At 38.3% G+C, this 144,179-nt stretch overlaps 5 protein-coding genes across 12 annotated transcripts; 1 reads left to right on the forward strand and 4 right to left on the reverse strand.

Annotated features, from left to right (window-relative positions):
• Positions 1 to 236: 236 nt before the first annotated feature.
• On the reverse strand, positions 237 to 9,589 carry tdo2b (tryptophan 2,3-dioxygenase b). Of its 2 annotated transcripts, none has more exons than XM_063012475.1 (12): positions 9,510 to 9,589; positions 5,628 to 5,730; positions 5,413 to 5,503; positions 5,248 to 5,318; positions 4,397 to 4,524; positions 3,964 to 4,150; positions 3,138 to 3,245; positions 2,930 to 3,041; positions 2,371 to 2,428; positions 2,198 to 2,277; positions 1,993 to 2,083; positions 237 to 1,010 (listed from the first exon to the last, which is right to left on the reverse strand). In XM_063012475.1, the coding sequence occupies exons 1-12, from the start codon at positions 9,572 to 9,574 to the stop codon at positions 845 to 847; spliced, it is 1,260 nt and encodes a 419-aa protein (XP_062868545.1). In that variant the 5' UTR covers positions 9,575 to 9,589; the 3' UTR covers positions 237 to 844. The 2 variants fall into 2 exon arrangements, with proteins under 2 accessions (XP_062868545.1, XP_062868546.1); XM_063012476.1 differs by lacking the exon at positions 9,510 to 9,589 and adding an exon at positions 5,833 to 5,941.
• Positions 9,590 to 11,812: 2,223 nt separating this feature from the next.
• On the reverse strand, positions 11,813 to 59,663 carry atp13a3 (ATPase 13A3). 6 transcript variants are annotated; one of them, XM_063012471.1, is made up of 34 exons: positions 59,512 to 59,658; positions 49,439 to 49,519; positions 44,267 to 44,345; positions 42,856 to 43,029; positions 41,637 to 41,816; positions 41,015 to 41,085; positions 40,843 to 40,926; positions 40,405 to 40,474; positions 39,099 to 39,233; positions 38,363 to 38,435; positions 37,931 to 38,062; positions 36,960 to 37,142; positions 34,384 to 34,541; positions 33,996 to 34,184; positions 33,171 to 33,232; positions 32,364 to 32,514; positions 32,026 to 32,142; positions 31,917 to 31,934; positions 31,695 to 31,848; positions 31,272 to 31,392; positions 30,978 to 31,102; positions 29,915 to 30,084; positions 29,131 to 29,250; positions 28,881 to 28,960; positions 28,727 to 28,769; positions 28,493 to 28,602; positions 27,696 to 27,792; positions 27,443 to 27,515; positions 22,298 to 22,475; positions 22,014 to 22,189; positions 21,382 to 21,470; positions 20,634 to 20,714; positions 18,409 to 18,501; positions 11,813 to 17,295 (listed from the first exon to the last, which is right to left on the reverse strand). In XM_063012471.1, exons 3-34 carry the CDS (start codon positions 44,309 to 44,311, stop codon positions 17,095 to 17,097), a joined length of 3,753 nt encoding a protein of 1,250 aa, XP_062868541.1. In that variant the 5' UTR covers positions 44,312 to 44,345; positions 49,439 to 49,519; positions 59,512 to 59,658; the 3' UTR covers positions 11,813 to 17,094. The 6 variants fall into 6 exon arrangements, with proteins under 6 accessions (XP_062868541.1, XP_062868540.1, XP_062868544.1 ...); XM_063012470.1 differs by having other exon boundaries at positions 31,695 to 31,851; XM_063012474.1 differs by lacking the exon at positions 18,409 to 18,501 and having other exon boundaries at positions 59,512 to 59,657.
• A 3,473-nt stretch (positions 59,664 to 63,136) lies between these two features.
• On the reverse strand, positions 63,137 to 70,059 carry tmem44 (transmembrane protein 44). 2 transcript variants are annotated; one of them, XM_063013290.1, is made up of 9 exons: positions 69,832 to 70,059; positions 69,606 to 69,729; positions 69,435 to 69,525; positions 68,198 to 68,364; positions 67,522 to 67,608; positions 67,193 to 67,363; positions 66,332 to 66,559; positions 66,088 to 66,231; positions 63,137 to 63,286 (listed from the first exon to the last, which is right to left on the reverse strand). In XM_063013290.1, exons 1-9 carry the CDS (start codon positions 69,963 to 69,965, stop codon positions 63,185 to 63,187), a joined length of 1,248 nt encoding a protein of 415 aa, XP_062869360.1. In that variant the 5' UTR covers positions 69,966 to 70,059; the 3' UTR covers positions 63,137 to 63,184. The 2 variants fall into 2 exon arrangements, with proteins under 2 accessions (XP_062869360.1, XP_062869358.1); XM_063013288.1 differs by lacking the exon at positions 63,137 to 63,286 and adding an exon at positions 63,561 to 63,861.
• A 2,272-nt stretch (positions 70,060 to 72,331) lies between these two features.
• Positions 72,332 to 78,648, reverse strand: lsg1 (large 60S subunit nuclear export GTPase 1). The gene is made up of 14 exons (XM_063012632.1): positions 78,479 to 78,648; positions 76,779 to 76,905; positions 76,575 to 76,695; positions 76,313 to 76,399; positions 76,104 to 76,190; positions 75,956 to 76,016; positions 75,686 to 75,862; positions 75,053 to 75,382; positions 74,854 to 74,955; positions 73,875 to 74,018; positions 73,352 to 73,475; positions 73,187 to 73,266; positions 72,914 to 73,084; positions 72,332 to 72,833 (listed from the first exon to the last, which is right to left on the reverse strand). Exons 1-14 carry the CDS (start codon positions 78,578 to 78,580, stop codon positions 72,654 to 72,656), a joined length of 1,893 nt encoding a protein of 630 aa, XP_062868702.1. The 5' UTR covers positions 78,581 to 78,648; the 3' UTR covers positions 72,332 to 72,653.
• A 1,495-nt stretch (positions 78,649 to 80,143) lies between these two features.
• On the forward strand, positions 80,144 to 84,235 carry fam43a (family with sequence similarity 43 member A). The gene has a single exon (XM_063012641.1). It carries the CDS (start codon positions 80,300 to 80,302, stop codon positions 81,332 to 81,334), a length of 1,035 nt encoding a protein of 344 aa, XP_062868711.1. The 5' UTR covers positions 80,144 to 80,299; the 3' UTR covers positions 81,335 to 84,235.
• The last annotated feature ends 59,944 nt before the right edge of the window (positions 84,236 to 144,179 follow it).

A 144,179-nucleotide genomic window follows, 5' to 3' on the forward strand; every position in this document is an offset into this window, starting at 1 on the left:
TGCCATGATGTTGACGTGATCGTTGTGAGTCAGAAAATACAAAAAATTTTATGCTCTTTGACTGAACTGTAAATAAAAGCAAGATATTAAATGAAATCACGGGGAAAGACGTTTTAGGCACTCGTCGTGCCAAAACAACTTTCCCCATGATAAAATCGCAGTAACGCACGGTCTCTTGTGGCTTATTGCTTTCATAAAACGGCGGTCAACATAAAATATAATAAAATACAACAATGTTCAATTTATAAATGTTTTTATTTACAAAAACACTTACAAAAAGCATTCTTCCACGACCCCAGGTAGTTCATTAACAGTGTTGCTAGGTAACATGAGGGCGAACATAACATTCACTTTTTCTTTTCAGTGGCGTATTAATATGGAATGACGTGAGGTGGTCATAGGTGTGCGTTTATCGGGAATTTTACAACGGCTTCGAATGTGGCTCAGCCAATCAGATTTTAGGACCGGAACTATCCGTTTTATAATTTCAAGTTTTATACACTTTTACACTTTATTTATAGTCTCACACACAGTCTTATAAATGTGCAGTACAAAATCATCAGTTCTACTAAAATATATACTATATTATACAATTTTTACATGGCACTATATTTAGTAGCATTGAGACACAGTTACCTCAAGTTAATATTTACAAAACAGTCACCTGCCAGCATATTTATTAAAATACATTTCATTAATAATGGTAGCAAAGTGCTATTAAAGGTTAATTTCATGATTACACAGGTGAACTTATAAATAATATAACCTAATATTAAATCTCCTGCAGACACTAATGATTGTTATAGTCTGCATTAATGTATCTGAACAGTACAGGTTTGTGGGTTCAGTCTTCCTCACTGCTGCAGGAGCCGCTGGAGCTGTACGAGCTGTCGTGGCATTCAGCTGTATAAGGGAACTTATAGATGCCGGAGTTCAGTTTAGGTACCCATGATCGTGGCACTAAAAATGTAGCCAGGTTGAACAAATCCACAAATACTTTGTACCGGTCACTGAACAAGAGAAGAAGGACAGTGCATGAACAAACATAACAATTAAATTGACATTTGTCTTAACTAGACCTTAAGGTTGCATTAAATACAAACATTTTATTTAGAGTTGTAGTGTGTAACAGTAAGTGTGAATTACACAGACCTACTGGCATGAACAAATGTAGTTGTATGGGTTTTTTTTGTACCAGCATTTGATTACTGTTGTAAAAATTTGGTATTGAGATCATTAGGAATAAAAACTAATAATAGAATAAATATTTAAAAACAAAAAGCCATATTTTGGAAACATCACTATGGAAAACCAACCCATTACATTTTTGAGATCTGCAGTGATTTCACTCACACACTTAGCTATTATTTAAAAAAATAAAATAAAAATGCTACTAATACCCAAACCAAATGTATGTACTTTTTTCTATTATGTATCTTCTCTATTTATTATTAATGTATTTATTGGAATTCTCTTCTCTAATGTATTTATTGGAATTCTCTTCCTCTTTCCTTGCACTCTACTTCTTCCTTTACAGAATTCAAATCCTTACTTAAAACTCATCTGTTTACCCAACATTTCACTACTGTTTCATAAGCCTCATTAGCTTATGTAAATTTAAATTTATTTAATTACGTGTTTCTTAAGTGTGTTATTTTTCTTCTCTTGTATCCTGTTGAGTCCTATCATTTATGTATTTATGTGTTTCTCATGTATCTGTCTCTATTATTGTATCTTGATGTATTTTTTTTTATTTTGTAAAGCATCCTCGGGTATTGTGAAAGGCACCAACTTATTATTATTATTATTATTAATTTTGAATGAAGTCTCAACTTCTAACATTAGTTCTCTACTTTTAACATTAAAATCAACAAATATCAGAATCAGAAGTAATTATGGTTTAAGCCAAAATGCCTCATAGTTTCTATACACATTTAATTTGCTGTGAGACTAATATAGAAGTGGCTGGCAGAAATTGGAAATCTTACTTACCTGACAGTTGAGCGTAGGTAATGATAACCTGAGGAACCGCCTGTACCAACTTTACTGCCAATCATTCTGTGCACCATGCAGACGTGATTATCTGGTGGTAAATGTTAAAATGGGTCATTCACAGTCTTATTTGTTACATCTAACACAAGTTTATGTTAGAAGATGTGTGTTCTTTGTTGTGTAGGTTGTAAGAAGTATAACATACATCTCCATTTGGTCATGAGTGTATCAATCTCCATCAAATATGTCAGCAGCTGGAAGGGAACTTGAAAACGTGGCTCCTCTCTGAACAAGAAAGCAAGAAAATTATAATATCAGTGGAAGATCGACTCTGTACTGATTATTATGCACATTTACACCAATGGTGTGATTTCTTACCTGTAAAAGTAAATCATCAGGGCTCCCTGAAGAGCTCTGTAAGAGAGTCTGCGCTCACCTGTTAGGAAACAATTGATATTTTAATTGTATGTTGATTTTGATGTTGAAGTACACAGATAAATAGTAGAGATCTAATGTATGTCAGATTCTCAAAGATTAAAACGTAAACTGCTTTTAATTTATTTTTTAGTAGTTCCTATTATACAAGTTTGAAGACTGTAGGTTTAACGTGATACGAGATCAAAATTTTTTGGTTAATAACAAGGTCTAGAGCCAGTTTTGAGGCAGCAGTCCATTATTGGACCTCACACATAGGAGCATTTTAGTGTAGTCAATTCACCTACTGATATCTTTTTTAAGATGTGAGAGTATTTGAGAACTGAGTATACAAAGTACGTATTGCGTAACAGTCATATTTTAATGACACAAATGCAACTACAAAGGCAATCAAAAAGAGAGCATTACTTTTTACACCAATATATTTGCTTAATGTCCTAAAGAACTTGAAGTGTTGGTACCAGGTGACAGTTGTAAAGCATTATGGGGTGACAGTACTCACCTTTGCTCATAAGATGTTCATGGTGTTTGGGATCAAACAGAGAGGTGAACACATCAATCTGTTTACTGAGATCCTCCATCATGTCTTGCTTTTGCTCAGAATCAGCCATTATCTGCAAATAGGTGCAGCATTATATGAGCTTGGCTTTGTATAAAACATGATGCATATATTTAAAAAATCTAGGATAAACAACCTTAGTTAAACCTACCAAAATCTTCTGTTTCTCCATCTTAAAGCCTGCCTCAATATTTGCTTGCAGTTTCCCCCAGAAGTTGAAGCCCTCGCTTTCAAGACCTGGTGTTCTCTCAAGCCATTTCTAGCAAATCCAAATGCACAATTACTAACTGACATACTGAAAATGGCAGTTAAAAGTTCTATACAAGCCTTTGACTGCTTAAAGCACCTTTAACCATAAAATAGTTTAAATCATTTAAACCTGTCTTGGGTCACACTCTGGTTTACCACATACACTCTGTGTCTACATAGCCACACTTTTGTAGCACATAGAAAATGAGGCACGTCACTGTATTAATGAAATAACAAGAGAACTCTAGAATTGATGTATGACTTTCTCTTTATGTAACAGTGTCAGGTTGAATTTCTTGATGAGGTGGCAGACTTTACTATGTGACAATGGTTTTTTGAAGTACTACCAAGTTATATTTTATACAGTAGCATGTTGGTTTCTCATGCAGTGCTGTCTGAGGGCTTTAAGGTCACACACAAGTTGGTCAGCCAAAACATTTCAATTAATAACTTTGTCATTTTGGCAGTTAAATGAGGCGTCAAGAGAAATAAATCACATATTCTTGTCTGAAATGGGGTTTGCACACCTGTTATGATAAAAGTTCATGTATTTATTTATGTATGGTTAAGTGTTTTCATTTACTATTACTAAAATTTAAATAAAATTAGAGACACGTTTGTCTGTATGCTGGATGAACCACTGATAAAGAATCTGCAAAAAACTATTTTATGTTTTTGTTCTAGAATATTTATGTGTGGGTGTGTGTAAATAAAAATGAAGCGTATACCTCCACAAGCTGCAGCAGTGTGTGTTCGTGTTCTAAATTGAACAAGACCTCACTGTCCTGACCATGAAATTTGTCTTTGTAGTGACGACGATTGTAGGGAACTCTCAGCTTATCAGAAACTCCAATCTTAATCTCAAGGACACGAAACTGAAGGCTTTGGAACCCTGAAGCTGATGACAAGTATTCCCTGTAACACAAATAGACACATATTTTTTACAAAGAGCATATAATTTTTTAAAATGCACCAACTACTTGGGTCTCACAGGTGCCAAATAAAATATTAATAATGTAGCATCTTAACTGTGTTAGTAGAGGGCAGTAAATACAGTCTGTTGGAAATTATCCAGTGCATATTTTATGGATTTCTGCTTCAAATCTGCTGCTACTGTAATCTCTAGAAATGTTTTATTTAATGTTTGGTTGAACCTGCTACCTGAAATCAAAGAAATCCAGCGCTGTCATTGTCTCAAGCACAGCAAACTGGTCCACCAACAGTTTGAAGATCATGGTGATCCTGTGGATGCGGCTCACAATTTTCAACATATTTCTCTCGTCACGAACCTGCCGGCAAAGTGTTTTTAATTATTCCAGGATCAGTGATTATTAATATTTTAATTCTGCTAAACAGAGTTTGCAAGTAATTAGATTAATATGCTGTGTTATTGTACTCATGAACCTGGTTTCATTGTACTCTGTTATTGTACTCATGAACCCATGAACTTTATACATTTTTTAATTACATTACATTTTAATATCACACAGCTTTTAAAATGGAACCAGATGATTCTAGTATTTTCCCCCTTCATTGAAAGTGCATTATTAATCACCAAAGTTAGTTAGCATTTATAGGGCAGTAGGCCAGAAAATTGTAAAGCTTTAGAGTCAATGACCCAAAACTGATTCAAAGTATGTTTTTTTAGAGTGAAGAATTTGCATACCTTTACAAACCTCAACCATGTTATACTACTAGTTACAGTCAAATTAAAAATGTATGTTATGGTAATGACAGAAGATCTCAGTACATTTTTAATAGTGTAAATTAGAAATTAAAATTAGAAAGCCATGCCACAAAGTTACATGAAATTCTAGAACCTTCTACACGACCAATTTTATAACCTAAAATAGCTGTGCGTATGTTTGTAATATGTTTTGTACAACAATTTAATTAGTTTTAGAAAATAATAATATGATATACAGTATATTATTGATAAAAATATCAAGACTAAAAATATCAACATTCATGTCCTTACATGTGTATGGAAACTTTTGATTTTACTGACTTACATAATCGTGTATGAAAAGTTCCCGGACTGAATCCAGCTCCCACAAAATCTGCTTAAACCATAACTCATAAGCTGGAGCAAAAAATGTAAAGTAAGTAGATGATAACGCATTTGATTTATTAATGACATATTAAATTGTATAAATGTATAAATATGGATGAATTACATTGATGTGTCACAATAAACAGGTGCTCATCGTGAATTTTGTCTCCTCTCAGTTCACTCTGCAACGTCTGAGCATTAACAATCTTATCCAACTGAAAGGATGAAAATAAATTCGAGAGAATTTCAAAATTAATATGCAAATCTGCTGTTCAAAACATTATAAGCAGTTCTTAAAAAGAGTTATTTCTATTTTTACCAAGTGAACAAATCATGTACCTGAAGGTAGTCTCCATAAACAATTCCACCTTTGAGAGCTTTGTTGATGCCTTTTTGGGCATCATCCTGTTCCTCTTCCTCTATCCTATGTCTGGTTTTTGCACTAATAATAAAAAAAAACAACAGCAAATACATGTAAGGATAAAAATATTGACCTATTATTAAATGTTCTCTATTTTTTGTTTTATAAAAAAAATATACACACTGATGTTTTTCCATAAATGGACATCCACTCATGATACTCTTTGAATCACCTACTAATTCCACCCAAAATGTCTTAGCACTATGAAGTATTTAGAAGATTTTGAGGATTTTATAACAGGTTCTACTATTTAACAGGTGTGTGGGTCCAATCAAAAGGCTGCCATCAATCTCCTCCCAACAATAAAAAAATATCGTTATGTCACTGTTTGGGTGTGTATACATCATTTCCAATAAACTGGCCTTTGGTGTTCTTTTCTAGTGAAACAGCAATCCTGGTAGGGGTCATTGTACTTTTAAAGTACTTTATTTGGTGAACTTGCACGGTTTTAACTTCTTACGTGAGCAAACATTTTTCATCAAGGACATTATGCATAGTCCAGGTGGGACGAAGAGGATTAGTCCCCTTAATATCTTAATAAGTGTTTTCATATGTCCCCTTCAATATAATGACCCATTTTATGTCAGAATTATTTTTTACATGAGTAAAATACAGTTAATCTTTTTTTCAGGTTGCAAATATATTTGATCAAATATTTACTTATAGTCATAATTAAATGTAATATTGCATCACTGACATATTTCATCTGGCAAAGCATACTATGTGAGCAAAAAGTAAATAGTTTCTGTAAATATTATTGGTAGCTTAATCAGTAAAACTTTAATGTCAACCCATTAGGAACAGTTAAATATTTACCATCAAGTTCAAACAGAACCATCCAGTGGCACCCAGGGTCAGACAGTTTATGTAACAAGGTCCATCCTCTTAAAATGTGGTCTGCCACATTATTCCTTGTCCACAGAAAATAACATAAATCTCCATCAGTACATCATATAATGCTCTTATAAAAGTTGGAATTGGTTTGGGGTGGTTTTTTCCTGTCCTTTAATGTGGTGGTTCTCAAATAGGTCATGGGGGTATATGATATGTGTTAGGGGGTTCGGAATCTTTTTCTAAAACAGAATGAATGCTAATTTAAGCCAATAAAAACATGATCTGACATCAGGTATGAGATCATTTGCTTTTTAAAGAAGTATTTAAAATTAAAATATGAATATGTCCATCATGAGACAACAATGCTAAGAAGGTTATTAACATTCTGTTCCTTGCCATTGATTAAAATTCAGAGAAAAATGGTTTATATTCTAGAATTTGAATGAATCTACAGTTATTTGTCATAGTTGTTCTAATATAATTGGGTCGACTGACCACCTGAATGAAAGGAATTTAGTGTGGAGTTTAGTCGTCTCTCTTGTGGTGTACCCTTTACCTGCTAACCATAAGTGACTAAGTGTTAAAAGCCACACTCACACTTACACATTTACTACGTTTTACTGTGTGTTTCAAACCCTCAGGCAGTCAAAATTAAGAACAGGACATTCTGCTTAATTACTTAAGCACAGAAGCTTTTCAAGGCTGTGTACTGAGTTCTCTGCTGTACTTCCTGCACACACTGCAAGACATCATAAGTTTTCTTATGATGCCACTTATGACACACATCTTCCAGGAGCACACCCCTCTTAGTCTGACCTGTAGCATCACTATTTGGTAGGACACATTCTAATTATAAGTTCACATCCCTCAGTCATAAAAAATCAATGATATAAAATAAATCCTGGTTCAGAAAAGCTCATAAAAACATAGTTGGATGGTTTTGTTGTGTAGAATGTCCAGTGGACCATAAAGAGCCCTGAACTCACAAATGATTTTTTGACTAAATAGGCACTCCACTCTAAAAGTGTGAAAAGCCGCTATAGCCATGAAGGATTGTGGCGTATCTGTTTAATACTGACTAAAACAGCAGGGTGAACTAACTCATGGTGTTAAGATACTTTTGACATATAGTGACAAAGTTTACTCGAGTTGGATTTTAAATAACAATAAAGAATATTTCAAAAACATTGATTAACATCTCCGTCCAGAAATGTCAGACACTAGAAAGGCATCAACATTACCAACCCCCTGATCGAGCCTCAGATCAAAGGTTGTCAAATGTGGAATGTTTTTGAAGCCATACTCTAGGTTAATGTGTACATTGTGCAAATTTACAAGGGGCAAAAACAAGTAAACTAGGAGCTCACATGCTAGAAGGGGTCTCAATAAATTGGTTCACTGTCAGGCTATGCTGACAGTGCATGTTGACAGTGCAGTTATGCTATATGAGCACACTTTCCTCGTGATTAGGTTCATAATTTGCACAATAAATGCTGGGTGGGACTGTACAGTAAGGTAAAACACCTTTTAACCACTTTTGTTTTTATTATTTGATGTATCTGATTCACTGGGCGAAGAACAGGAAACACCATCACACATTTACACAACTCACACTTAGGGAATTGTTCATAGCTCCAATTGGCCTGACTGCACTAAAGGGAGACAGACCCAGGTCGTTCCTGCTCTATGCCACTGTGCCACCTCACACACAGACACATTTATTTACTCATCTATAACTGAGGGCAAATTAAAGAAGCCTGTTTACCGCATGTTTTGGCTGGTGGGATAAACCCATGAGAACAAATGGAGAACTTGCAAAACACTTTACAGTCAGTGAAAGGAGGGAACAATAAAAAACCAGGTCCTCAGGACCCACAGTGTTGTGGCTGTGTAGATAGCCAACACTAAATTTTGATCTAAAGCATTAAACATGAAGAATATTAAACAAGTAAGAAATGTTATATGTTACTCACTTACTATTTGACAATAGCCAATCCACCTGCTGCCACATATTTGAGGTGAGGAAGCATACAAGTGGAAAGCATTGAAGCTGGTTTCCTGGAGCTGTACAGCACCAGCACTGCCTGCATTGTGCATTAAACTGTATTTAAAACTGGCATTTACCTGGCATCCCTAAATAGTTCTTAACTTGAGAAAAAAGATATGTGGGTAGCACTGTGGCACAGCATCCAACATTGGTACCACACAGCTTCTCAAGCCCGGGTTTGATCCTTACCTTTAGATACTGTCCAGGCTGGCATGTTCTTCTGTGTCCATATGGGTTTCCTGCAGATTCTCTGGGTTGCTCCTTTTATCCGAAAGCCTAGCTATAATTAGACTGAATACTCAAAAATGCCTCTAGATGTGAGTAAATGTAACTGTAAAGAATGTAAAGTGTTACGAAGCTCCACCAGGACCCTCGGAGGACAGAGAATAAATGAATAAAAAAAGAATGAATAAAAAGAGCATGTATTATTTAATAGTATGTCTCCAGAATTAATATTTGGTCAATTTTTTGTTCAATTCCTGGTAAACTAAAATAAGTTCTTGGTAGAAGACTAAGACTTTGGAATCTGTGGTATTTTGCCAGGTCATATATGCAGAGCACACATTATCTCTGAGAACTTCATTTCAAAATGCTTTACTTTCTCAACAAATGAGGTTGAAAAAAAAACTGGTAGAATTATTTCACAATACATTACAAACTTAATTGGTTGGTTGATACAGTAAAGCTCAAACATCCAGGAGTTTAGCAAACATCAGCAGTTTTGCCATTAACTGATGTGCAACATAAAAAAAAGAAAGTGACTGCATGCTAAAACAGCTAGTATATTAAAACTGTCTTCAGTAGCAGCACTCAATACTGATTTAAACTCCCACTAGAAACAACGTACACCGATCAGCCATAACATTAAAACCACCTCCTTGTTTCTACACTCACTATCCATTTTCCCAGCTTCACTTACCATATACAGTAGAAGCACTTTGTAGCTCTACAATTCCTGACTGTAGTCCATCTGTTTTTCTGCATGCTTGTTATCCCCCTTTCACTCTGTTCTTCAATTGTCAGGACCCCCACAGAGCAGGTATTATTTAGGTGGTGGATCATTCTCAGCACTGCAGTGACACTGACATGGTGGTGGTGTGTTAGTGTGTGTTGTGCTGGTATGAGTGGATCAGACACAGCAGTGCTGAGTTTTTAAACACCTCACTGACACTGCTGGACTGAGAATTTTCCACCAACCAAAAATATCCAGCCAACAGCGCCCCGTGGGCAGTGTCCTGTGACCACTGATGAAGGTCTAGAAGATGACCAACTCAAACAGCTGCAATAGATGAGCGATCGTCTCTGACTTTACATCTACAAGGTGGACCAACTAGGTAGGAGTGTCTAATAGAGTGGACAGTGAGTGGACACGGTATTTAAAAACTCCAGCAGCGCTGCTGTGTCTGATCCACTCATACCATCTCAACACACACTAACACACCACCACCATGTCAGTGTCACTGCAGTGCTGAGAATCATCCACCATCCAAATAATACCTGCTCTGTGGTGGTCCTGTGTGGGTCCTGACCATTGAAGAACAGGATGGACTACAGTTAATAATTGAAGAACTACAAAGTAGTCTATATGGTAAGTGGAGCTGATAAAATTCACAGTGAGTGTAGAAACAAGGAGGTGGTTTTAATGTTATGGCTGATTGGTGTAATTACTGTTGATCAGAAGCTTTATTAATTGTGTTTCTGTGATTCAGTAGGTGCACACAAGCCTGAGTACACCGTGCCCTGTACAGCTTCAAACTTTCTCTACTCTACAACTAAAGCTGGAGATATATCAGGTTCTGTTTAAACAAACAAAAACTGGGGTAATACAATTTACCCAAGTTTACTAAACTCTGCCCTGCTACAGTATTATGTACACATGCAGTCATACAAATACACTTTTATACTAGGACGAAGGGGGAGTGGACTATAAAACCCTCCAACAGCGAGTGAACACATGAGCACACTCGACCACCTCACTCCACGGAAGTGCAGCTAGGAAAGGAGAATAGAGGGAACACCTTACAAATGTAGGTTCCGACATCATTTTCAGTAAAATATGATATTAGGTTTCCTCATAAGGTGTTAGGGCAAATTTAGGCACAGTCTTCTTCTGTCTTTTTAAAGAATTAATGGAATGTGTGACTGGTGAATTTAAACTTCATAAATGGCAAAATTATTTTACCCCAACAATACTATCACTAACATTATTATCATATTTAACACCAATTTTTGGAGAATTAAAACATAATTATACATTTATACTAGTTATAAAGTAGCAGGTGCTTGCGTCTCCTGAGCTCGTATTCCCACTTGGAGATGCTGAAATGATAACAGAGCGCAAGACATGACAGCAAGGCAAGAAAAGCGTCTACCTGTAGCCATGGTGACGGCAGCTTCCTTTTTCCGCTCGAAAGCAAAGAGGGCGTCCCAGAGTCGACTCCTGAATTTAGACCCTCCCCTTAATTGGAAGCACCGTTCACAGCACAGAGTGAGACTTCCTATGGAGTGTGACTCTGTAGTGGAGTGTTAGTGAGGAGGGAACGGTTTGGGAAAAGCCGATTATGTACACATGGGTGTTTATCATCTCATATCACCCCCAGGTGGAAAACTCATTTGTGAGCAGTATAGTTATTCTATTTTTATAGTTATTCTGCTTTGTAGGCATCAATTAATTTCATTACTATATCCTGATTCAGCCACTTAACAAAGAAGTTTTTAAAGTTTCTGCATCAAGGAACCCTCTGTTTGATAGTGTGATGAAATAAAATACTGCAAATAATAATTTCTTGAAACCTCTTAATACTAAAACAGTTTTTATAAAGCAACTGGGTCACTCATGCTTAAAAGGCAGATGTTTTACCACAAGAAGAAGCTTTTAGCACACTATTAATGTACTTTGCATCAATGACATTGTGTTGAACTTATAACTTTTAAAATTTGATGTGACCTCTGAAATCTTATCTAAAAGCCCAACTTCACAATTTCTCCTGTAATTAAATAGGCACAAATTCACAGAGACACACTGCAATATCTTATGGAAAGCATTCCCTGCGGAGTGGATAATATAGCTCACGGTTTTGGAATAGCTTTACAAGCTTATGTTCAGATGTCCTCATCTTAAAAAAAAAGACTCATCAACATAATAACCAAATCCAAATATTTTTGTTCACCATTTCTTTAATTGCATTACTATTAAAGTAAATAAGCTGATAAAAGAGCAAACTGAATTTTTAATTTATTTTAAAAACAATAAAGGTCAAAAAAGTCTCAAATGTTTATAAAATAAATATAAAAAAAACAGGTCATAAAAAGGTGCCATTTACAATTTATTTACAAAATGAGTTTGAACTTCTTACATGCATGGATCATACATGTAATTGGTAGACATGATGCCCAAAATACTGACCCACTTTGGCACCTTTTCATTCAGTGTCAATTATTTATTTATAACAAATCTAAACTTATTTCCCTGAGGAAATTAAACCACCTAATCCAAATGATGATCATCTTTGTTTATAATAACATTAATAGTAATAACATCAAGTCTTTTTTAGCACATCCAACTGTATTAGACAATGATCTGAGCGATGCTTGACTACAAAACTAATTGAAGGAGACACTGATATCAGTGTATACTTTCGTAAACTGATCACAGCATTACAGGAAATTTAAAAAGAAAAAAAAAAAAAAATTGTTATGTGTACCATCTTAGTAAAACAATGCATTTCAGCATACAACTGATGTGGAATTTTGAAAAAAGGACCTAGTTAAACTGTATTACGGTTTTAAAAGTCTTGTATGATTTCAGCATAAAGGTGCAGGCTTAACAAAGCAAAAAAAATGTCTCAGGGGCTGTATTTAAAAAAAAAAATCTTAAAACTTGTGTGTGTTAAAAAATGTGTGCGCCAGTCATATTATTATTTTAAATCCAACCCCAACTAAAAACAGGACTGTGGGAAGTCCAGAGAACTCCCATCTTACTAGGAGTGGTTGAATGCCATGAACAGTTTATTCCTAACATTGTAATAAGGTTCTAATAACAAGAAGCATTTAGTTAAAAGCAAATTCCAATAAATAGAGGAAACAACATATAGCAAGTTTAGATACTAATGCAAGAAGTGATGTCTGCTGGACTTGGTTTAAGATTTTTTTTTATTTTTATAAAGTATGCATATTTTAAAATCAAATTTCAGAACCTACCACTTCTTTGAAGACCCAACATAATAGTTAAATAAAAAACTTTTCATTAAATTCCTGTAATTTAACTCTCAACTTTAGAAGCAAGATAAGATTTTTCCTTAATACGGCCCCTGGTTTAGACATGGAGGATCGACCCTTAAACAACGAGCCTTTATACATACACCGATTAAAATAAAAAAAGAAAAACAATCAAATAGAAGAATAATTTTTAATAATTCCTCTTAATGGCAAAAACACTGCTTGCATGTATAAAATGGACAAAGCACACATGTGATTGTCCTTTATGCAGGTCAGATCCAGTGGAATCACTTATTTATGGTCCCATGGAAATTAAATAATAAGAAGAAAATGACACATTTAGAGTTTGCCTTTTTTAAAAGCTGATCATTCATTTATATCCAATTACAGTACAATAAATAGCAAACCTTCTTTGCAGAAATGCCCTACATAACATTCGCACTAACAACGTTGACAAACAGTGTAACACAAGGTGATACAAACACAGATGCAGACATAACAAATGCAGACAGTGTCACATGATTATTTAAATTCAAATAGTACCAAAATAAGAGAAATTTGTAAAGCTACAGCCCTTCTTTAGATAGAAGCAAAATAACAGAAATCAAGGCCCGAAACACAAAATATAGACAAATTTAAAGCAAGTTTAAACAAGCATAAATAAAAGTACATTTCACACAGCTACACAAAGAGAAAAGGCCTACAAACATGAATCAGTATTAAAATATCGAACTTTTTTGAGTCATTAAAATGGCTGATCTGGGCTTAACTGTTTTAGTTCAGCTAAAATAATACAACTTTGTTTCAAGTATTTAGTTGCATTCAGGTACTTTTCAAAGCAAAATACATACATTGCATCAAGGGTTTAAAGACTGCTACTAAATATTCTTTTTCTTAATTCTTTACAAAAATGTATTTCATTTTTTAATAGCCATTAAATAATACAAACATTTTCAATTATACTAGGGATGGTCACAATTAATCCAAATCAATGATATACATTAAAACTGTTAGTTCATTTCACATTTACCAGCCAGTGATTAGTCCACTGTAAAACGGTTCCCACTGCTGTAAAAAGCAAGGTAACATAACACCTTTGAACGACCCCATTATTATGGATTTGGCTCCTGTTCGCTTTCATACATATTGCAGTTTGCACCTGAGCTCACTTAAAGCAAACTCCAACAAAATACAAAAACACTCAGGTCAGGCACAAAAGTATAAATGTGAAAACATCCAGAATTCCAGAAAGAATCTGATTCTCCTTTACATGCATGTATTAGCAACAATATTCACACATCAGCTTCTGGTCTAACAGATTGTAATAAAGTTACCCTGCACATAAATACATTGATGATACGGCTGGACAATGACAATCGTGTTATATTAGATAATGCTGGTTGCATACTGGAAATAATTTTATAACATGCTGCATCTGGTTCTATCAGTTTAAACAAGGTTAGCCTATTAAACTTAAAAAATAATAGCCACATCAGACTACTTAAAAAGTGCACTGTGTAAATGCTGAAATTGTGCTGATAATAAAATTGTGTTTATTAGTTTTGGTTAACCAACTAACGACTGTTGGTTCTTGGTTAAGAGAATTTGGCAATATACCATCCCAAAGACAGTGTAAACAACAAAAAATGATAACATTACTGAAACTGCATCAATACCTGATGGCATGAAAGCATCCTTTGTATTTCGTATTACTTTGTAGCAATAAGTCTTTGTAAGCTAAACATAGATTAAACACAAAATGTGTACTTGTTGATATGTCTAATTTATTACAACAAAAAAAAGATATATACCAAATTTAAAGAGCTGAAGAAAAAAAAACTGCTTTTTAAAGAAAGTACCATTAACTGCATACAGTATCTAACAAAAAAGTGTAAAGCCTGGTTTATGCTTCAAAGTCTTCAAATGAGCAGGGCAAAATAGTATACTAGTTTGTATACTAATATATCAAAAGTATTACTATTCTGACATACTATGTAGTTGTGCGTAATTTGGGATGCAGCCTCTGGTTTAGAACGAAGCCATTCAAAATGCAGTGTTAAACAGTGCAGAACTTCAATTACATTTACCAAAACAGAGGTGGTTTTGTCTTGCTTTGTACAACTGATATGTACATTAAATTAAGTATTAAGGGTCCTGCTACAGTGCTAACCAACCACTTTCCGATATACCTTAAACACAGAGTTAGCACTGCCACTGAGCAAGGGCTGCCATACTAAACAGTGTTTAATAATCTAGAGCTGTAAAGCAGTTGCAATGCTCCATGTACACTCTGTTTGACAAATATAAATGCACTTAATTTAATTACAAAAACAGTTTTAACAGTACTAGCTTTTAATACAATACCACTGCTCCCTAACAAACCAGAAACGTCACAATATTTTTTAAAGGTCTGTTTCATGTGAATCTCTGAGGAACTGTTATTGAAGCAAAAACCAGGTTAAGTAAGGTAAACTGGAAAGCATAAGCCAAAAGTGAGCTTGAATTTAAGTGAACCTACGTTACCCTTTTGTATCTGCTATTTACTTGTTTTCCCCCTTTCAGTCAATACAGTCATGGCCAATTGGAGCTCATCTTTCTCTCTTCTCTCTCACCCCATGAAGAATGGCAAGAATGGCAAAGGCTGTCACATGCCCCCTTCAACATGCACACAGCCGCCGATTGCTTCTTTTCACTTGCTATGGGTGGGTGAGAGCTCAGTACTGCATGTGGAGAGACAAGCAATGCAATTCATGATCAGCCACCCTGTGACTGTGAAGGCTGTAATTGCCCCAGCGACAAGGAACCCCGTTTGAGCCACTGTCCCTCCCACACACACAAACAGTCAACCGTGTGCCTGTCTGAATGATAAAGCTGAAATTCAAACCTGAGAGCTCAAGATCTCAGCACTGGTGGGCTTATTAAGATTTTAACATCATGTTTTATTCACTTTGGTTAAATTAATGACAGAACAGCTAATTACAAGGGCACAAGTTTAATGTTAAACACAGTAATGGACAGTTTTGTTTCCGGAGGAAACCCACACAGACACGGGGAAAACATGCAAACTCCACACAGAAAGGACCTGGACCGCTCCACCAGGGAATCGAAGCCAGGACCTTCTTGCTGTGAGACGACAACCCACTGGTGGGCTAGTGTGTTTTCCCACTGCGCCATCCAAGTGCCCAGACTTACTTATTCTGAAACAGAGGGAACTCCGGTGGATTGATATAATATCTAGTGATTTACTCTAAATGCTTATTATAAAAGTTCACAAAATCAAATGCCTCCATTATTCATGGTGTACAAGGGACTGACTTTTGACTTATGCATTTCCCCAATTGATTAAAAAGTATGATTAAATGCTTCATTTATTTCCACTAATCTCTGCTGGCATAGATGGAGTAATGGTGACTAGAGCCAAAATAAGCAGTTATAAAGCTGTTACTTTTTTCCTTTGCTTTATGGATATGGAAAATTGTGACCAGTGCAGCGCTATCAAATCATCCCCCCAAACATCCCAAGAAATAATAGAATCTTTGTCTACTGGCCTCTATACTAGTTGCCTCATTAGAATATAAAAAAACTTGAGTGGGAACCAGTCATATTCATAAGAGCAGTCTACCCTGACTGGCACTTAAAGCTAGCACTGCTAACCGACGCTGCCTAATTCGATCTCAACGGTATCAGCCATGCCCATGTAAAAGAGTGCTATCTGTTCATCACTACTTAAACACAACTCCCTTCTTCCATAGGAAGAAATATGAAAAGAAACAGATTGCATGTTTTAAAAAATGACTCTAAAAATACTGTATGCTGAAGCTGGTACAATGTGGCTCCACATGCAGATGGAGCCAAAACTTTAGCATGCATCCTATTCAACATTATACATGTAGCTAAGCTAACAGCACAGTGCTTGTGGGTTCAGTCTGGAGTCACTAACGCTTTTCCACTTCGGCTATCCAGGACCTTAAAACAATGGCAACACCGGTTTAAAAACGAAGGTAATTCTTGTTAATACTATGGTCCTAGGGCACGTCACAGAGACCATGCCCCTGGGCAGAAATTACACAGTTCCCAGCCTGTGATGCCCATCCAAGTACAAAAATAAAGCAGCTCACAAAAAAAGAGAGAGAAACTGCTTACACTGACGATATGAGCCTTATTTATAATTAAAACTCATTTTAACAGAAAGAAATGCTGATTCGTTTCATATTTCTTATTAAAAAAATCATCAGTTACAGAAAGCAGTTTGCTCTCCAAAAAGGATCCTGTTAGAATAGGAGATGCTAGCAAGCAGGCATGATTTGATAAGAGCCATTTTCTGGGGGTGGTGGACATTTGGCTTCTGTTGTGGTTTTGGGTTTGGGGGGCCAGTCTGGGTCCACACGCAGTTCCTGGGCCAGATGCATGTAACGTGCTTTGGGCACCTTCCTCCTCTGACAGCACAGCCACGAGAGGAGCTTGGATGCCCACAAGTCTGTTCCTTCCTACACACATACATGCACAACACATATGGAAAATAAAAAAAACAAGGGGGAAAGATGTTTTCATTTGATTGTTTAAACTGGATAATTAAACATGGTTCATAAATGGCTAAAAATAACAAAATATTAACAGTAGTTAAATAACACTGAGAAATACTAACAAAGCAATATAACAAAGTTCCATACTAACCTTATTGTTTTTCAAAGTATTTGCCATTTTCTAACCGATGAGTGTATTTACATGCACAATTACAATACCTTGATCTGGTTTTGGCAAGTGTACCTTTATGGATAGGCATGGTACATTCACACACATGCATTACATACATTTTTTATGAAGCAAAGCTAAAAACTGCAAATCAAACTTAAGATGCTTAGTAAACAAATTACATAGAGCAACAACACTCCCAAATTCAAAGAAAATGTGCTTACGCAAAGATCGAATGCATGTGCTGACAGTTTTTGCATTTATAACACTTAAATATATGTTTCAAAGCTTCACATTTATGTATTTAGACAGAGACGTGATTACTAACTCATGTAGCGCCCAGTTTACTGAAGGGCACGCAAACAGTCATTTGTTTATTGGACAAATCTGACCTCTATACATGCAAACACACTCACTGTTACACATTAAAGCCAATACTGACCCCAGCATATATTATTACAAAGCACAATGTTTAAACAGTTTCCCTTAAGCCTGTTTTTGGGGGAGGAAGGCAGTCGAACCAGGACACATGGAGTTTTAAAAGAAGGAAAGCTTTAGAGGTACATGCAGAGGTTGCTTATTGCACTAATAAACTACAAAGGAAGTATTAGAGGGAGGAAAGGAAGGACCGTGGAGTAATCGTAACCTCCACCTCAGGAGATGCCCACTAGGGGGCGTCAGAGTAGCGATTAGAGAAATCATATGCACATGCACAAGTCAAATATTACAAACAAGGCCACAGAGAGAGTGCAGAGGAAAGAGTTGGGTAAAATATAAAAAGAAAGAAAAACACTAGAGTAGAAGAAGCAGCAAAAAGGAGAAAGTAAAAAATAATAATAAAAAAAAAAAAAACGAGAGAGTACGATATGAAAAAAGCAACGGTGAACAGAATTGTCAGAATTCCCAACCTGTGGTGGCAGGGCGGCAGCAGGGACACCATAGCTGCCTTGCTTGTCTCTGCTGAACACAAGCTTCCATAAGACGACGTCAAGGACGAAGGTCTATGGAATATTGTAGTGGGTCGGAAAGAACGAAGAGAGCTGCTGATCACTTTCAAAAGATTTCAATTACGAGTTTAAAACTAGATAAAAAACCTACTCAGAGGGGAGTGATTTTAGCTGTGCATTAGTAATGAGAGAAAGATACAAGAAAATAATAGTGGACAACAGAGGTGGGGGAAAGTGATTCATCTGTTGTGTGAATTTGGCACATTCATCAGTTACAGGACTTATCAGAATTACTGATTGTGGTCCCACTGAGGAGACTAATTATATGATTCGTCAACATGAGCTAATCTCTGGTGCAGATTGGCTGAAAAATAGTGGTTGCAGAAGCTGAAACGGTGAATAACAGACAGGTCATCGGCTCAGTAGGTTCTAGGGTAGGGAGCTCACAGATAATGTCACTACAGGAAGATGCAAATTATGCAAATAAAAAGGATTTAAATGTTAACTGAGGCTTTTATATTGTATTTATATTGCTTTTATATTGTCTGAATTGTGGGATTTAAGGGCAATCAAAGCCATCTGGAGGTGAACATGATCACACGATGTGCTTCATAAATCTGTTTATAAACGTTTAAAAATTATACATACAAGCATTTTATTACGTATGGTGTGGGTCAATATGACTTGGATGCTTTAATTGGGTTACAGCCTATACAGAACATTTAACCCTAAAATCCTAATACTGAGCAAATACAGGGGTTGGACAAAATAACTGAAACACCTGGTTTTAGACCACAATAATTTATTAGTATGGTGTAGGGCCTCCTTTTGCGGCCAATACAGCGTCAATTCGTCTTGGAAATGACATATACAAGTCCTGCACAGTGGTCAGAGGGATTTTAAGCCATTCTTCTTGCAGGATAGTGGCCAGGTCACTACGTGATGCTGGTGGAGGAAAACGTTTCCTGACTCGCTTCTCCAAAACACCCCAAAGTGGCTCAATAATATTTAGATCTGGTGACTGTGCAGGCCATGGGAGATGTTCAACTTCACTTTCATGTTCATCAAACCAATCTTTCACCAGTCTTGCTGTGTGTATTGGTGCATTGTCATCCTGATACACGGCACCGCCTTCAGGATACAATGTTTGAACCATTGGATGCACATGGTCCTCCAGAATGGTTCGGTAGTCCTTGGCAGTGACGCGCCCATCTAGCACAAGTATTGGGCCAAGGGAATGCCATGATATGGCAGCCCAAACCATCACTGATCCACCCCCATGCTTCACTCTGGGCATGCAACAGTCTGGGTGGTACGCTTCTTTGGGGCTTCTCCACACCGTAACTCTCCCGGATGTGGGGAAAACAGTAAAGGTGGACTCATCAGAGAACAATACATGTTTCACATTGTCCACAGCCCAAGATTTGCGCTCCTTGCACCATTGAAACCGACGTTTGGCATTGGCACGAGTGACCAAAGGTTTGGCTATAGCAGCCCGGCCGTGTATATTGAACCTGTGGAGCTCCCGACGGACAGTTCTGGTGGAAACAGGAGAGTTGAGGTGCACATTTAATTCTGCCGTGATTTGGGCAGCCGTGGTTTTATGTTTTTTGGATACAATCCGGGTTAGCACCCGAACATCCCTTTCAGACAGCTTCCTCTTGCGTCCACAGTTAATCCTGTTGGATGTGGTTTGTCCTTCTTGGTGGTATGCTGACATTACCCTGGATACCGTGGCTCTTGATACATCACAAAGACTTGCTGTCTTGGTCACAGATGTGCCAGCAAGACGTGCACCAACAATTTGTCCTCTTTTGAACTCTGGTATGTCACCCATAATGTTGTGTGCATTGCAATATTTTGAGCAAAACTGTGCTCTTACCCTGCTAATTGAACCTTCATACTCTGCTCTTACTGGTGCAATGTGCAATTAATGAAGATTGGCCACCAGACTGGTCCAATTTAGCCATGAAACCTCCCACACTAAAATGACAGGTGTTTCAGTTATTTTGACCAACCCCTGTACATTAGCTAGCACTTCACATAAACTACTGATCTAATCAATAAAACACACTAACTGATACATTATGTCCAACAATAATGACTTTTTTACTCTACTGACTAAAACAATTGCTGCAAATAAATATCTACAAACGTTATACACAAATTTGATGCGACTCACTTACCTCCACCAAGACAGACACAGCAGCATTAATCCCAATTAAAATTATCAATGTAATACGCCACTGGAAAGGAACACACACGATCTGCAAGAGTATATGATGATTATATAACACACACTAATAGCAAGCAATAAATAATAAGATGCAATAATGACTAGAAATATGTGGACACCCATGCTAATTATTGACTTCGGCCACAACCATTGCCAATAGGTATTTAAATGTAATAAATTATAAATTATACTTTGTAGCAAAAGTTTGTGTCAGGCACTTTTCAGTTCCAGCATGGGGGTTTTAGGGGTCCAAGGAAAAAAAAACTGCCCTATCTTTTCACAAAAGTTAAAACAAAACCTTGAAAACCTGAGAATGGATACAAATTATGGTTTGCATTAGTTTATAAACCAGTATAAACACTTTTCCCGGCACATATGCCCTTTGGAGTATTCTGCATTTTGAAAAGTTGCAGATTAACACAGTGGGCCATTAAATGCAATTCATTCATAAACAATAAACCAATATTTCACATATACAAAATTAATGAACTAATTCACATTCTTGTGTTGTTTTTAATTAAAATTAATCAATATGGGATATATATATGAAATATCTGATTATTCCTATGACAGGAAAAATATAGGAACAGAAAACAAGATTCAGTTCATAAAAAGATTGACTGGTTTCCTGAATGTGCACCAGAACAGTGTAAGTGTAAACTATATCTGTGAAGAGAAAAGACTCACAACATGCTTACCTCTAAAGCCTCGTCAATGGCAGGGACAGGGACGAGAAAGATACACAACAGGAAGACATAGAGGACGAGTGCAGACAACATAAACGGCCCTGTGAATAGAAACAGAACCAGATTATTCTATGAAATTTTAATAATCTATTAAATGACATGCCGGTACAGCATTGGTTTATAAACTTTTCGTCAGTTGGCATTGCAACAGGCCAAGGCAGTGTATTTATGTATAATGGATAGTAATTATAGGTTTAAAGAAAAGGCCAGGAAAGTTGAGAACACTTATGTTTGGGGAAAAAAGAATACATATAACTGAATATGCTTTGAATCACTGTTCACACTGTTTTGAGTTGAAAAAAAAAAAAAAAACTTATTACAAATGTCTTACAAATGCAATGCTTGTCATTCAATAATCTATATTTAATTAGGTAATAGTTTACCTAAATCATGCATTTTGACACTGATAAAACCATCATATGCAGTCATAATGTTGGGTAATATGAGTGTTGTTACTAGTATATGTAACTGCCAGGACAGTTTTAGAACATGTGACAAAAGCTTTATACCATGACACATTATAAAAACTGTCATTACAATGACCAGAACTAGTGTGTGGTTTCATATGCTGTCATATGACTTACAGTTTTTGTAACTGGGCTGACGGAAGGGTTTGCCCTTGGAGAAGACAATGGCAACGATGAGGTACTGGAAAGAGGACACATAGAACAAGGTAGTGTTCTCATAGTTCTTGATATTGTGATCATCAACATGTGTGGAGTTATCCATGACACTGCTATGGGTGGAGATATTGCAGGCACTGAAAGTCAAAGAAAAAAAGAAACATTAAATTTTTGACAAGTGACCTGAAAGCATGTAAATGTATGTGATAATGAGGTTACGATGAAGGGCACAGGAGAAAACTCACTCTGACATGGGCGTCCACTGCTCATACCAGCTCTGGTTATGAACCATCAGGAATGCAAGGGTCTGAAAGCCCAGGCAGATGAGGATCTGAGTGAGTACAGAGAAGAGCAGAGGCCCCGAGATCAAACCTGAGGGGGGGCGCCGAGGGACCAGCTCGTTCCAGGCAGGATTTAGACTCACTAAGAAAAAGTAAAAGAAAACATTAATAAATATACAATGATGTGTTTGTTTATTAGGACTTTAACATCATGTTTTACACCTTGGTTACATTAATGACAGGACAGGAAGTTACAGATTACACATGAAGTTTAAAGTCAGTGTCAAAACACCATTACAGGCAATTTAATCTCCAATTGACCAAACTTGAATGTTTTTGGACTGTGGGAGGAAACCCATGCAGACAAGGAAAGAACATGCAAACTCCACACAGAAAGGACTCTCCACTTTGGAATCGAACCCAGGACCTTCTTGCTGTGAAGCTACAGTGCTACCCACCAAGCCACTGTGCCGCCACAATAGGCTCTATGCACGACTGTCTTTCCGGGTTCTCGTATACTGGCAGATCAATTTCCGGTATTCATTCGCCGGTCATCAACAAGCAGATAACGTTAGCCATGGCTCTCTTTTACACTTGTTGTCTTCAAGATTAACCTCGTCGGACAGTGAACGATTTAGACCGACCGACGCATGGTTTGTACTGCTTCTTCTAACAAGCGGGAAAAAGGATTTTAAATGTACAACTCCAGCGACATTGACAAATATGAAGGTAAGTACGTTGGCAAACATTTCCTTAGAACCATGCAAGTAGGCTAGTTGTAAACTGGTTAGTGGTTGTTTTGCTAGACTAGACAAACACTACATCTAGCTTGACAGACCAGTATTAAGATTCATGTTTTAGTTAGCTTTGAAGCATACCATTAAAATTTCATTGTTATGTATCTTCTACTTGCACAGTGCCAGGTTAGGCAAGCTTTAAGATAGATAGTGTCAAATCCCATGTATTAATGATGTTCAAACAACAATATATTCATATATTAGGGCTAACAAGATTAAAAATTTTAATCGAGGTTAATCGCGATTAAAGAACAAAATTAATCGCGATTAATCTCAATTAATCGCAAACTAATAATTAAGCAAAGTTTGAACAGTTATGCACATTTTTATTGCAAGAACATGTTTACCAATACAAATTCATAAAATATGATAAAATTATTAATTCTAAATTCATTTTAGAAAGCACATTATCTGACAAAAGTGAGGATCTTTTCCTGTTCATAACCCTGACACTGAAAACAGGTGCACCAACCATACCCTCACTTTTACCCACACTGTAGAGATGAAACATCACATAGAGTTTTACTTCTCATTCATCTCATCATCAACACGTAAAAAAAGTGAAAACCGCTACAAGTAGTTTTTCATCGGACAGCAACGATAATTTATTACTTTTTCTGTTTGAACAATTTAAGACAGAAGATGCGGGCCGTATAAAACCGGATCGCGGACCTGCCTGCTTTATACAGTATATTATGTTCCATTTAACAGCAGTGTTTGTAAAGTTCCGTGTACAGTTCATGCGCTTTACATCCTAATTCATTTGAAATACAGTTAATTACCACAGACACACATATGTATGTGGCACAAACAGCCAAATAAAATAGTTAGATTAAAAATTGTAATTGCAATAATTTTTTTTAATCGCGATGAAAATTTTAACGCGTTAATCAACGCGATTAAAGACAGCCCTAATATATATATATATATATATATATATATATATATATATATATGTATATATATATATATATATATATATATATATATATATATATATATATATATATATATATATATATATATATATACAGGGGTTGGACAAAATAACTGAAACACCTGGTTTTAGACCACAATAATTTATTAGTATGGTGTAGGGCCTCCTTTTGCGGCCAATACAGCGTCAATTCGTCTTGGAAATGACATATACAAGTCCTGCACAGTCGTCAGAGGGATTTTAAGCCATTCTTCTTGCAGGATAGTGGCCAGGTCACTACGTGATGCTGGTGGAGGAAAACGTTTCCCGACTCGCTTCTCCAAAACACCCCAAAGTGGCTCAATAATATTTAGATCTGGTGACTGTGCAGGCCATGGGAGATGTTCAACTTCACTTTCATGTTCATCAAACCAATCTTTCACCAGTCTTGCTGTGTGTATTGGTGCATTGTCATCCTGATACACGGCACCGCCATTGGATGCACATGGTCCTCCAGAATGGTTCGGTAGTCCTTGGCAGTGACGCGCCCATCTAGCACAAGTATTGGGCCAAGGGAATGCCATGATATGGCAGCCCAAACCATCACTGATCCACCCCCATGCTTCACTCTGGGCATGCAACAGTCTGGGTGGTACGCTTCTTTGGGGCTTCTCCACACCTTAACTCTCCCGGATGTGGGGAAAACAGTAAAGGTGGACTCATCAGAGAACAATACATGTTTCACATTGTCCACAGCCCAAGATTTGCGCTCCTTGCACCATTGAAACCGACGTTTGGCATCGGCACGAGTGACCAAAGGTTTGGCTATAGCAGCCCGGCCGTGTATATTGACCCTGTGGAGCTCCCGACGGACAGTTCTGGTGGAAACAGGAGAGTCGAGGTGCACATTTAATTCTGCCGTGATTTGGGCAGCCGTGGTTTTATGTTTTTTGGATACAATCCGGGTTAGCACCCGAACATCCCTTTCAGACAGCTTCCTCTTGCGTCCACAGTTAATCCTGTTGGATGTGGTTTGTCCTTCTTGGTGGTATGCTGACATTACCCTGGATACCGTGGCTCTTGATACATCACAAAGACTTGCTGTCTTGGTCACAGATGCGCCAGCAAGACGTGCACCAACAATTTGTCCTCTTTTGAACTCTGGTATGTCACCCATAATGTTGTGTGCATTGCAATATTTTGAGCAAAACTGTGCTCTTACCCTGCACTAATTGAACCTTCACACTCTGCTCTTACTGGTGCAATGTGCAATTAATGAAGATTGGCCACCAGACTGGTCCAATTTAGCCATGAAACCTCCCACAATAAAATGACAGGTGTTTCAGTTTCATTGTCCAACCCCTGTATATAATGTATGTATGTTCAATTCCCAGGTGGAGTGGTCCGGGTTCTTTGTGTGAGGTTTGCATGTTCTCCCTGTATCTGCATGGGTTTCCTCCGGCAGCTCCTGTTTCCTCCCACAGTCCATAGACGTGCAAGTGAGGTGAATTGGAGATACAAAATTGTCTGTAACTGTTTGATATTAAAACTTGAACTGATGAATCTTGTGTAATGAGAAACTACCATTTCTGTCATGAATGTAACCAAAGTGTAAAACATGATGTTAAAATCCTAATAAAACATAAAACAAACTAAACATATCTGACTGGATATATTAGCAATTTACCCTCAATCTTTTGATTAAGTGTAAAAAGTTTTGTTCACCAATATATGAATGAGTTATCTTTTATTCATTATCAAATGTTATATGTCAGACCATAATAAATTTCCTGTCAATTGATTTATTTGATGTTACAGTATTAACATGTCTTTCTCCAAAAACATATTTGTTGTAAATGCGAGGAGGAACTTTGATTTTTTTATTCTTATGTTTATTACAGCAGGTTATCAAGAATTAAAGTCATTACAGAATTTATCAGTGTCAAGCTGGCAGCAATGGGGTATCAAATATATATGCTGTTCAGTTCAAAACCTTGTATCGCGTAACAAAAGAGAAAAAAAAACGTCCATTTGAAGTTAAATGTAAAAAGATTTTATTTCAAGTCTTTTTAACGCCATTCAAGTGGTCTATTCATTATGAAATGAATGTTAAACAACTGCCAGATTCACAAAACGTAATAAACAGCAAAAACTGTTTTACACACTCAATATAGAAGCACTTTGTAGTTCTACAATTACTGACTGTAGTCCATCTGTTTCTCTATATGCTTTGTTAGCCCCCTTTCATGCTGTTCTTCAATGACTCTCCCAGGACCCCCACAGAGCAGGTATTATATAGGTGGTGGATGATTCTCAGCACTGCAGTGACACTGACATGGTGGTGGTGTGTTAGTGTGTGTTGTGCTGGTATGAGTGGATCAGACACAGCAGCACTGCTGCAGTTTTTAAACACCTCACTGTCACTGCTGGACTGAGAATTGTCCACCAACCAAAAATATCCAGCCAACAAGGCCCCGTGGGCAGCGTCCTGTGACCACTGATGAAGGTCTAGAAGATGACCAATTGAAACAGCAGCAATAGATGAGTGATCGTCTCTGACTTTATGCCTACAAGGTGGACCAACAAGGTAGGAGTGTTTAATAGAGTGGACAGTGAGTGGACACGGTGTTTAAAAACTCCAGCAGCGCTGCTGTGTCTGATCCACTCATACCAGCACAACACACACTAACACACCACCACCATGTCAGTGTCACTGCAGTGCTGAGAATCATCCACCACCTAAATAATACCTGCTCTGTGGGGGTCCTGGTCATCAGAAAGGAGGCTAACACAGTATAGAAAGAAACAAATGAACTACAGTCTGTAATTGTAGAACTAATAAAATAATCAAAGAGTGTAGACATAAGAGGTATGTTTACATAATGAAGAGGCTTTTTATGCTTTTGTTTAAAAACAGAGTATAAACTATAATATATATATATACACAATATTTAAATGTGCACGTTCTTTAAAAAATTGCAGTCAAAAACGAATGTTTAGCTCCATCCCTTGACAAGTGGTCCAATCTCACGATACAGTAAACAGCTGATTTATGCTCCCAGATAGCGATCACTGTGTCGAACAACTTATTCTTTTTAACCCGTCGGATGCAGCGTTCAACATGAACCCTGAGAATGTACCGATCCACCCCGATCTTGTTTTTGAAAACACAAAACCTTCTTACTAATTTTAGAACTCAAACTCTGTATATTCGCCGCTATACGACACGTTGTGGTTAGAAATTTGCCGGTGTTTATAACAAACCGGAAGCTAGACTGTCCGACTAACGCTAAACGGAAACGCGTCACAGAGCTTGCGTGCATAGAGCCTATTAAAGTCAAAACGTGTCATTTAGAACTGATTCCAAAATCATTGATTTATTAAAATGAAACTTACTGGTAAACACTATAACAAGGATGATGGCAATGTCAATGAAGAGGAACTGGAAGTCTCCCAAGTTGCTGAGGATCTGAAAACAGAATTTTTGTAAATCAGGTTCAATCTGATTAAAAAGTCGCACTTATTATTTTAAAATGTTTTAAATTTAGTGGCTAAGGACGACACATCTACACATTTGGGTTAAGCATAAATGTAGTTATAAATGAGCATGATTTGGGTCTTGCTGTTTTGCAGATGTTTGGAATCTTACATAGTAGAGCAGAGTGACACTGATGTACTGGATTATGCTGTAGAGAGCCATGAACTTGAAAACGCAGAAAGACGTGATGAGAGCTGCTCGGCCTTCCCTGTAAAAAAACCAGTTATGAATGTTTAGAAATCATTTATGTTTGGGTTTGCTCTTACGATGATTAACAGTAAAACAGGGATCCTGGTCAGTAGACCCAGTGCAAGAACACACACTGAACAAAGCAGCAATTCATTGCTGGACATCACACACCCACCCTAGAGCAGCCAACTTACCTTCTCTACGTTCCTGGCAGGCAGAAAGAATCCACCTGGAGTACCCAGTGAAAATTATAAAACATGTTCTCTGCCATTGACCAGGCTTTTTAATTGCAGTATCCAGAGGAGAGATTTAAACAATATGGGTTTATATGGGTTCTCATGGCTGAGCAGCTACTTGCAAAGCCATACATGATCAAGCACAATGGCAATCGCTGAATGAAGTGGCAAAAAGCATGCCATTACTGGACTTTGGAGCAGTAAAAATGTGTTCTGTGGAGTTACCAATCACACTTCTATCTGGCCAGAAAAACAGTACTTGTCTGGCTACACTGTGCCAAAGTATGGTGGAAGAAGGATAATGCTTTGAGGTTCTTTTTCAGGGGTTGGTCTAGGACCTTTAGCTACACTGAAGGAAAATCTTAATACTTCAGCATACCAAGACTTTTTGGACAATTGTATGCTTCAAACTTTGCATAAACAGTTTAAGAAAGGCCGTTTTCTGTTCCAGGTGAGCTGTGCTTCAATGCTAGAGTGTGTTACCTAATGAGATTGGGCACACAGGAGATGTTGGGAGTTCTGGAGGTGAAAGGAGATGCCACTGAAGCCTCCAGCTCAGAGAGAGAGATGCCACCATGAGCTCTCTTCAGAGCCTGGAAAGAAAGGATGGTTTAGTTAGTTAGGACATACTGCTGCTTTATAACAATTACATGTCGTACATTTATAAGATTCCTAGTTTAATACACAAAGGAAAACACAGACATTAAATTAACTTACACCACAATCGTTAGCACCATCTCCACACATTCCAACAAAGTAACTAAACAAAGCAGAGACACAGGACCAAAATTAGACAGGATGTTTTACACATCACATTAGAAATCGTATGAGCATTGATTAACATTGTGAGTGTTGGTTTCAAAAGACTCACTCAACGCTCTGTAGTGCTTCCACCAACTGGGTTTTCTGGTCCGGAGCCATCCTTGCAAACACAGTTCCATGCAGGACCAACTACACCAATGCAGCAATAAACAGAGACAAACCTTTAGCTTAATAGTAAATAAAGCTATAGCTGAAAAGTTAACAACTTCATTTAATCTGTTTCAGTCAAAAATCTACAATCCAGCTAAAATTATACTAACAGAATAATTATAAAATATGACAGTTCTAAGGTTTCTGACCTTCGGCAGCAGGTCCTGGAAGTGCTCAGTAATGACGGCAAACGACTTGCCACTCATAGCAAAGTGGTACTTTTCTAGTCTTTGTTCTTCAGGGTTGTCCTCAACATTGATATCCACTATCTGCAACAGAGCAAAAATGTGCATCATTTGTGCATCCAACTTCAGCTGGATCAAGGTGCTTGGGTGGTGCAGCTGTAAAACACGCTAGCCCACAAGTGCTGCTTTCAATTGGTCAATTCCTTTTCCAGCATGGCTAGGCCCCTGTGCATAAAGCAAAGTCTATAAAGACATGTGGACAAACTTTTTTTTTTTTTTAACTCTCATAACCTGCATAAAGCCCTATAGAGCCCAGCCCAGCTAAACAGTCCTGGAATGAACTGGAACATCATGTGAGGCTTTCTTGACCAACATCAGTGCCCACTTATACAAACGCTTTATTGATCAAATAAGCACGAATTCCCATAGACACTGTTCAAGGTCTTGTGAAAAGCATTCTTAGAAAAGAATGTGGTTATAGCTGAACATATCACATAGAGGTCACTATTTTATACCATTTGTTTTTGGAATAGGATTGTCAGGTGTCCAAATACTTTTGGTCATACAGTGTATGTGTCTTAAACATGGATGGCCATATGGATAAACCAGTAGGCACAGTGTGACGTCTATCTATCTATCTATCTATCTATCTATCTATCTATCTATCTATCTCTCTATGGACTGTAAACTCATTTCTAGATCTTTAATTGCAATAATAGCATTTGGACTACAGAGGGCGCCAACTAACCTCCATCTGAGCCAGTTTGCTTGAGTTCTTGGGGTTGTCTGCGTAGCGCCAGTTGATCCGGGCGGCACGACCGTCTTTGGGAGGTAGAGCATCGGCGATGATGACTCGGTCCTGGGGCGGGATCATGCCACAGTCTCGTGCCACAGATATGGCCGTCAGCATGTTGTCACCTGTACAACACCCAGACATTATCTGTTATTAAAACATCATCTGTGGCTGTACATAACCCCAAATCTAACTTTCGCCTAATCTTGTCCATTATCGCAACTCCCAACAATAATCACAGCATGTTCACATCAGGCTTCTCACAGCATGAGTGAAATGTTCATACCATATACCTTTTACCATTCCTCTGGATGGACAGAACCCTAAAATCATGCTTTGGATTGCTACTTCTGCCTGACCAATATGAATTCTATAACATCAAAATCCAAACATCCCTGTCAATATCCATACCTTCTTCAAAAAATTATACTGAGTAAAAATGAATCTGGTGCTGTGCAAGTGGACCAGGTAAAGGGCAATATAATATGGATCCAATATTTGAAGCAAGCTGTTCTTTAAATAAAACCACAAGGAAAGTCAAGGAGATCTTAACGATCTTGTTTAATAATTTACATAATTTTTTTTTTTGTAAAATTCAATTAATCAATTAAAAAAAAAAAAAAACAATACTCAGAACAATTTCCATTTAAAGTCAGTGTAAAAAGGTCCACATATTTCAGTTTGTGGGACAAAAAAGTAAGCAATGTTGTTTTGGCACAAGAAAATTACTGGTTCTGTATTACTGAGTATACTTGATTCAGTTATTATATTGAAGTATACAAAATGAAATGGTTCTCTATTAAAACACATCAGGTGTATATTTATACAAGGCTTCCTGAAGACTCCTAATGAGATAACTTACAGACTAAACATTTTTTCCTAAATATGGACAGTGGAAAAAGTTTACACTAGTACCTGAATGAATAGTTATGAAATGTGATAATGATTAAAATATTGGTGCAAATGCAAACATGTAGTGGTATTGCTAAATACTGCGCATCTGCAGGATTTTCCATACCTGTTACCATTACTGTGCGGATGTTGGCTCGGCTGAGGACCTCCAGGACTCTGGGTGTCTCTGGCTTCAGCTTGTTCTGCATGATGATCAGCCCCAGGAACTCCATGTTGCTCTCTATATGATCCCTGTGGATTTAAATCACTGCATGTCAATATACTCATCAACGTTCAATCAATGTTCCGAGCACTGCGGATAAAGAATGATGACGATTCCATACTGACTGACTGAGAAGAGAGCCACCAGGCACAGAAAGCTTATGAAACACTTAAAGAAGAACTGGAAGTTCTCCAGTACCTGTTGATGTTCTGCACTTTATGCCAGGTCAGTTTGGACTCCAGGCGTCTGTGTGCCAGGGCGATGACGCGGAAACCCTGCTTGGTGTAGTGTTCCAGTACCTCTGCAAAGTCCTGTGGTACTGTAGGACAGTGTGGAATATAGTGTTAGAGGGTGATAAAATTCAACAGTAGAAAATACAGCAGATTTAAAATCAGTGTTAATAGTGGCATATTGATTGGTGTTTATTCCTTTTTGATACTATTGCAGTAATAGATCACCAGGGACCAAGCATGCCAATGTGGGGTGTATTACAGGATTGTCTGCTCTGTTGTTGTTTTTTTATTAACAGTACATTATCAGTCCTGTTTTGTGTCACTGATTAACACTGATTTAAATACAGTGCTGCTGCCTCTTAAAACAAGCCTATTCAATTCAACCAACCAGTCTCCTTCTTGCATAGGCTGGCCACCACCTCTGGTGCTCCTTTGAGGTAGGCATCCATGCGCTTTTCTCCAAGCAGTCGAGCCACAACACACATCCTCTGCAAGGCCGAGGAAAAGGGAAACTGCCGCACGATTCCAATCTCGTAGGACGCCTGCTAGAAACACATTCAGCACAAGCTTGCACAAAGTGTTTGCATAAAAATGTTGTGCGCCTACTTACCGACAGCTCATAGAGCTCCTGTAATGCAAGCACAGTCACAGTCAGTAATTGAGTCAGTGGAACATTAACACCATTGTTTTATTGTCAAACACACAGAAGGCAAACGCACCATGTCCTGCTCGGGTGACATCGCTGGTTCCGGTAGGAGCTGCTTGGGCGGACGAACAACAGTGGGCATTATACGCTCATGAAGAGAAGTCTCCTCTTCAGTGGCTTCTTCAAGGATCTGAGAATCAGCAAAATAAAATCAGCAGAAAACAGGTTATTATTATGTATTCGAGTTAGTCACAATTTCATTTTATTATCATAAAGTCAAAGGCTTTTTGGGACAAAAAACATATTTTATTTTAAATGTTATTTCCACATTCAAACACAATTCACACCTGCTCGTTTCTGTAAAGGAGGATACAATGGGAGAAGTGCCATTAGAAAACACAAGGTACAAACCCAACCAGTAGCCTCAAACATCTTTAGATCCAAAGGGTCTCCAGAAAGTTGGCCCTCAATCTTGGTGAGAGAGTGACACGTGGCCATGCAAGCAACAAAGTAAGTCTTCACAAGGCTCTCCTTGTAGGCATTTTCTTCTGTAAGGTGAAAACTATTGGAGAAAAGAAGAACTAGCATAACTACAAAGCTTTAATTAAAAAGTAGATTAGTGGTGCAATCTAACAGAAAATGGTTGCAATCCTAACTGGAGGTTTGATGCAATCTGTGGAAGACCGGTCCAGTCAGTTTAGGCCTGGCATACGATCAATGTTCACTAATAATTACAAAACAAATTTCTGCAGTTGTCTGGTCAACAAGGACATGTAAACGGCATGGAACTGGTTTAATGCGCCAGTCCACCACCGCAGACAAACAGGTTCAAGTCTAAGTAGTGCCACCAGCCTGGTCAAAGAAAAATAATAAATTGTGACACAGACTCACAGCATGAGTGGTGAAGGAACACAGAAAACTATATATAATACAGAGCATCTTTCTCTTAGTTTTATAGCTTTTTGTAGGAATCCATCAGTGGTCACAGAAAGCATATGATGAACGACATGCTTGCATTGAGAACCCAGGGATATCCTTTGAAAGGGGTGGTGACTCCTGTAAGCTCAGTGGTTTAATCTGATTACTCAAGCAATCATTTCTTCCGAGTGCCTGTACACAAACTCAGTGTATCTGCGGAAACACTTGTAGTTAAACATGGGATTGATATTTGACTTGTGATTGTTTCCTGACATTAATGATAAAAATCTTACTGCCCACCTGGCATTATCAACTCTTTGCACTCCCCAAAGATCCAAGCCATCCTCTGTGAGTGTGCCCGTCTGCAAGAGAGGGATGGAGTTAAAAAAATGTTTAAAAAACCACAATGTAATATACAGTATTGTCACAACCTAGTCCCAGCCAAACCCCAATCCCAGTTTAGATGCACGGCCAGGAAAAAAATCCAATGCATTATATTCACTATTACATATGGTTAATTAACCTAAATCACATCTTTGCAAAGATAAAATGAACATTTATTTACCATTACACTATACAGCCAAAAGAATTTGAAGACCTGGCCACGAGTTTGTTGGACTACATGTTCTAATGCCCTTTTTCATGGCATTGCACTTCACATTCCAATACGGTATGCATCCAAATCCAGGACTATGATTCTGGTGAAAGGAGTTAAAGTTCCCTAAAGGCAGACTGTGGTGGCATTCTACACATTTTGATTATCTACAATGACAGCAACTCTGTGAAAGAAAGCAACTCTGTGCAATGGGAAAGGGCCAGAAAACACTGAACTTGCCCCACACTTGCCCCCCATCCAACAGCAAGGCTTTACAGCATCTACTTTTCTAATTAGGCTTTAAATAACTAAGAGGTCCCGACTTGTTTTTCCACCATATAATGTTTACTAAATTTTAAAAACAAAAGTAGTAAATAACTTGTTTCTCCCACTGTACGCTCTACACTGTGCACATAGTCTAATGTACAATGTAACAATGTGACACGATGAACAAACTTCCTTTATACTGACAAAAAACAAAGAACAAATAATATGGAATTAATATTTTCTGGTGTACTGGGCAATTCTACCTTGTCAAAGCAGATCAAGTTGAGTTGGCCACAGATGTTGATCCTCTGGGGGCTAATGCAGAAGATGCCGAGTTTCCTGAGCCGCCGCTGCGCATAGACAATGCCCGCTGTCATGGCCGCAGGTAGCGCTGGTGGTACTGTGATGGTAATGATGTCCAGGGACTCGATTACGATGGTCTTTGCAGGAACCTATAAGTACAAGATGTTTAAATTTTAAGTTAACTGTCCTGCTATGTGGAAAATTACATTTAAAAATGCCCCAATTTAGTCAATTTGTTTTAAGATGGTATCTTTGGGTTTTTGTGCAATATGCTTCTGTACTTTCCATAATATGGAGGGTTGAATCAACCCATGTCTAAATTAAATGTAGAACAAAGTGGAAAATTACCTTATTCATTACGCTCAGCACAATCGAATAGACAAAGCCGATGCCAGCCACAGCCACCAGACAGAGCAGGAACATGTAAGCATCTCTGTACAGCTTAAAGTCTGTGGGCTTAGGGTACAGGATAGACCTAATCAGCTGGCCCTTGGCTGTGCTGAATCCTGAAAAAAAATAAAACAGCATGCTAGGGTACAGGAGAGTATTTATAACATTAATGATAAATAAATCATAGAAAGTCTCTGATTACCTACAGTGTATCACAAAAGTGAGTACACCCCTCACATTTCTGCAGATATTTAAGTATATCTTTTCATGGGACAACACTGACAAAATGACACTTTGACACAATGAAAAGTAGTCTGTGTGCAGCTTATATAACAGTGTAAATTTATTCTTCCCTCAAAATAACTCAATATACAGCCATTAATGTCTAAACCACCGGCAACAAAAGTGAGTACACCCCTTAGTGAAAGTTCCTGAAGTGTCAATATTTTGTGTGGCCACCATTATTTCCCAGAACTGCCTTAACTCTCCTGGGCATGGAGTTTACCAGAGCTTCACAGGTTGCCACTGGAATGCTTTTCCACTCCTCCATGACGACATCACGGAGCTGGCGGATATACGAGACTTTGCGCTCCTCCACCTTCCGCTTGAGGATGCCCCAAAGATGTTCTATTGGGTTTAGGTCTGGAGACATGCTTGGCCAGTCCATCACCTTTACCCTCAGCCTCTTCAATAAAGCAGTGGTCGTCTTAGAGGTGTGTTTGGGGTCATTATCATGCTGGAACACTGCCCTGCGACCCAGTTTCCGGAGGGAGGGGATCATGCTCTGCTTCAGTATTTCACAGTACATATTGGAGTTCATGTGTCTCTCAATGAAATGTAACTCCCCAACACCTGCTGCACTCATGCAGCCCCAGACCATGGCATTCCCACCACCATGCTTGACTGTAGGCATGACACACTTATCTTTGTACTCCTCACCTGATTGCTGCCACACATGCTTGAGACCATCTGAACCAAACAAATTAATCTTGGTCTCATCAGACCATAGGACATGGTTCCAGTAATCCATGTCCTTTGTTGACATGTCTTCAGCAAACTGTTTGCGGGCTTTCTTGTGTAGAGACTTCAGAAGAGGCTTCCTTCTGGGGTGACAGCCATGCAGACCAATTTAATGTAGTGTGCGGCGTATGGTCTGAGCACTGACAGGCTGACCCCCCACCTTTTCAATCTCTGCAGCAATGCTGACAGCACTCCTGCGCCTATCTTTCAAAGACAGCAGTTGGATGTGACGCTGAGCACGTGCACTCAGCTTCTTTGGACGACCAACGCGAGGTCTGTTCTGAGTGGACCCTGCTCTTTTAAAATGCTGGATGATCTTGGCCACTGTGCTGCAGCTTAGTTTCAGGGTGTTGGCAATCTTCTTGTAGCCTTGGCCATCTTCATGTAGCGCAACAATTCGTCTTTTAAGATCCTCAGAGAGTTCTTTGCCATGAGGTGCCATGTTGGAACTTTCAGTGACCAGTATGAGAGAGTGTGAGAGCTGTACTACTAAATTGAACACACCTGCTCCCTATGCACACCTGAGACCTAGTAACACTAACAAATCACATGACATTTTGGAGGGAAAATGACAAGCAGTGCTCAATTTGGACATTTAGGGGTGTAGTCTCTTAGGGGTGTACTCACTTTTGTTGCCGGTGGTTTAGACATTAATGGCTGTATATTGAGTTATTTTGAGGGAAGAATAAATTTACACTGTTATATAAGCTGCACACAGACTACTTTTCATTGTGTCAAAGTGTCATTTTGTCAGTGTTGTCCCATGAAAAGATATACTTAAATATCTGCAGAAATGTGAGGGGTGTACTCACTTTTGTGATACACTGTACCTACCTACCTACCTACCTACCTACCTACCTACCACAAGAATATCTGTGTCTGTGGTAATTTTTAGACAGTTCTTAATAGACCTCAGACCTTAATATGCACTTAAGATTTATGTACAAAGTGGCTGTCGTGAGATTTTACCGATTTCTGCAACCGTTTCATTTTTGTGAGTGAATTAATGAAAAAATACTTCTGTTTAAAAATCCCTCCAAATGGGGATCAGGTGGCATAGAGGCCTAAAGTGCTGCTCCATCACTGCTGAGCTCCTAAGTTCGAATGTCAGCTGTGTTATCAATCTTTCCAAGCGTCCAACAGACACGTGGGAAATCAACTGGGTTTCTTATTGCTGCAAATGTGACCTCTGCATGCTGGTCAAGGCACTTGTACGAGGGATGGGGAAATGATAAAGCAGCATATTGCGTCTCTCCATTTGCTGTATGAATTTTGTGTTGCAAGCCGGGTGAATTGGAAATGACTGGATTGGGAGAAAGGGATGAAAGAATATTTTAAATGTTTTTTTTTTTTACTTTTTAATAACTTGTGAAAGTGTTTCGCGGATATACCGGGTCAGAAACAAACATATAGCAACTTCAATGAACAGTTTGGCGTAAAAAACCCGCTTTCAGTTCTACATGCCTGTTGTCAGATAGTAAAACAGAGCCACATACACGTGCAAAGTAACTCACCAGTCCGGACCACCACAGCTTTAACCAGTTCTCCTGAGTAGAAGCGTGTTTGAATGACGTTGGTCCCACAGAAGAGAGTGTGTCGTTTATGCTCGTCTATATTGTACACTTCATCTTCGTCTGAACCCTTATCTCCGAGTGATGGGTTGGGTAGATTAGTTTTAGTGACTGGGACACTTTCACCTAGAAAAATAGATTGCAAAAAAATGATACAAAATGACTATGAGGTGTTCTGCTAATTTCTTTAATACCTCTTGTATGTAAACATTAGGGATGGGAATTTTGACAAATTTAGTTTTTTTATTTTTATTTTTTTAACCCAATATGTCACTCTGTTACAGCACACATTTTAAAACACCCCTGCTAGGAACCTGTGCATGTTTCTGAGGTATGTTTACCACTGTGTTACATCACCTTACTCTTGATTATATTTCTAATAGTTTGGAACATAAGGACACTAATGGTTGCAGTTTTGCAAGTAAAATCTTTGCTCATGCTTGCTTGATGCAATACTTTAGCTGATCAACAGTCTGTGGTCAGCACTGTCTGATTCTACCCTTTATGATGCATCGGGTGATGGTGGTAATTAGTGCTGAAAGGATATCTAGAGGTTATTAAAGTCAAAGGTTTACTTTATCTCTCTGCACTGTGGATGTTTATGCAATGTGCTCAATAAAAGACATGGACAGTACAAATGTTTGCATGTTATTAGTTTAGTTAGATAGTGGTTGTCTATAATTGTGATTTACAATCACATTCAGATCATTTTATTATTAAACAATGCAGAAACTTTAGTCACTCTACAATGTTCTCTTACTTTTTCTTTTTTAAACTATATGAACTATGTGGAGCTTTCAGTCAAATACATCATCTGATGGACTTTGACATGATCAAATAGCTCTAACAAAAGCATAATTTCTATCTATCTTTATAATTGGCTGAATGTTTAATGCTGAGATGTGATCAGTGACCTGTGAGCATGCTTTCGTTGACGATGCAGGTTCCACTGATCAGCACTGCGTCACAAGGCATGATGGTTCCATTGCTGGGGATGACCATGACGTCACCTGGAACGAGGTCTGTAGATAATGCTTCTTCAATTTCTGTCGAGGACAAGGAACATGAAGGAAGAGAAGAAAAAAGAATAATAAATGAGATAGAGAAGAGAAAGAACAGGGAAAAGCATGAGGGGAGGGGTAAAAGCATGTGTACTAGATCCCCAGACTGGCTCAGCAGTTTCCATATTACCCACACTGCTCAGCACCGCAGACTGAGCTGACTCATCATGAAAAAAAATCCACTGTACCAACCACCCTAAAGTTCCTGGCACCCTTGAATACACACAGTTTAGCACCATCAAGTGTTACACTAATTTAAAGAACAGAAGAGTTTGACACACATACCATTATTGGCTCTGCAGACTGATACACGAACAATACTGTGGGTAGCCACCATGTCATGCAACGTGATATATTGCTACAAAAAGAAAAACAGGATTTAGACAAAATAATCTCTCAATCTGCCAAAAGAAACAACTCTGATACACAAACATATACTCTAGGAGAATGCTATGATGTGGGTACATGTATGTAAATTTTTTGGGTTACTTCCCCATTTATCTGTAACGGGACAGGTCAAGCCTCATCAGGTAAAGCCCCTGCACATGTGAGGCTTAAAATAATCCACCCTTTATGCAGGATGTTTAACCAAGGCAGAACAATGCAGTGGCTGAAGAGCCACATATAAAAAAGAAAAACCCTAACAAAATGCAAGTGGCCAAAATGACTGAAACTGAAAGCAAACGAAAACCAAATTAAAAAAGAACAAAAAGGTGATAGAACAGAGACGAGCATGGGGGTATCATACTCCACATGCTCGGCCAGAAAAGAAAGCCATTCACCCCACATGGACATAAGCACAGTGACTGCCTAATTAAAGAAACACCACGTTCTGCCATCTGTGCCGTAATGGCACGGCAGATGGGCATGAATCTGTAACCCACGTTCCCTGCCGGTCTCTATGGCAGATGGGCCTGTTGCATATTGACATTTGTGCAACATGATACTGCAGTGTGTATTGTTATATTTTGCCTCCTACAGTAACAGCAATCAGACAGAGAGGCTAAAACGTTCTACTCACCTTTTTGATGGTGTAGAGAGAGGTAGCTACTGATATGATCGACATTAACATTATAGCCATAGCGTAGTAGTAGTATTCGTCAGCACACCATAGGATAACACTGAAGAGCTGGAAGATGTAAAAGGGGTTGAGGACCTGAGAGAGAAAGAAAGTACATTTGACATTTAGCAGTGGGTAAGTGTAACAAAGAGATTTATTAAACATAGATTAAGAATACACAAACAGTATCAGAATCAGTAGACTGTATCAGTCTACCAACCCCATTGTCCTGATCATAGCATCAAAAACAATTGTTGGACATACTATTCCAAAAACCTTTAGGACTTTCCACAAGATTTTGGAGTGGTTTTGTGTTGTGTTGTGTTTAATCGCCATTATAAGCTCTGTATTTAGAGCCACCTCTATGGCGTGCCATTAGTATGTTTTTCAGAACACTTTAACTACACGAAAGATGTTTAAAGAGGTTACAAGAGATGTTTGAGTTTTATGCTTTTCAGACATTTTAAAATCTTAGAAGGAGCCGTTTTTCTAAAAACATTCAGAAAAAGCACTAATAAGGTTGGGCCAGGCACTGATGTTGGACTGGACGGCCTGGCTTGCAATTAGTGTTCCAATTCATTCCAAAAGTGTTCAAGGGATTGAGGTCAGGGCTCTGCGCGGACTACCAAATAGCCTCAGATCAAATTTGTCATTTATTTTTATAATGTGTTTGGCTGATTTGGTGGTGTCTACATACAGCTGGCCAAACAGTGTAAAGCTTGAGGTAAATTCAATCTGATTTAATCCGTTCGCAGACTTGATTATGTAATATCATCTGTTAAGAAAAGTCTATTAGTTGGTTTATTAGGATATTTAACGTCATGTTTTACACTTTGGTTACATTCATGACAGACACGGTAGTTACTCATTACACAAGGTTCATCAGTTTACAAGGTTACATCAAACACAGTCTTGGACAATTTTGTATCTTCAATTCACCTCACTTGCATGTCTTTGGACTGTGGGAGGAAACCGGAGCACCCGGTGGAAACCCACATGAACACGGGGGTTAAGTAAAATCTATGAGATAAGATCATAATGTTTGTCAGGGTGCTTACTACTAATGCTATAAAGTGGCATCTGGAGGTGTTCCTAATTAAGCACCTACCTAAGCTTTGCACTAGACTTAAGCACCTGTGTGTTTGAGAAAATGTGATGCAAATGTGAAAACCCTCCAACAAACGATCTGTGCAATAAATTGTGCCAACATAAGTTGGACCACACCACAAACATTTGATAGCAGGTGTGTAAACACAACTTGACTTACCTCCTTGATTAGCAGCTTAAAGAGGGAAGGCACTTTCACTTCAATTTCATTTTTTCCAAAAAATAATTTCCTGCAAAGACAAACAGCAAATAATTAAATCTGTTTGCATGCTAACACACGTAATTGTACACGAATATCTTGTAGACTGAATTGTCCCAGTAAGTGTCTTCTTTGCCTTGGACAGTCTTTAAACATTAGTAGACTACTATCTACTTTCCCTGCTATCTTTTAAATAGTAACATATACGTTTATTGGGATGCATTCAACTACCAAATGTTAAACCATGATTTATTTTATTATTTATTAAAAAGAACGATTTTCTTGTTTTGAACACGGGTAGGTAAATCCTGAGTGGGAAGCGCAGGTAGATTTGATTTGAGCAATAGGACTATGTGTGGTGTAAAGGCATGGATTGCTGTCAATACAAAGTATTAGTACCTGTACTCTTGCTGATCTTGGCTGAGGCCTTGGCTGTGCTCTGCATGGATGCTTGAACACCTTGGCTCCAGATCCTCCAGGCCGCTAAACCAAGCACAACACAGCAGAATTAATACAGACACATTAACAAATCACTGACCACAGACACACAAAGTTTAAAAAGGCTGCTTACGTTAACACTTCGTAGTTTTGCGAATTGTCGTTCCAGTAGTATTTTGTGCTATGGAGTGTAAAATAGCGGATCTGAAGGGAGGGAGAAAGAGGGAGGAAACAGAAAAAAAAAACAAGTTCAGCAGATACTTAGCAAAACAGAAATAAAATGAGTATTTGTAACAATTTGACATGGCATGGACACTACTGCTGTTAAGCAAATTTTTTAAATGCATTAGTTTGATTTAAGATCATTTTAGAATACTTTGGTTTTCATTTGACTTTTAACAAAGTTACAAATCACTTTGCCTTGTCTAATATAATGTCTAGTATTGGTTCATTTATTCCTTTTCATGTTCTACCACCACATCATCCTGGTCAGGTTTCCACAGAATCACTGGGACAGGACCACACCCTGGACAGGACTTAAATCCATTGCGGGGGGCCTTGGCCATCCCCCCCAGACACTGCCAAAAACATCTGTATGCAAACACGTAACTGGTTGATAGCACTGCTGTGTATTCAAACCCTAGATCCCTGTAGTAGCGGGATAGTGTGGTTTATTGCCATGCCACCCAGGCACCGTCTACTATTGATAACTTAGTGAATTTAGTAGTTGGAGCAAAAGGTGGCGACGTGTGTACCTGCACTGGCTGGTACTCGGCGTATTTCCTAATGAAACCCTGGGCTGGGGTGTTGGAAGGGTGGGATGTATGGCCATTGGCCATGTGGGTGGTGCTCTGCGAGTCCAGGTTGCTGTAAGGGTCTTTTCCTGGTGACAGCATCACACGAACCCTAGCCAGGAACCAGCGCTTAAACTCATCCTGAAACACACAAAACAACACAAAAAGTCCTGAAACACTTAAAGGAAATAATACAGCCTGGATTTCCATAGGCAAATGACAACTATAGAGCTGCAGTGGTATTTGCATACGTTGTGCTTTGCTAGCAAGAAAGTCTGGACAATTGTGAGGAAATTTGGGTTAAAAGTGGGCATGGTAAAAAGATATACAAGTTCAGTCAGATCTTTATTATTAAGTGTATCTCCTGAAGGCAAAGCTAAAAGAAGCAGCAGCAGCAATATAAATGAATTTTCTCCTGCTATAATGAACAATAACTCATTTGTCAATAAGACAGTTATTGCATATTATTGGTATAATTACACGGTATGTAGCACATGTTTGGGACACAGCCGGGAAACATTTACAGAGTCTGGCAGACCGTCCTAACCAGAATGACTAACGGTCAGGGATGTTTACTGAGTGCATCCTCAGTAAAGTCTTTTATAATTTTATTTGCATTAATGTCTACAATGATATAGTTTCTCAACCAATTTAGTTTTCGAACATTTGTTATTTGTTATTATACATAATAAGCATGCCTGAATAAACAGTATGAACCTGAACACCGATTTTGCATTTAATTCTTTACATTTATTCAATTATGCCTGCTAGTCAGCTACTGGCCTGGAAGACCAAGCAGAGTCACAGATACTCCTGGAAACAAGGCTATTAAAAAAAATGTGCAGTTACAGTTTACTACAGTGCGGTATTTAGCAGCCGCTTTCATTCAAAGCAACACTGAATACAATTCAAGCAATTAAGGGTTAAGAACCTTGCTCAGCGGCCCAACAGTGCAACTTGGCGATGGTGGGGCTTGAACTGGAAACCTCATAATTACAAGTCCATTACCTTAACCGCTAAGCTACCACTGTATATCTTATAAGGCAACATCAATGAATTTGTTGGGTAGAACACTCAATGGAAATGTCCACCAATTGATCAGTCGGAATTACTTATTATACTACGTTATAACAATAAGAATATAATAAAGCTGTAAGGTTGTGCGTTTGGCAGTACGTACAGTGCTCTGGAGCAGGACAATCTTGGCATCTCGGACGGTAGTGCGGGTGCATGTGGCCTTCACACACCACTCGGGCAGCCAGTAAAGCAGCAGCAGTAAGAAGCCACCTGTACACAGCACACCCACTGCCACCAAAGCCATTTTCCATCGGCAAGGCTTGTACCCGCTCAGCTCCTGTGACACAGACACAAGTGTTTAGTCTACACAGGTACCAAGCAGATAAGCTGCTTAAATCACTTCCACTCAGTCACTGGTCTAAATATGGCACGACTACTCATCACATCCATATGTGCTTATTAAATGTGTAATTGCAAAGGTGTTGGACAGGTGAGGTCAGGACTCTAAAAAAAAAAGACAAGACATGTGAACCAAGCAGGAAATTTCTTTAGAGCATTTAAGATTTTACTCTTATGGGCATGTAAAGGGCCATCCCCATAGGTACTACTTTCCATCTCAAACAAAGTACAGCTAGCATTATGCATCTGAGTATCATTTTTCTAAGAACCCAGTCAATTCTCTAATGGTTTTCAATTTTGATCGTAGGCTTGAGTAACGCTAACTATAAAGCTGCTGACAACATTTAATTTGCAGGTTGAAAACCTTTGCGGAGTGTTGCAACTGTGGTCAGACAATTGCAATTCAGCACAAGGTGGTCTTTAAACCTGTGTGGTCCTTGCAGCCGAGATGCTGTTGCTCCTAGATCTCTCCACTACAAATCGGCAACACAGCTGTCAGAGCATCTCAAGCAGAGAAGACATTTAACTCAATGTCCTGCTAGAGAAATGGCATCCTGTGACGGCACCATGTGAAAAGTCACCAGCTCACCAACGCAAGTGACTCAACTTCTATGGCGATGCGGTTGTCTGCATGATTTTGTGCATCTGTTAGCAGTAGGTGTGCTGATGACTGGGGTGCAAGTCAAATACACAAATTAGACTGGAAAACCACATACATTATGCCATCTGGTCTAAGTGTGCTAGGAAGTCAAATGAGATTCTTCAAAACCTAGTGTACATGGAGAGGTTGCAAATTCTCTCTCCACAGCAAGCCTGCATGTGTTTTGTTTTAAACCAGCAAAATCAGCAAACTAAAAATCGAAATGGGAATGACTATGTTCCCACCACTGCCATATGGACAGTGGCCATGTGATGACATTATGAAACACTCTGCATGACTCTAAAACTCAGCCATGTTGATGATGTTCAACAACAGCAGGTAGGGAGCCAGGACACAAGGTCATTAAATGACACTGCATCTTTTGCACTAAGTTCAAGCTACTTGAGCTGTGTGCTAAATAAATGCCAGCCGAAAGATTTAAGGGTTTAAGCACAACCTGGTTTAACCTGCTTGAAGCAAAACATTGGTATTAAAATTATCAATATTTACATCTGTAATGCAATAAGGTACTTACCATTTCATCATCTAGGTCCTTATTAACGGTCTTTAGATCCTCCATCCTGTGCTATTCTCCGGAGGCTACCGCTACTTACCTGTAAAAAATGTATAGATATTTACATTAGAAATCTAGTGTTTGTCTAAAAATAAGTATGTGTGAAGCTTTACACAACAGCTGTTTTATTGTAACCTCAAATCACGAACACAAAATATCCCATGTCTACTCTGACCTCAACAGCTGTACTACACGCTGAGGGTAAATGAACCATTTAAAAAAAAAAAAAAAAAGAAAAAAAAAAAAAGAAAAAAAAAAACCACACACCTCACACATCAATCTCACCCCACAGACAGTTAGAGGTTTTTTTTATTTTAGCACAAAAGGATCCAGAGCTTGGTGCATTTGGATGTGTGTAAAAACATTTTTAATCCCAGTTGCACTCAAAGAACGATCTCTATCTCTCTGGTTGGTTTACTTAATGGCCATGAAGACCTTAGTTGTTAAGTGATCTTATGGTTCCACTGACACGTGTCAAAGCCTTTAGGTCATCCTGTAAGTATTTTGCTGTAACACAGGTTTACAACACAGGTTTAACTTTATTGCCATGATGTAATTGATAAGATACCCTATAGATGCACTATTAAGAAAGAAGAAGAAAGAAGAAAACCTCCTCCAGAGAGCATGCAAACTCAGACTGGGATGGGGATTTGCCTTTTACACGACAATGAGACGAAGCATAGAGCCAAAACAACACTGGCGTGGGTTTGGGGCAAGTCTCTTAATATAGAGACTTAAATACGTATCAAACATCTGTAGAAAGACCCGAGGACGGCACTTCACAGACGCTTAACACCCAATCTAACGTGTCTGCTATGAACAAATTTGATAAACTTATCCAGGTAGGCAAATCTCATAAAGACGTATCCAAGAAGACTTGCTGGTCTAATTGCTGCCCAAAGGGCTTCTACAAAACATTAACTATTAGGGCTGGAAACTTTTGCAACTTTAAATATTTGAAAAAATTTAAAAATGTTTTTATTATTGGTGATACAATTTAGATTATGTTCGTGCAAAATCAAATACACAATACATTAAACTGTGAAAAAGATTGCACATTACAAGCTTTACACTGCATTTCCCATCACTTTACCCTTCATTTAATCTGGCTAAATCCCATAGATTAGAAATGTACATGATTTCAGTGCCACATTGATATTAAAGATGTATTATGTTCCCATGTATTCACATAAAATGCCTAAACTAAACAGACTAAACAGAATTCAGTCACGTGTACAGGTGAGGTGACTGAACCTGACTGCATAGACAAGATGGATGGTAAACAATACGAGTGCTGCATAGGATTGCAGTCTTGATGGGAATGTGAACTCAGCAGCTCTGTGTGCTGAGCTCTCTGTCCTGTAAGCCAACTTTCCAGTGAAGGACAGGACAAGACAAAGAGCTCACAGAGTCCATATCCACTTTACAGCACAAGTATTGATTAGTTTAGACTGAGAGGCTCATTAGCTTTTTTAAAAACTGCATTTCCTCTTTTCTTCCCAATTTAGTCATATCCAATTCCCTACTTGTAACTTCCTCCACCGCTGCAACAGAAGCCCCCTCCTACCTTGACCGGAAAAGCCACAGACTACCACAAACCCCCTCCAATATGCACTGGACCACTTCCTTTCCCTTGTGAGAGACAGAGTCTCACAGAGAGCAGTATCATGTACACACACTATCACACTATCTGTGAATTAACCATCGCTTGTGCAAGCCCCTCGATCCATTAGAAGCAGCAATTGCAGATGCAACGGTGAACTGTTTGACCATTTCCACCTCCAAGTAAGTGGACATGACTAAATTGATGCCAAGTATTTTGTATGTAAATGATGTGTCCAATGAATATCCTGATTTCATACAGCTAGTGAAAAACTATGCTTTGCACGTAATTTATTCATTTAATTGTAATGTTTTACCGCAGTGTCACTGGCCACAATGCACTGCAACAAATTCAGGACAGGACACCAATTCATCACAGGGCCTCGGCCACGCCCTCCTTAATATTAACCAACATGTCTGCATGTAAAAGCCCAGCAGCCGATACCACTGCTGGAATTTAAACCCTGCATACCAGCAGTAGTTGGCTAGCGTAATTCACCACTGTGTCACCTGAACATGATTATTTTTATTGGCTAGTAATGCAATAAATCAAGCTTTCTCTCATAACAAATAAAGTGCATACAGCTCAATATTCACAAATTGCAGCTGGCACCTATTTGATGTCGTATCACAATCCTTAAAAGAATGTGCAGTACAATGTCAGGACAAACTGATCAGCAGGAGTAAAGACTGTAAAAAGTGTCAAGAAAAATGTTAGAAAGAAAACTCTTAACAAAACAAAAAAAAAATGCCTGGATGCCTTAACAATAGGGCAGCAGGGAGGCAGCATAGCGTTCCTGCCTCCAGCGCTCCACCACTGGCTCTGATCTTATCAGGACCCGGCACCAGCACGAACCAACACACAAAGGGGAAATTTAGCTTAGGACCGTGCCCTTCCTAGTATTTTAAACCAGCCACCCAGGCACTCCACACTCATGGTCCCGTGTCATACACAGATTAGATTGATATTGAGAAGAGCTGACCTGCATTCTTTAGTCATTTTCATTCCCCTCACTGTGCCCCTGTGCACATAAACAAGTTCCATAACGACCTTGTTGGATGACTTTGGCATCGAGGAACCAAGTGGATTTCACAGAACCCTGACTTTACTCATCCAAAAGCTGTTCCATGGGGTTAGAGTTAATAAATTAACTGCAATTCAGATCTTTTCGTCAAAATAAGTGTCTGAACTTATAACGGCTCTTTTAACTGAAGGGCACAATCCCCACAGATACATTCCAGATAAGGACTTCCTTGTAATGGCTTTGGAATAGGTTGCCCAATAAGCTGATGGTGATGTATATACACACTTCTAGTACTATTAGCTAGTTACCTACTATTCTCTTGAATAAAATATCCTAGTACCTGTCTGATCATGGCAACAGCAATTTTGACATGAACAGAGAGACAGTATTGATTTTTTTTTACATTATAATGATCTATAATGATCGCCAACCTACAGCCCTTAATAATTTCACCTCACATTTTGCCCAAGTGTTCTAGTATTCAATGTTGCAACCAGAAAAACACATAAAATTGAGATGCACTACTGCAGTTATAAATATCAGTATCAGGTAATACCTAAACACCCACTGTATTTAGACAGAATGCAGGAATCTACCCTGGCGTTGCTGTATTTTGATCATCCCTGCTAGCTGCAGGGTGTTCAGGCTTTCAGTCTCTTCTCCAACATTCTTTATTGGATTTGAATCAGGTGACAGAACCGATCACATTTTGGTCACAATCAACCGTGTGTTTCAGGTCACTGGCCTGCTTCCTGAAAAGCCCTGTCTAATGGATTTGAGCAGATGAAATTTGCCCACGGATGTCAAAACGTGTTCTGCTGACACTATCAGCAAACATATTATCAATAAAGATAAATGAGAAAGTTCTTGGGACACTGCCACCAAACTCAAAGATAACAATCCTTCAATGCCTCACGAGTGGTCTGCTGTGGGAGTTTTAGGGTGCCAGACACGATGGCTTGAGGAAATCTAGAGAAAGTAATTTACCTTTTCTTGAACAGAACTTGGACTCTGAGATATCACTACAGTTTTCATTTTTTAACAAAGACAGGCGGGTGAAGGTTACTGTGCATCATCCATCCTTTACTCAGGAGTAATATTTTTAATGCAAACACTGGTGGGTCTTCAGCACCAGTCTGAAGCATTGCTTTGTGGGAATACGAGAAGCTCCTGAGCTTTGTGTGGCCCTTCAGAACAATTATTTTATTATTCATTCATCAATTATTTAGTTTCATTAATGGTTTCCTAATAGCAGTTTTCCCTTAGTGAATATTCCTCATATATATTCTCACAACATTTATAAGGGCCCCAACTTGGGACGTCAATGATTAATTGATTAACCAGTAACCAACAAAGAAATCACTGTTTGATAAATGCTGTCAGTTAAAAATTTTAATTTTTAACAGTCTGTGCTTTATTTCAGTTGAAATAAAGTGGATGGCCAACAAGCTCATGTGTCATGTGTCCACATACACTACAAAAGTGGACAAAAGTATTAGGACACCCCTTCTAATCGTTAAATTCATGCCACAACATTTGACAAGACATGGCAAAACTCCTGGTTTAAAGAATTTCCAGTGACCTGCACAGGGCCCCAGCTTCAGCCTCACTAAACATCTTTGAAATAAACTAGAACATCAGTCGAGGCTTCCTTGACCAACATCAGTACCCAGCCATACAAATGCTCTTTTTTATTGAATGGGCACAAATTCACAAATACTTCAAAGTCTTGAGTGAAGCTGAAAAGATCTCACAGAGGTAACTCTACTTTAATACAGAGCGGTCAGGTGCACAAACACTTTTGGCCATATAGTGTACTTGTGATCATAAAATGTAATTAAAGTGAATGTGATTAGCATATATCTGTAGCCTACGTTGAATTAAAGCTATTAAAAGCAGCTAGCTTTATGCCAAACAAACATGAATGAACTCTACAGGACACAATGGTTGTTGAGAGGCAGGGTTTGTGTACATGTACATAATGTAGGATCAGAATAAAACGGACAATCTTGTGGTGTAAAGTCAGAATTACAGTAAACATGATTTTCTTGGCCACATGTTTGCTTGCTCATTTTATACAGCATTACTTGCTAGTTAGAACGTTCCTAAAAGACTTCTTGTGCCTACTTCATTTACCACACTGGATCCAACAGGTCATCTGTCGTTGTGAGGTCATTTTCCCTCTCTATAATTAAACAGCTGATTTTTTAACCTCACAATGACTCACTTTAATTCCACAGACAGTTGTACGTCTGTATGCTGTTATACACCAAGGATGGTTTTTAAAAGGGCAAAGTAAAGCCTAGAATTAAGCTCATGTGTACCCTTACCACAGTCATACCACAGTCACCTGTCTGTTCAACAAATGGTTTTAAACTCGGCAACTCGGCTCCAAAACATTTCTGCATTTGGAGCTTTAACGTCCACACACTTTTGAACACTCATTGAGGATTTAGCAGCTCTCTTTTCTAAATACCCCTGTATTTTAAATTAGAAGTGGTCTTACCTTAAGAGCTAGGGCACCAGGGCGCGAGGCAGCCCGTCCTCTGGAAGAGCTCTCTCTCTACTACAATGCAGACCTGGACCACTGCAAAAGCACCAAAATCCAATCAGATCGATTTTTATTGTCACATCACATAAACAAAGTGTAAAGGCAAGTGAAAATATTGGGTACACAGTCTCTCACAGTACATAACTACACATTATATAACAAATTATGAATACAAACATGGTACATGTCCTTACACAAAGGATTATTTTTGCCTTTTGATTCAATATTAAGGTAGGACACCAGTCCATGATGTATAATATAAATCTTATAATGAATGTCGGATTTAAGTAAAGCCTCAAATAAACTTTAACAGTGGACTGTTAGAGAATAGGAAGGAGTTACTGATTTACAAGCAAGTAATCTTTTTTTTTTTTGCCTAACATTGATACAAAGTTCACCAGGTAATAAAAAGTCCCTGTGTATTCCAGTAACCATTAAATCTTCACCCGACATAATGAATTGCTCGAGATCACATGAGCACTTGTTACGGAACACATAATCCACATGCTCAGTTTAGGAAGTCTGACACCGTTCTACGAGAAACAAAACTAGACTTGCATAAGGTTGTTTTTAAAAGTGCTTACACATTTATCTTCCATTCCTCTGGTCGTTCACATGCCAGAAGGTTCAGCAAGCTGATAGCCTTGTTTCTTATTTCCAGACAAAAAGGGAGGCATTACAATACGCCTAATCAATTCAGGAAATCACACTGAACAAGAAGTCTGTAAGGATAAGGTAGGTTGTTTGATCACAGGCAGCACACATGCATTTTGCAGATGTAAGCAGTATGTACCGGTGCCTGTCTCCATGGCTCAGAAAAAGAACACCCCACCTTACGCTGCAGACAGCAGCATGGCAATTGTTAATAATAAGCAATGACCTAATGACGAGCAGTAATAATTCATGGAAGCTTTTAGAGAAGCGAAGGTTTTGTTGCAGTGCTGCTCTAGGCTCAATAAGCTTTCTTTATCACTTCCTCTGCTAATCAGAGGCCATTAGAACAAGGTCTTTTGTTTCGGGCAGCAGTGGCACAGTTTTTTAGGCAGTTGCCTCAATCCTGAATGGATTAAGGTTTTTTTGGATGTTTTGGTGTCTAATATTTCAGAAAATGAATAGAAAAAACAGATTTTGCCCAAAAGAGAAAAAAAAAAAGATTATATAAATAGGGGCAGTTTGATTGTACCTACTAGACTGAGTGACAAAGATAAATCAATCACTTACTAGAAATGAGTAGTCCATGCCATGTCGTCAAATAATTAAACTTTAAAAAGTTAAATGTGTAAACACTATACACCTATACAAATTCATGATGCACAATAGATTGTGAAAGAGGATTTTGTCTACATTTCCCACGTTCATTACCCGCCTAGATAATCAGTAAAACATAAAAGATCTCCAGCCCGAGGTGGATTTCATTCTTTCCACAGCAGCATTGTGACATCAAGAAAAACATCAGCTCCCACCAGTCAAAACTAGTTCCATTTCTTAATATTTATGTAGTGAGAGATTAAATACACACATATCCAAGACTCCGTGCTCTGATCTGTTTTGCTTAGCGTAGTGTAAAATCTAGAACAACTAGTTGAAGCTGAAGGTTAATATTTGAATGAATGGAGCTGGAGGCCTTACACACACCTCAGCATCAACAAATTATAACTTAGCAGAAAATACACAGCCTCTTAGCACATAAGAGACCAGAATTCACTGTCATGTACATCCAGTGTCAAGAGAACGTAAAATGTCTTTTTTATACAACCATACATTGCTATTCTAGATTGATTTATGAATTTGAAAAAAATTGCACCCCTACGTTTAATGCATTAACTTTTTTTAGATGCAGATTTAAAAGTGAGCTTGTGTGACATAATGAATGCTACGAGCAGTGCCCGAGTTCCAGGGTTTGAATCCTGGGCTGAGCTCACATATACAGAGCATACGTTGCATTATGTGAGCCTTGCCATTTGGGATTAGAGGGGAGCACACATCGGTGCACCCTTAGTGCCAGTACCAAGTCATAATGAATAGGAGAGTTGCGTTAGGATGGGCTAAGAACTGTGCCAAATCAAATATGCTGTCGAATGATCCATCGTGACGACCCCGACCGAGCAGCCAAAATGAATGATCATCGGATGCAGTGCAGATATTAGTTTTAATACTTTATATTCTGTTAATTCTAATAAAGAAGTTTTACATGCAGTACATTTTTAATCTACTGTATTATATTCACCATGGCAGGAATATTGCAAATGTTGCATAACAAGCTGCACACACACGGCCACGCTGGCGGCAATTCTCACTTAACTGACATTTACAGATAAAATGTTGCGCAACCACTGATAAAAATCTTCACAAAAGTTGAAAGGACAAGTGAGAACTTCCTTCCTCTTCCTTTTCATTTATCAATGGATTCAAATGGACCTATAAAGAGTCTTTGTTTAGAAAATAAATAATTAAATCAATGCCATTTTATTAGTATTTCTTTATCTTATACTTTCTGTGAGTATAAAAGTAACAAAGTAACAAAAACTAGTTTGGTTGGTAAAGATTAAATATAGTTTTACTTCATTAAGGACACACACACACACACACACACACACACACAGTAAAGCTGACCCTCATGTGTTCAATGGGACTGATGTGTAGACTGATATAGATACTGTATCTGTTCAGGCTGGTGTTTCTTAGACTGACAAATGTTTTACATTTCTTAAGGTTGTTTCATCTCGATTTGTCGCCTCACAGCAAGTGAGATTTTAACGTCATGTTTTACACTTTGGTTACATTCATGACAGGAACGGTAGTTACTAATTACACAAGATTCATCAGTTCACAAGGTTATATCGAACACAGTCATGGAAAATTTAGTGTCTCCAATTCACCTCACTCGCATGTCTTTGGACTGTGGGAGGAAACCGGAGCTCCCGGAGGAAACCCACACAGCCACGGGAAGAACATGCAAACTCCACACAGAAAGGACCCGGACCGCCCCACCTGGGGATCGAACCCAGGACCTTCTTGCTGTGAGGCGACAGTGCTACTCACTTAGCCACCGTGCCGCCGATTTGTTCAAAGTAAACACGTTTTTCCAGCTATATTTTGATAGTGATTTCTCCTTTTTTATATTTTATCACAACAAACGGATGGTTGTTTAAAAATGTGTTCCAACATAGGAGAATAGTAAATGTTAACCAAATATGCTGTCTTTACTGCTTGTAAACATCTGATCTTTTGTATGTTAAATAAGTTATGGCTGTATTGATTTAAAAACCCAATAATGAGGTGGGTCCACCAGACCTGCGAACATTGGCTGAGTAACAAAACTATAAACACCACACAAGGGTTAATCCTGTACATATACTATATTTCTATCTGTCAGACTTCACACTGTAAACAAGTCTGTTCTTGAAGAAAGTATTTTCCACCTCTATTAGGTTTATGGTTAAGAACAGTTAACATTTTGATACAATGATCTCTTAATAATCTTTCCAAGTTGCTTTATGCACAGGCTGCTACGAGACATTCAGCTGGACCACTGAAAACCTTCACAGCTATTCTGACTGTACACATTCAAACCCACGGCTATTGGATTCTGTTGTGTATCAGAACTAGCACTTTGGCAGTCAGCCCACATTTTTTAGGCTTGTAAAAAAGCAGGGGAGGAAAACCCAGCGAGAAACGAAACAGTCCAACCGTTAATAGGTGTGTTCCATGCTACAGTATAGAGCATGATAAAATCCTCTAGTCCCTGAATCTTTTACTTTCAGACCACACAACTTTTCATAGCTGGTGGGCATGACGGTGGCATCGACCTGAAGGAACGAAATCATGCCTGGATTTATTGTGAAATGAAAATAGTGAAGGTATTTCCTAGTATCACAGAGGCGTGTCTATTATAAAAGAAACACCGCGTACAAAAAGATCAAATGGAAAAGAAACTGCCGTCCTAAGTCAGGCCACACGCTCTTGGATTAGCAGCAGCGTGGAAACTACAGCCAAGAAGAACCGACCGCAGATTGACCACACAAAGTCTTCAAACCTTCCTATTCCATGTACTGCCAACTTTCCAAAAATGCTTCTAAAGGTGTGTCTTACCACAAAGATACAAGATATAAGCTATAGAAAGATCCAAGCTATAATGATAGATATTATATATGATAATATAATGTAAAATGATAATAATAAATTACATAATTACATAAGGCAGGTATAAAATGTGAACCTGACAGGTGGTTATAAGATAATGGCTTACTAGATTTACACATTCTCTATAATCCTACACTGCTCAGAAATCATTCACAGGAAACTGTCACCAATCTGATCTACCAATCAGGCATGGTTTAAAAGCCACATGCTTTTTTTATCCATCTTTGAAAGTTAGTTCCAGCATTACAATGCAACATGTCACAAAGCACAAGTCATTTTAACTTTTTCCATGAATAACAATGAGCTTAGCGTACTTTAATGGCCTCTCCAGTCACCAGATAGGAATCTGAAGAAGCACCTTTGGGTACAACAGGAGATTTAACACAATGAACATGCAGCTGAAAAATGGTCTCCAAGACCTTGTAAAAATCCATGCCACACATAAAATGCCATTTTAATTGGGGGCTAGTCCATCTAGTGAATCAAAAGTGTTATTAATACCAAACTATGGACCATTTGTCGTGTGTACCTTGATGAAACAGGCAAGCACTGATTAGAACATAAAGAAATGTATCTGATATAATATGAATGGATTTATTGAACCTGTGGATCATTTCCATGGCATGGAAGCAGTAGTGATGGGTCTGGGTAGTGTAGTGGTGGCATGCAGCAAGCAGAGACAAAGGCTGGTTTAACTGGGGGCCCTTAGAACTAGGAGGGCAAATTTTTATATTCATTAAGGAATTTAACCATAAAGTGAAGGTATAACAATGTTACACTACTTCATTAGGAAGACACAAAGCACTACATGTTTTTATCTGGAACTAGCTTTATCTGGAAGCTCTCAGTTCACACTGTACTGTCAAATTTGTTACATGTATGTTTGTTGCTATTTTTAATGAGACACTCTATCACATTTCTACTGGTTTATCTTTGGCTTGTTGGTAGTAAACCACATTTGAGAGACCAAAAAAGACACCCTCAGTCTTGGTTGCTTGAGGCAAACACTCCTGACTTGCTTGAGGGACTTGCACCATGTCAGGACATTTCACACCCCTGTTACAAACCAACATTGGCAGACCTTCTGTCATAAGCAATAGTCTTAGAAGCAGTCTGCAAAAAAAATAAGCTGGGCATTGCATCAAAGCACTCAGGACACACTTCCATGGTGATTTTAGGACTCAAGTTGTCTACATATATCAAAGCAGAAGGATCAGAAGGCCTTGGCCAGCATCAAACTTTAAAGCTAAGTAAATACACATCTAATGACGTGATTACTATTTGCACATGCTTTTAATTCTGTAGTCAGCTGCAATAGGATGGATTTTGCCAGACATCCACGACTACTGTTAATTGTTTAAAGTGATTTATGATTACAACATGCCACTCTTCTCAGAACATTCAAAACATTCTCTGAGGTGTAATCCAAGCTGGCAGCATCACCGCCAGGAAAAACAAAAATGTTCTAATAGTTGCAACTACCACCTGAAAAACGATGATGCATGTTTAGTAAACTCATGAAACTTACAGTTCAAACAGGAATGGGAAACAATTGCTGTCAGTATGTGTACAGGGTGCATATGGAACCTGTGTTGCAGATTTATACAAACACAAACACACATCCCATTACTTAGTGATAGACACAGGTGACACACACATACTCATGCTGACTCAGGCAGACAGGAGATCATAATTTCATAGTTAGGTTCATAGTGAGTTCAGTTTTTCTGCAAGCACCACCAACACCCCATTTAAGAAGCTTCATGAGATGACTCAAAGACATGAATTGGCCAATGCTGATATAGTCACTAGTTTGGCATGTTCACATGAACCTCCAGTCCACTCCACAAACATCAGCATTGAGTGAATACAAGAATGAAATAGGCTGTATAAAATAATCCTTACTGCTTATCATTTTAACATTCATTACAAAAACAAAACAGTTCCCTCATATTAATAATTACAAACTGAAAAAAAAAGATTCATTTAAAAAAATCTGTGTAACTGGTGATGTTAGGAATGTCTATACTGACCGCAGGCACAGTAAACTACCAGCAAATACAAGTGCCTACAGTTTGAAAGACGTTACTGAAACCACATTCTGTAGTTAGATGGGACCAAAACAAAGCATTTTTGGTAACAAACACCAAAGACATGTTAAGAGAATCAGGCATACAAGTACCTAGAAATTAAAATCTTACCAGTTTCTTTAAACTGGTAATTGATTATCGTTAGTCTGCGGTTAACCAATAACCAACATTTAGCATCCAATCAAAATATAAAGCCCATCATAAAGGTCATATAATTATGTTTATATAAAATATAATTACAAAACCAGCCTGTAACTAAGTGAACTCAGCAGTAATGTAAACACTAGGATAAGCACAACTACTGTAAGCAAAGCCAGCTTAACATTTAAAAATGTAAAGTCTGTAATTAACAGTTCATTACAAACATCAACCAAACGTGCTAATCAAATAGTAGAGATTCAGTCTGTATTTAGGATGTCAATGACTAACTGGTTATCTGAAAACCAACAAAGAGGTCATTGTTCGATTAATGCGGTCATTCAAATTCATTTCCAACTGCTGATGTAATGCTAATCTGAACAGGAAAACTTTTTGATGCATTTATATTGTTAAGATAATGAACCCTGGAACTATTACACAAGAAGTTATACACGTTGAAGCCGTTTGTGGCGTCTGACTGCATGTTAAACTGAGCACTTGTGGACCTATGTGTAATGTTTTGTGTGTGTTTTTTGTTTTTTCAAAAAAATGATTTGCATATTTCATATCTGGCTTTGTTGTAAGTAATTACACTAATGTTATTAAATCTTTAATATACCAACTGCATTTCTATTTTTTTATTAGTCTGTTTAGTTAGCGCCTTTATTTAATAGTTGCGTTTACAATCCACATGCTGAGTGCTGAATTGGTTTTGCTCACAGTGTTAATCTTACTGTTCTACATTACTGCCACGTGTGCTGGATTACATTATTTTTAAACAACAAAGCCTGAGTCGCTTGTTCATCTGAAACTCTCTGATGAGCTTTATATTTAGATGAGACGATATATGCTTGTCGGTTATCGGATATCCAACGACTAATGAGGGTCGGTTGTCAATATTCCTAGTCTGTATATTAAATCTCTCCCTGACAACACAAGTGTATTCAAAATATGATAAGTAATTCAACATCAACATGAATGATGACCTACAAGAACCTCATCCCCACTAACACAGGATATGTAATGTGAGGCTGTAGTACTTCTAACTTGTACTGGATAAGTGTGTACCACTTCTTGGACCCCAAGTACCAGCAGCTATTACACCATGACCTGACTGCCTCAGCCAGGAAGCTTAAACTGGGCCAGGGTTTGAGCTTCTTGCAGTCTGAACATGTCATGCTTCAAATATGACCCACATGTCTAAAAAAATAGTGTTTCATCTAAAGCCACATCCTATGCATTACACAGCAGGCTTTACACAGCAATTAAACATCCTTTAACATATGAATGACCCAGTACATGCAATGTGATATACATGAATCCCACACACACAAGACTTAGTAAAACTTAAATTTAAACACTAGTTTGTGTTGTACCTATGAGTACCCATTACTTATAATGAAGCCAACAGCTTATCTTAATCTCTGTACCTATGTTCTTGCTTTATTTAAGGAGGTAAGTAAATTAATGAGGCAGTATAACAAAGCCAAAGCTAACAGATCCTTATTGTACTTTAAACAGTTGCTAGACTATAAAGTGTGTTTACAAAGAGAGTCGTCACACTTTAGGTAATTTGCTTCACTGGGATAGTAAACACCAGGAAATTTCATAATCAGTTACAGATACAAGCACAACCCAAATTTGCACAAACACGCTTTTCATTGCTTAGAAAAGTACGTTTTAACCACCTTATAAACTTTAATGTTAGTTCATCTACTGGCAGTTACTGCATTCATACCTGAATAAAATCTGAATGTATTTTAATATTTTACAGAGGAACAGTCACACAAATAAGTTTACCCATCTTTATATTTTTAACAGCTATTTTTTCATCATTATGTGATTATACGCTTTAAAATGGAATGGTAAGGTATTTGACAGCTCCAATACCGGTCTTTCACAACATATGAAATGGTTTGTAGTTTACTGCAACTATGTCTTGCAAAAATAATTTGCCACTGGCAATAAGAGTGTACCAGCAGCCTAGCTTGCACCAGTCATGCCAAAACAAAACTACCAGTATAAATGACCCATATTATGTCTAACTTTTATTAAAATCTAACTTTTCTTTCTGCTTAACAACGTCTGCACTTACGAACCATAACCGGTGAGTAAGAGCAGTAAAATGTCTTGTCTAATATACTACAGATATTACAGGATTGAGAAACACGCCACAACGACACAAGGTTCAGAAATGATATTGCATTCTACTGTACTAAGAAGTACTGTATGTTAGTACAGTATGTTTTACACAAGTATTTCCATATGGCTGCATACTAAGTATATTTTACATTTACATTTTCGGCATTTAGCAGAAGCTTTTTTATCCAAAGCGACTTACAATTATGACTGAACACAATTTTAAGGGTTAAGGGCCTTGCTCAGGGACCCAACAGTGGCAACTTGGCGATGGTGGGGTTTGAACCGGCAACCTTTTGATTACTAGTACCAGTACCTTAACCACTGAGCTATCACTGCCCCTGTGTATGACCTGAGTCATGACCTCAGTATATGACCTGAGATCTAGCCTGGCTACCTGGAGCTGGGCAAAAAGCAGCTATGTTCGACTAGCACAGTGGTTTCAGATGGCGGCAAAGCAAAGTATGCGATTTTAAATGAGTTATCTATCGTCCTTGGTGAAGGTATTGTTCTAAAATGATTAAATATGTGGGGGGAAGTACAAGCGAGGTAGATAAAACCAGCAAGAAGGGCAGCAACCGTTTTTACACAATTTGGTTACATTCATGACTGAAACGGTAGTTCCTCATTACACAAGATTCATTGTCAAACACAGCCATGGACATCTTTGTATCTCCAATTAACCTGACTGCATGGCTTTGGACTGTGGGAGGAAACCGGATCTCCCGGAGACAGCCACGGGGAGAACACGCAAACTCCACACAGAAAGGACCCGGACCGCCCCACCTGGGGATCGAACCCAGGACCTTCTTGCTGTGAGGCGACAGTGCTACCCACCGAGCCACCGTGCTGCCCAATTCATTCTAGTTAAAATAAATGTTACACTATATGGCCAAAAATACACATTTAAAAATGTAATTTTTATTCACACATTTTCTGTTTTATCACTGATTTATACTGGTCAGGGTCATGATAGGTTTAACTCATCCAGAGAAAGGTAGAAAACACCTTAATTGTAGGGCACACACACACACACACACACACACACACACACACACACACACACACACACACACACACACACACACACACACTCCATTAGTAGCTCCAACTGGCCTGACTGCACGTCTTTGGACTGTGGAAGGAAACCAGTGCTCCCGGAGGAAACCCACACAAACACGGGGAGAACATGCAAACTCCACACAGAAAGGACCCGGATATAAGAGAAACAATAAGCACATTTTTAAAAATAATTCAATACGTTCATACTATACAAAGTGTAATTGTTTGATTTGGGGGTTACAGATAAATTAATAAAACATTTATATCAATTAACGTAGCTAAAGACACCGGTTAAGCCTACGTGCATTCTACCATACTAGTTAGTATGATAAAGTAGTCCGTTACGTTCATTTACCTAAATCATTTGCGTACTATTTGACAATACTAACTAGTACAGTAGGATGCGGCTTGGCCATGAGTCCCTCGCACACATGTGTAGCAAAGACAAACACATACCCAGCACCACCTGAGCCGAAGATCACCTCCGAGCCATGATGAATGAGTTAATGTTGTTCACGGAGTCACCACCGCGGCTAAACAAAACAGAAATATCCGCTGTGAGCTCCAGGAGAAGCTAAATGTGATGGTGTGCAGATGCAGCGTGTTTTGACAAGACACACCGTATGGCTTTGACTGCCCTAAACTGGCTTGGAACACAGTGGAAGTGACGCACGGGAAATGAGATCATTCACAACCGCCTAAATGGGGACGTTTCATGCCACCCCCTTACTGTGATGGTAGGCGCCGAAATACCAGCTAGCTTTGCTGTTATACACACACATTCATAAACACCCAATAAACACATTACAACACTATTAACGAGGACCGTACGTTTAAACAGCATTTAAAATCCCAACAACACTGCTGCACCTGATACACACATGCCAATATAACACACTTACATGTCATTATCATGTTAGTGCCACTGCAGTTGATAATGATCCACCACCCAAACATCTGGGTCAGTTCAATTGACAGTTTTATGCCACCCTCTTACTGTGATGGCAAGCACCGAAATATCAGCTAGCTTTGCTGTTATACGCATTTATAAACACCCAATAAACTCATAAGTAACAACACTGTTAAAAAGGACAGTAAGTTTAAACAGCATTTAAAATTCCAACAACACTGCTGCACCTGATACACACATGCCAATATAACACACACTTACATGCAAGGACGGATTAAGGATAGTCTGGGCCCCTGGGCAAAGAGTTGCCCAGGGCCCCCCCCCCTCCAAAAACATAAATAAATTAATACATTAAACAACCTGTCAATAACTATCCCTAACAAGAATCTATTTTATATAAGTTTCTTTCTACTCTTCTTTCTTGCAAAGTCATCCACTAATTCATCAAAATTAAGCTGTCTGACCAAATCTGATTCAATGGCCAGAAGTGACAGTGAGTTCAGGCGGTTTTGGCGCATCCTAATCCTGAGTTCATTCTTAATACCAGCCAGTTTGGAGAATGAACGCTCCCCTTCACAATTTGTGATAGGCACAGTCAAAAAAAGTCTAAGTGCTATGTAGACATTTGGAAAGGTTGACTGTAAATTCAAATTTATCATGGTTTTGAGCATTGTACTAGGACATTTTTCTTTTTCTGTTATGAATGATTTGTATTGTATCAATTCATCTGCCAGGCTCATGTTCAGATCTGAAGGATATGCTGCAGCGAGTGAGTTAGCCTTTAAAGTGAGCTCACTGTTAGACATATTGTCAGGCATGAAAAGAACATCAAATAGCTCAGTTAAGTGTGTGTATGCATTCAAACTGCTTGAAATTGCTTGTCTTAAATTTAAATAATTGCAAAATTGCTAAATTAATTTGTCTCTGCGCTTAAGAGAAATTGAACATAATAATTTTGAAACAATACAAATTCAGAAACATTAAGTAAGGGCCTGAATCGCATATTTGCAACAAAACGTCTGTTATGAAAGATGGTAGCTTGCCTGGCAATTTGTAGGTCCCTAGAAAGTCAAGGAGCCATGGTAAACGACTTCTATGGAACTCAAGGGCCCCATAGCAGGGGCCCTCGTGATCAAGGGCCCTCTAATGGTATGCCCTGCTCTTCTCTAGGGCCCCCTGGTAGGGGCTCTCATAACCAGGGCCCTCTAAAAATATGCCCCCCTCTTTCCTAGGACCCCTAATAGCCAGAAGTCGAAGTCAGAGCAGTGCCACAACGCCTCATCCATTTTCATAAGGGGCCCAAAAGCATGGCTAGGGCCCCCAAAAGCATGGCTAGGGCCCAAAAGCATGGCTAGGGCCCCCAAAAGCATGGCTAGGGCCCCCAAGAGGCCCTGCGGTCAAAGTCCCTAATAGTCAGAGGATCCTTAAAATGGAGGACCCTCGGAAATAAAAATATATTGTATCATAAATTTTGATAGGCATCGCAAAATGTTTTGGGCCAGGGCCCCCCCGGGGCCCCCTGCCCTCAAGGGCCCCTGGGCGCTGGCCCCACTGACCCGGTCAGTAATCCAGCCATGCTTACATGTCATTATCATGTTAGAGTCACTGCAATTAATAATGGTCCACCACCCAAACATCTGGGTCAGTTCAACTGACAGTTTTATGCCACCCTCTTACTGTTATAGTAAGCGCCTCAAAATACCAGCTAGCTTTGCTGTTATACACACAGTGTTGCTGAGATTCATAAACACCCAATAAACACATATGTAGCAACACTGTTAAAGAGGACAGTGAGTTTAAACAGCATTTACAATCCAAACAACACTGCTGCACCTGATACACTCATGCCAGTATAACACACACCTTACATGCCATTATCATGTTAGTGCCACTGCAGCTGATAATGGTCCACCATCCAAACATCTGAGTCAGTTCAATTGATAATTGGGGTTTGGGGGTGCCAAAGTGAACTAAACAAGCAACTACAGTCAGTAACTATACTCACAAAATTAATCTGAATGGTAGGTGTAGCTTATAAAGAAATCAAATAATGTACATGCCAGATAGGTACAGTTGCACCTTAAGTGCGCCGTGTATATTCCCATCTACAAATAATATATAATTTCTTTATGTATATAATCTAGTCATTGACGATATGCTACATCACCTCAAGACTCTTATGTATGAACCAACAGTGGTAGCCTAGTGGATAGAGCTTTGGGCTATCAACTGAAAGGTTGAGAGTTTGAATCCCAGCTCTGCCATACAGCCACTGTTGGGCACTTGAGCAAGGCCTTTAACCCTCTCTGCTCCAGGGGTGCTGTACAATAGCTGACCCTGTGCTCTGTCCCCAGTTTCCAAACAAGCTAGGATATGCAAAGAAAGAATTGTACAGATACTGTATATGTATATATGACAAATAAAGACATTCTATTCTATTTAATACTATATTATGTAATGAACTGGTTGTAGACATTAATAATTTATTATATGCAGTATCTAGGTTAGAAAGGTAGAGAACGCTTTTCAGTTCAGTGCCTTATCCGTCACATGATACAGGTGTCACCAGTGTGCTGCCACAAAGGGAGTGGAATGTGTTGGACAACATTTAATCGCGACATTGTTCCACTATCAGGCTTTTGAGGAAGTCTCCTTATTACTCATCAGTAATACAAGACTGACTCAGGCACAATAAAGCTATGCCACTAAGTCACCGGACAAGAATGGCCCAAGCGGAACACCAGTTAGAATGCGAAAAAAAATCTGGCCGTCTGGTCTGGGTCTTATCAGAGATGTTTGTCCCTTTTTAGTGTAGCTTAGATAAAACTGTTCAACTATCAAAATACAGGAAAAGACCCGACGAACTATCAGGCCTGTGAAAGGGCAATCTTGTTTTTATTAGGACATTTATGTGACACCTCCCTCCATTTGTCTATGTTTTGGCTTAAAAACCTGTGTTTTAGCTTCAGTCTTATCCCATTAATCAGTGGTGGCATGTGCAGGGTGACTATAATCCATGTGACTTACAGGAAAGTAGTAAAATTGTTCCTAAAAATTAACATACACTTGTGACTGTTTTTTGTCTATGACAAACATTGAAACACTTTTATTCCTGATTTTTGTTTTGTTTTTGCATGTCACTTTTTATGGACAACCTAAGGAAACACAACATTTTAAAAAAGATTATTCATTTTATTTTCATCAACTGCTTTATCATGGTCAGGTCGTAGCAGGTCCGGTTCCATTAGGAAACACTATGTGCAAGGCAGGGAAACTCCAGACAGGGCACCTTTCCATTGAAGAGGTTTTGGCCATCCCGCACTAACATGGAGACATAGCAAATCAGGTCAGTGAAGATGCCCCATAGCACTGCTTTGGATCTCATTCCAAGTTGAATGTCAGCAGTTGTGGGGTAGCGTAATAGGCCGCTGCACCACCATAGCACCATCAACTCTGTAAGACACTTTATATTGGTTTATCCTTTGATTTATCAACCATGTATATGCTAAATACTGTATCTGGAATTGAAAGTGAAATAGAAAAGGTGAGAGAATTATTTTTCATATTGTTAATGATTAAAATACAAAGTCATTAATTATACACATTCTCATCATTTATTAAACATATTAAATACATCAATGTAATAAATATTACAAAAATGCATGTTAAGTGTCAAATCAAAATGCTTTAACCGAATCTAAACAATCCAGGTTAGTGTCAGTTGATGCAGATGCTGTCGTCTCCTCCAGATCAGCTCTGTTGCAGAAACAAGAACTTGAACTGGTGTCGGACTTTGACCTTTGACCTACCACCCAGTCTTGCAGAGGAAACATCTTTACACTGTGCGGCTCTCCATTCTGTGCACTCCACTGTGGACTGGCCTCTTCAAAATCCCACTGCATGAACATGAACATGGACATGGGCATTCAAGGACATTTATGGACCAGTATATTAGTTCTAGTATCCGCTTAGGTTATTAAGATTTATGGAGTTCTTTGGAATGAATTGGAATGTCAGTTGCAAGACAGGCCTACATGCCCAAGTTTACACAAATACACTCCAAAATCTTGAAAAACATTTCACAGAGAGGATGTTAAAGCTGCAAGGGCTATGAAGGGTATCATATCAGACCATTTTAGCAAATGAAGACTGTGGGGACCTTGGTTAGAACTTTACTTATAGTAACCTTTTTAAAGTTTAGCAAACTTTTCTATATCTGAGTGGATTATCTTCAAGCTACCTTTTCCATTACCAAACCATGCTGTAGGAGGGTAGGAAAGTGTAGAACATATGAATAAATAAGTTAATATCTGCACCTTTTCTGTTTGTAAAATCCCAGTGACAATGTTTTGTGTATGGATAAATGTACATTAAAAAACCTCACATGCAGGGGTTTAATGCACTAGCACACCACTGTGGAGTGTTTGAACTCCAATCTCAGCAGGGTCACTGACATGTCCAGCCATCAACACAAACACAACTGGCCATGTCTTGATAGAGGGAAGGTCAGATGGGGCCTTTTCCCACTGTGATATGCGATCCCTGGGACTGGTCCAAGCACCTATGCAATTGATTTGTCACATAGAGCCCAGTGTGGCTCTCAGTACACAGCTCTGTGTGGGAACCCAGGTCATAAGAAGCGACCCTAGACTGAACACGTGTCGGAGGGAGCGTGTGGTGATTTGGCTGTCCTTGATCTGATCAGGGGTTGTGCAAGCAGCAGCTGTTTTTCCAATGGAAAATAGCTGTGATTTGGTGGGTAGCCATACAACGTGTACAAAACATTAAGAGCACTTATGCAATAAAAGTTAACAAATGTTTATGGAACACCGCTCTCCCTAAGCACGTGTCTGATGAGAAAACAAAAAGCCCGTCAGGTCAACCCCAAGTTTATTGTTAAAGGAGAAACTGAGAGCTCTGCCAAGTACACAGTGAGAACATTAAACACTGGACCGTTATCTATGCCACAGTCCGAAGTCTTTTAGAAAGGTTCACATAGTTAGCTTTTCCTGTTTAGTCAATAAAACAAAGTTCAATTGTTTTGGATTTGCCTGATTTTGATTAAATGACCACCTCAATAGCCTGGCTACCTTAAGCTCTATAGTAAGGGCCAAGAAATGCCTGTCACACCACAGCACATGGCACTCAAACAAGGATTTCCTGTTGCATTCAAATGCACAATTTTGAGTAAATAGTGCAGAGTGTCAACAGGCACCCAAGGTGGAGGTACTAGATGTAATCACCACCACCGGGAATGTGTTACTGATCAAGTATGTCCTTGTTTTTAAGGTACAACAATACAGAAAAGAAGAAAGAAAGAAAAAAAATGTTTTTGTTTTTTGTTTTTTATCAAATGCAGTAGACACCTAATAATACACATATAGATAAAGATCCTCAATAGTTGCTGGCACAGTGACACAGCAGATATAGTGGGTGTCCCAAACAATATCAGCGTCCTGAGGGTTAAGGATACTTATCTCCAGTTACTGTCCGAGAGCATTTGGACTCGTCTTTACTGCATGTGCACACATCTTTCTGATTAATTCCCATCTAAAATACCTCTAGGTGTAACGAGAAAGCACAAGAACGCAATCAACCGTCACCTTGTCCAGCGTGTATTTCTGCAATGTGCCCAGTGTTTCTGGGTGGGCTCCAGGTTTCAGGATTAAGCATTAATTTAGGAACAAATATCTGGCCTCTTCAGTTTCAAACACTTTAGCGCCACCTGCTGGACAATAATGTAATATTTGGGGATCTACAATTCTATTTTAGAACAGAATAGATTAGTCAAGATAATTATTTTAGTGCAGTTTCCTCACTGGTCCTAGGCACAGCCAAGTTACATGGAACATCATCTGAATCTTTGACCATAAGTGACAATATTAGTCTGAAAAAATAATAACGGCTTTTTAAATATATATTGAAAGGCAGATTTACACCTTCCAATGTTTAAACAAAATGTATTATTCTTTTTACTTACTGATCTATATTCTACGTATATTTTCAAACTAAGGAGGTCAATGATTTCTTAAAAAAAGACACAATTGGGAAATATTCCTAAAATCTCGGATGGTCTCTCTGTTTATCAACAGTAGATCTGGTAAAAAACAGAAACTGCTAACCTCTAGTTCAGAGCTGAGACAGGATGAATCTGTAGCGCTGCCGGATGAATAACACTCATCCACCCTCACCACCTTCACACATCTTTTTAAAGGCTGGTCCTCTGCTAAACCCTCCCGAGTGATGGTAACCTCCTTTAGACACACCTAGAATAAAAAAAAAATGTCCTATTGCTAAATTATATTTAAAAACCTGCTGTGGCATTTCCTATTTAGAAAATAAGCAATATAAAAACAAAATACAGACCTTTCGAACAGGCTGAACATTAACATCGATGTAACGTCCCATCTCTGTCATTTTCGGTGAGCTGCTCTTTCGTGATGAAAGATGCCTCCTGACAGTTTTATCTCTGGAACTGTGATGCTGATTAGAAGTAATACTATTGGATCTAGTTAAAAGTGACTCAGTATCTAAGCCCAGTGGCCTAACAGACTGATGCTTATACCGGATTCTGCAACATGAGAGGAGCACAATCTAAAATGTCAAAGTTTAAGGAGCATTTAAGCATTGGTTTATTCTGCTGTCATTTTATGGAGTATTCTTCATTAAACAGATACAGTGGACATATTACTACCCTGGGCTTCTGTCATAAGAAGATTACAAATTTGAGATGTCATATATGTATGCATATGCATACAGAAGCTCTATAATTCTTTCCAAATGAACACTGATCATCATGGTGTTTGTGATGTATAATGAGATTACACATCTGAAGACAGTCATCACAAACAAACTGCACTAAAATCAACATGCAAATCTAACAAACCTAAACTAAAAGTAGTAAATTTAATGAAATATTAAAAAAAGAATACTGCACACTAATACAAGAAGAATGTACAATGTACACCTTTACTCCTAGTTCCAGGAAAGCTAGTCATTGAACATGCGAGTATCTCATATTTGATTTAAGGAATGTAATGCCCTTGGGATCCTGTCTACATTGTGACTATCAGAATGGATGTAAACACAATGACGAGTCAGGCCCAGGCCTTTGTTTTCCAGGCTCTGTTATCTCAGCCAACTTTCCTTCAGTTGTTCAAATATTTTCATTTCAGCTTTCATATTCAAAACAACAAAAATATTGACCAGTGCACATTTAAAGGATACAGCAATGTCCAGAAGTGCAGCACTGGCTCCTGAGAGAATCCACGGCAAGGCCTTAACAATAGACTCCACCAGTGGGTCATAGAGCAATATGGCAGAGGCATAAAGAGCTCCAGCCAAAGCACTTAAAACCCTTGAAGACACATGTGCTGGGTCACTCATTTCTCCTCTATTCTGCAAATGACAAGCCATACATGTATTCAAACCAAGTGTAAATTTGAATGCATATCTAGTGCACAGCTGAAACGTTTTCTAAGCACACAAGATATGAAAATAGTATTGGAAGATAAAGGTAACTTAATGAACTGAACATGTTCTTAAAGGTTACTCACAGCTTTGAGGAAAAAAGGAAACCTGGATGTCCAGCTGATCACAAAGTACAGAAGACCAAGCACATATCCAATCAGCTCTATATTGTCCTATTTTCAAAGACAAACGTGTCTGTTTAGATAATAATTAAAGCACGGAATAAATGTGCAATGCCTAGAGCTGGGCAATATGGTATAACACTAACAATGCAAATCACACTACATCTTACATCTTATTCCAGAACCATTTTCCTGCAAACAAAGTTTTCACTCTACTGATAAATTGGGACACTGATGTTGTTTGTGTCAGTCAAGGACAGTAGTCAGAATTTCAGTTCTAACTGGGGGGTCTTGTTTCTGTTTCACCATGCACAATTTTAGGTCAGTTGTGACAGGGTTTGTACACTTTGGTCCAAAACTAATTGAGGCAAACTAAAACCCCAAGTACTTCCCAACCTCAGTAATGATCTTGTTGCTGACTGGAAGCAAAATCCCTGCAGTCATTTTTCAAAACATGGTTAACAAACATCCCTGAAAAGTGGAGACTATTATAGCAGCAGCAGGGAAGCAAAGTTATATTAAAGCTGGTTTCCTGTCATAGGGTAAATTGTTTAAAAGTTTAATTCCACTACTGAAAAGCATAATGAACAAGCTTTAATTAAACCCACATTAGGTGATAGAAAAGGTGCAGCTAACGCACATGCACAATGACATTTAGTAGTTTCCTGTTGGTTGAAAAGCCTTGGGTGATGGGGTGAGTGTGGTTCATGCGTCCATTAAGGTAAACACATCCTCCCACTCCGAACAGCAGACACACAGCCGGGAGGTTCTGTCTTCTTCTTTTGCTTATCATTCTTGCTTTTTTCCCTTAAAACATACAAGATAATTAAAAAAGAGTAACTGTAAACTGTGATTAGAATGTTGAGGTTTTGTATATTACAGCTAAAACTGGTTTCTTGATTAAATTCCAAATATATCAATTAACCAAAAATATTTAGCATTTATTTATTAAATAATTTTGAATCATTAGTTCATTTCCATTAATAGATGCAAGCATGATTATTTAGAGTTTAATGCAATGATTTCCACTCTATACTTAAAAATTATTGATATGAGAAAGTATATTGTTACCAGTTTATTAGCTACACCTACTTCATCTGGTATGGGCTCCATATAGGTGCACATTTTAAATATAAATATAAATCACTAAGACTACATTAGAAACAGACTTACAGAAATTGGACAGCTGAATGTTGGTTAAATCTGAAAACTGCTGCAAAATGTGTGGAATGTTTTCTTACATACTGGGCGCTCTAGTACCAACTGGGCATGATATGAATGCCACAGCATATCTGGGTTTTGTTGCTGACCACATGCATCCCTTAATGGTCCCAATTTACTATAATTTGGCAATCTTACAAAAGCTTTTTACAGTATGATATCACAGCATTTTGCAAGTCTTTCCAAACTAGTAATATAAACATGAACATGACAATGAGTTCAGTATACTTCACTGGCTTCCACAGTCAACAGATTTGAAAGTGCAGTTGACATTTGCAGCAGTTGTGTGGTGCAACTGAGTAAACATGAAGCAAAATATCTAATTATTTACGTTTCAAAGCCTTCTGAAAGAAACAAGGGTCTTTTTAGCCTACAAATATGCTATAAGGAATTGTGGCTGTTTAAGAGCAGGGGGCATACCCAGTGTTAGTATGGTGTTCCTAATAAAGAGATCTGTTTATGCACATGCGCACGCACGCGCACGCGCACACGCACACGCACACGCACACGCACACGCACACGCACACGCACACGCACACGCACACGCACACGCACACACACACACACACACACACACACACACACACACACACACACACACACACACACACACACACACACACACTTTATAGACATGTATTGTGAATCTGTTTTACCAGTTTTGGAGTTGCTCCACCAACACATTACTACAGTGATGGACAGCAGGTGCACAAAATCCAACGTTGTCATAAATGCAGCCATAATAAGCTGGAATCAAAATGAATGTTAAGAATGAGATTAAAATAACATGTTCTTTGGGTAAATTGGCTCGTTTATCTCGTTATTACCTGAAGAAAGGATTGATTTGATAGAAAAGCTCCAGCTACGTTACACACATTTCCAATTAGAGAATACAACACACACACAGTAATACTGAGGGTATCTTTGAATTTCCAACTCCCGCAAAACAACCTGCAAAGGATAGGCATAAATATTGAGACAACTTCAAGTCAACTTTATAAGCTTAATAAACATGACTATTTTTACCATTTGATCAGTTCTAGTGGTACTTACACCAAGTACGACAGTAACAGAAATAACATCGACGAGAAACCGACTGCTGTGGATATACATTTGCTCTCCTGAAAGTAAAAACATCCTGTAACTTCGTCCCACCAGTGTAGAAAACGGTCGAATAACTTATCCATTATTTTCACGCAGTATTTTTGTTAATTTGGAAGAGGAAAATGTTCAAGGACTGGTACAACTCCATGCAGACGACAAACACACATCAGTTTCAAACGTGTTGGGATTCGGAATCGTTTCTCAAAAAAGAATCGATTCGTCAAATCAACACTGATTCAAAGCAGGTTTTACTTACAATGTCCGTCCGACAAAGTAATGTAAATTATAGAATTTAAAGTAAATTTTCCTGCTGTTTTAAAGTCATCCTACAACTTTTCAAGTGAAGTGTCATAAAAACACCTCTAAAGAAGTCCTGTGGTATCTGGTATCACACCAGCAAGTTCTTTAACATCTGTATGTTATGGGGTGAATCATCCTAAAATCGTCCCTAAAGTCTGGACACATAGGAAATATCACTAACTATATGTTTACTAAAACACACACACATATTGCATCACAAATAGTGGAAAACACATTGAATATGAAAAATGTATTGAAATGTATTGAAAATATGCATTTTACCTGTGTGTCCAGACTTTAGTGACACCCTGTACAGTGCATCTTGGTGCCATCTCTTTAGTAAATAAACAATATACACATGACCGTTTTTTTTTCTCATGGAGAAAACAGGATTCGTCTTGCGTGTAGACTGTCTTCCAGTGCTCATATATTTCAATGTTGGCAAGGTGCATACAATGGTAGACAGGACTAAGCATGGGCACTATGGCCTGCAACTACACAGCCCAATAAACAAAAGGTTTCGATGCCTTGCTGTAACACATTCACCCTATACTGTTGATCTATACAAGGTACTAGAGATGCATCGATACCATTTTTTCTCAACCGAGTACGAGTACAAGTACATGTATTTTTGTACTCGCCGATACCGATACCGATACCTATTTAGAATGATGCAATCTGGAGCATTATGGAATAGTGTAGTTTATAGTGTAAAATAGTGCAGTGGAACAGTTGCTTGGGTTGCCATCACTAATTGTAAAAAAAAAAAACACCGCACAGACATCATTGAGAAAGCTTCTGACAAGCTAACGTTAACGTTCATTAATAAACGCACGTAATTAACGTTGTGCACATCATACATGCGATGCGATTCTGCTGATTGAAATATTTACTTTAAAAAGATAATACAGTCCGATCCCATCTGAGCCGATTCTATCAGCGCATACATTCGTGGTTCACCTCGGTAAATCGTAAACGACTCTGAGTCGGCTCCCGCTCTGTGGTAATAACCAGTATAATTAAGCCTGAGCTTTATAATGTAAGCGAGTCACACAGAATGTTCTGTAGTATTTGGTGTTTATTTACAACCGCAACATTCATTATAACAGTAAACACGGAGAGATGACTGAGAAAAGAAACTTAAGCTGCGCTGAAAATGAGTCGACTCCTGAATCACTTGTATCGACACTGTGAACAGAGTATTGAACACAAACACGTCCTATAACAGCGGTCGCTGCTTTTGTAACCGGTTTATCTTCACTGTTAGCTCTATTTTGAAGGGTTTTTTTTTTTAAACGGAACTAAATAACATTAAACGTGCGTGTGAGCATGGTCAGTGAGAATAATTCAATCTGTCTCCCGTGGGTGAAAAATGAATTGCTTTAGTTTTAGAAGTAATGTCACGCCCCCGGTCAGGCACTCACACCCCCCGGGTTGAAAATCCCTGCGTTAACGCAGCAACGTGCACTAGGCACAAGGTATCGGATGTTTAGTATCGGAGCCTCGTTTGCGAGTACGAGTACGAGTTAATGAGCGCGGTATCGGGCTAATACCCGATACTAGTATCGGTACTCATGCATCTCTACAAGGTACCATAGAATTCATGACCTTTGGCATTTATAAGTCCTGATTTCCATCAGCCCAACATAAATATATTCCTGTGTGGGAGATATTCCTATTGTTATAATATTTTGGCTTATCAGAGTATAAATCTATTAATTTAATGTATGGTTTGAGGTTAAAACAGTAGAGATTGCTGTTGCATGGACATGAAGGGGCACACTCATCCAACCCCCTGGTCCCTTGGACACAACCAACTGCAAGCGCATTAGACCACTGCCCCAGCTGAGCACCATTTAATCTATGGTTCCATCTGATGGTTTCATTTGTTGTTTTAATGTCACTTTTGAGGTCATTACAAGCACACGAATCTCTGCTTAACTTAAATTTAAACTGATGGGAGTCAATCATGAAACCCAGATCCCTGACAAGAATTGATTTTGCTGTGTAGTCCACCAACTGCACAACAATGTTAACCTGCTATTATTACTATGCATCGTCAAGTACATTCTAGGTCCTGACAATTGTGATGAAACTAGATTAAAAACAGACATCCAAATATAACTCATCTGAATGTATTGATAAATTTATTATATATTTTTGTACTCCCCAACAAACAAACAAACACACACACACAAATTACACATGAACAGAGTTTAATATAAAGTTGGTCATGTCATATGAAGACTTGGTTGCCTTCATTTAAAAATGTTCAAGCATAAATACAAAATCATTCTAGATTATCATACAAATCCAGACTTATTTTGAAACAGCCAACATTTTAGCAGGGTTTTTTATTTTAAGACAAATTTTTAAATAATCCCCATAATTTTCGTCAGCCTTAACAAAAAACAGACTCAGTGTCCGTTTTCAATGCATGTGTCCCAGTTTTAAACCAGTCAGATTGCTGTTCAAGCATCCAGGTGCTTATTGAGTCTTCGAACTTTCTCCTTCTTGTTCCTGTTGCCATGCTTTTTCCAGGGCTTCCCAACTTGTTGCTCCGAGTCTGCTTTGCCCTGTGCCTGAGGCCCACTGCCAGGCCTGTAACCCATGACCACCTGCACTCCCTTAGTTAGTGCCCGGACATTTTCCTGAGGTCAAAGCACAAATCGAGAATTAGAAAGCAATGAGATGTTAAAATCAGTACTGGATGTGTTTAAATGTTTCTTACCTGATGAAAGAAGGTTTTATCGACTGTATTCTCAATTTGTTTGGTCTTGGAAGGTTTGGGGAGGCAGGCTGAATCACCGCACTGAACAGTTTGGTTTATAAACTTTGAGTGTTGAGGCTGAAAGTCTTTAGCATTAATGTGGGGAGGAGGGTGACAGAAGAGCAGTTTACCCTGTTGATATTTATTAAAATGTACAAATTAATAAAATCACAAGTTTTTCATTGTTTAAAATCTGTTCATATTTTTCCTTTTAGCAACTAAGTATATACTTACACCAACATAGTCTTTTAGGACATAACGTGCAGATCTTGACTGGTCTGGCTGACCGTGTGCGGTCATGAAGCCCCTCATATCTAGACATATCATATTTGCATCAGACCATTCATGAACCCAAATTAAGATACTATGATAAACTTTTTAAAACAACTAGATGCCTACATCCATAAGCTGAAAGCAATTCCTCAGAGGTGGGAGAACGATCTGGGTCATCATCTTCTCTCGGTCTGACAATGTTAATGCCGTAAGTTCCCTCCAGTACAGCTCTCGGAATTGTCTGACAAACGTGCTTAAGTTAAGGATTTCATTTTATAGATATAACACAATAACATAAGAATACAATAATAACAACTACAGTATAATATACAACCATACATAGGGTAGGTCAAGAGCTTATGGCGCCCGGCAGCACAGCAGTAAAATGCGCAAGCCCAGTAGCCTTTGTAATTTGAAATAATAATCGAAAGAAAGTAGAAAATGTATGTATAATAAAACTATGATTTAAGTACAATTAGCAAAATAGTGATATATACTGCAGTCTGAAAATATTTTTCCACTTTGAATGGAAAAATAATATGATTATCTTTTACAATTTCAGTTTTGCTCATCAAGTAACAACTTCCAAAAATTATGGTAATTTATTGAAATATATGAATGAGATAAAACAAAATGAATGAGAGGATATGAGGGAAACAGCAGAAACGTGGTCTCGCATCTGGTCAATGGGAAGAATACCGCTACAGATCATCTCAGCTTTGGTGGACACAAATGAAGGCATGACTAAGCCAGGACAGTCACACAGGCAAAGACCAGGCTCAACAAACAAAGTCTGCAACACAAACACACAGTTTAAATGAAAATAGATTTAAGATCTTAAAAGATAAGATGGAGATCTTATACACTAAAATAATTCACTGATCAGACAAAATTAGGAAACTGTGCAGGCATGGTTTTAAAATTCGATTCGATTTTAATAATCGCAAATGTAAGCAACATGGAACATCCATATTAGCAGCTTCATTAACAATGTAAAACCTTGAATATTACAAGGACTATTATCTTAGGTTTGCAACTAAGGAAACCCAACTATTAACGTTTACAACATGATCTAATGGCTATGTCTTACAGTTGCAATCAGAAATACTTAACCTTGCAAAAATTTTGCTTTATCGGTTGACTGAAGCAAAGGACCAAGAAAATGAATGATGTAGCAGTTATAAGTAGCAGACTATTTTGTTAATACTGCCATGTCAGTTATTTAAACCATATCTAATATTGCTGATCTTAAACTTATCTACTGCATAAGTAACCACAAAGAACTCAAAAGTTTATTCCTGTTTTTTTCTAAAACAATGAGAAGTATTAAAAAATAATTATACTAATCTGTAGTTAATCATATTACTACATCATTTTGTCATCAAACACTGATAATGACCGATGTGTGCAAACTGTAGCCATTAAACATGAGCATTGCTTATGCCACATAAAAACAGTATTTGTTAACCTGATTTAAGTAAAGAGACTTTACAATTAAACTGAGAAATTAGTTATTTAATATAACCCTGTTCGGTCAGTGTGTGTGTGATACATGTAGTAGAGATTGCAAGAGCAATGGGGAATTTGCGCTGTCTTAAATATTTTTGGTGTATTTAGTAAAAACATACCTGAAAGTGCTTTGTGTGTCCAGGTGTAGCTGACACAGAAACCTTCTTATTCCTGAAGATTGTGTTGATGGTGGAGCTTTTGCCAACATTTGGATATCCCACCTTAAAGAAAAACAGATTTACATCCAGCCAAAAAAAAAATAAAAAAAATTATACATCAGCTGTGGAAAGGCTAATTTATTTACTATTTGAAACTCACCAGTCCTACTGTAAGATGGCCCTCTTTACACATGGGCCCCGAATGTACAGACTTAAACATTTCCAGCAGCTCATCTTTGTGCAGCAGACGACTCGAGTTATAAAAGGAAGCACCATCATTGCACTTTTCTTCCTCTTCATCTTCTGATGCTTCAGAGCAGGTCTGCCAGTCTGCCTCTGTAGTGCAGTCCTCAAACCTTACTGTAGAGCCCTCACGGTCATCGGCTTCATTCTCTTCTTCCTGAGAGTCCTCGGCTCTACTGTTGATAACGGACGTGTTTTCAGTGGTTTCTGTATCACTCACTTCCTCAAGGTCTTCAAGATCTTCTCCCTGCACCACCAAGATAAACAGAATGTGAATAGTCTAAATAAAAACTGACAGATTATACATGCATTCTAATAACATCATTTTTAATTAAAGTTTAAAAAAAAAGAAATGTACTTAAGATACAAATACAAAATAATATGATTATTAGGTGCTCGGGTGGAGCAGAATTGAATGCACTAGCCCACCACTGCTGAAGCACAAGTTCAAATTCCAGCTTTGCTACTGGCTGGCCAGGCACCTACACAGACATGATTGGCAATGTCTCCACTGGATTCAGAAGGTCATAAAAGCTAACAAATTGTTCACCTTTTCCTCAGCCTCCAGCCGCTGTGCCTCAGCCAGAGCGGACCAGAACACTGCTCTGATTCCTTCTTTTTGAAAATATCTGGCCCAGGTCCTCCGCTGCTCTCTGGTGAGTAAATCTGCTTTGTTCAATAGTAGCATGTTCACTTTATGATGGGAGACCTCATTGACGTATTTCTCCTGATGGGTGATTAAAACAGTGTAAGAGTGGTTGCAGCAAACAAAAATAAAACAATACGTTTTTGTAAAATTAAGAATGTTTAAGTCACATACTAGATCTGGGCATCGGAACAGCAAAGGTTTTCTGGCATCAACTATCTGAACCACAATATCACTAAAAGATAAACATTGATAAATGACAAAATATTAGAAAAACATATTTTCAGAACATTACTGAAGGCTAAAAATTTTTATCACAAACCTTCTTTCAATGACCCTCCAAAGCTGCCTCCAAAAATCCAGGTTTCTCTCAAAAGGGGTAAGAATGAGCTTTTGCTCCTCTTCCAGCCTGTCAAACAAGCAAGACTGTCAGGTCAAAAACACACAACTGGACCAGATAGATAGATCATAATTCCGGATAGATCAATGTAACACTAAAACAATGCACCATCAAGCCGTAAGATCACTCACCTTGCCAACTCTCTTCTCCATTCAAGAAAACTTTCTCTTTCTGCTAGCTGCAGGAGCTCAGGGCTTGTGTTCTCATCCCACTCTGGTCTGAAAATTAAAGAACACATGAGAACACAAGAACTCTCAAAAGTAGTCAATTTCTTACATTACACTTAAGGATTCAGAATAAATAAATAAACTGCATCTGAGTAAAAAAATCTTACTTATACAAGATTAAAATAAATAAAGAAGAAAACATCTATTAAGAAAAATGCAAACACACCTTCGTGGGATGCGGAGGAACTGTTTGTTGTCTTCATGTAGTTTTTTTAGTCTCTTGGACTCCTCAGCTGTCAGTAGTCCGCTCCTGGCTTCAGCTGGTACAAACTTGACATTAAGTTTTTCTGAAACAATGCAGAACACATTTGGAATGAGACTGAGTGTTACCAACTGAACAAGAGACTGGCTAATACAGAGCACAACCTACCAGCAACAAATTCAGTTCCAGCAAGTTCAGCTGTGGCTAGGAAATCATCCAAAGAACTCTGCTCTGTGACGGACTGCAGATTCAACCGGCCCCAGTCATACCCATCATTCAGTTCACTGGTGTGGAGCTGGTGACAAAGAAGCATACATTCTAACACATGGGAATGCAGTTAAAGTCAAACGTTTACATTCACCTAGGCTAAAGACACCACTATTTATGTCATCATACATTTATTTGGGCAAGACATTTAGTACAATAGAAAGGCAACAAAAACAACAACATATGAACAGGTAAAGGAGCTGGATGCTTTAGGTACCAGGGTTTACATCCACCATTAAGAAAGTGCTATATTATCAGTCACTGTAACCTGAAAGGCTGTCATGCAAAAAAAGAAGTCCCTACACCAAGACCTGTATACAAAAGCCAGGCGGTAGGACAAAGCTTTTCGGAGAAGTAATCTTTAGCCAGGTGAAGCCATAAATGTAATCGTTAGGTCATAATTATCAGAGCTATGTATGGAAGAAAACAGTGAGGCATTCAATCCCATTTGTGAAGCATGGGGATGGCAGAACTGTGTTGTAGGGGTGTTTTGCTGGGACAATGACTGCTGGGATCATGCCAATGTTATTGTATCTAAAAAGGTTTGGAAAAACATACTCTACTAGTCCCACCTGTCTAATATGCTGACAAACCAGCTCTGATCCACCAAGACATAAGACATCTAAACATTACCTACAAGATCTTCAACTTTTGTATGTGGCAAAGTTAATCAACCTTCCACAGGTAAACAATGTACACATGCCTGGCTGTTCACATGATCTTGGAGAAAGAAAGTCAACATTCTTCCATTGCTCTGATGTCCAGTTCTGATGCCTGCATGCCCATTGTAGTTTCTTGCAATAATGGGCAGGAATTCACATGGCCACTGGGACAATGCAGCCCCACATGCAGAATGGTTTGATGCACTGTGTGTTGGGAAACATTCACCCTAAAAACAATCTGCAATCTGAGCCACAGTAGCTCCTCTTCTGGTCTGTACCAGAAGCCATATCGTTCATGTCTTCTGGTATCATTAAGCCTTGGTTGCCCATCTACCTGTCTGCGGTTTGTCCATTTTGAGAAATTGGTCAATTTTGTCAGGATTCCTTGACCGTAACCACTGCAGACTTACCAACTGTTGTACCACCTTCTTAGAAATTCAAATCTAGATACTAGGGAGGCTGTTAAAGTATACTAAACTTACTGTCATGTTCATAAAGGCAGTTCCTAGACATCAGCACTTTGACATACTCAAACCAGCCTCTCTGAAACTAACTACCATGCCAAGTAGATTTGTCCAATTTTAACCTAATATTTCATGTGAACATTAAACAGCAAGCATGTGATTGTTTGATGGGGTGACTACATGACATTTGTACAACTGATGCTAAAAACTGTGTGTGTACATACACACTTCCATACACACATTATGTAACTGAGTTGATGGTGAGTACTAAAATCTACAACTATATAGTGTATTGTACATGCCACGGCACTTAACAGTATGTTATTATATACGTGTTCGAAACACACATTGTTGTCATAAATAGTTTAGTATTGTATTTACCTACTAAATAGTTCAGTTAGCTAGCCAACGTAGCTACATGTAAAACACCAGTGTACGCAATGCTAGCATGATAGCTAACGGCGTGGTTTCTTACCCATGCGTCATGTCTTCTATGTGCTCGTCCTGCATTCAGTCTCTCCTTCATTAAAGCTCTTCCTAAACCTCCTCCGTCTCCTTTAGCTTTCTTTTTCCCCATACTGAATGTTAAAAAGTGTTTAGTTTAAAAAGATACACTTTCTCAAAACAGACAGTCCAACACTCATATGCTGGTGAAAGGGCCTGAATACAAATGGTGCAGTGCTAGAAACATAGTGCACCAGGCAGGCGGTGAAGGCAACGACCTTACACACTATATAGTGCACTTTTATAGTGAGTAAGGAGCAATTTGAAATTCAACCATTTTTTTTGCCATGTGGAATAGTCCACTCTGAAAATTGTGGAAAGACAATTTACAGATACATTTTTAAATATTACTTTTTAGAGGTTGAAGTTGGGAAAGTGGTCAGAATGATTTTAATTACCGCTATGTAGCCGTGGATGGGTGACAAAATAAAGTGAGAACGTTACTTAGTCAAAATGTGCAGTTCCTAAAAGTTCTAAAGCTACAGTTAAAGTAAAAGTTTACACACACACACACACACACACACACACACACAAACCAATTTTCTCTAACATTTCATATTTGCGACTAAATAATTCGAATACAGATTTCTGTCTGTGTGGGAAACGTATTCAATAACCACAAAATAACAAATCTGCCATAAAATGCTGGAACACAGTTGACACTGTTCGCAGTCAAGCGAGCTTAACAGTGCAATTTTCCTTTTTTGTCCAAGTAGACCTTACTCTACACCCTGAACAAGGGTATCAATCACTTAAACGCATTACATTTATTTAACCCTTAAACTTGTTACTTTAATACTTCTGTACCTCAATTTTGCAGTAGATGGCAGCACTTACTTATGTATCATGGTTTTATGTTTAGTTTTCTTCCCCCACTTTGTGACTATTATAATTAAAATAAACAACAATTACAATAACAAAACAACATTTACAGAAACAAAACAATTATTGTTTTTATTATTATTATAATTAATAAGATTAATTACTAGTAGAATTAGTGGTAGAAGTAATAGTGAAGTAGTAAATAATAATAATATTGTTGTTGCCAGATACTACTTAGGGTGCCAGATACTACTACTACTACTACTACTAATAATAATAATAATAATAATAATTACTATTATTATTATTATTATTATTTGTATTGTTCTTATTCTTATTGTTATTCTTATTATTATTAGTATTTTAATAATAATTATTATTATTATTATTTGTATTGTTCTTATTGTTATTGTAATTCTTCTTATTATTATTATTTTATTAATAATAATAACAATTATTATTACTATCATTATTATTATTATTAATATTATTATTATTTCTGAGTGTGCCAGATGCGCTGCCACTAATATTGCTGCTTTAAATATGCATAACATTAAATATTCATTTAAATACTACACCAAGTGTAAAATAAATAAATATATCACTATTCTTACACTTAAACCTTTAGGAAACAAAAAGGAAAACCCACTGTGATATAAATATGGGGTAAAAATGAGTCAGTCTAGGAGACTTTATTTGGTTTGTTCCGTCTGAATGTCTCATCCCCCCCTGTGAGACAGAGTTGGTTCAGCCCAGTATATAAGTACAGGAGCCCGGCCAGTTCCTGTTAGTGGACACAGAGCTGTAACGATGCTCCCGAGCTGATGCTCCTCAGCCGATACTTTCATGAAACGGTGGATGAATGTACTTATTTACAAACAAAGGAGGACACTGTGCGTTCATAGCGCATTAAGTACATTAGTACAGTTTCTAGTAAAACTGTGACCGCTCTGCGTCTGCGGTGTCTATAATGTTGCCCTGGAAAAAGAACAAGTTTGATCTGATAGAGGAAGATAAGCACGGCAAACAGAAGGGCTACGCGGTGAGTCTCAACTACTCCGCGCTCACATCGCTGGCCAAGGCGTGTCCGGAGACCGCGCTCAACCGGGTCGGCAGCATGTTCAAGTCCAAGCGGAAAAAAGTGAACATTACGAGCGAGGATCCCACCTACACGGTGCTGTATCTGGGAAACGCAACGACCATCCAGTCCAAGGGCGAGGGCTGCACGGACGTGGCTGTGAGCAAGATCTGGAACAAGAGCGACATGGGCAAGAACGGCACTAAGATGCGTCTGACGGTGAGCTCGCAGGGTGTGCGCATGGTGCACATGGACGAGAAATCGCGCAGACCTGGACATTTATATCTACTGCACAGGATCACATACTGCGTGGCTGATCCGAGGCTGCCCCGCGTCTTTGCCTGGATCTACCGTCACGAAATGAAGCACAAGGCGGTGATGCTACGCTGCCATGCCGTGTTAGTTTCCCGACCCGAAAAAGCCAAAGCCATGGCGCTACTGCTCTACCAGACTTCAGCTACAGCTCTGGCAGAGTTTAAGAGACTGAAAAGACGGGACGATGCCAGACATCAGCAGCAGCAGCTGATCGGAGAACAGACCATCCCTCTGGTTCCTCTGCGCAAACTGCTGAACGGTCAGTGCAGTTATAAACCGCCGGTGGAGCGCAGCAGGAGCGCACCGAAGCTTGGTGCCATCACCGAGGACCTGATGGGTGAAGAGGCTGAAGAGAAAGCTACAGAATTTGAATGCGAAGACGTGCTGGATACAGACGAATCGACCGCCGGAAAACCCGGTTTATCCCAGCTTATCAACGATCTGAATGAAATGAGCATCGGGAATGATGTTCAGAGTCTAAAAGCGGACCTGAGTGTAACCAGGCTGTTGTCTGGTGAAAGTTCGGGCAGCGAATCCTCAATTGAAAACAGTCCTGATTCCTCCTCATTGTTCTCCAAGGCCAAGCAGGACGTAACACCAGAGGTCGGCTAAACAGGTTCATAAACTTTTTCCACAAACTGTTTTCCACTAGTTTAAACACTGTCATACACTAAATGTGTATATGGAGACGATGCCTAACATTTATAACACTTTCATCCAAGAATGTTTGTGGCTCCTAACTTAAACCGAAAGTACATTTGCACCATGCCAAGTCTTGTTTCTGTAGAAGTCTTAGAACTGGGGGTGGCCCAGCGATGCAAAGGTCACTTTAGGGGGTTCAGAGTAAACAGAATAAAAAGATGTGTAATTCACTTGAATGGGTCAGTAAAACTAATCTAAAAGCTGTAACCATTCTAAACGGTGAGGGGTTGATAAACTTTTTCACAAACAGTTTTCCACCAGTTTACAGTTGCCATAAAATAACTGCAATGACATTTATTTGAAAGGTTTTGTAACAGTTGTTCCATTGATCATTTTTGTGTCGGATGTTACCAAACCTTTGAAATGTCAGTGTTTGTGAATAAAGTTTGACAAACTTGTGCCACTTTCACTCATACGACCTTAAAAATAAAGGTGCCTAAAAGAAGCATGTTTGGTTCCTGTAGGAACCTTTCAGTTCAAGGTCCATTATAATTTTGTTTTGGTGCTACAATAAAATTTTCAATACACGAGGCACTTTAGAGGGTTTTCCAGTACAACATGGTTCTGCAGTTGTATTGCAATAAAGAACTTTTTGGCACATTGTTTTTAAGAGTGTGTACTTTGAGGTTTGTGGCTCCTAATTTGAACCTTTGCACCATGCCAAGCCATGTTTCAGTGGCAGTACTAGAAATTTAGTGGTCAGGGTCTTTTTATGGGGTTCAAAATACACAAGACAAAACATTTTTACTCAAACAAGTTTGTGGGAAGCTTTATGAAAATCTGAATAGTTTCATGAAGTGCTTTTTAAAGCAGTTTACTACTGTCCACAAACAAAAACTGCACCACAAAAAGGTTTGGTAACTTTTTTTTTTTCCACAGAAACTGTTTTTGCGCTTTAAACAAACTAACTTTTAAACAGGCAACCTTAAAAACAATGCCACTTTGTCATTCAATGTGTATGTGGAGGAAAAAAACTTATACACCCATTAAAAATGCCCGAAAAGTCTATGTTATGGCATTTTTGGCTACCTGAAGGATCTTTGATAGATGACACTTTTAGTATTTGATGGTGCCAATGATTCATCATACTATAAATCATACAGTAAATGTGAGTTGTGTTTTTCTTTTGGTGTATAATTAGTTTCACAGTACCATCAATTATAGTTCTATGGCATCACTGTAAGAAGAAAATGTATTTTTACATGTTTAAGAGATTATTTTAATGCTTGAGGCCTCTTCTGTTTTGAACCATACTACTTCAAAACATTCCTGTACGTTCCTGTATTTTGAGGTTGGTGATTTCTGACTTTGAAATGACATTATGCCAAGCCTCTTTACAGGGTTTAAAGTACATAAACAAAATTTGTGTATACATATGAATTATTTTTGCACAGGAATAAGTTTTAGATAAGTAATTTTCTTAGAAGGGTAAGGGAAGCAAGTGAAAAGCAATTTCAAGGCAGCCTGGGTGGCCTTCCATATGTCTATGCCATATTTCCTTCTGAGGGTTTTCCGCAACAGTGTCTACAAGGTCCATAGTTTTAATAGTACCTGTTCATACAAACTGTTGTATTTATTTTAAAAAGTTTGGTAATGTAGCTTATTTTTTTGCAAACTTTGTACCATGTTTAATGTTTTTGTGTGCACACTGGTTACTTCTGGGTTCTCCATTGTTTCTACAGAAGGTGGATTGGCTGCTCTAAATTGCCCCTAGTTGTGAGCTGTGAGAATGTCTGAGCTCTGTGATAAATTGGCTTAATGTACAATGTGAATTTACATCTTCTAAAAAGAGTTTGTGGGTGGCCATCTGCAACCCTGATCAAAATGTATTGATAAAAAATTAAATTTTTGTTTAGGTAGGATCGTCCCAATCCACATCATATTGTACTAATCAGTACAACACCATTGGTGTTCTTACTGTTTACAGAATATGTGGCTCACTTTGCAAGTTCCGAGAAAAAGAAACTCAACACACAAATACACCAGCAATATGCATCAATGCATTTTGTAACAAATGCCAAGGATGTCCATGGAATCACAGCCTTAGCTCAGGTGTTTTGGAAGCCTTGGAAAATTGATACTGTACCAGACAGTAAGTCACCACGACTGGAGTTCAGAAAGTCGCAGGTGTAGAGAGGCATTAACTGCTAATGAAATGCTGAATGTAGCAGCAGTGTGTAGGCCAGCGCATGTTGGGTTGATCTGAAAGGAAAAAAAGAGAATTACTAAATAGGTCGTGTCTTTTTCCACTTGTCTTGTTCTTGAGGTAGTGATGATGTATCTTTTCAGAAATTACATCCAGTAACATCAGTGACAGGTTTTGAATCTGGCAGTTTTAATAATTTCTTTTCATTGTTTCATTTACTGCTTTAATTTTATTTGACGTTTGAATGGAACTATGGCTGTCAGCCTGAGCTCTGAGCTGTGAAAATGATAATTCTTTTCTCCATCACATAAATGGTTGTCTATTGAAGTGTCATTATGCCTTTCATTTTCCCAAAGAAAATATGTTTCTTTTTAAATTTTAATATGAAGATGTCTCACCCGAACTACCTGCATATGCTAGCTAATTTTTTTAGGACGTTAAGTTTTCTGTTTCTTATTGCACTGTTGTGTAATGAAGTCGTTATGTTAATGATACTTTATATAACATCGTTTCCTTTTACATGTTCTTATCTTTGCTGTGCAAAAGAAAAATCTAATGTATTAAGATGAACATAATAAATACAAAATGTGTATTATTTTTAAAGAGGTAAATGTGCTTTGTTTTGTGTACCTTGCAAAATTACCAATAAAAAGAAAATACATTCATACAGACTTTAAATTATTTCATAATATTTAGACGTTTTTATCCAAAGTGACTTACAGTATACAGTCTAAGCAATTGAGGGTTAAGGGCCTTGCTCAGGGGCCCAACAGTGGCAACCTGGCAGTGTTGGGGCTTCAACCAGCAACCTTCTGATTACTAGTCCAGTACCTTAACTGCTAGGCTACAACTGCCCTAACAGTTCACTCCTGTGAAGTACATATTTTCCTTAAGCAACTTCAATTAGCCTCAAAAAAGATCTAAGTAGGTGGACTGGCTACTTTAAACTGCCCTGCGGTGTGAGTGGGTGTGTGATGCCCTGTGATAGATTGCTGCCCTGTCTGAGGTTTGTTTTTGTTCTGTACCCATTGTTTCCAGGATAGGCTCCAGACCCACCATGATTGTTCATGACACATCATATTATTCACCAGTATTAAGCAGTCACGAAAGAAAGTTTAACATCATGTTTAACATGGTTATTGTACGTTTAACTAATGCCGTTACTGTAATACTAATTACAGTAATACTAATTAAGTGAAATCGCTTGGTAGAATGCAGTAACACTGCAGTGCCAGTGACTACAGGCCAATCCTTTTCTTTTATTTTCTGGTAAAGTCTCCTGCACTTGGCTTCATCAAACTGTCCTCTTAAGCAACAAGGTGACATCTGGTGTCTCCCAGAAGACAGTGTGTATATGGGAATTTGTGCCTCATCTGATAAAAAGAACATTTTTAAGGTCAGGCAGTAATGTAGGACAAGAAGGTCAGGGCTCTGACTCACTAACATGTGTCTTCATGAGCCTGGCTTTGTGCTTTCTTTTTTAAATACAACAAGTTAATGCAAAAAATCAGTTTCTTGTTTAATTCTTGTTTAAGTTTGTGCTGTTCCTGCTGTTTTTGTCACCAAATTTGCAGTTATAAATATATAGCGACTACTTTTCACCAAATCAGTTTTATTTTTTTTAACATATCTCTGTTTATGCGTATGAATACAACACTTGTTATTCTTATTTACAAAGTACAAAGTAAAAAGTGGATATGTGCACTAGAATTTTGTTTTTATTTTAAATAAAAAGTGCTTTCATATTTGATCCCCTTTAATCTATGTAACCCACCATCAAGTGTTAACTGCTTATGAAATGTACAGTATAGAAGTGGTGATATGACTTTACGAAGCAGTATGCAAATCATGTGTTACATGGCATGTCACATTCCAGTCTTTCTTAGTCTCACTTTGCATAGCAGAAGTAATCCAGCATCAACCATGTTGAATAACCTGACACTTTCAGAGACACATATCATTATGCTTGCTGAGTCTGTTCTTACCGGCGGAATGTACACCCCTCATTGCAGGGGTATTTTGTTATGTGAATTGCTCAAGTCGCTGTCTTAGTATTTGATCTATTTGTCATGTGTTTAATATGTCTAATATTTTAATATCAGCTAAAAGCTGAAAACAACTTTCTTATGACTAAATCTAGTAGATATATACATATTTTTAAACTAAATTTGGAAACCAATGCCTATTGGGACTAGAATAAAGCATCAGTACACTCTCAGAGAGAACAATACAAAGAAATATAACCTTTGATGGTACAATCAAGGCTTTTTAAAATTATTATTATTATGAATCATTACTAAAGTAAATGTAGTCATAATGCACTTGTTCTTACTGGTTCTCAGGTCCAGCCACTGTATGTGCATTAAATACAATTCAAAGAAACACTAGATGTCATTTTCCATTTGTAAGACACATTCTGGACGAGAAGATCTGGCTTGCAATCAATATTCACTGAGGTTAAGGTCAGTTGTATGTGTAATTTTCTCTACACCAAAGATGTTGAACCATGTCTTTATGATCCTTGCTTTGTGGGAACATCATGTTGGAACTATTGCCACAAGTTGAAAGCATCTAATTAATTCTTTTGAAATAATTTATCCTGCCTGTTAGCAACGGGTAAAACATCTGAGCACAGTGATTAGGAGGGGTTTTTACATACTTTTGGATGTATAGTGTACCTTTTTTCTCAGGGTGTACAAGAACCGATTTGTCAGTCAATTCGCTGACATCTTTGATCATGCACGTAAACGGTCACACCTGTAATGCTTTGCATAACTTCCTTACATAAAGTCAGTTCATGTCTGAAACATACAAATAAAAAAAATAACGAGATAGGGGCCTTAATGTGAATGTCAGTCTGAACTCTTTATTAATTAAGTTATGTTAGTGGTAATGACCTTATCATTGATCTATTCTAAATAATGTATAAATATTATTATTTCTATCTAAAGCAAATTCAGACACCTACCATTAGACTTGCCTGATCTGACCGGTAGAGCAATACACACCTATTATTGCAACAAACTTTAACATGAACAGCTTATCATGAGAAATATTCTCTTTCTCAGTTGCTGTCTTATCAAGCACATCCATCAACCCTCAGACATTTGCTTAACGTGTGTTATTTTTATTTATAAGTCAGTTGTAATAAATTGTCTATATAATTAATAACACTTAAACTTTTCTAAATGTTCTAAACAATACATGACTTTAGGACATTCAGTTTAAAGTCTGTCACAGTTGTACAGCAGGTAATTTTAATACCACACCTTTCTAATGTCTGGGGTTTGGCACATAGTTCTGGTCATTGTCTGTTTGGCACCGACACATACTTCAGTTTTATCAACATAAACAAAACATCAGCAGCTGGATTGGCTACTCTTAGTCACCTGGGTGTGAGTAATTCTAAATTATTAAAAGAGTAAGTAATGGTTAATAAACTGAATTCTCACAGTGATACAAATTACTATGTCCATTAGCATTGCAATGTTTTTGGCCATGACAGTTTATACAGTGAATTCAGAACGTTTTCACACCCCTTGACTTTTTGGACACTTACTTGTGATCTGATTTTGAATAGATAGAAGTAATAGCAGTGGTACTCCACATTGTAGTCAGGTGTTTCCTGTTTGCTTTAATTGTCCTTGAGATGTGTTTTTCAAAGATCTGATTTCATCTGTTGTAATTTAAATTTATTGGACACAGTTTGGAAAGTCAGACACCTGTGTCTATAAGGGCCCGCAATATGTATTGAATTGTCAGGCCAAAACAAAGCCATGTTCTACATGCGTGCTATAGTGTGGCATTGTCGACACAGAATGCTTGACTGGCCTGCCAGTACTCCAGATCTGTGTCTTATTGAAAATGTATGGCGCATTACGAAGAGAGGATGGCCTTGGCCACAACGGATATAACCAATCATGTCTGTATGCAGACACCTGACCAGCTTTTAATGTTCCAGAGGTGCCATGAAAATGGAAATGGATTCCTAGGATAGCTTACTGGTTCTCTGAACAAGCTGCAGCCTGTGCACCAGCTGAGGAAAGTGCTAAAACGTCCATTTATTCTTTTCATTTCTTTAACTTTACAACACTATTGGTTGAGGGTGTGTTCTCTTCTGGCAAATGATTCATATATGAAAGTATAATAGAGTTTAATGAGTCATTTCATCATTAGATAAACATTAGATTACATGCAGGCAGTGACACACGGAAGTGAGGCCCACATTTTTATACTTTAGGCCTGTTCCTATTACACTTATATAGCTCATCAGTACATGGACAGTAAGAACTTGTAGTTTGTAGTTATTTTATATATATTAAGTGATTTTCACATTCTACATTGTTATATTAACATTCGTTACCATTAATAATTCTTGCTTAATTTAATATTTTATGTAAAGCACTTTGATGCTTGAAAAGATTTGGGGCTTGAAATAAAGAGTGCTACATAAGAAAAGATTATTATAATTTTATTATTCATTTATTATGGCAGTAACACAGCTGGAACTTCAGAACAATCTGGGTTCTGGGGACCTGAGTCTGTACCAAACCCACCAAGGAAAATATTTACATGATCTTTCTGCATCCTAATGTCTTTTCTCTGGGTATGATTTTATTTATGCTTCTCTATTAATAAGAAAAGACCTTGAACAGGGTGCCAATTCAGTGCACATTCCTTCATGCAATCCCTTACTTGCTTACACCTGTGAAGAATTTAAGGTACGCCATTAGGGTATTCATGATGGAAGGAAACCAGAGGAAACCAAAGGAAACCCTTGCAAGCGTGAAGAGAATATGTAAAACAGACAGTGATCAAAGATCCAGGTGTTGTATGTTTTGACTAATACATGTATGTTAATTAAAATGACATTTCATTTATTTATTAGGATTTTAACGTCATGTTTTACACACTTTGGTTACATTCATGACAGGACAGGTAGTTACTGGTTACACAGATTCATCAGTTTAAGTCTTTTAATGTTAAACACAGTCATGGACAATTTTGTATCTCCAATTCACCTCACCTGCATGTCTTTGGACGGTATAGAAAACCCACACAGACTCCACATAGAAAAACCCAAACCACTCCACCTGGGAATCAAGCCCAGGACCTTCTTGCTGTGAAGCTACAGTGCTACCCACCGAGCCACCATGCCAACACCATGGCTACATAAAAAACTTTTTAAGAATATTTGAGAACCCCTGGTTTAGAACTAATAGCACTGTTTTTTAATAAAGCTTGTTTATATAAAATGTTTAAACGACTGGGAAGCCTTTTATGTAACCAGTAACCAATACTGAAATTAATCATCCAATTTTAAATTTTCATCTAAAAGTTACATAATCTGTTTCTGGAGGATGAGAAAGGTTTTCATTTTCTATTTCAGTAAAATTACTGTGTTTATTATTTAACACATAGTGAAGATCTTGCAGACACTTAACTACAATCATATGTCACGTGCATTGTTTCTTAATCTTGAGCCTGCCAAAAGTTACATTTGGAAATTGCTTTAATTTAGCGTTATGTCATGGCTGAAGAGAACAGATGTCAGGAGGAGTGATGCCAGCCCTGATGCACTGGATGCATTAGTTGATGTATTACATATATACTGTATGCAGAAAGGCAGAGAATTAGACATCAACCTGTACCAATGCTACTGTAAAGTACACACATCGCGTCTTATAGACGTGTTTTGACACTTGCTTAAGTAGTTGAGGTGGATCTGGAGCATCCTTAAAAAACACTAGATACACATGTGTCTCCGTGTTGCCTTGTCTGGAAAATGCAAAAATGAAAACCACAATAGACTTTTTCCATAGAATAGTTTTGACTAAGGTTGTGGTGGGACAGATGCCACTCTTCTTGAGGCAAACATGTCATCCAGGACTTAGATGATAGTTGTAAAAGTTCCTTTGCATTGTTGCATTATTCTCATTTGCAAGACCAATCTTCACACTTATTTGACCACTTATCAGGTGACTTCTAAGCATGCAGATTTTTTCTTGGCTTTAAATGTGCTACATTGTGTAAATGTACTATTCATGCACAAATAAGACATAATATTAAGTATAGTTTGCGACACAACCAATTTGAATGATGTTGAAACTTTAAGCTTAAATTGTAGGGTAGTAATGTCTTAGTGGTTAAATACTAGCCTTGTGAACTACAGATGATTATAGGTTCAAGCCCTACTATTCCCAAGTTGCCTTTTCTGGGCCTTTGAGCTGGACCAGTAATTGCTTGGACTATATTTGGTCACAACTGAAAGTCATGTTGAATAAATGCACCTGCTAAAATAATGTAAATATAAAATCGATTAGCTGATTGGACTTTGATTGAGTCAGAATCACCCAAAAGATTGGGAGTAAAAGTCTGGCTCTTCGAGACTATTATTTTACATTCTGTGTAGATGAATTGATGGTACAGAAGTTGATACGGGTCTTCTAATGCTACAAAGCCAGTGTGTGCTTGAATAATACATGTTGTTTTTGAAGCAGTGTAACAGTTCAGTATCAGTTTCACCTGTATTAATGCCCACACATGTCTAAGGTTTCTTTTCCGCTTTTCTCTTTCTTCTACAAAAGTTTGTAAGCCCTTCAGAAACACCTGGATTTACAAGTATTACGATGTAATACCACAAAAGCACATTATGTCTGAACAGTAAAACACTTGTGTGCTGTGTCCTGTCAGCCAACAAGGCCAAAAATACAAATTAATTCATTTATTTTGACTTGCTTATCTTGGTCAGATGGTTACATGCTACCTAGAACACAATGCACAAGACATGAGTACATTCTGGATAGGGCACCCATCCAAACACCCAACCCACACATCCATCCATCCTTGACAGCATGCTATCATTGCATTACATAGTAGTATTAGCATTATCAGTCATATACTTCCATGCTGTGTAGCACACAAGAAAAAAAGACACAGTTGGGAGGCATCCAGTAAAACACTTGTGTGCTGTGTCCTGTCGGCCAACATGGTCAAAAATACAAATTAATTCATTTATTTTGACTAGCTTATCTTGGTCAGATGGTTACATGCTACCTAAAACACAATGCACAAGACATGAGTACAGTCTGGATAGGGCACCCATCCATCACAGGAAACTGAGAGAACAGTGTTCTTTTTTTACTCCATTGTGACCAACAAAAGCAGCCCAACCTTTCACCTCTGTCTCAGGTTGCCATGTATCTCATGCACAATGTGTGAAATCCTATACAAAGCAATACAGTAACTCCTCACTGTTTCAACTGGTGTTATTTTATTATTTTATTTTTAACAGCTGTTTATTCCAAAAGAAGATAACACTGTGGTTAATAAGGCCAAGCTGTTCCATCATATTATCATCATAAGAAAAGAAGGTCTGTTCTTTTCTTATGTTCTAGTGTGATGATAGTCGTAAATGTGAACAGTGTGCTATAAAAAGTTCACAGAACACACTGATGCATAATGGAAAAAAACAAATCTTGAAGACAATACCCGCATCCATCCTGCTTTGTTTTTATATGTCTATGGGGAACACTCGAACAGTACAGTCATTTTAAGAACGGAGAGGAAATACAGCTGATACTGCCTGTGGGTGTAATTCTGAAGTACAAACACACTGACACTCGTCCTGCACACCATGTCCAACGCCTGACGTGCCCATCTCATATAAAGCTCACTCAGGAACTTTGTCTGTAATACCTAAACAATGATGACGCATTAATGCTTGAGGACCCCTGTGGACGGGCGTCTTCTTTGTGGATGTTTTACACACAAAACCCCCAGTGGAAAATAATAGATTCTGGCTGCTATTTTGGTCTCTCTGTTTGTGGAGATGAAAATAATAGCAAGATAGCAGAGCCACTAGACAGACTCCAGTCTGAAAACTCAGATTGGAAGATTTCATGGAAATGAAATGTCTAAGAACCTGTATTTTGAGATCTCACACCAAGAATGCTCACATGATTCCTGCAGTACAAAGCCATTTTCCGTTTTTATTTAAAAAAAAACCAAACAGATTAAGACCTGTTAATAAAGCATGATTAATATTCTAGAAGATGGTAAATGTAGACACAATTTTACTTGTTTGGAAGGGATATTTGTGCCCCTCTAACAATAGTGTTGAACGCTCAACTGGATGGTGTTTTTCTGTGTGGTACTGTGGTAATTCCCCACACTTCTATCTCTCAGAAACAGCCTTTTATGTCTGTAAAAAGCTCGACCAGATTTAAAGTTGTGTTTCCACAGTGGTGGGTGTGAGTTATAGACCGCTGAACCACCTGAGCACCCATGTTGTCATACTAATGCTTTCATACTTTTATGCATTTATAACTATAGACACATTTCAATTCAACAATTGTCTTTTAAAAGACAACAAGCATGCATAAAAGACAACACCAAATCCTTTATTACACCTAATATATCATTCATTTTTATAATTTCCTCCTTACTAATTGCTCATTAGCAATATAAAATTTGGGGAAGTCCAACATATTTGACCCTACAATGGAAAAGTCTGACGCAATTCATTATTATTACTAATACATGGGACATAAATAGCTTAGGGACGTCCCACGGACCATTTCCTCTTCTTTTTAACACTACACTGCAAACTGACCTCTTACTTGTGTTCCATACACACACTATACGGCAAAATGTATTTAGACACCTGGACATGAGCCTGTCAGACATCCTATTTAAAAAATACAAAGGCTTCTCTCTAAACTTTGAAGTATGTTTGTGGGAATCTGTGATTATTCAATCAAAAGAGCATTTGTATGGCTGGGCAGTGATGTTGGTCAAAAAAGCCTCAATTTATGTTCCAGTTCATTCCAAAGCTGTTCAGTCAGGAGGTCAGGGCTCTGTATAGGACACTGGAGTTTCTTCAAATCGAGCTTTTCCTCATGTCATTACGGATGTTGTTGCTGGAATAAGAAAGGGCCTTTCCTAAACTGGAAATTGGAAGCATATAGTTTCCAATTTATAACTGATTTATTATACCTGTTAGCAGTTGTGGCTGAAATACATGAATTCAATAATTAGAATGGGTGTCCCGATAATTTTGCCCATGTAGAGTATTTCTTTCCAAACACATGATGAAAGACCTGGGTGTGGCAGATTTCCTTCTATATTATATTTATATATAATATATATATCTATATGTATTTACTTCTATATACACAGCAACAGTATTGAGCCCCATCTTGCCTATTTCAGCAAGAAATGCTGCTAGGTGCATTAAATGAAGTGCATTAACATTCAGTCTCCATAGATACATATTACCAGTAGAATGGAGTCTACTGGAGACCAGTGACCTTCTCCAGTGACCTTCTCCAATTGACATCTGGATGTCAGCTCTTTACAATGCCAAATGCCCATTAAGAAATGGTTTACTGAGTTTGGAGTAAAATAACTTTGTCTGGTAAAAAAAAAGAGGCTTGACCTCAACACCATTCAACATCTTTGAGTAGAATGGAATCATGACGTCACTGCCCAGCCACAGTTATGTTTTTTTAAGTGACATGCATAAAGTCAGTGGTGGATTCTTATAGCAAGCTTTAAACATTTGAAGGATTATGCTATGCTTTCTATATTCCTCCACCGCTTATGTTGGTGCCTCAACCAGACAGCAGACTTCACTGTTGCAGCAGCAATAATGTGGCTCTTCACCTGTCTCATCTGTTCTCCTCTCTCAGACATGGCCAGTTTTGTCTGTAGAGTACCTGGCCAGGTCGGTGGCATCACCAAGACCCAAATCTGGGTTTCTAGGTGGTAGGGTAGCGTATTAGACTGCTGCCTCATCTAAAGCACCCCAAACTGAAAAAAAATCAAAGCAAACAAGATAAATGGCAAAATTACATGTTTGCAGGTAATATTAGGGTTGTATGTTTTACACAAGAGGGAGTCACTGTGGTGCAGTGGGTCACCTCACAGCAAGAAGGGCCTGGGATTGATTCCCTGGCTGGGCTGCCAAGATCTTTTCTGTGTGGAGTTACCAGTTTCTTGATTAGTCCAAGGACATGCAGTCAGGCCAATCAGAGCTACTTAAAATTGCCCTAAGTGTGATTTTGTGTATGTGTGTGTGTTCCCTGTCATGGACTGGCGACCTGTCTGGGGTGTTTCCTGCCTTTCGCCCAGTGAATCAGACAAAACACAATTCTGACCAGGATAAAACAGACAGATCTAATGAATGTTTTACACAAGCAAATTCCTAGTAAATTAGAGTCAGAGGGTCTTTACAGTGTATAGATTAGTCCAACACTAGCACAACAGCAAACTCACAGTTGCTTTAATATAAAAATCTGTATCGATATATTATCTGGTTTATGGTAACTCATTTTGGGTGAATAACATCCTGTTGCAATGAATTGTTAAAAAAGATAAAGCTGCAGAATGCTCAGGCCATGCAATGCTGCGCTGTGCACATATACAACTTGACAAAATAGCCCGACAGCAGACGTGTGGAGGAAAGTTTCCATGGCTGACTGTGATGATAGAAAGTGGCAGTTTTAAAGTGAAATCACCGTCACTTCCTTCCTGTTTCTTTTGTTTCAGACCTCCGGCAAGCCACTAGTCACCCAAAGAATCCCTCAACAACAAACTTCACTAAAAACATGGAAGATACTTTGCACACGTACACAAACTGCACATATCAGCACAGTTTCCAAATGAGTAGCTGCTTATACGTGCTTTGTAGGACATACAGTTCATCAACACATCTAAACAGTCAATTAATATACTTAGTCATTTTTGCCAATATACAAGTTTAAAGCCTTACTGGTTCTTCTCTTATATAAAAATAGGATACAAAACATCAGAGAACAAGTATAAACTTTAACAATAAACAAGCAAGAGTTTTCAAAACCCCTAGAACAGTATTTTTTGTAAAATTCACGCTATATGGCCAAAAGTATATGGACACCTATCATAATTTTTTAGGTGTTTCATACACACACATTGCTAACAGATATATAAAATTAACTACATATAACTATACATATGTGGCATAGTTTGAGAAATGACAAAGTCCATAAAGATGGTTTGACCAATTTGGTATAAAGAAACTCAAGAGTCCTGTACTCAACCCCACTACACACTTTTGGGATGAATTGTAACACTGACTGTGAACCAGGCCTTCTTGTCCAACATTACTGTCTGGCCTCACATTTGCTATCCTGCCTGATTTGGCACAGGGGGGCATGGGGGGCTTTGTACTAATGTCTATTGTTTGCAAATAGGACGTCAAACAAACCCATGGTCACATGTCCGCCTAATGAAATATCCATATAGTTTACGTCTTACATTTGTTACAAGCTGATGGAGAATAGACAAAACTGTCCACGGTCAAGCAAGCTTTAAATTGCTACTGGCTTAAAAGCTGCCATGCAATAAAAAGTCCCTGCTCCTGCTTTTCCTTATTCTTTGTGATCAGCAACTAACTAAAGTCTACCTGGAATATGTGTGTGTTTTCCCTTAAGCAGCAGCTTTTAGGCCCAGGCTGATGTAAAGCTCAGTTGATTGTGGGCAGTTTTACTATTTTCCCGCTTCTGCCAAAATTTACTGAGTAGCTTTATTGGACTTAATTTAGTCTGGTCCTACTTAACAAAGTTTAAGCTATTTATGGCTTTATTGCTTACACATATGGACTTATGCATGCTAATAAAATAAACCTCGTTCTTATGTCCGTGTGGACTGATCTCTGTGGCCAACCGATAGCACAGCTGAGATTTGAACCTGGACCTCAGAGGTAAAAGGCTAGAGTAACAGACCACTGCCCACCCGAGTGCTAACAGTGAACAATGATATTACTAATAGAGTTTACTGACTTAGTTGACATGGTTAGTCTTGATCTGCCTACACAAGTTATGAATGCACATGTTCAGATGTTCACATTCTCATGAATGTTACATAGATGGAATTCTTCTCTCTTACACGCCTCTGGCTTTATGAGCATGAGAAATACACATCAAAACACACAATCAAGCATAGTCACAGTAATGTAAAAGAGAAAAACATTAAGCTGGCTGTATGTACAAAACATTTACTTATATGCAAGTTTTATGTATTAGAACATGCAAATTATGACACCTGAGTCCCTCCACTTACATAAATTGTGAACTTACATAATATAACAAATGACTCGCTTGTATTGTATTTTTATGATGTACGGACAAAAATATTAAAGGAAACTTTAATTTTATTATAATTATAAATAAACGTAACACTATACTGCATGTGGACATCTGACCATGAGTTTGCTGGCCATCCTATTCCAATACCATGAATATTAATATAAGCTAAAACAGCGTCCACTCTACTGGGACAGTGTTTCACAAAAGTTTGCACTGGGTCTGTGGAAATTTCTACGCATTTAGTAGATGGGAAGGCCTGATTTGCAACTGATATTGGAATTAGTCCAAGGGTGTATAATGGGGTTGTTAGGAGACCACTGGACCACCAGACCATCATGTGCCAGGGTGTAAAGTCATTTGGAACAGGAACTGTTAAGCATATTTAATATATTTGAGTTCCTGTTAGCAATATACTGTATGTAGGTGGAACTCAATAATGAGTTATATTTCTATATAAGCACACAGCTACGTTATACAACTATGGTCAGATTAGTCATCCCTTTTCATATTTTTGACATGTGGCAAGTATGTGAGGAATACACCATGAGAACGGTACAGGCCTTAATTCTAGACAATGCTCCATTCAAAGTACAAAATGGGTTACTGAATAGTTTAATGAGGACTAAAAATAATATGCTAAGGCTTTCATTACGGGAAATCAGCTAAAGTAAGGCAGTGATCTTAACCACCATAATTAAAACAGAAACAATATTTTGGTGAAGCAATTGTTCGATCTTTCCAGTACAGGCTGCCCAACACTTTGTTGTTTTTTTCTATGAATGTGTTAGTGGTTTGTTAATATGTGAAGCTTGAATGTAAAGAAATGCACCAAGAGGAAGAAGAAAGAAGTATACTCCTACATACAATGAAAGCTTGTGTAGGTGTTTTTACTACAAAGATCACACAATGTATTTGTTTAAATCATAAACAGGTTGAAATAATAATTCGAGTATGGAATGTATTTCAGAACATAAGGTGTGGTAAAGAACAAAATTCATGACCTGAATACCATAAAGCTGTGGCTTAGGACCAGCTGAACAACATTTCTTCGCTCCTCAGGTACAGGTAGGGTGTTTTGTTAGACATGGGCAGTACGATCATAATGTGGTAAAATATAATCAGTGCAGATGGGTTTGATTTGAATCTTGGTTGATTGGGTTTTTCAAGTCAAGCAACATGCGGCAATTAAAAGATGTACAATAAAGCCAATGGGTGGAGACCTGGATTCCAGGTTTATCTGTCAATTAAAATATTATTTGAAGGATTATTATGGGGATGACCAAATGCCTTTGCTTTATTATTGTAAATTTTATGTTGGTAATGTAAGTATGCTAGATGGTCCAAGCGGGTCCTTTTAACACAACTGAACTTTGCGAGACTTGTATGCACCTTAATCCTTCTCTTTCCCCGAGTTTAGAAATTGCAACAGAATGTGAAAAAGAACCTCTTACCTTAAGCTTTTTGTATTACCTGGTATTTCTTTTTTGCACTGCCATGTAACAATGCAAGTCATGTGACTGTGACTTGCTACAGGAGGTTTGTCACCAAGACTAACGTGATGCTAGGAAAAAAAAACCCACAAGAGGCTGGAATTAGCAACAGCTTGGGAGCAGAAGCTTTTCCCTGGAGACTGCACTTGTGCTGTGATGAGGTGGGAACCCCCTCTGCAGTGCTTGTTCAGCAAAGTTCACCGGAGTCACTTTGCAGACCAGTCGTTCATTAAAAATAAGCTTTATTTTAATCCCTGCGGCAATCGATCACGTGTCAGACGTGTCAGGGCACGTGCTCTGTAATCATGAGCTAAATGTAGTCGAAGGATAAAGCTGTGGGTTCGGAGGGAAGGTGTATCTGGACAGTGCAGTTTCAGTAGAGATGTGTATATCAGATTTATCAGGGTTTTAGCATTATTTACTCATAACATGTGGTCTGATTTTCTAATCTGGTAAATTAATTCTATCCAATATAAAAACCACCAAGCTTTTCTTGTCCTTTTTTGTTAATTCTGGAGAAGTTAAGCAAACACATGTATGCTTAAACTTGCTTTTGCAGCAATAATGTTTTCTTGTAGCTGCTGATCATTTTTGTAGTAGGCACATGAACAGAGACGAGCATTTCTTTTGCTATATACCTTGGGTTCCTTCCTCCACTCTCCAGGATTGCACGTTGTGCACTTGGTCTGATCTTTGCAAATGCCCACTATTTGTGTACACGGTTCAGTTTTTCTAAACTTAGTTTGGACCAGATTTTGAATTTATGTGCCATTGGCATTTCCACATCCCAAAATCTAATTGTTCTTATTATCTAATCTTATTATTTAAATCTTATTAATTAAAATTTTACCCTTGAACACATTAGCTGAAAGGTGTACATACTTTTAGACTGAACAGTAAATTATGAATGTATGTATTTGACAAAAGCATAAAAAGTAAATCAGAATCAGATTTATTGGCCAAGTATGTGGATACACACAAGGAATTTGGTTCCGGCTGATGGTATCTCCCTAGTATAAATCCAGTATACAAGCAATGTACAAGTAGCAGACAATGCACAAGAACATTAAACATTAAAATATACAAACTATATGACTATATACAGGCAATATATAGAAAATGTATGGACGTGTGCATGTACTGTATGTATGTACAGTATTCAGTGACCAATGTATGTATGTACAGTGTATCACAAAAGTGAGTACACCCCTCACATTTCTGCAGATATTTAAGTATATCTTTTCATGGGACAACACTGACAAAATGACACTTTGACACAATGAAAAGTAGTCTGTGTGCAGCTTATATAACAGTGTAAATTTATTCTTCCCTCAAAATAACTCAATATACAGCCATTAATGTCTAAACCACCGGCAACAAAAGTGAGTACACCCCTTAGTGAAAGTTCCTGAAGTGTCAATATTTTGTGTGGCCACCATTATTTCCCAGAACTGCCTTAACTCTCCTTGGCATGGAGTTTACCAGAGCTTCACAGGTTGCCACTGGAATGCTTTTCCACTCCTCCATGACGACATCACGGAGCCGGCGGATATTCGAGACTTTGCGTTCCTCTACCTTCCGCTTGAGGATGCCCCAAAGATGTTCTATTGGGTTTAGGTCTGGAGACATGCTTGGCCAGTCCATCACCTTTACCCTCAGCCTCTTCAATAAAGCAGTGGTCGTCTTAGAGGTGTGTTTGGGGTCATTATCATGCTGGAACACTGCCCTGCGAACCAGTTTCCGGAGGGAGGGGATCATGCTCTGCTTCAGTATTTCACAGTACATATTGGAGTTAATGTGTCCCTCAATGAAATGTATCTCCCCAACACCTGCTGCACTCATGCAGCTCCAGACCATGGCATTCCCACCACCATGCTTGACTGTAGGCATGACACACTTATCTTTGTACTCCTCACCTGATTGCCGCCACACATGCTTGAGACCATCTGAACCAAACAAATTAATCTTGGTCTCATCAAACCATAGGACATGGTTCCAGTAATCCATGTCCTTTGTTGACATGTCTTCAGCAAACTGTTTGCGGGCTTTCTTGTGTAGAGACTTCAGAAGAGGCTTCCTTCTGGGGTGACAGCCATGCAGACCAATTTGATGTAGTGTGCGGCGTATGGTCTGAGCACTGACAGGCTGACCCCCCACCTTTTCAATCTCTGCAGCAATGCTGACAGCACTCCTGCGCCTATCTTTCAAAGACAGCAGCTGGATGTAACGCTGAGCACGTGCACTCAGCTTCTTTGGACGACCAACACGAGGTCTGTTCTGAGTGGACCCTGCTCTTTTAAAACGCTGGATGATCTTGGCCACTGTGCTGCAGCTCAGTTTCAGGGTGTTGGCAATCTTCTTGTAGCCTTGGCCATCTTCATGTAGCGCAACAATTCGTCTTTTAAGATCCTCAGAGAGTTCTTTGCCATGAGGTGCCATGTTGGAACTTTCAGTGACCAGTATCAGAGAGTGTGAGAGCTGTACTACTAAATTGAACACACCTGCTCCCTATGCACACCTGAGACCTAGTAACACTAACAAATCACATGACATTTTGGAGGGAAAATGACAAGCAGTGCTCAATTTGGACATTTAGGGGTGTAGTCTCTTAGGGGTGTACTCACTTTTGTTGCCGATGGTTTAGACATTAATGGCTGTATTTTGAGTTATTTTGAGGGAAGAATAAATTTACACTGTTATATAAGCTGCACACAGACTACTTTTCATTGTGTCAAAGTGTCATTTTGTCAGTGTTGTCCCATGAAAAGATATACTTAAATATCTGCAGAAATGTGAGGGGTGTACTCACTTTTGTGATACACTGTACATATAAGCAGAGGTACACAATATATGGTAACATATAAAACGTATATGTAACAAATTCTTTAGGCTGCAAGGTGAACTCAGGAAACTTATAAACCATTTGGATTTCCATATGAACATTTATTAACAAAATCTGGGTAATTGTATCGACTTAAACTCCTAATAAAGAAATGAAATCGCTGTTTTTCAGCTGACATTGGATTCTGAATCCTATTCTGAGACAAAAGACAAAAAATGAGAAAACCACAGGGGTTATATAGCAACGTGATCTACCACCACATGTGTACCCACTCACTAATTAGCCCTCTTTCTCTTCCCACAAATGTTCTGCTACAAGTTATGCTGAAACCATACCCACCTGCATATCATAATAACCTCAAGATAAGACCACATAGTATGTATAATTAATCCAGATTGGGTTAATCAGAGTGATTTATTAAATGGTTTATTTTTAAAAAGGTTGTTGTAGTTGGACAGCTGTTAGAGGACAGACTAGACAGATAATGGCTAAGTGCTGACAGAAACTAATTAGCGACCTTGCAGTCATTCCTCATTTTGTAGGTCACTGGCTTGATTCCAGCGCTCAGAATGAAAGTTCAGTTTGCAAATGTTTTGCCAATAGAGGGCCATCATTAGGGAGGAGGAACTGAGGAAACAAATGTGGGTGAGATCTCTGGCAAAAGGAATGAACAGTACATGAAGGACAGAAGAAGCAAAGGAAGTGGGAGAGATAAACAGTAGTGATAGCACAGAGAGAGTTTGGGCGAGGGCAGAATGCTCTGACTCAGTCTTGCTGTATTCTGCAGTTGTAATTTACTTTGCACATTAAACAAAGTGTGGGGAAACAAACTTAACCACTTTTTGTACTTACATTTACATTTTCGTCATTTAGCAGACACATTTATCCAACGCGACTTACAGTACTTTGACAGTATACTGTCTAAGCAATTGATGATTAAGGGCCTTGCTCAAGGGCCCAACAGTGACAACCCCGCAGTGGTGGGCCTTGAACCAGCAACCTTTTGGTTACTAGTCCAGTACCTCAACCACTAGACTACATCTGCCCTTTTTTTGCTACTTCATATACATTCACTGTGCACTTTATTTGGTCTCCTGATTTGGTATGTACATTCATTGATTATTTTATAAGCTTTACCTACCATACCAATAATCTTTGTGTATACAATTATTGACTGTAGCCCATCTGTTTCTACTTTGTCACACCCCTGTGAGCCAATTAATATTGGAAAGGGCCCCACATAGGACCCATAATGACCAGATGTTTTTTGGTTGGTGATCCATCAGCACTGCAATGACAATGTGGTCATTACATGGATGTGTGTTGTGTAGCAGGTGCAGCAGAGTCTGTGCTGGGAGGAGAATAGTTCTCTGACCATATAACCATATAAAGCAAACAGCGTCATGTGATCAGAAAGTGTCCACTGATATTTAAGAACAGTAAGTTTATTATTATTATTATTGTGCAATCAAGTTGATTCTGACCTGTGGCTCTTTCTCAACAACACCCTGTTTTCTGTTTGAATGTTTTTTTTGGCTTCTTATTGGCTCATTTATTATTCCTCTATTTGTATTCATCCAGCTTGATGCTGGCCGTCCTTCCTCTCTAACCTTTAAGTGTTCCAAGCATATTCATGTTTTCCCATAAACTGGTTCCTCTCATAATGTGTTCACAACAAGAGAGCTTCTGTTCAGTCATCTGGGCCTCAAGTTGTTTAATTTGGTTGAGGATCCATTTGTTTGTCTTCTCAGCCATCCAAGTTACTCTCAAAAGTCTTTGCCAGCACCAAAGTTGAAAGGCATTGATATTCTTCATGTCCTTCTTTTTTACTGTCCAGCTTTCACATCCACCACAAAGAAGACACTAGTTTGGAAAATTTTAGTCTTTGTGTAGAGAGACAGGTCTGTACATTTGAAGATCTTTTCGAGTTCTTTTATTCTTCTTCTGCCAAGTGCCAGTCTTTGTTGTATTTCCTGACTGCTGGATCCTTTGCTGTTAAAAACTGATCCAAGTAAGCAAAGCTGTCCTCGACTTCAAGATCTTTTTCATCATTGCTGAAGTTAGTGTGTGTTTTTTGTCATGAGTTTTGTCTTAATATTAAGCTAAAGTCCCATCTTTTCATGCAGGTCTTTACTTTTGATTTTTACATACATACATACATACATACATGTCGTGTCATCAGCATATCAAAGTTTATTAATGGTTCTTCAACTAATATTGAATACTCCATCATGTTTCTTCAGAATGCAGTCTAATGTGGTGGCAGTTGTAGCCTAGTGGTTAAGGTACTGGACTAGTAATCAGAAGGTTGCCAGTTCAAGCCCCACCACTGCCAGGTTGCCACTGTTGGGCCTTTTGAGCCAGGCTAAATTGCTTAGATTGTATACTGTCACAGCTGTAAGGCGCTTTGGAAAAATTGCATCTGCTAAATGCCGAAAATGTAAATGTCTAATGTGTACCCAGTCTGTCAAGTAACTTGACAGTAACTTGATCACTGTAGAGATTCTTCTTTAGAATGTGTGAATTCATGATGTTTTTACTAATTGTTGGAGTTTTTTTAGTACAATTTTTATCCATTCTTGCTTAATCCAAGACACCAGCTGCTTAACAGTCCATGGTTGGCATTGTCTGATTCTCCTCTTTACAATGAGCCATACATTTGCAATAGAAGACAGATCAGGACTGCAGGCAGGACAATGCCATGCTGTATAATGGCATCGTCCTGCTGAAATAACCATGGACTTGCTGCGCAAAGATGTCACCTTGATAACTGGATATGTGTCTCTAAAATCTCAAAAAAAAAATGTGCCTTTGCGTCAATGGTACCTTCATAAATATGCAAATCGCTTATGCTGTGTGCACTGATGCACACCATTACAGTGACAGATGTTGGCTTTTCACCTTTCATTGAAAACAGCCTGACTGTTTTTTCAGTCTTATTTTGTTTCTGTCCAAACCTTTTTTTGAGTGTGTTGCCCCCCACACAATTACCCTCTCAGTTTTTTCCACTTTTATTGATTATCATTGATTACTATCAGTATTGATTTTCTCTGTACACTCAATTAAATAAACTTAATTTCCTTGTGTACTTTGTAACATCTGCTTTTAGGAACACCCTTGATAGTCAGTTAGGACCGCAGTCTAGCACATGCCTTCGACATGTATAAAGCTGCTGGCTGCATTTTTGTGTTGGCCACTGGCAGACTGGAAGAAGGACCGCACTAGTGTCTCTGTATTCCTCCACTGCCTGTGCCAGCGCCTTGGCCAGAATTGCTCTTGCAGTGTCAAGGAGATAAAGCCACATTCATCCTCCGTTTAGGCACAGCCAAATGAGCCTGTTAGCAAATTTATTACCATTATTATTTTAATAAGTAAGCTTGCCATTGCAAAATTTAAACTTAAATAAATGAATGAAAGAATGAATTTTTTAAATAGCTAATCTCTTTGTGTTGTCAATCAGTATGGTATAAACTGTCCACAAATCAAAATGAAAAAAGTATTCAAAATATGTCAGGGATGTAATAATAGAGAAGTAAAGATTAAAAAAGGATGCTCGAAGGCACTATGAATAACTTAGAGCTTAATTTAGTCCATTATAAAGGCTGGTCTACTTGGCAAACAACAAGTCCACTATAATGCAAACATTTTTTTGATTTTGCCTCTCATAATCAACTTTCAATCCCTGAGATGCATACTTAGCTTTAGTAGTGCCTTTGCACTGATTAAAACTGCTCAGTTGTAGATAGCATCTATTGCCCTACATTATGGGTAGTTGGGATTCATGTACAAGTGCATGGATGTTTGGAGTCATGAAGTAAACAAAACGTTAGAGCCAATATAGCTTATAAAATGTAACATGAAATATTAAAGCAATCAGTTGCTGCTTTAGCAGTTCCAACTGCTTCCTTTTCTACAGCTTGGAAACACTACTTCAGTACCACAGACAGCCCAAAATAACCAGGCATGTAAACAGGAAATTGAGCAGGAGGTTGGGGGCTCCAGAGATAACCTGAAGAGAGCAGCGGCTGTGAGCAACAGCAGTGGCGCTGTGAGCAGGAAGCTGATGCTCTGCTAATCAGAAAGCAAAAAAACCTCAGGGCTGCAGAGCCAAAAAAGGAATGTCTCTAAAACAATGGGTCTGGAGAATGATTTGCTGATGAGATGCTCAGGTATGTGAGGATGAAATACCATCCAAAAGGTCAAAGAAAAGAACAAAATAATTATTTCTTAAGAATGAAGATGTTAGATTTTGGCACATGAAAGAAGCCGTTGAACCTCCAAAACAAAAGCACACTGTTAAAAAATAAGACTTAAACAGAAGGCTTATAGATGCATTTATTGTGTTTTTAAGTTTTTTTATTTGGGAAAATAATGTAGTGGCCTTTTGCAGCCACACCAGCTTGTAAAGAAAATGTCATTAGTAAGACTTTTACCAAAATCTCTTGTCTTGCACTTGTTTCTATTTATTTATTAGGATTTTACTTTAATGTTTTACACTTTGGTTACATTCATGACAGGACAATAGTTACAGGTTACACAGGGTTCATCAGTTCAAGTTCAATGTCAAACACCATAATTGGCAATTTTGTATCGTCAGTTCACCCAACGTACATGCCTTTAGCCTGTGAGAGGAAGAACATGCACACTCCACACAACTCCACACAGAAAGGACCAGGACAGAACAGGGGCAGAAGTAGCACCTTTTTTCTACACTCCTGACCATAATAGACTACAGTATAATACATTTTTGGTGCAGAGTGTTAATCACTATAATTTACTCACCTTGAAAATATAATGGAATGAAAAATGTTCCCATGAGTCAAACTATGAACTTTCACAATTACACACGGTGACAGGTATGAAACCAGAAACATCTGTCAACTTTTCATCAGATCACTTGTCTGGCCCACACCCTTGTCACAGCCTTCACTAATTTATTATAACCTGAATGCACACGATTTTTAAGAACATGAGTGTATAAAGACTATTTTCCTGTGAATCATCTGTAAGGCTGGCACTAACTTATGATTTGGGAATCCTATGGTGTGGCACGTCCTGAGGGCAAATGTTTTCAATGTTACCATTTACAGTTTATGAAGTTCTACGTTTGAGCTACAAAAATTGGGCTGATCTGAGTCATAGAATTAATGTGGCACTTGTGACTAACATAGACAGGAACAATAATTGGTTGGTGGCACCTTGAGCTGGATGCATTGCATGCCCCAAAGCAAACACTTACTAAAATATATAATATACCAAACGTACAATATGGAGCTGACATTATGTATTTTATACCCTTTTGATTCAAGGGGTAGCCGGGAAGACTTCCTGGTTGGCCTCCCTGATTGGTGCTTTTGGCATACAGTGCCCTTGACAGAACACTGTATGCTAAATCAACATATTTTCTGGGTCTTCCAGCTTGTGTTCGTTTATTTGTTTATTATTAAAAAAAACAAGACTATTGAGATATTCTTGTGGAGGATTTACATTTACAAAGACACGTGTAATACAAGACATGGACACGCCAGGTATAGTGCTTGGGTTAGGTTTAGGAGCAGCTTTTTTCTTTTTTAAAAAGTCAAACTTGCCATTTTAGGATACTACCTTTTTCAATTATATGCAAAGCATGTAAAACTAAAGGTTAAAAACAAAGCTAATTAAAATGCAAGTTTTGTTTCCCTGTAAAAATTACACTTGGTTCCTTTAATGCTTCCCACAGTGGAAGTGAACTTATTGTTCTACGATTGAATAGAATGACTGTTGCCCTATCAAGGAAGCAAAAGTGGGAAATGTTATTTGCCAACTACTAAAAAAAGAAATAAAAAACAAAAGGTGATTAATACAGTCTTTATTAGGATTTACATAGGATTTGTAGTCATCCTTAACATCAACATTCATCTTTTTAAAAGACATGCTGGAAAGAGTTTTTAGGGTTTAAAATGGGAACTTTAATTACAATTGTTGAAGTGTCAGAAGAATCTGTTGTCTGGATTAAAAAGTACAGGTTCCCAACTAACATACTTCTAACTACCTCCAGCATTAATTAACTTAGACCTTAACTTAGACCTTAAACTTACAAGAAAATGTTTTTTTTAATTTTCATAAAACATGCCTGTCTGTCAACATATTCAATTCCTTGAATCATTTGCAGTTTCTGTACAGTTGAATCTGTCATGTCAGTACGCAGATTTAAGTTATTTGAACTAGTCTTTCTCTGTAACTGAATAACTGGAACATGTACTTCCTTGTTCAAAATGTATTTTTGTGGGTTTTATAAAATTATACTGGCTCTAAAATACACATACAGTACATAGCATATACATTTTTAAGAAATGTAATTTAATATAACATTTAAAAATCACCACACTGTATTTGAATTGGGGCGGCACAGTGGGTTTGATCCCCAGGCAGGGTGGTCCGGGTCCTTTCTGTGCAAAGTTTGCATGTTCTCCCCGTGTTTTGCCCTGAATTGCCCTATAGGTGTGTGTGTGTGTGTCTGCCCTGCGCCCCGTCCAGGGTGTTGAGCCCATTGAAAAGCCGGGATAGGCTCCAGCAACCGCTTATCCAGCAATTATCCTAATTGGATAAGCGGTTAAGAAAGTGAGTGAGTGCGTGTATTTGAATGGACCTGGCAGTCTTAATGGACAGACACAACCACCAAGACCTGACAACAGGTCTGTGTAAAACTAAGGAACAATAGCAGTCTAAAAACGTAGACGGCAAGTACAGAATTACTGTGTTTTAGATGAATCATAATGCACATTCTAAGAAGAACGTGGGTACAAGGTACATTTATCTTAGTCAGCAGTGACAGTGTAAAGCATGAGGATTTTAAGCAAAAGTTAAACTAAAACGACACAGTGATGCAGCAAATGGTTGAACTGTCGCTGTTAGCTGCTAGTAGAACAAGTCTAGACATGTTCTAGACCAGTTCTGAATTTCCGCCTCAGCAGAAATACGACCATGAATCATCACTACCCATGATAATATACCCATAATTATCAAGACATTTGGCTTAACTGGGAGTTGTGGTATAAGTGTGTTTGTTTTACCACTGCTTTATGCACATAAGAACTGCACAAAGGAAAATTAAATTTTCTGGAAAGAATAAAGACAAAGCTGATGTTTAACTTTGAAGGCAAACCCAAACCCAAACACCATGAGGATAAACCGGAGCTTTTGAGTGTATCAGTGCACTTTTGTGCATTTTTATGCTGTGCACTCAGTCTCATCATGTGATGAGCTTGTCAGTGGTAATTAAGAGATCATCGCACCATTAAATTATAGTTTAGAAATATGCACAAGATGTAACGAGAGATTTGAAATGCATGACTGAACAGACTAAACTAACACACACACACACACACACACACACACACACACACACACAAAAAGAAAAGTGCACTCTCTCATGGCTTTATATCCTCACTTGGGAGTTGCTGTTGCAGTACAGCACATACTGAAATGATATTTAGCTTGGATGTGGTTTCAACTCGAACCGTGTACAGCATATCAGTTTAACAATGTTATAATGTCAAAACTTTTTTTGGGAATTTTAAAATACAGTGTGTGTGTGTGTGGAGGGGGGGGGGGGGGGGTGGCGAGAGTACACAATACATTTTCATTTATTCGTTCGTTTATTGTTTGTTTTACCACAAACATGGGTCATGGTGCCACCAACCTGTTGACAGCTTGTGGCTTGGCCCACATGGGACCACTGTCAGTGGGTAATCACCACGGCTGCCTCGGTGCCCTTTGCTGTTCTGGAGAAACCTTAACTCCTCTGACCATGAAGATTTGGCCATAATCAAAGTCACTCATGTCTTTATGCCTGCCCAAATCTTCCGCATTCAACACACTATATATAAGTAAGTACTATCAGTCCATCAAAATATCAGGCAACATAGTACATATATGTAAAGTCAACAGCTTGCCAATATTTGGACATACTGCATGTATCATAGCAGCCTTATTTTTTCAATTATTTTTTCAGCTGTCCTTTTGTGACTGTTTGATTATAACAATAAACTTTGTGGTATACTCTTCTAATTTTGTTAATGCTCATGATTGATTACAGCTTGTAGGTTCTCTCTGCCTATATAAATAGAGCAAGTTTGACTGTATTAATTAAAAGTACATGTGGTCTCTTCCCAAGGTCTAGAAGAAATCTCAAGCTGTCACATAATACTTTGTGGAAGTTTTTGTGGATGGGCAGATGTAATCCAAAACCTCCAAGAAAATAATTAGAAGCTGCTTAAACATGAAAACACCATCCATAGTCATTCAGGTTTTACAATTTCATGGGCTCTGCTCTTGCTTTTTCTTTGTTTACTTAATCAGCAAGAACGTTTTAAGGTGCTGATTTTGCAGCTGGGGCTTTTTTCTTAAATGGTTGTTTTTTTACATCTGACCCTGAGGCGTTTCTTCCTACATATTCACACAACATGCGTCAAAACTAATTTTGCAAGTCATTTTATTGTATTGGCCTTCAATTGGGTGTAAACACTGTGGCAAGCAACACACCAAGGGAAGCAATGGAGCACAGTAGCTTTTATGTATCATTTAAAAGAGGGCTGCTTGTTTTCTGGCTTCCCCAATACATCCACAGCTGTGTAAAGACAAAGGTTGAAGATAAAGGTTGTAAATCAGCAGCCAAAAATAAAATTCTTACACTTTCCACATTACAGCACCACTCCCTACAGCTCCTGCACTTTTATCCTCACAGAAGCCACAGTGGTACTGCTAATAATAGTTTTTATAGGTTTGGTGGATCAGGGGGGATCAGTGGAATGGTGCTTAAAGTAATAATTAGTTTGGGCTGCTCAGGTTTAGTCATGTTTATTCATAGGAGACAGAGGAAGGACAGAGACACTGGGCACTGTGTGTTATTTAAACTCTGCATTCACATATCACAAAGACATGAACATGCTAGAAACATAATACTATAGTAAATCGTCCTACTGTAACAGGGCAGATTGTGCCATGCCGCAGAGGCCCCAGGTGCAGCCCAGTACCAGCAAGAGTTTAAGAATAGACACAATATGCAGGATGCTTAACCAAGGTAAAACAATACTGTGACTGAAGAGCCAAAATTAAAAACAGAACTGACAAAAGTAAGCCAAAATAACAAAAAAGAAGAAAGGAAAATGGAATCACAGTAAAAATTAGAACTTAGAACTGTTACAACTAGGCCAGCTACTTAGTCCACCGGCCTATGACAAACAAATTGTCATACCAAGCCAGACATCTCAGTTTTAGCATCATAGCTCTATTTTTCTATTTTATTTATGCATTTTTTCCCAATTTAGCATAGCCAATTTATCTTCTGCTGCTGGGGGATCCCTGATTGCAGTTGAGGTGGGTATATTGCTGCTCATGCCTCGTCCGACCCGTGCGCAGCCCTTAGTGGAACCCTTTTTCACCTATGCACTCTGCACAGGCGCCTCTCTATCTCCCAATCAGGGTCCTTACACAGCGTTTGAAGACCCCACCCAGATAGTTCGGCCATCCCGCCCTAGCAGAACCGTGTCTGCCGCAGGCACTGCCAATTATGCCCGCTAGATGGCGGCCAGCCGACCGGTAGCATCACAGCTTTTACTGACTAGGAATATATAATATAAAATGTACATATGGTATATCTGTGGTGTGATGATGCAGCATGAAGTATTTTACTACTGAGATCATGTCCTGTAGACTGGGGTTCAAAACTTGCTGCTAGATTTGAGTGTAAAAAAAAAAAAAAAAAAAAAAAAAAAAAAAAAAAAAATAAATAATAATAATAATAATAATAATAAAATCATGTTTTATCATAGATCTTACATTAAAAAAGAATTTAAAGACAATAACAGAATGAATGAATGTATGAATGACATACACATGTTGCAAGCCAACACATGCCAGATGGGTGAGTACACCAAACACATTAAAAAAGCATGTTAAAAGACAAAAATAAGACGAGACTTGAGTCAGAGCAATCCAAGATGTACTAAAGGCTTAAAAACAGTGTTTTGCCCTTTTCTATGACACATGACAAGCAACACAGTGACATCAAAATGGGGTCAGTAGTAGGGCAACTCCAGGTAGCATGCAACTGCAAGCAGACTCAATGCACAGCCTACTCACAACACAGATTGTTTTTGCCAATTTCAGATAAGGTTTAAGTGTTCCCTCAGGCACATTTTAAAACGATCAACAGCATCACAGCACCCAATTCAGCTGGTCAGGGGGCTTCAATGGCCATAATGCTGCCTTAGCTTTTACGTCATATTATGAATCATATCGTTTAAAATATTGTAATACAGCATTGGAGACTGGATAGAATAAAAGGAATCAACATTACAAAATGATTTTATCATTCTGGTCAATGCAGAATATTTGATTGTTTGTAAAACCTCCTTTAGACAACATTTTAAGTTTTGTAAATCTTTTACATTACTGTTACACATTTTTATTTAGCATAGTGCCTTGATCATTAATTAAATAAGTACCTTAATTTCAGCTTTGTGTATCAATCAAACTTTTGCAAAGCAGATACTGGTTTGTAATGAACGTGTGAACAATAGGATTAATTGAATTCTTGGTGTGATTACAATTAAAATCAAATGCCCTTGTGTTGTACTTTCATCATAGGACACGCTAGCTTTGTTCACGGTGCTTTACCAGTTGTGTGTCATTATGTTTCCTAAATATTGCTACTTAATTTGTAATATTGAGAACAATAAAATACTTACCAAAATTAGACAAATAGAAAGATGGAAAAGCCCCATCAGAAAAACCAATAAACCGACCGCAGACTCACGTGCAGGCTCACATTGCGCACTCGAACACTCTTTTCATCCACTGATTGCAGCTTTTACTAGTCAATAGAGTGAATCATGCTTCACCCACTGATCACGTCTCTTCACAATCTATTTACTTTAATGACATCAAATGCTTTCATTAATAATTACAGTAGCTGATCTGTAGATCTGCTATGCTGACAAGCACATGAACACTTCATTGCTTTCTCACGACTACACACATGCATCGACCTTCACTCATCCAATTACAGCATTTTACTTTTAAAATACTGTGCTGACCAAGGGTTAAAAAGGTGTCACATGAGTGTGGCATTCACTAAAAAGTCAGCCATAAAACAGATTGTTCCATAGTCAAGCAAGGTTTATATAGCAATGGGGGCTTACTGGCTGCCATGGCATCCAATGTGTGTAACCATTTGAGTTCAGCTACAGTATGTCATTAGTTTCAGAGTAATACTAACATCTCTTTTGTATTTCTTTGCATTTTCTTCCCAATTTAGTTGTGCCCAATTCCCCAAATCTAACTTCCTTACATTTACATTGTCGACATTTAGCAGACGCCTTTCATCCAAAGCGACTTACAGTACTGTGACAGTACATTGTCTCAGCAATTGAGGGTTAAGGGCCTTGCTCAAGGGCCCAACAGTGGCAACCTGGCAGTGGTGGGGCTTGAACCAGTGACTTTTTGGTCACTAGTTTAGTACCTTAACCAGCTACAACTGCCCTCCACTTCTGCTCATACAGACCCCACTTTGACTGAGGAGGGCCACTCCAACACACAACCGCTTCTTTTCATCTGCCAGAGATGGAATCTCATAGAGAGAAATATTGCATACAGAGAGTCATGCACTACTATCTGAGAATCAACCATCCCTGATACAGTCAACTAAACCAGCCAGCAGATGCTGCAGTCACAGCTGCAATAGGCCTATTTGACCACCCCACTCTCAGCGAAGCCCAAGCACCCTGATACTAGACATCTTGACACAGGGCTCTCATTTGTGTACAATTTCCCAACCCTTTACTACAGTGTATTAAATATTTTGCTATTGACCACTTAAGGCTTTCTATCAAGACACGTATGTTGGACGCATTTTTTTGTTGTTCTTTAGACACTAAACAATACATTCAATGCTGCTATTTACTAAACTATGTACTGACAACTGATGTACAAAAACATACCAAAAAAACAAAAAACTAATATGCAAATAGGTGTATGGCTGGAGAACTATAGAATAAAATGACTACCTGGAAACAAAAGCCCATTCAGTTCTTCTGAGTAACAGCACTTGCAGAGCTGCATTCTCTAACCAATAGGGAGGTGCTGCTCCTACAGCAAGGCCAGATCTGTTGCACAGACATTGCATCAGCATTCAGTCATCTTACCCAGAAACATGCAACCAAAATACACAATTACTTCAATGAAATGCATTTGCACAGCTACTACATAATGCATATGACATGTTGACAAGTGAATGCTTGATCCTAAACGGTGGAGACAAAATCCCATGTGAAGTTTTTACAAGCTTTTTACTGAAAGCAGACAGTTTGACGCAGAGGGACAGGAGGACAAACTCGAGCCAAGTGTCACTCACACAATGGCAGAAAACTTATAAATATGACATCTGTGCAATATCATTGCATTAAATTAACAAGACTGTGTGCTGAATCCCCTCTTGTACTCCCTGTTCACCTACGACTGTGTTCCTGTCTATGGCTCCAACTCCATAATGAAGTTCGCGGACAACACCACGGTGATAGGCTTGATCAAAGACAACGATGAAACGGCCTACAGGGAGGAGGTTCAGCATCTGGCGGCATGGTGTGAGGACAACAACCTGGAGCTTAACACAGGGAAAACAAAAGACATTATTGTGGACTTTAGAAGAACAGGAAGTCAGGCACACGCCCCTATCTGCATCAACGGTACTGTAGTAGAACGGGTGCCCAGCTTCAAATTCCTCGGCGTCCACATCTCCGAAGATCTCTCTTGGTCCCACAACTCATCAGTCCTGGTCAGAAAGGCACAACAGCGCCTTTACTTTCTACGGAGACTCAAGAAAGAACACTTGTGCTCCAGAATACTTATGGACTTTTACCGCTGTACCATTGAGAGCATTCTCACAAACTGCATCTCTGTGTGGTACTGCAATTGCTCCGCAGCTGATCGGAAAGCTCTCCAGCGGGTGGTTAAAACTGCCCAACGCATCACTGGCACTCAGTTACCCACCATACAGGACATCTATTACAAACGGTGCATGGGCAAAGCGAGGAACATTATCAAGGACGTTTCTCATCCCAAACATGGACTTTTCACCTTGCTTCCATCTGGCAGGCGTTACAGGAGCCTCCGCTCTCGCAACAGCAGGCTCAGGAAGAGCTTTTTCCCAGAGGCTATAACGCTGCTAAACTCTAGCACAACTCTTTAAAATATCACTGCACCCCGGATCGCACTAAACTTTTGTACTTTTTAAGTGTTTCATCTCATCTGTTTACATATCAGTATTTGCAAATTTGCACATGGCACTACTGCACTAATCACACCAGCACAACAATAATGTATGTATACACTGTATATTATCCACTATACTTATATACTCTCTTCTATTTATTATCATTAATTTAGCCACTGTAGTCACTTTGTAATTATATAGTAGTCTATACACTGTACAACCATTATCTGTTTACTGTTTTTAATATATGCACCTTTATTTTTACTTATCTGGTCACTACTGCACTTTTTACTGTATTATATGTAAATAATCTCTATCTTGCACTTCTGGTTAGATGCTACTGCATTTTGTTGGCTCTGTACTTGTACTCTGCACAATGACAATAAAGTTGAATCTAATCTAATGTTATTTAATCCATGTATTTATTCGCATTTGATCTAGGTGCTTCATCTAGGTCAGGGATGGGATCTGTCTGGCAAAAAGGTGAGTGCAGACACTAGACAAATGACGGCCTATTGGTAAGCGTCACACAGAGGGACAATTTAAAGTAGACAGTCTAGCTTTTGCATGTTTTTTTCAAAGGTGTGACAACAGAATAGCCAGAAAAAAGCCCACATGGACAGTGGAAACAATTTTAAACTCACTACAGACAGTGACTCGAAAGATCTAGGTTGCTGTGCAGAACCCACTCCACCAGCTGTGCAGCCATGCCACTCATTTTTTGGTTGATTGTCTTTAGATTACTTCCAATTAGGGTGGAGCAGGTTCGTAGAAACACTGGGTGAACAGGGTGTTTATTCATCCCACATCTGCATACAATACAGCTACCAATACACTTACTCACTCACAGCAAAGGGCAATTTAGAATAGACAGCTCACCAACTGGCCTGTTTATGGAAGGTGTTGTTGAATTGATGTGTATGTTGGATTGTATTTAATCAGAATGTTAATTTCCTGTAAGCTTATAGCTAATAATACCAATAAATAATAATGATAAATAATCATTTTTTTTTCCATTTTGGAGATAATTATGACAAGAAATGTATTACTCAAACATACTACCCATGACTCTTTGGCTGTGACTTTACACCAGGTAGTTTACACATTTTTATAACAGACATTACTTAACAGTTGGGTCAGCAAAATGACCCATACAAATAGCACTTAAGTATATTTAAGGAAGAGTATGGGCACACACTGCTCACATTGAACAACCTGGTTGTACTAGCTGGGCTACAAGCCAATTGTTAAAGGAAGAGTTAATGTTATTTATAGGGACTGAATGAAGACCTAACTGACTAACAGGAAATGCCTTTTCAAGGGTCTTAGGTAAAGTCCAAAAACATTAGCAAAATATCATGGAGTATGGAAATTGACTCAGCACTGAACTGAGCTCCTGGCTTTATCAAATAGTCCCAGAATTAGGTTAGTTCTATAGCTTCTGGGGTTTGTATTCAACAGCAGACAACAGCGGGTCGATTTATGTTTCCTGCTGGCAGATGAAGCGGACAAACGTAATCGACCCATTACAAATAGTTTGCATACAATTTGGGTTAATCCAATTTGCACTTTAGAATGTGGTACTAATGTAGGTGTAGCAATAGTAGGACAAATGAAAACTTGTATGTAGGTTATGGTCACTCTAGATGGAAGGAGAGGAAACTTACCTGTTGCTTACCTGATAATAAGGCTGTAATAGTATTAATAAAGCTAAAATAATCAGCTAACAGACCATTCATTAAACAAATCCATAAACAAATGACTGGAGAGTCTAAATTCACTCAGTAATCATAACAAAAACAAAACAAACAAGCTGTATGTTTTGATTCAAGTGATTTTGATTCAGTCTGAATATACTAGTGGTGCTAAATCTTAACGTTGCTGGCTTGATTCTAAAGCATTTCTTTGTTTCTACTTAATACTGAAGTATACTGCAGTATAATAAAGTACGTTATAAAAGGTTTTGTATTTTTTATATATATATATTTTTGTTTATGCATTTTCTCCCCTTTTTTCTCTCGACTTTTTAGCGTGTCCAATTGCCCAATTGCATCACGCTTCCTGTCCACTAATGGCGACCCACGCTCTAATTTGAAGAGAACAAAGCTTACCCATGATCCCTCTGACACGTGGGCAGCAGTCGTATGCATCTTGTCACCCACACTAGGCATATATGCGAATCAGCCTTGTGTACGGAGAGACACACCCTGATCCGCAATCTTTCCCCACTTCTGTGCAGGTGCCATCTATCAGCCAGCAGATGCCGTAGTGCATCAGTTACGAGGAGTCCCTATCCGGCTTAATATCCCACCCCTATCTGAACAACAGGCCAATTGTTGTTCATGTGGCCGCTCAGCCCAGCTGGCAGGCAGAGCTGAGATTCGATATGATGTATTTGAGATCCCAGCTCTGGTGTGCTAGCGTGTGTTTTATTCTGTTAATCATTTTAATAGCAAAGCTGTTTTTTATTTATGCTAATATTACTGAGATTAATAGTAAGACTGGGAGTTATTGGATTGTTCAATAAACAAAGAATTATCCTTACACAAATCATACATTTATTTAAATGTACTCTACTGACCAAATGTAAGTTTGATAATACTGATACAATGATGATGAAAATACGTATTTATTAGGTTTATGCTCAAATTATGATCAACTGAACTATACTTAACTTTGATAAATACGGATTGTTTTGAAAATGAGCTCATTCCAATGTAATCTTCAGGGCACTGAATGTATTTGAATGTGCATTTATTCATTCATTCATTCATTGTCTGTATTTGAATGTATTAATTGTCTTGTGTTACAGAAACATTTACACTTCCACATTCCAAATGTGTTTTGTAAAGACACCTTTTCACACATTGCCCTTTAAACTGGCTTGTAATGTTATTAACCTTAACCTGTAATAATGAGGTCAGAAGGGAAGCATGCACTGCAAATCCAAGGTCAAAGCATGTAAGCAGCTCCAAACAAAAACAGGATGATCCTTTTGGCACTACACAGAAAAGCCTGCTGAACAAACAAGCTTCTAGCACAAAGCAGAGTGAACTAATGACTGCTGGAGGAGCCGCACAAGAAAAACACATTCATTAATTACAATTGTACGCGCAAACACATTCTATAGAGTAAATAAAGGATCTACATCAAAACAGAATTTGGAAATTATTGTTTAGTGTTTGGGTGAAACTTCATACTTGTTTTGTCTTTAATGATTTGCATTTTTTATCACTGTGATCTTATCTCTGTCACATTCTTTATATTTTACTGATAGCACATTGTGCTTAGTGAGTGCCAAAATTGTCTAACCATGCATTTATGGGCCAGAATTATCCTGAAACAGAAAAGGGCCTTTCCCCAAACTATTTACACAAAATTGGCATAATGTAATTTGTGTGCCCAAAAACATATAAACACTAATTACAATAGTAGTCCAAATACTTTCAGCCATATAGCATATGTAGGCACCCACTGCCTAGTTTGGCCACAGTTACTATTCTAGCCATATGTATTGCAAAATGGTGCTTATAAAACGGATAGTTCCGGTCCTAAAATCTGATAGGCTGAGCTGCCTTTGAAGCCGTTGTAAAATCCCTGATATACGCACACCTATGACCACCTCACATCATTCCATATTAATACGCCACTGAAAAGAAAAAGTACAAACTTGGCTGAACACTATTTTAAGTCATGTACTATACTATTAATGTCCAGATTAATATAAACAGTAATCCTAATCATTAAGCGGGTGTTTCGTCCAAGAAATAGTGTAACGGACTACTTGATTTCGCGGAAGAATGCTTTTTGTAAGTGTTTTTGTAAATAAAAACATTTATAAATTGAACATTGTTGTATTTTATTATATTTTATGTTGACCACCATTTTATAAAAGCAATAAGCCACTCGAGACAGTGCGTTACTGCTATGATTTTATCACGGGGAAAGACGTTTAAAACATCCTTCCACGTGATAAAATCGCAGTAACGCACGTTCTCTCGTGGCTTATTGCTTTAATAAACTGAATATACTGGCATACAATTTACTGGCATACAGTTTACAAATGCAGACCTTCGTGGTAGATTTGACTGTAGAGATGACAAAAAGATACTGTTATATTTAAGCTGGCAGTAAGGTTATAGTGACATAAATGTAGGCTGTTCTGAGAGCAAAGACAGTCCAATGAAGTATTACTTTGGTTTCCCTAATAAGGTGGCCAGGAACTGTCTATATTTCTGCACAAGCAGATCAACAATTATAATTAGGTTTCCACAAACTTCTCCCCATGTAAGGTACTTGGGTGCCAAGAGCCACAGTATGAAAGTCAAGATGACTCTTGTCACAGCTGTTCTTACAAAAGCCCTGCAGGCCTTAATGGGCTTTTTTAAACCCACCTGACACTTATAACATTCTTGAATGTATCATTTAGAGAGAGGGGCTCTTTATAAGGCTCCAGATGTGAAAAAAAAATTAAGCACTGCTCCAGCTTGACTAAGTGTCATTAAAAATCCAGAAAGTCTGCCAAAGCCTGTCATACATTTACAAAGACAGGCAGACAGCTTGGTTTAAAATAGCACGGCTTTTACTGTTCTATATGTAGACAGGATTTAGATAGACAATAGGGTCAGTCGGTTGAGAGGGAGGAAGCCTTGGAAGAGACATACAAGAAAATGATGGCTTTAGTTGAGTACAAAAGTGTTAATGACACAAGTCCACATCACTATGAAGATAATGTTTTTATCAGCTCAAACAACTACTGTGTAAAAAGTAGTCATATTTATTGATTAAAAGTTTAAACCAAGGGAAGTTGAAAACTCAGAATTAAATTCTGAGCTAAATGTGGAAAACAATTAATGGTCAATACAGTGCATCTAAAATTCATTGACGGTCCACTTAAAAAGGAGGTCCCATATTTCATAAATGTATATATTTAAATCTCAGGAAATCCAGTAATTTCAAACTATCACATACAGTATAGCTAGGTAAGTTGGAGACTGAACCTGAAGAGGCGGGAAATGTTAAACAAAAGTTAAATAAATATGTTTAAAATAAAACGTTTACATACATTTGTAGGGGACATGTCATATAGTTTGGATTTAAATTTTTTCTTTCAATGAATAACTGTAATAGACAGTATACTTAGTTTAAAAATTAATTTAGGTTCTTTATAAAGTTTATTGTACGTTTTGACTTGATCAAAAATATACCTACAACAATTTAGATTAGCAACTTTTTTTTTTAAATGCATTTTCTCCCCATTTACCTCCCGATTTAGAGCAGTCCACTTTTGTCTTCCTCTGTTGAGAGATACCCGATTGCATCGAAGGAGAGCACGTTGCTGTACACGCCTCTTCCGACGTGTACAGCCCTCCTCTTCTCGCCCCTGCATTCTGCACAGGCGGCTCTTCCACCAATCAGGGTCCTTACACAGCGTATGAAGACCCACCCACATAGTCCGGTCCCCACCCTGCAGATACGGTGGCCAATTAGTATCTGCTGCAGGCACTGACAATTATGCTCGCCAGATGGCGCCCAGCCGACCGGTGGCTGGTGTGCTAGTGGAATATCCCGCTGCGCCACCTGGGCGCCCAATTAGCAACTTCATGGCTTGGCCTTTTATTGTTTTATCAGTCATATGGTTGAATACAGTACTTTAAGAATGGTAGTTGATCATAGTTGACCACAAATACAGCTGGTGACTCTTCTGTGCTTATATAAATAGGGCTAGTTTGACTGGACACATTAAAAAGTACATGAAAATGTAGCTTTCTGTCAAGGAACACCCAAATAATCACCTAATGCTAAAATGAAATTTGACTGGACAGGCAAATATAATCCAAAAACCACTACAAACCTTTTGTAATTTATTAGGATTGATTTATTGTTGTTTCATGTTTAATGTGTTCTACCCTGCCAAGTCTCTTTACCGTCTTTACTGCCCTTAGTATATTTACAAAAGTACGACCTTTGTATCTTTGTGTAAATTCATGCTAAAATCCTTATTTGCTATTCACAACATTCTCCTGTAAAGGGAATGAATAAATGCTTACAGACTGGTTTATAACTTGTGCTGTTTATTTCTTTTTTTCTAGTATTTGAACAACAGTGATTGCTACTGCATTCCTGTTGTGCAGCTCCCTGTCTGTTTACTATATGAAAAAACTGGCTCGGCTTCAACACTAATGACTAGTGGACAGACAACAGGGAGTCTTCTAAATATGCCGCAGTTGTACTGTGATGCATGGCTGACCCATATATTTAATTACAGGAAATATACAAGGCCTGCTTTTGATCACTGTGCCACACTGTAATGGGATTTCTATCAGGCAAGAGGTAGGGGTAGGGGTAGGGGAGATCAGGTCAGTATAGCTGCTTTACATATTTAAACACCTGCATTCAGTGTTAAAAAAGTCACATTATATTATGCTAATTTATATTCATAGTTATTAAGATCAAGGTCTTGTGACATCATTTTTGGAAACAAATGAAGCCCAGGTGATTCAATGAACTAAATGCGTAAGACTTAAAGAAAAATAAGCTTCTGTACAAAAGAACTGACATGGTTGATTTCACAATATTGCAGACATTTTAAAACTTTTCATTTAAGGCAGCTCAGGTGGCGCAGCGGTAAAAACACACGCTAGCACACCAGAGCTGGCATAGGGGTGGGGTATTAAGCCGGATAGGGACTCCTCGTCACTGATGCACTACGACCTCTGCTGGCTGATTAATGGCGCCTGCACAGAGACGGGGAGAGAGTGTGGATCAGGGTGTGTCTCTCCATACACAGGGTTGAATCGCATATATGCACTCGCCTAGTGTGGGTGACAAAATGCATACGGCTGCTGCCCACATGTCAGATGCGGCATGGGTTAGCTTTATTCTCCTCAAATCAGAGCAGGGGTCGGCATTAGTGGAGAGGAAGCGTGACGCAATCGAGCAATTGGTCGCGCTAAAAAGTCGGGAGAAAAAGGGGAGAAAAATATATATAAAAACTTTTCATTTAAATTGTTATGCTAATTATAAGACTACTAATTAAAGAATATTTCAATGAAAACATTTGACTGCCAGTTGTACTGTGTATGACTATGTGTATGTGACAAATAAAATTTGATTTGAATATAAGAAAAACGCTAAATAAAAGCACACTTCGCCTCTACTGTAAGTCCCCAGGACCCACAATGCCAGGTGGGAGGTTACTTTCATTCCAAACAATAACATCCCTCCATCCTTCCTTCTTTCTACCTTCTACTAATATCTCTCCTCTGTACAGGTTAAGTGCAGTTAATACATGTTAATATATTATATGTAAATGTATCGGGTTTATAGTCTTTATGTATGATGTTATACATTATGTATTAAGGTTTAAAAGCAATCATCTGGTATTGATTAATTATATTATTCGTTATGGTAAAAATTGATTCAAAATATGTACAAATCTCAATTCGCAACAGCCTCCTGGAACAAACAGCGAGGTTCTACTGTAGTAGTAGTAAAATCAGTAGTTATAAAACGGATAGTTCCGGTCCTAAAATCTGATTGGCTGAGCCGCGTTCTAAGCCGTTGTAAAATCCCCGATAAACTCACACCTATGACCACCTCACATCATTCCATATTAATACGCCACTGAATAGAAAAAAATTATGTTATTTTCGCCCTCATGTTGCCTAGCAACACTGTTAATCGAACTATTTTGCGTCGCGGAAGAATGCTTTATTGTAAGTTTATACACAATAAATACATTTATGAATTAAACATTGTTGTATTTATTATATTTTATGTTGACCGCCGTTTTATAAAAGCAATAAGCCACTCGAGACCGTGCATTACTGTTAAGATTTTAGCACGGGGAAAGAAGTTTTAGGCACTCCGCTTCGCGTCGTGCCAAAAACGTCATCCCCGTGCTAAAATCACAGTAACGCACGGCCTCTCGTGGCTTATTGCTTTATTCAACCACATTTACTGTGACGACATATTAATCTCTTAATTTGTTTGCATTGCTAAGATTTAAACAATATGACCTCTCCAAATAGGTGTTTAATGGATTGTAAAACTAGGCTACAGTGTTTGTGGATTATGTGCAGAAGTGGGTCATGCAGCAGCAGGCATATCCTGGAACAAAACACTGACAAGGAGAATAAAAAAGAATGTAGGTCTACACAGTGGGCTTCCTGACCTTTATTTATTTATTTATTTATTTATTTGTAAAGGTTTTCATAACGCATTAATTTGTTATCATGACAAAGCAAAGTACATATTACTACATATATGCACACACACCTCCAGATTTAACTTTTAGCATTTTTATTACCAAGATAAATAAAATAAATCATATTTTAGTTAATGTACTTTTGCCAAAATGTCATGTATTTTTTTTAGTTTGCAGCTGTGGTTCCATTTGAAAAAGTCAATCCAAAGTCAATCCATTTGAAAAAGTCAATCCAAACATTCATTGCTCAAACACATTAAATGTGACAGGAATAGTAATCAAAAGATTTAGATTCACATTTTTTTTCAATTTTATTTATGCATTTTCTCCCATTTTCTTTGAATTTAGCGTAGTCAATTTGTCTTTCGCTGCTGGGGGATCCCCGATTGCAGTCGAGGTGGGTATATTGCTGCTCACGCCTTCTCCAACCTGTGTGCAGCCCTTAACGAAACCCTTTTTCACTCATGCATTCTGCACAGACGCCTCTCTATCTGTCAGTCAGTGTACTTACACAGCGTTTGAAGACCCCACCCACATAGTCTGGTCATCTTGCCCTGCAGGCACTGCCAATTATGCCCGCTAAATGGTGCCCAGCTGAGCAAGTTTCGAACCGAGGAGTTCAGAATCTCAGCGCTGGTGTGCTAGCGGAATATCCCGCTGTGCCACCTGGGCGCCATCTAAGTTTCCTTTTTGTAATATGCTTGTTTAATGATCATTATTCAGTTAACAAATATGTCACAGTAAATCAGAAGGGGGCAATAACTTTTCATATGACTGTACTTGTGTGGATACTGTGCAGCTATTTAAATGTTTTGTGTACTTTATAGCTGTACTTTTTGTGGTTTCAGTTTTGGTATGAAGTTAACATCCCACTGCTACCTCCCAGTGGACAATATTCACCTCAGGCATATTGGAAACAATATAATGTGAAGTAGTTAATATTTCCATCAAGCAGCTCTGACATTAGCATGCTGTGAAATCATATCCGAGAAAAGTCAGAACTACAGTGTGCCTGTGAACAGTTAGTAACACTTCTGGCATGTTTGAGAAGTGAGAAGAAGTGAAGAAACCCAAACGCTGTTTGGTTTGTGGTGTCATACTGAGAAATAACAATGACCATGAAAGAACACTGAGCTGTTTTGCAAAAGCATGCATACTCAGGCCACATTACCAGTTCACAATTCCCTTGAATAAAGTAATACTAAAGCCCTTCAACACTGGTCTGCTGTAAATTCACAGGTCTTCATAGAAAAACTGAGAGCCTCATTGTAACTACTTGTGTTGGGGTGGGGGATAAAGGTGGTGAGGGGGAAGAAGCTGGACAGGAAGTTTGTATGTATGTGTCTGCTTGTGCGTGCAAGTGTGCACACAGTATGCGCAGAAGAACAAAAGACAAAACAAAAACTTGCCCCACACCCAAGGATTAGCAGTGCTAAAATAAAATGAAAAAACTACACATACTAGCATTAGTTTAAGCTACTTACAACTAGTTTTGTGTATAAATCACATTATGAACCCTGCAAAAAAATACAACAAATCCTGGATAATGACCAGAAAAAAACAGTATAAATATGTTGAAAACACAGCATGTTCTAGTCTTTGACCAGCAACAAACGTTAAACCAAATCAACAAGCTCACACATTTGTACCGCCATTTCCAAGACTACATATTCCTTCTTGATATTTAAATTTTTGCGTTCATACCTGTATGTATATATCAGTTATAATCTATATTATTTTATCTATATATATTGCTATTATTATTATCCGTATATCACCACTATTATACTCATCCATACCTATGTCTGATATATTTTATAACTGATACACAGTCTATATTCATATTCTATTTTATATTCTATTTTGCTGGTTGATGATATAAGCTTGTATATGCTGTCAAATACTATTTCTGATTTAAACCGGTTTAAGCTTGCCTGCACTGGTTTATGATAGAATAGTTGGTAAGTAAGCACTGGTTTAAGCAGATTATAAGAGGAATGCTGAACACAGGTTAAAGGACAATAGAGCAAGGTATGTATATCCAGCCCAAGTGAATGACACATCGTCCATACCTGCAGTGCCCATTGCATTGTGACACTTTATTATTATTATTGTTAAACGACAATTTTAGTATATAGAAAATGCTATGCAAGCACCTTAAGCCTCTTTTTCAGAACCCTTTATTTTAGTTCAATGGCTTCATCATCAGAGTTGTTGTTAAGTTGAAGCATTCAGATGTAGTATTTAACTGATGATCTTATATACACTGATCAGCCATAACATTAAAACCAACTCCTTGTTTCTACACTCACTGTCCATTTTATCAGCTCCACTTACCATATAGAAGCACTTTGTAGTTCTACAATTACTGACTGTAGTCCATCTGTTTCTCTGCATGCTTTGTTAGCCTGCTTTCACCCTGTTCTTCAATGGTCAGGACCCCCACAGGACCACCACATAGCAGGTATTATTTAGGTGGTGGATCATTCTCAGTACTGCAGTGACACTGACATGGTGGTGGTGTGTTAGTGTGTGTTGTGCTGGTATGAGACACAGCAGCACTGATGGAGGTTTTAAACACCTCACGGTCACTGCTGGACTGAGAATAGTCCACCAACCAAAAAGATCCAGCCAACACCTCTGATGAAGGCCTAGAAGATGACCAACTCAAACAGCACCAAAAGATGAGCGATCGTCTTTGACTTTACATCTACAGGGTGGACCCACTAGGTAGGAGTGTCTAATAGAGTGGACAGTGAGTGGACACGGTATTTAAAAACTCCAGCAGCGCTGCTGTGTCTGATCCACTCATACCAGCACAACACACACTAACACACCACCACCATGTCAGTGTCACTGCAGTGCTGAGAATCATCCACCATCCAAATAATACCTGCTATGTGGTGGTCCTGTGGGGGTCCTGACCATTGAAGAACAGGGTGAAAGCAGGCTAAAACAGTATGTAGAGAACCAGATGGACTACAGTCAGTAATTGTAGAACTACAAAGTGCTCCTATATGGTAAGTTGAGCTGATAAAATGGACAGTGAGTGTAGAAACAAAGAGGTGGTTTTAATGTTATGGCTGATCGGTGTATGTCCTGGTACATTACTCCATTTATGTTTCATTTAATGCCCCAGTACTAGTATCTAGCAAATTATTCTATATTTAAAGTAATATTTACATACATACATTTTCAATAAAGTAACAATACGTTTTAACAACACTTCTTTTAGTTTAGCCTTATTTACTACTTGTGCTTGGGCCATCAGACCTGTCCAGTCAAGGCACAATTTCCTTTTTTAGAAAGCCCTTAACACCACAGAAATGTTACATTTATACTTAGCCATAGAAGCCTTTTTAAACTCCACTACTCTGGTTGTTACATCATTAAAGTGTTGACATCCTTTGAACACAGCGGTTAAATTTAGTGCACCAAATCCATTTACTCCAGATAAAAGCTGTTCAAGTAAAACAAACCTCAGGAAACACGAAAGAAATAAAGGAAACAAAATCATTAATAAAGAACAGAACAGTAACCTAAAACCTTTTAACAATTAATAACATTACTGTTATATTTAGCCCAAGAAGTAAAATTGGTGGTGAGTGGTATAGCCAAAATGAGCTAGATAATGTAGCTAATTCATCATAATATATCTATATACATCTGTGCAAAATAAAATAAGGCTAAAAAAGGTAGGCTAAAAATGCAGCACACTACCGTAATCAAAAGAAAATCAGATAGAAGGTTAGCTATTAAAAAGGGTTACAAAGCCATTTCACACTCTGGGAATCAAATAGAGAAAACCTGGAGGAAAGATGATTTTTTCCAGAAGTGGCCCACCTTCCAATATTCCACAAATAGAGCATCAATTTCTCATCCAGGAAGATTGAAAACACTGAGAAACTGTAGGCCTGATATGGTCAGCGTTCTGACTTCACTTTTAGTAAGAAACTGAGCAATGAATATGACATTTACGAGGCAAAACACTTCTAATATACTGCATTTCATTAAATACACTATATATGCATAAAAGTATGTGGACAACTGAGCTTGTTGGACAACCAATTCCAAATGCTTGTAAGTTTGCCCAGTTAGTCAAAAGAATATTTGTGAAGTCAGTTACTGATGTTGGACATGAAGGCATTGCTCAGAAGTGACATTGCATTTCATTCTAAAGGTTTTAATAGGGTTGTGGTCAGGGCTCTGTACAGGCGACTGCAGCTTCTTACACCAAACTTGTCCAACCATGTGCTTATGAACCTTACTTAATGAAAACGTGAATCATTTTTACTGCTTTTATCTTCTTTTTTATTAGGACAGGCTGAAAGATATGAATAGAAATAAGTAATTTCTATTAAAGCACGTTTATAAAGCATGTTTAATTCTAGGAATTTAAATTATTTATTGCAATATTTTAACATCTCTAATATTATGCTAATATCCAGCATATAAGACTCATAACTGTAAATCATTTTTGATTGTCTTAATACCTTGCAACATTTATTTGGTCAGCAAACATGGGACCAGTGAGTTATAACCTCATTTTGGTGAGGTCAGAATATTTAGCAGTACTTCATAAGACATTAATGCTGTAAAGAAGATCTGCTGAGGGAGATTTAGAATGTAACTTTAAGGCAAACAAATTTAAGGATTGAATTCAAAATCCTGGTCAGGCGATATACAATCAGGTTTAACTAGGCAAGGCAAAATTAAGATACAAAGAAAGCACTAGGCTGTAAAATTACAGAAATCTTGATAACAGGATGATGTGACTTGATTCACACCAAACTGAACCTCAAAATGAGTTTAAATAGGGAAACACAAGGAGAGGAACAGACTCAAAACAGATCAGCATAATCAAGGTAATTAGTGGAACACAAAATGAGTGTAAAGCCAAACTTCAGGACACTGAGAACAGGTGTGAATTAGAGAAGGGGATTTGAGGTGTGATCAGTGTGAAGCACTAACACATGCATAATACATTTCACCATTTCATGGAGCATGTAATACATTACAGGATTTAATAATGCAGCATTGTACAGCAGTTCAGCAGTTTCAGAAAATCACCCTTATTACTGAATATAAATTCCTTGAATAAAGATGAATTTTTTATATTTATGAGAAAGAGGAGGGTAAAGAATCATAAGACAATTAAGCTATAAAAATAAGAGGAATACATATTTAAATTTGGACAAAATGAAGGAAAAGAATGAAAACGTTATTAAATAAATATTTACTTTATGGACTGCCTAATAAATCCTTTGAATAATGGGTAATGGTTAATGGGTAAATCTTGTGTTCAGAATTCAGTACCTTTGACATAAATAATTACACATATATCCTGTTATTAAGAAAAGTACCTTTTTTTGCAATCCCCCCCCCCAAGTTTTCTCCCTAATCTAGTCGTATCCGTGATTGCATTATGCTTCCTCTGTACCAATACAATCCTCTACTGCTGACTGAGGAGTGCCGCAACTGACCCAGCCCCCTCTGACACATGTACAGTACCTACTACATCTTTTCACCTGCACAAGGCGAGTTCATATGCAGATCAGCTTTGTGTACGGAGAACCCTGATCAGCATTATTCCTCAACTGAGGAATGGCAGGAGCCATCAATCAGCCAGCACAGGTCGTAATTGCACCAGTTATGAAGAACCCTGGTCCGGCTTTCCCACCCTGGGCGAACAACAGTCAATCGTTGTTCATGTAGCCGCCCAGCCCAGCCAGATGGCAGAGCCGAGATTCGAAACGATAAGTTAGAAAAATGTTGTGCTAGCGTGTTTTACCACTGCGCCACCTGAGCGGCCAAGAAAAGTACTTTTTTTGGTAAAATTCTTTGCATTTTTAAAATATACTGTTGTATCACATTTTCTGCATATATCTCAGTTGCTTCTTGCTTGAAATGACTAGGACTGCAAGAAAGGTTGTAGTCAAGTTTTCTTACTAAGTTTTCTTATTTCAAAACAGCACAGTTTGTTTTACAGTTGCCATTTTAATAAATGCTCTTTTACAAGTTAAGAAGGAAGGCCAGACCTAGGTAGTTTGGCTGTAGTTTCATATTACACTAGCTTTTTCATCAAATTTGTTAATTTCCTGCCTAACAGTTGGTCTGTAACAGTTTAATTCCCTTTGCCGTTACTGTTCCCATGGCGGTACTGCATGTGAACTTTTTACATGTGTTTACATGTGTCTCATTTTCAGATGCCTGCCCATTCACCAACCTTTGCTTGGATTTGTCCTTTGTCTGTTGTTTTTACCTGTTTCCCATGTTCCCCCGATTAGTGTTTGCATAAGTACCCCTTCCGCTCCATCTCCATCTCCAAACTGTCAAACATAAGAGTTGATTTGGGATAGTTAGGGATGCTGTGTTGCTTTAGGGCCTAAACAACTAACTACATCTGGTCACCAGTTATTTGTGTTCACTGTGTAAGCTCATGATTTGATTAGCTAATAGTTTATATGGCTCTATAAATGCAATTATTTACATACACAAAGCTATTATATAGGTTAATATGTTTAGAACATACAGTGGCTGACATTTAACTATTTGAGTACATGTGAAATCAGAAGACATTACCTCTGTTATCTATTATTTGGTCAGTAAGAATGTCACTCACACTCTTAGAAAGCATCATCAGATTGCTATTCAGTTCATTTTCATCTTGCTAGCAGTTCCCTAATGGTCTTTAGCCAAGTATGAATAAAGTAATTTAAGCACAGGACGTCTCATGGTTCTTTCAACAATTAGAGAAGAAACTGGGCTAATATTATATCTGTTAGAGTTACAGCTGCACTGCTTCAAATAAAAAAGGCATAAATTGAATATTTTACAAAAATAATCACTCACCTCATTACCTCACATTCTGTGGTTTATAAATGATAAAAGTGTGACAGAGAGCAGAATATCTGCTGCTAATTCTTAAATACAATATAAAGTGACTACTGATTTATTTATAATTCACAAAGTAAAAAACAACGCTCATTTATGATTCATAAAGCCTGACATTTCATTTTAAATAAGTGTGCCTGTACTGCACCACTTAACGAAGAAAGCTGGCTTTTATTTTACACAGATACTTTTTATGTAACAATTTGAAAATACACAGTAACACCATCACGATTAAGCAAATGCACCTGCATGCAGAATTTCATCTGTTATCACGACTAAAATTGTTTATGAAGAATGTGTTCAATCTTCTAGGAAAACAAATGTGTTTGTTTTTGATAAATATAATTATCAAGCTAATCTACTAACCCCATTTCCATAAAAGTTGGGACATTTTGTAAAATTTAATACAAAGAAAAATCTCTGATTTGTTCATTCTTTTAAATTTTTATTCAATTTTCAATGTTTTCACTGATTAACTTGATTGTATTTTGGAAATAGAAACACATTTAGAGTTTGATGCCCTGCAACACACCCCAAAGAAGTTGAGACGGGGCAAAATAAACATGAGAAGTTGATTTAATATAAAAGCTCCAGTGTTCATACTAAATTTATTCTTTTGCATTTATACACTTATAGCTAACACTTGCATAGAATCAAGTATACATGTATGAAAAAAACGTCAATGCTAGTGAATCATTTATGTTTGTGTCAAAAGCTAGAATGTGGAAAATTGTGATTTGAGTGTCATTAATCGTGACATGGCTGGTGGTGCCAAACAGGCTGGTTAAACTTTGTCAGAAAATGCTGATCCTTTGGTATTTACATGCAAAACAGTCTCAAGGGTTTAAGTGTTTCCAAAACTATTGATTTTAGCTTCGTTGGAGCAGTCAGCCTGACTATATCGACTTAGAAATCCAGGCTAATGGTTTTCAAATAAGTACTGATTGTTTAGCCTTCAGTGGATGAATACAAATAAGTATTTGAAAAAACCCCCCGCTATGCCAGTACATAAAAAACTACTGAATTTATACTGTAAGTGTACCCTGTATATAAAGGCCTAGTCTTGAACAAATGAAACGTCTTTGCTTTCGCACTAAAACTGATTATAAGTCAACCAATTTTATGGCATGGCATTGCAAGCTTTTATTATAGCCCAGGCAATCTCTATCTCAATGGCTTAGTTATGGCAGTAGTAAAATCTAGTCTGCCCATTGCACCGATTATGTTCTTTCATTATGTGTTTTTTGTTCTCTAACGCTGGCCACTTTCCAGCTAAGACAAACATGACACAGGGATGTACTGCTGAGTTTATAAACAGGCTCTAATTAAAGCTTAAAATTAAAATGTGTTGAAGAGTTATATGTGAATCATAGCCAATGGTGGATAAACCTTAAAAGAGCTCTGATAATTTGCATTTTTATACGTAAGATTGAGTAACGTATGGTAACTAAAAACGGGGTCCCAACTTCAGCTTATTATCAGTTATTAGTCACTGGAATGTATTAAAGGTTTTAAGGACAGTCCTAAAAGTCACATGGGTTAAACATGGATAAACGTATTGCTAAAATAATCAGGGTGGCATTAAGTGCCTTTCATGACCCCAGGTCAACACCACATTTAAACCACTAAGGTTTCGTCTTTATGCAAAGTTCGGGAACATAGACCAGAGATGATCGCACGTAAGTCGCACACACAGCGACTTCAGACTCGACTCGGACTCGACTCATAATATATTATTTGTTTATTTCTGCGCTACATTTCCATTTTATGTTTTGTGTATATTATATTGACTCGTGACTTGACTTGGACTGTAGCCTAAAGACTCGTGACTTGACTCGGATTCGTATTTTGTGACTTGTGAACATCTCTGGCATAGACTATAAAGTAGATCCCAACCTTTATGATTCCCTAAAGAAACTGGACAATTGTATGACTTGTGTGATTGCAGTGAATTTAAGAATTGTTCCATTTGTTCTAGATAAAGACAAATAACAATCTGTAATATGTTCTTTTTTTGCAGTTGATTTATACCATTGCACTGCTGGTGGGATAGAGAGATGAATGTCTTTTTTGCAGTGTATACTTTTTAGATTAAGTTTTGCGCAAGATATTACCAAACAAGCACAAGTAATAGTGCAACATTCTTTAATAATGCAACGTGTCTTACAGTCCTATCCAGCATCTGAACCTCTAATGATCACAAAGCCTCTTAATGTAATCTCAAAATAAAAGGCTTTTTCATTACATGGCTGCACTAACAGCTAACTGAACAGCAACATCGCTTTGCTGAATGAACTCAGTGTTCAATGAGTCCAGCTGGACATATCTAATCTAAAGATTTAACCTCAGCCATGTTTTTTTGCTTTGTCCTGTTTAGAGTTACAGTCTGCCTCCTGTTAATCTGCAGTACAATGTGAAATTCACATTAACGTTCATGTTTATGAAATGGGATAACAAACAAGCTCAGGTGTTTACATAATTTACTCCTATAGTTTGAGCACAGAAGACCAGTCCAGTGCTACTAAACCTATTTATGCCTATTTTGTCAATAAGCATTTGTGAGCACAGGCTCTGAAGCTGGACGAGAGGACCTGGTTTGCAATTAATGTTCTACCTAATTTTAAAGGAGTTCAGTAGGGTTAAGGTCAAGGCTTTTTGCAGAAACCTGCATACCATAACAGATCTCGGCCTTTGCTGATAACACTGTCTTTCAGTCCATCTGAAATGAGCTTAGGCCCAGAGAACTAATGCATTTCATGATGCAGCGGGATACTGTGTTAAGTGACAATTACTCCCAAGCCTATTTGCCTATATTTATTACAGAATCATGACAGTTTCTCATGCAATGCTTTCTGAGGTATTTAATAGTGGTTACTGGCCTTTCCCTAATCTTTTAGATTCCCTGAATCTTTTCACAATAGCATGTCTGGTAGATGGTAAAGGACCTGAATTATCCTGCAGTGAGAAATGAAGTCTGAAAGCATAGATTGATATGTTTCTGGTTCTTATTGGATACTTAAATCTACAGACATTACAAAAAACAAATAATTGACGTAAATGACTGAACTAGTACTACTGTAAAAAGAGATGTGCTGCACAGAGCTTCATTTTCTACTCTTGCTTGGAAAGAAAGCATATGCAGAATAAGTAAATGACTCATTTGGCCTCCTTCAGCTCATGATTAATTAAAATAAACAGATGGAGGCCATTGGTTGTCATATGTTCCCAATCTCTGCTGTCCTACTAACATTGATTAAGATTCACATATTCACGCATGCCAGCAAATTAACATTCTAATTTGGCATATAGCGTTGGCCACCTTAGTAATCATTATTTATTTATTTATTATTATTTATTAGGATTTTAACGTAATGTTTTATACACTTTGTTTTTTTGATTCATGGCAGGACAGGTAATTACTGGTTACACAAGATTCATCAGTTCACCAGTTCAATATTAAACACAAATAATAATTAACAAAATAATTGACCTGACTGCATGTCTTTGGACTGTAGGAGGAAACCCACGCAGACACGGGGAGAACATGCAAACTTCACACAGAAACGACCCGGACCGCCCCACCTAGAAATCGAACCCAGGACCGTCTTGCTGTGAGGTGACAGTGCTACTCACCGAGCCACCGTGCCACCCCTAGTAATCATTAATGTCTTTAAAGCAGACAATTTAAACACAGAGGTCCTGTGCTAAAATGTTATGTTATCTATGTTATGAATGTTATTAAATGTTATGAAAAATAGAGTAAATTTTAATGCCACCTTTCTATATACACTTGGCAGAACAGTACTTACACTAACTCTAATAAAGGTAAATGTTTTGTAATCAAAATTATTAAAAATAATAAATTTTGAAATGTAAATACAGAATATCACCTACAGGTTACAGGTTATTTATCATGGTAACATTGAGGATGAATCTATGCAATATAAAGATCATATTCCAGATAAGAATGAATATTTACATCTGGCTTGGTGAGATTGGAAGAGGTCTTGACTTTATCTTTGTGCTGAAATAGCTGTCAGTTGCACGTGTTTAGCTCCCGTGGCACGTGCACCGAAAAATGGAGGGATGACAGTAGATGTAGTTTTCCATATGTACCTGGTTTCCTCAGATAGTTTGACAGGACCTTCTTGCTGTGAGGCGACAGTGCTACCCACCGAGCCACCGTGCCGCCTTTTGTCTATAAAATTAATGAGCCTTTACACAAAAAAGTATAAATTACAGAATTTAAGCATTCAGAAAATAATCCTATTCAATAGTTTTATTTGTTTATTTTTTACTATTTACTTAAAACGTATGTGGACAGCCATTTATTTATGTCAGACTTGTTTTTTTGGTGGTTCTTGGATTACATTTGACCATCCTGACAAATTGTCTCTCAGCATAAGGTATTTCAGTTCATCCCGAAGTTGATCAGTAAGGTCAGACCAGAACTATGTGCAGAACACACCACACCTAACTTGTCAAAACATATCTTTATAATGTCATGCTAGATCAGTAGGATTTGTTAGCAATTGGTAGACTCACCTAAACTCAATAATTCACCTGTTTTTTCATATTTACATACTTTTAATGAAACAACTCATGTCAACTCATAACTATTCACGTCCCTGACTAATCATGGATGTAACTTACTGGTACTGGTAATCTTTTTATCAGCCACCCCTCTTATTTCCAGCTTTTTTATGTTGCAGCTTTAAAATTGGAGTGAAAACTTCATTTATTTTGCTTTGTCTGGTGTGTTCAAGCAGTTGAGAGGTTACAGAAAAGCAATGACAATGCTAACCGCAACATGTGCACGAGATGTCAGGTGGATTTTGTGACACGTGTTTGTCTGCAATCTCTGGAAATCCTGTTCCATATACGTCAGAGACCTGAAAACTCAAATCAATGCTTCCGCTTCTGAAAAACGACTGAAAACGCAGAGCTCACCTTGAAAGACAGCACACTGACCATAGCTTGAACGCAAAAGCCAGACATTTCAGCACAAAACATATAGTGGGCTTTAATCTTAAGGTTACAATCTATAACAATCTGGCAGACTAAAAACAATCATCTGGCTTTTTGATTAGTCCTTTGAATTACTATTATGTCATAAATTACTCTACACGTCTACAATTCAAGGCAGTGGAGAATTTTTATTTCCAGAATAATCCAGTCCTGTTGCAGAAAGGAGATACAGAAAATGCCACCATCAGACTTTACAATGTATTTGCTATTAAAATCCTGAACAGGTCCATAGAAGGGCATCAAGAACTCACTCATCATTCACATCTTTAAAACAATTTAGAGTAGCCATTCCATCTACTGGCATGTGTTTGAATACCAAAAAGGAACCCACATGAACACACCTAATGTTCCAAAATTTCACACTTACATTAAAACTAAAAGTATCAACACACTCTGTATGAGAAAAAAATGATAAGGACACCTGACCACGAGCTTGTTGGACATTCCACAAAAATGGGCACTGATTTATTAAGTTGATCTCCTGCCCTTCCTCCTTTTGCAGCTAAATCAGCCTCAACTCTTATGAGCGTATGTCTGCGTTTCGTCATCTGTATGTCCTGACACAATAACAACCTTGTGGCCACAGCTGTATAATCTTTATTTAATTTTAATTATTATGATATGACTGTAGTGCTGCAGCTACAGCTTCAGTTTAATAAAATAATTACAACTGCTGTAAATAAACTACTGTATCACCTTTGCTGCAAGCTGCAAAAACGCAGTTGAATTTAAAGCAGTCTATTTTTCTACCCCAGGAAATTACACACAAAACATGTTTTTGTAGAACTGAAAAGGAAATTATGGTTTAAACGATCATATTTGTCATTCATTATTTCATAAAAGTGAAATTCATTGTTTCATCTTTGTTTTGCAAACAATTTGTCATGCAAATGTTTAGTTGAAAACCAGACACGGGCAATTTCCCAAGAAACTTATTATTCTCTACGTCAACTGCAAATTTAAACCAAAAAGCAATAAACCCAGAGATTTAATAGCAGCTCCTGCTGTTAGGGTTGCAACAGCAGAATGCATAGTTTAGTTTATTGAAAGCAAAATGTAGCATGAGAGTTGGATCTTTTGAAAAGTAATAATCAAAGTCATTATGTGTGTTGTTATTTCTTTTCTAGTGAAGAGGTGAAGAGGTGTTCTGTCTTGCAGGCTCCCATCAATACTATGAAATACTGTAGAATTCATGGAATTGTAAAAGCTCTCCCAGTTAATTGGCATTCTGCCCAGTGACCATATAATGAAGTACCAATTAACCTTAGCTCAGGGATGATTAGGTGAAGTTGCACTCTCCTTCACAGGCAGCAGCATTGCCTAGAAACCTGTGGGCTGTCAGACAGTTTTCAAAGTAAAGACCAAAAAAGAAAGAAAATCACTGATCGCAGTATTTAGTACTTACTTTCAGTAGCTATTACAGTCAGTAATGTTCTTCTCAGTTAATTTTGTTAAATGTGATGAAGTAATTACGGCCCCTTTATATAATTCTTACATTAAGTAACTTTTGCCCGGTTAGCATTACAAAACAGAATTCTAGGAAGGGATAATACCGAGCCAAAGAACACAGCTGAGTCACCAAGCCTTTCTAATTAACTGTAATTCAGTCCGATAATGTACCAATTTACAGTAGTCCAGGGATTATTAGCTAAATTCCAGTCCTCATTTAGAGGCAGTAGCATTCAACCAGTGACTAGCATTAAAAAGTGAAGACTCAGGTGATTACAGAGCCCCGCTGGTGACATCCTGTATAAAGAAAAATAATTTAGGCCATGACTTGGTGGGGACGAGATCATGACTTAGTAGAGTAAGGTGGCCATGCATAAGGATCTCATTCACATGCATGAATATGGCATGGCCAAGCATTATTTTTTACTTACAGTGTATCACAAAAGTGAGTACACCCCTCACATTTCTGCAAATATTTTATTATATCTTTTCATGGGACAACACTATAGAAATGAAACTTGGATATAACTTAGAGTAGTCAGTGTACAACTTGTATAGCAGTGTAGATTTACTGTCTTCTGAAAATAACTCAACACACAGCCATTAATGTCTAAATAGCTGGCAACATAAGTGAGTACACCCCACAGTGAACATGTCCAAATTGTGCCCAAAGTGTCAATATTTTGTGTGACCACCATTATTATCCAGCACTGCCTTAACCCTCCTGGGCATGGAATTCACCAGAGCTGCACAGGTTGCTACTGGAATCCTCTTCCACCCCTCCATGATGACATCACGGAGCTGGTGGATGTTAGACACCTTGAACTCCTCCACCTTCCACTTGAGGATGCGCCACAGGTGCTCAATTGGGTTTAGTCCATCACCTTTACCTTCAGCTTCCTCAGCAAGCCAGTTGTCATCTTGGAGGTTGTGTTTGGGGTCGTTATCCTGTTGGAAAACTGCCATGAGGCCCAGTTTTCGAAGGGAGGGAATCATGCTCTGTTTCAGAATGTCACAGTACATGTTGGAATTCATGTTTCCCTCAATGAACTGCAGCTCCCCAGTGCCAGCAACACTCATGCAGCCCAAGACCATGATGCTACCACCACCATGCTTGACTGTAGGCAAGATATAGTTGTCTTGGTACTTCTCACCAGGGCGCTGCCACACATGCTGGACACCATCTGAGCCAAACAAGTTTATCTTGGTCTCGTCAGACCACAGGGCATTCCAGTAATCCATGTTCTTGGACTGCTTGTCTTCAGCAAACTGTTTGCGGGCTTTCTTGTGCGTCAGCTTCCTTCTGGGATGACGACCATGCAGACTGAGTTGATGCAGTGTGCGGCGTATGGTCTGAGCACTGACAGGCTGACCTCCCACGTCTTCAACCTCTGCAGCAATGCTGGCAGCACTCATGTGTCTATTTTTTAAAGCCAACCTCTGGATATGACGCCGAACACGTGGACTCAACTTCTTTGGTCGACCCTGGTGAAGCCTGTTCCGAGTGGAACCTGTCCTGGAAAACCGCTGTATGACCTTGGCCACCATGCTGTAGCTCAGTTTCAGGGTGTTAGCAATCTTCTTATAGCCCAGGCCATCTTTGTGGAGAGCAACAATTCTATTTCTCACATCCTCAGAGAGTTCTTTGCCATGAGGTGCCATGTTGAATATCCAGTGGCCAGTATGAGAGAATTGTACCCAAAACACCAAATTTAACAGCCCTGCTCCCCATTTACACCTGGGACCTTGACACATGACACCAGGGAGGGACAACGACACATTTGGGCACAATTTGGACATGTTCACTGTGGGGTGTACTCACTTATGTTGCCAGCTATTTAGACATTAATGGCTGTGTGTTGAGTTATTTTCAGAAGACAGTAAATCTACACTGCTATACAAGCTGTACACTGACTACTCTAAGTTATATCCAAGTTTCATGTCTATAGTGTTGTCCCATGAAAAGATATAATGAAATATTTGCAGAAATGTGAGGGGTGTACTCACTTTTGTGATACACTGTATATGGAATATCACCACATGAAAAATACAATGTGTTTGCATGGTTTGTGGTTATACAGAATGTGTTTGACCAGTAAAAATGCATTAATTATACAAAGCCTGATAAACATTTGTGCATCTGTATTTATTTGCTTTTTATAAACAAATTGTGGGCGGCACGGTGGCTCGGTGGGTAGCACTGTCGCCTCACAGCAAAAGGGTCCTGGGTTCGATGCCCAGGTCGGGCGGTCCGGGTCCTTTCTGTGCAGAGTTTGCATGTTCTCCCCGTGTCTGCGTGGGTTTCCTCCGGGAGCTCCGGTTTCCTCCCACAGTCCAAAAACATGCAGTCAGGTTAATTGGAGACACTGAATTGTCCTATAGGTGAATGGGTGTGTGTGTGTGTGTGTGTGTGTGTGTGTGTGTGTCTGCCCTGCGATGGACTGGTGTTACTGTGTGCCTTGCGCCCATTTAAAAGCTGGGATAGGCTTCAGCACCCCCCATGACCCCAACTGGATAAGTGGTTAAGAAAGTGAGTGAGTGAGTAAATAAATAGTATATAAACTGCAATGTCATTTGGATTTAATGCAGATTAACATAGTCGCCATCTTCTTAGGATGCTAAACACAAGCACAAGTACTGTTTCAGATTTTAATTCATTCACCTTCAAATCCCATTTTGTTCTTTCCCAGACATCATTACAGTACTAATGACTGCTTTGGGTGGCTGGAGCCTGGCTGCAGCGTATTTCCTGCAGAGAGCCACAGGTGTGTAATCAGATCCCAAAGCAAAAAACGAGTACCGCAGAGCATGTCTGAGACAAAAGAGCTTACTTAGCTTGCCTCCACAGCAAAGATATTTTTTTTAATCCTGCACAGTAAGAATATCTGTTCTAATCTAGCTGACACAGAGTGAAGTTGCACGATATACTGTATTGTCTGCATATCATTATAAAATACTTGAATTTGAAATCACAGAAGCCTCATGTTTAGTTTATGGACTCCAGCTGAGGGTCTTGTAAATGTAGCTGTTTTTATTAGGTTCAATATTAAAGTACACTATTTGACCAAAAATATCTGGATACCTGACTATGAGCATTTCATTTGTAAGTGCCCAGTATCAGCCTTTGTTCCGTAATATAGTAACTCAAACTATATTTATTAAACCAGACTGAGTTTATGTTCTTTATATTGCACACTAGGCTTTGGTTAGATGTGGTGAATGGTCTTATGACCAGATCACACTGAGCTTGGTCAGTGACAGTGAGGTAAGACCAGGCATATGGGGAATTTGCTTATTTTTTGCTGATGGCATTAAAAAGGTACGATGGTACGATGCTGGAAAAGAAGCATCGGAAGGTGACTATGTAAAAAAGTGATGTCATTTGTTTTTGAAATTCTTAATAAATGTAGTTTTAAAAAGTGTGAAAACTTTTTGAAGAACCCTCGTACATCTTGTACATCTTTGTCAGTAAATAAATTGGTTGTACTGCTTCTAGGTGTAGTGAATTGCCCTTATGTAAGAGTAAGTGTAAATGTACTGTAAATATGGGAATGTTAGCATGACTAAATATAAAATCAAAAAGCTGTACAGGCCTTCAATACAAAATTCCAGACATGAACATGTTCTTCTACTAGGTTTTAGCTATACTAGGCTTCACTATTGCTTAGTGATTCAATGAGAAAATGCCCATGGAGCTGATGTTTATGTAATAATGGGATCGACGTCTGTGCACAGAACACAGGGGCCTCTTTCGCCTGACTTCATTTTATCAAATGAATCCTAAATGGATGTAATCGAATCTTGTTTTAATACGGGATTCCATGGCTCCATGCTTCACTTAGGCTGAATTTAAACCCTTCGTTACCTTTTAACGAAACCCCTTTTTCTTCTGCTACTCCTCCCTTCAATTAAAACTGCAAATAGAAACGTTACTTATTTGAGCTTTAAGCTTTAAAAGGTGGGGCTGTCTACATTAGCATTAGCACTAGGTTATCATTATAGGAGATCTTACTCGTGTTTATGGCTGTAACTGAGCTAACCTGATAAAAGCAGCCTTAAAAAGCCTGGTGGATTGCATTTCCCAGGCTTAGAAACCATGAGTTAAATAATTTAGCCACAGAATAGCAGGCAGGCCCTGCTAGCATATCAGTTCTTTAAGCTTAAGTTCGTCACCCTTCACAGATCTAGGTCATGCTGCTAGCCTTTCAACTGCTCCGAGTCTTAAATTCCCCTGCCCTGATTGCAGAAATGTATATCTTATTAACATAACACAGATTTAGTCATCATATTTTTAAACATGGCCTATTATTTGACGTTATATATAAATGGTCATATAACAGCCAGCAAATATGCTGCAATTATACAGATCTTTTCAATGCTTCTATGTTAAGCATAGTAATACCTTCAAGATCATTGCCAAAATAATTAGGAATACCATTAATTACATTCCAGTCATCAGTGTAACCAAAGTAAAACATGACGTTACTATTCTAATAAACAAAAAAACGTAATGTCCAATAACCACCCACAAATCATTTAGAACTAGAAACACTTAGGCTTGTTGTTAAGAAAGTAAAAGTGGAAGAAGCCAAGTGGCCTGTACAGAGCCTTGACCCGATGAACACCTTTTCATCTAATTTAACTTACAAACACCCTTGTGTGATACACTCCTGAATCAATCTTGTGTAAAGCTATCACTGAGGAGTGGAGGCTGTTATAGCTGGCAGAAGTGGGTAACTCCATATTATCACCCATGTTTTTGGAATGGGATGCCCAACAAGCTCATTGCCAGGTGTCTACCTGAAATCATCTACCCATTAAATGTTGCCATTAAGTTGAAAAGCACACTTTAGCATATAAACGTATGCAGTAGCATTAGAAATCCTCATCAGCTCAAGACCTTTAAATCTAAACTGAGTCAAGACCTGGTGTCTTAACCTACTATAAACAATGCATGAGCTCATATTGAAAGTGTTGGTCTATTGTGTCAGATTTGTGCTGTTGTTGTTACCAGATAATTCCACTTTAATGAAAATAGCAATTGCAGTTAATCTGGTTAAATATCTTATTAGAAATGGCCGCTCAGGTGGCGCAGTGGTAAAAACACACGCTGGAACCAGAGCTAGGAACTCGAATACCTCGTATCGAGTCTCAGCTCTGCCTGCCGGCTGGGCTGAGCAGCCACATGGACAACAATTGGCCTGTTGTTCAGATACGGGCGGGATATTAAAGCCGGATAGGGACTCTCTCATAACTAATTTAACTAAATAATCTTATTAGAAATGTCATATTTTTGACACTACCACATTGAACATCACAGTGCTCTTTACTCAGACTCATGGCTTCATGTATGTTTCAACGTTCCTGTGGCTGGGGGTATGGAAATAGCAGAGCCCAATTATTAAATAGAATTATTGTCAGCATACATATGGTATATTTTTACTGAGGGTTACCTATCTTGACCTTTCGCAAAAAGTGCCCCTTGTCTCCTTCAGACTAAACCAATACCCAAGCACAAGTACAGAAAAGAAAACGTCAGCATCCCACTGGCACGTGAGCCTATTGTTATGTGCAGAAAGCCTACGCTTTCCTGAGGACAAAAACACAGAATGACTTACCAACACAAAGCACGAGCAGCAGTCTTGATCTGCCTTTGTGCTGCGCACGAACACGACATAATAAAACTCAGTGACACAGACATAGGAATAGTAATAAAATACATCCATCCGTCTTATAAAATAGAGAATGGAGAATGAATGCTTAAATGCTGTCATATTTGTTTGATGGATATTCCACATGTCACTTTTGGCCATTTTTGTTATCAGATATTTTCATGTATGGTTTGGTTACTGGTCTGGTCTCAGCACAAGGCTGACGCATGTTATAATGAAGAGCGTGCACCACACTGGGTTTAATCTCGCTCTTAAACTAGATCTGATCTTCAATAGGGAAGAATAATTCCCTTGCCAGGCTCTTGTGGCGAAAAGCTAATAAATGGAAAATGAGGAACAAATAAAGACTTCCTCTTTAAAGAATTGTATACAGAAAATGACTGTGGTTTGCTGGTATTTCAATAAACATACACTGTATGGACAAAAGTACTGGGACACCCTTTCTAACATCACTGGTCTAATAAATCAGTTATATAAAGGAAATTATATGCTTGTTCATCCACACCAAAGTTTGAATTAGTCACTTTTTTGCCCATTCCAGCAAAGTGAGAGTTATAAAAGGGATAAGACCAGATTTTCAAAATGTGAATAAACAGCTTTGGCGCCCAGGTGGCGCAGCGGGATGTTCCACTAGCACACCAGCACCGAGTTTCTGAACTCCTCGGTTTCGAAACTCTGTGTTGCCACCAGTCGACTGGCCGCCATCTAGCGGGCATAATTGGCAGTGCCTGCAGCATATACTAATTGGCCACTGTATCTGCAGGGTGGGGACCAGACTATATGTGGGTGGGTGGGTCTTCATAAGCTGTGTAAGGACCCTGATTGGCAGAAGAGACGCCTGTGCAGAATGCAGGGGCGAGAAGAGAACGGCTGTGCACTTGTCGGAAGAGGCGTGTACAGCGGCGTGCTCTCCTTGGATGCAATCTGGTATCTCTCAGCAGCAGAAGACAAAAATTGAGTGTGTTAAATCAGGAGGAAAATTGTGAGAAAATGCATAAAAAAGAAGAAGAAACAGCTTTAAGGTTAATGTGAAAATAATGAAGAGAAGAAGGAAAGTAAATTTAATGCATTTATTTACATTTTATAGGCTGAATGTATCAGCCAACAATTCATAGGATTATTTAATTAATTCATTTTGAATAGGGACACTAAAAAGCTGTAAAATAAATTCATTACAGTTGTTTTTGTACAGCTCACAGAAAAAAAAATTCAAAATGGAAATAAATGAATTAATAAATAGATCTTCTATATCTAAAACATTTAGTAGTTTGAGTTCTTTCACCAGTTTATTAGGTATAGGTTTAGGTATTCCATTCCAAACCACAGGCATCGGAGTTGCACCACCACCCTCCCTCACAGAAACTATAACAGTCTCCACTGTTCTGGCAAAGCTTCTAATTCATGAGGTCAGACACTGATATAGGAGAGAGAAGTGAGAGAGTCTTGTTTGACATTTTTATTAATCTCACAGGTGTTTAAAGGGGTTTAATTCTGTTACTGTTCTTGTTAACACTTAAAGAATTAGGGCTCTTTTACCTCTTTAATACTTCCGGAAACAATCAAGCAATAGTACTGTAGAATGAATAAATGTATGCAGGCATATCCAGAGCAAATATTTAAAAAACAACATCTGAACAGTATTTTTCTGAACAGACATAAAAGTTTAAAATTTTGGCATGTCAGTTGCACTCACCACCCAGCTAAGTTCCTTCTCACTTTTGAAATCAGTCAAGGAGCCAATAAATAATAAAGCACAAAGAAAAATCTACATAAGATTAGAGCTTGGTTCAGCACTCACATGGGTTTCAGCTATGTTTCAAAATGCCTATAGTGCTTAAGAGGCTGAGTAAGGCTGATCCAGGGTTATCAAGTTGCATGTTTTACTGTGGTGAAAAGCCTAATTTTACTGTGCCAGTGCTTTGCAACTTCTCAAACGTGTCACATTCAAGCAAGAAAATCTGCTGAACAAAGAGCTTAAAAAAACAAAACCTATCAAATATTTCAACAAACGGATGAGATAGGGGAATTCTGTCTGCTTCTTGGAGGGAATTTAGGTATTTGTTTAAGTGCATGACTGCTTTTTTTGGACCAAACAATATAACTTCACAAAGCAGATCATGACTCATCGCTGTTGATATAGTCTGATAGGCGCCTGCTAAAGCAAAATAATAAAATAATCAAATCTGTCAGGTAATTGAGATTAATATATATTCTGAAACAGCTGAAAAGCTGGTATACAGCGAGGGGAAAGCAAGTATCTACCCACCTTATTTTTATTTAATATACAGTACCTCCAGCGCACACACCGATCAGGCATAAAATTATGACCACCTTCCTAATGTTGTGTTGGTCCCCCTTTTGCTGCCAAAACAGCCCTGCAACTGTGATGCACTGTGTATTTTGACACCTTTCTATCAGAACCAGCATTAACTTCTTCAGCAATTTGAGCTACAGTAGCTCGTCTGTTGGATCGGACCACACGGGCCAGCCTTCGCTCCCCACGTGCATCAATGAGCCTGTCGCTGGTTTACCACTGTTCCTTCCTTGTCAAACTCACACAAATCCTCACGCTCGCCCATTTTTCCTGCTTCTAACACATCAACTTTGAGGATAAAATGTTCACCTGCTGCCTAATATATCCCACCCACTAACAGGTGCCGTGATGAAAAGATAATCAGTTATTCACTTCACCCGTCAATGGTCATAATGTTATGCCTAGTTGGTGTATATCTAATACAAATGTAAACACATTTAACTGGGTACCTTTAATAAAAAGTAGTCACTAGACAGTGATGAGCCAAAACACAAACATTAGACAACTTGTGTAATATGCTGCATGTTTTAATAGGTGGGAGGGAAATGGAGTACCACATGGGATACTAAACTCTTCACAGATTGTTATTAGAAGCACAGATTAGGCAACCTTAAAACTGTGGCGCTATCCACCACCTATTATACCTTTGTACCACAAGAATAATTTAAATGGGGCACTAGCTAGCACACCAGAGCTGACATTTCAAACTCGTTGGTTCGAATCTCAGCTCTGTTACTGGCAGGCTGAGCGCTTACATGAACACAGATTGGCTTGTCGTTCTGGGAGGGTGACAGAGAGAATTCCTCATGACTGATGCAATTACGACCTCTGCTGGCTAATTGATGGTGCCTGCACAGAGACGAGGGATAATGAGGATCAGGGTGTGCCTCTCCATACTCAAAGCTGATCCACGTATGAACTCGCCTTGTGCAGGTGAAAAGATGCGGTCGGCTACTGCACACGTCGGAGGGAGCGTGTGTTAGCTAGGGTGGAGATCAACATCAGTAGAGATGGGATAATCGGATAAGACTAGATTGGGAGGAAAACTGGGGGGGATGCAAAGAAAAGAAGAATTTGTTTTAGTTTTAGATACGCTGTAAAGAGGAGGTTCTACTGGAGAAAGAAGCATACTGTAAAATGACTTTTACTAACTACCTGGCAACCACTAAGTCGTAAGTAATTTTCATGAACTGAAAACAAAACTTGCATGTTGACCTGGTCACTGTCAGCCTACCTTGAATTGGGCATCACGTCTCAGACGACTGCAAACACTTTCTTACATACACTTTATTTAGATCATCCAGGAGAAAACTGATTACGTTAAACAATCC

Source organism: Trichomycterus rosablanca, chromosome 17 (assembly GCF_030014385.1).
Source record: "Trichomycterus rosablanca isolate fTriRos1 chromosome 17, fTriRos1.hap1, whole genome shotgun sequence".
Lineage (NCBI taxonomy): Eukaryota > Metazoa > Chordata > Actinopteri > Siluriformes > Trichomycteridae > Trichomycterus > Trichomycterus rosablanca.

What these genes read in the sequence shown, in the direction of transcription:
- tdo2b (XM_063012475.1), bottom strand. Translation starts at nt 9,574, where the DNA reads ATGCAGAAAAACAGATGGACTACAGTCAGGAATTGTAGAGCTACAAAG. An exon ending in TTTATGGAGACTACCTTCAG is followed by an intron (nt 5,504 to 5,627) that starts GTACATGATTTG and finishes TCATCCTTTCAG; the next exon opens with TTGGATAAGATTGTTAATGC. An exon ending in TGAACATCTTATGAGCAAAG is followed by an intron (nt 2,429 to 2,929) that starts GTGAGTACTGTC and finishes GTTTCCTAACAG; the next exon opens with GTGAGCGCAGACTCTCTTAC.
- fam43a (XM_063012641.1), top strand. Translation starts at nt 80,300, where the DNA reads ATGTTGCCCTGGAAAAAGAACAAGTTTGATCTGATAGAGGAAGATAAG.
- atp13a3 (XM_063012468.1), bottom strand. Translation starts at nt 44,311, where the DNA reads ATGGAGGATCTAAAGACCGTTAATAAGGACCTAGATGATGAAATG. An exon ending in AGTCTGCAGAGCCAATAATG is followed by an intron (nt 38,063 to 38,362) that starts GTATGTGTGTCA and finishes TGTCCTCGACAG; the next exon opens with AAATTGAAGAAGCATTATCT. An exon ending in AGCTGTGGTGGTCCGGACTG is followed by an intron (nt 34,542 to 36,959) that starts GTGAGTTACTTT and finishes ATTTTTTTTCAG; the next exon opens with GATTCAGCACAGCCAAGGGC.
- lsg1 (XM_063012632.1), bottom strand. Translation starts at nt 78,580, where the DNA reads ATGGGGAAAAAGAAAGCTAAAGGAGACGGAGGAGGTTTAGGAAGAGCT. An exon ending in GCCATCTTACAGTAGGACTG is followed by an intron (nt 74,956 to 75,052) that starts GTGAGTTTCAAA and finishes TTTTTCTTTAAG; the next exon opens with GTGGGATATCCAAATGTTGG. An exon ending in ATTGCTTTCAGCTTATGGAT is followed by an intron (nt 73,267 to 73,351) that starts GTAGGCATCTAG and finishes TGATATGTCTAG; the next exon opens with ATATGAGGGGCTTCATGACC.
- tmem44 (XM_063013288.1), bottom strand. Translation starts at nt 69,965, where the DNA reads ATGGATAAGTTATTCGACCGTTTTCTACACTGGTGGGACGAAGTTACA. An exon ending in TTCCTTTTTTCCTCAAAGCT is followed by an intron (nt 67,364 to 67,521) that starts GTGAGTAACCTT and finishes TGTCATTTGCAG; the next exon opens with AATAGAGGAGAAATGAGTGA. An exon ending in GTCTCAGCTCTGAACTAGAG is followed by an intron (nt 63,862 to 66,087) that starts GTTAGCAGTTTC and finishes ATGTTCATGCAG; the next exon opens with TGGGATTTTGAAGAGGCCAG.